The sequence below is a fragment of the Neovison vison genome, chromosome 4 (assembly GCF_020171115.1).
Source record: "Neovison vison isolate M4711 chromosome 4, ASM_NN_V1, whole genome shotgun sequence".
Lineage (NCBI taxonomy): Eukaryota > Metazoa > Chordata > Mammalia > Carnivora > Mustelidae > Neogale > Neogale vison.
Window position 1 is genome coordinate 129,606,603 of NC_058094.1, and position 144,179 is coordinate 129,750,781.

General features: G+C 38.7%; 1 protein-coding gene, 1 long non-coding RNA gene and 1 pseudogene across 2 annotated transcripts; 2 read left to right on the plus strand and 1 right to left on the minus strand.

Annotated features, from left to right (window-relative positions):
* Window positions 1–849: 849 nt before the first annotated feature.
* Window positions 850–7,251, minus strand: SEC61G (SEC61 translocon subunit gamma). Its single transcript, XM_044245681.1, has 4 exons — window positions 7,122–7,251; window positions 6,145–6,243; window positions 4,771–4,873; window positions 850–944 (listed from the first exon to the last, which is right to left on the minus strand). The coding sequence occupies exons 1-4, from the start codon at window positions 7,234–7,236 to the stop codon at window positions 935–937; spliced, it is 327 nt and encodes a 108-aa protein (XP_044101616.1). The 5' UTR covers window positions 7,237–7,251; the 3' UTR covers window positions 850–934.
* Window positions 7,252–14,729: 7,478 nt separating this feature from the next.
* On the plus strand, window positions 14,730–68,837 carry LOC122905373 (annotated as a pseudogene).
* A 30,823-nt stretch (window positions 68,838–99,660) lies between these two features.
* LOC122903990 lies at window positions 99,661–123,110 on the plus strand. The gene is made up of 3 exons (XR_006384124.1): window positions 99,661–99,681; window positions 99,906–99,922; window positions 123,043–123,110. It is a non-coding gene; the product is annotated as an uncharacterized LOC122903990 (long non-coding RNA).
* Window positions 123,111–144,179: the final 21,069 nt, after the last annotated feature.

The following is a 144,179-nucleotide window of genomic DNA, read 5'->3' on the forward strand; positions in this document are numbered from 1 at the left end:
CATTTAAAACTGAAGTACTTAGCATTTCAAAAACAGGCAGAAAATCAGTTACTATCAATATGAGAACAGACTTTCCTCTCTGCACTGGATTCCAAAACTGAGGAACACTTCAACCATACCAGTAAGACTCCAGACTACCTTATTCATGAAGAATCAGAGGACATTCATCAGATATAGTTATATTATTTTCAGATGTAGGATATACTAATTCAACAATTCTCAGTGTTGCTAACCGATTTATTATAAACATACTGGAACTTTGGAAATAAAGTTCAGTAATTAAACACTGAATAAACAGACTAAATCACTGCCCCCACCCTGCCAAAGGGGAATAAACTATCTCTCCTGTTTGCTTTTTTTTTTTTTAAAGGGAAAAGAAGGCCATTTTTCATCTCACATTCAATTAACAGTGAATTTTTCACATAATTCAGAACGCTAATGTTTCTGCTCTCTCACTCTGAAGTTTTAACCTTTATTTCAGGAAGCACCTAAACATCTACAGGAGCTCCATCTGCTTGTTCAGACAAAACTCCTACCCTACCCACAAACTCTTTCATTACCTTTACCAACCTTACTTGCTCTGTTTCTTTTCCCATGATACGAAAATGTTTATGAGAGGGGGCGCTCAGAAAGTGCAGTATTTCATTTTAATTTATCCTATAAAGCAAAATATGAAGGACAGAAGGAAGGAGAGTAAGAAAGGAAGGAGGGGAAAATAAGCCATGATATCTTATCAAATTTGTTAAATATCTATGATGGAAAAAAGTTAGGTTTGTTTATTTTGAAACTGTTTTAATTTACAAATACAAAACACCCTGGAAGACAAAAATGAAAGAAAAACACAAAACATATAGGCAAATTTTTACTCCATGAGCTTCTCAAATCCTCACTTATTCACCAATCCCCAAGATGGAAAAGTCTCCTAAAAAGGTGTTCAGCCGCCACTGCAAAAGAAAAAAATGGTCCATCTCAGTGTATAGAACATTTTAATAACAATAATTATTTGAAATACAGTATCTATAATTTTATGGAACTAAAATCAGTTATTTGAGAACCCTAAGAGAGCATAAAGGAGAAGAACTGTACTTTGAAATCTCAGAATGGAAAAGATCCTTAGAGATGATGTGGCTTCTGCATAGGCTTATCTTAAAAACTCTGAATCCTCTTTGGATAATGTGTTTTATGGTCTTATTTAGTAAGTCTTATTTAAGTCTTCTCTTTCTAAACAGGATGGAAAATATGAATTACATATAGGACAGTTAGTTGATTAAGTTTTTCAATTTGATATACAATCAACCGTCTGAAAATAAAGACTAAAACTAGCTCAACCATTCCCAACTACGATCACTAAAAACAGGGGTTTAATCATAATGAAAACAAAAATCACCTTTTCTACAAAAGAACTTCTAAATTTCAAAAGCCTAAACATTGTAACAGTCTGCTGAGATATACATTTCAGTATCATTTAATAATTTTTTTAAAGTAGGCTCCACACCCAGTATGCGGCTTGAACTCACCACCCTTGAGATCAAGTGGCAAGCTCCACCAGTCAGGGTACATACAATCTCTGACTGGTAATGGTAAATGATATTGTGTGTTTGCCATGGAAACAATGAAAAGAAAGGAAACTAAATACTTGTTTCAAAAACCTCTTGGGAACAACCCAACTGATCTCAATCCAAAAGCGTGCACACTAAGAGTATCTGTCCTAAACAGTATTTTAGGCCACAGCTTAGGTAATGAAATAAAAGATTCTCTAGTACAAAACTAGGATAAATAACCATGTTGGACAGAATAAAAACTCAAAAATTTTCCCTAAGGGAATCTAGGAAAAAGGAATTTAACAAGGATAATGTTCCATTCTTAAACTTAAAACAAACCATCCCAACTGTTTAAACCCAGGATAAAGGAAATTTATTGTAGCAGTTATTTGTGAGAAACTGTCTGAGGATTTTAGCCAAGAGCAAGAAAACATCTGAAATACTGGATTTTAAAAGGACTGATGAAATGCGAACTGGAGCATGAAGTAAGGAATGTGACTCAGAATACGAGTGTTCAATGGAGAGCTGGCTCTTAATAAGGGTTAAAAATATAGGCTCCTGGGTCAGGCAGCCTGGGTTTTATTTCTTTATTTTTATTTATTTTTAAAAATATTTTATTAAGTCAGTCTGGGTTTTATATGCTGCTTTACCACTTACCAGCCAAGAAACATAGGTACCTACTTTTCATGCCTCAGTTTCTTCATCTATAAAATGAAAATAGTTGTGCTAGGCTCACAGAAGTGTTGTGAGGATTAAAGGAGTTGGCCAAAGCAGGAACATTCCCTGGCACACTTGCCCAATAAATGTTAGAGATCATTATTATCATCATGACCATTAGAAAAAGATAAAGAACTGTAAGCTGTTCACTTATTTCAATAAACACTTATTCACTGCTCTTCATGGGTACAGGAGAGTACGCTGGACTAGGTTCTGCTGGATACCCACACACTACAGAATACATATATACACACACAGATGCGTTTACATATACTAACATCTTAACATATATTAACATTTTGAGTGTGTGTGTGTATATAAATATCTACAACAGGATTCCCTCAGAGCTCGTAATCTAAGGTGAAAGACAGGCCCTATCAAGGATGCAAGGCAGACAGTAACATCTGGCAAGACAGAGTTAAAAAGACAGTTTTAAGTGAAGGCTGGGGAAAAAATGTAAAAAGCACTCATATAACAAAATACTGAAAGAGACAAACACTTGTTATTGCAAAGGGTAAAACTAAGAAAAATGAGGGATGTTCACAGCAAACAAGTTCCACATCAATTGAAAACAGTAACTGTATCCATTAAACCTGTGTGACACTGGAATGGGAAGCAGGAGGCACTGAGCTCTGTGGAAAAGAAGGGACCTCACAGAAACCCACCCCACCCCTTCTGCTTACTGATGAGGTTAAGTATAGTCCAGGGATGCAGAGTGTTTCTACCTGAGTATTCTCTGCATGCTTCCAGCATTCTAGCGTGGGTATTCCTCACGAGTAATATCGCAGAGATTTCTGAAGTGATGGAGTAGATTGAGACCTGATCCTTTCCACGTCTAACTTTCACTGATCCTAAAAAGTCTCTCTTTGCAGCACTTCTGTTTAATAACTTCTGCTTAGTAACTATAATGACCTACTTAAAAAATCCAGACAGTATCATTCAGTCACTTGTCATTTAGAAGACAAATTCCACCAGTATCTAGAGTAAAGCATCTAGGACTTAAAAAAATTTATAGTATACAAAGCATTTTTTTTCCCCCTTAGATTTTACTTATTAGAGAGAGAGAGAGAGAGCGCGCACAAGTAGGCAGAGCAGCAAAGGGAGAGGGAGAAGCAGACTCCCTGCTGAACAGAGGAGCCCAATGAGGGACTCAATCCCAGGACCCCGGGATCATGACCTGAGCCGAAGACAGCCGCTTAACTGACTGAGCCACCCAGGCGCCCCTACAAAACATTTCTAAGTAACTGTTCCAAACCTCTCTATCCCCTTGAATAAGCCTAGTAAGTATCACTACCTCTAAATGACAGATAAAGCTCAGATTAAATAAATACAAGAATCCTAGAACAAGTAAGTATTGCAACTCATAGTAAGTCCTTACATCAAACTAAAATGCCTAGAACTGGGATGCCTGGGTGGCTCAGGTCATGATCCCAGGGTCCTGCTTCACCCTCTGCCTGCTGCTCCCCCTGCTTGTGTGCGCTCTCTGACAAATAAAATCTTTAAGGATAAATAAATAAATAAAATGCCTAAACATGAACTATTCTAATTGCTCACTGCCATTAGGTTTCTCCATAATTTATAATCAATCGGAAAAGAAAAGCTTTTAGAAAAGAATAAAGTGATCTCAGTGCTTCTCAATGTTTTCTTCTCCTCTCTAATACACTGAAAGTTAAGAAACCCTCCATTAGTACAGTGGTTCATGACAGTCACAACAACTTCCATTTCCATTCTTACCCAAATTCTTTTTTAGGGTTTTACACGACATAAGTCATTAATTTTTCCTATAATCCAAGTAAGAGCTCTTAGCCTTATGGAATAAACGGGGCACAGAGAAGCTAAGTACCTTGCCCAAGTTCATGACATCTGTTAAGTAAAAAGAAAAGAGGATTTGAAGCTACAAGATCTGGTCTAGTCTGAACTCTATCAAGGTAATGATTTTCAGACAGGAAGCATTTCTTCTGCACCTTAAAAATCAACAAGTTACTATATAGCATAAAGAAGATTTAAATTTGACTACTGGCTCTATCACTTGCTTTATCACATACTGAGGGCTTTTAACCCACTTCCTTGACCCTTTAAAATTTTATTTATTAAAGAAAACTGTGCCAATTTCAGAGTTGCTATAAAGACTGCAGAACATATAAAAGCACTCCTAACTATCAGGTACTCAAAAAGTACCAGCAGACTCTAGCAGCATTAAAAATTCAAAAGACATCTCTATGTATCAACAAAACAGCAGGCTGTCAACTCAAAATGATTTCAGTTCTTTTTAAAGACTTATTTGAGAGGGAGAGCGCGCACAAGCAAGCGCATGTGAATGGGGGAGGGACAGAGGGCCGAAGAATCTCCAGCAGACCCCCCAAGAGGAGCCTGATGCAGAGCTCAATCTCACAACCCTGGATCATGACCTAAGCCAAAATTAAGAGTCAGATACTTAACCATCTGAGCCACGCAGGTGCCCTTCAATTTGTGTTCTATCCTAGATATTGTCTATTTCAAAAAGTTTACTTACACAATGATGTTATTAATAGGGATATGGATCAATTTCACAAAGAAGCCAATGAATCCCATTATAGCAAATCCTATTGCTGTTGCCATGGCAATCTTCTGGAATTCTGGATTTAAAAACACAAAATTTAGATTATTTTTTGCACTGTCATTGCAAGTATAGGAGAGAAAACTAACAGTGACATAAATAAACTTAGTGCTGTACATTACTCCTGATTGTAAATCTATCATTTTAAATTAAACAAAGCATGGTATTAAGAAATAAATTGTTTGACAGATCTTTAAATTTTCATATTTTATTGATATTTAAGGACACAGAAATAAAGTGGCTGCCCATGCTAGTGAATCCATCAACAAGCAGCAAAACAGTCTATCTTAGTAGCAAATGAACAGAATACCAAAAAAAAAAGAAACATGAATAAAAGAAATACACACTATGTTTTAAAAGTTGTTATACTCTTAAAATAAAGTTGTTGCTGTTAAAAGTAGTAATTACAGAAACACAGAACATGATTTTTTTTTAAAATAAACAATACATCTGTCATCTTTGATAACATAATGAAGCCAGAAATAAAGCTTGAGAAAGCAAACTGGGCTGGGCACAACCCTATGTTAAAGTTTCAGACCTTGGTAATGCATCCATTTAATGTTATTTCCTCGGGGAAGCTCCCCCCGCCCTCCTGACTTGGTTAGTCCCATTATGTCCTGTCCAAACTCCTATTTCTCCTCTAAAGGAATTACCACAGCTGGAATTGAAGTGGTAACTGCCATTCACGACCGTCTTCCCTCAAAGATTCTAAACTCCTTCAGAGTAAGGGCGATTCTCTATGACATGTTTTCTGTGTTATACCACATACACACTATAACCTAATATATTCTCTATTACATTCCCAGCTCCTAACTTCAGGCGCACTCAAATGAAGAAAGGTAAACAAATTCTGGCACACCTTTTAACAGATAAATCATGATAACTAAGAATTTAACTTCCAAGGCTGGCAACAACTATACTACTGATTTCATGTTAAGGTTTTGTTAGGGGAAGAAGTGGGAAGGGGGCAGTGGCAGCACAGGGACGACTCCCAAAGAGCTTCCAGAGTGGAAATGTGGAAGAGACTAACAACTCTAAAGTCACTGATTATGACTAAGGCAAACCTAACATGGGAATGCAGACTGTAACCACCTTTCACTACATGAAAATGCATAGAACAGACAGATCTGTAAAGTGTAAAAAAGTGCATAAAATCTAGGAAGAAATGACAGTATTAAAAAGCAGTAAGATGAAAATAACGCAACAATTATTAAGCTGCAAGATATTAATCAAGGAAAAGACCTAGAAAATGCAAAGAGTTAATCTTTCCTCCCATTTTAAAGCTGTCACCTTTTCTATCAGGTTTAGTGCATCTTTTCACCAGCCGAATGGAGTCCTTCACAAACTGCCGACTCGGCTCAACGAACTGCATTACCTGATCCATGATGCCTGTTTAAACGAAACAGAAGAGTAAAAAAACCCTCACTGGTGTCCTTTATCACAAAGTAAGTACTTGCTCAGTCACACCAAACTGGAGAGGAGAGCAGCCACGAGTTCCTGTCTGAGACGAGTCAATTCCATCTTATAAAACAAAACAAAAAAGTACAGATTCCAAGCCTAAACTGACATACTTACGCTTGTTTTCTTAGTATTTCACTTAAGTTTATTCTTCAAACCCAGTGGGCTTAAACTATATCGCTGTCCTCAAAGAAGCTAAGGGGTCTTTCTTCGGGGCGGGGGTGGGGCGCTCACAATGCACAAACCCGGCACTCACTTCCAGGGGAGGGGATCTAGTGACACACTACGATCTCTCGATCTAGTCTAGACCCCTCCTCCCAGTAGAGCCCGCAGAAGTGGGAGGGCCAGGGCTGAGCGTAGCTCTTCCGAGACAGGACGCTACGCACAAATCCCCAAAGCCAAGCCCGCGGGGAACTCTGGCCGCAGCCATCCACTCCGGCTGGAGCACAGAACACACCGGCGGCCCCCAACAGAGTACGAGTGGCACACAAAGGCGGCCCTGCGCAAACAGCCAAGAAGCCAAAGCCTGGGCCAGGTCTTGAAGCGCTGAAGGACCAGAGGCCATCAGAGCCACTCTCCTTCGCGCCCTGGGGACGCCGCCGGCTTGGGGCTTTGCTTCCACAGAAGTCGTACTATGAAGTGTGCGGGCAGCGAAAAGCGCCGGACCTCGGTCTCCGACGGAAGCAAGCGGCCCTTCTTACCGCCAGCCCCTAAGAGCCTCCCGGCGACACCCTCCGCCTCACCCACGCCCGCTGCCGCCGCCTGTCACAAAGGCTTCAGCCCAAGCCCACCAGGAGACACAGCCTTACCTGTCAGCCAACACCTCACACGCCAGCGACACGTAGCACAAAAGCGGACTGACCCAAGGCCACCGGAACCGGAAGCCGAGTCTCTGCCCTCTAGCCCGCCCACCCTTCCGTTCATTGGTTCTTTACGCGGAGACCCTGTGCGCAGGCGCAGCTTGAGGTGCCGCTGGGACACGCATCCCGGAAGAGGTACGCTCCGGCGCTCGATGACGTGCACTCTTGTAGGGTTTGGTTTTCTTCTGCAGCGTGAGTGTGGAGTATATGGTTTTGTTCCCTAAATCCTCGGTACTCCACCAGCCAGATATCACCCTCTTCGCATTCACATAGCAAGAGCGCCTGCGGCCTTGCGCCGTGCCTGCTCTATTAGAAACGAGCTGGGTTGGGGCGCCTGGGTTAAGCCTCTGCCTTCGGCTCAGGTCGTGATCTCAGGGTCCTGGGATCGAGCCCCACATCGGGCTCTCTGCTCGGCAGGGAGCCTGCTTCCTCCTCTCTCTCTGTCTCTGCCCGCCTCTCTGCGTACTTATGATCTCTCTCTGTCAAATAAATAAATAAAATCTTAAAAAAAAAAAAAAAGAAACGAGCTGGGTAAATCTCTGCTAATTGGATTCCATTTGATCGGATGGTGTCTGATATGCTTGTTTTCAGCGGTTCATCTTGTTCTCATACCTCCTGGCCATCCATCCTTTTAATATATATTTAATTTTAGGGATCAAAATGAAGTTTACGAGCAACACAATCACGTTATGACCGACCTCGCTCGGAATGGTTTCCAACCCCTAGACCTGGCCCTCTTGTGGTATCAGTCTTGGGACTATATCTAGAATTGAGTCCTTCATTAGGGATACCCTAGGTTCGGTTTGGAGAAGGGGTTATAATGTATATATGTGTATGTTATCTGACATGCTTTGGTGAGACTATTATGAACTCAGATATTTGGTGGTAACAGGTGAGCTTGTGATTTTTAGAGTGACTCATTCCTTGAATAATTATTTGAGAGCCTGTAGGTAATTATTTATTAAGCAAGTATAAGACCCTCGTGGAGTCTTGGAATTTGCAGTGGAAGGAGAGAGAGTTTGTATAAATGCTACATGGCAAATAAAAGGGGGGTGTTGTGAAGAGAGAGAGGGGGAAAAAATGGTGGGATAAAGAGAGGATTCCCTTAGATGTCCCCTATAAGGACTTTTCGGAGATGACATATGGGCTGCAGCCCTAGGGATGAGGAATTATTCAGAATTTAAAAATGACTCTTAGGTCTATTCAGAATTTTAAAATGGCCCTTAGGACCAAAACAAAATATCCCTATGAACTTCGCCATGTGTATAGACCACCTGCAATACAGTGTATGGGCTTCTGACCTCTAAGCCATTGAATCAGAATATCTAAGTGGTATAGTACTAAGAAGGCAACTACTAAAAATAAATAAGTAAATAGTTCTGGAGTGATAATAGTCTTTCAGCTAATCATGCATTAGAATGGCATTCAAGGAAATAATACAGTTCTTCCAAAAGGACACAGGGAAGGAAGAACAGAGAAAAACAAAAAAGCAAAGCAATAAAAAAAAAAAAACCCAAATAATAAAGCAGGAGAACAAATGTAACCACATTTATAATTGTATGTCATCTAAATGTAATGTTTGTGTTTAAAAATGCCCCTCAAACACAAGTCAAAGTGCATTTAAAATCCAAAGATTTGGCTATATGCTAATTGGATGGATGCAGTCTAAATATAAAGGCACAGGTTGTGAGTAAATAAATGGAAATGGAAACTCTGAGAAGACTGTCAGAATTTAGTACCAGAGTTTCTTGATAGCAGGTAATATTAGTTCATGTCGATTTTAACAAAGGGAATTACTGGAGATAAAAAGCATTGCATAATGATAAAAGGTCAATTCATCAGGAACTTGTATCAGTCATAAATTTGTGTTATCTTCAAATGACATGAGACAAAAATTAAGAAAAAGACATTTGCAAACAAGCAGGAGATTTTAACTATTTCTTTCAGCACTTATGGAATTAGAAAAGAAAAATCAGTAAAGAAGTTGAATATCTGAATATGATCAACTACCTTGACTTAACTAAGTTATAAATGGAACAGTACTCCCCCAAACTGCATGTACCTTCTCTTCAAGTGCATATGGTACTTCTCCAAGTGAGAACATACTGGGTCATAAAACAAGTCTTAACTATAAATAAAGATTCAAAATCATGCATTGTTTTCTCTATTACAGAATTAAATCTGTAGCAGCCAGATAACCAGATAAATCCAAGTGTTGAGAAATTAAATAACATCCTTCTAAGTAAATCATGGGTCAAAGAAGAAATCACAAGGGAAATTTGAACATAAATTGAACTCAATGATAATGAGACCATAGTGTATCAAATCTAAAGATCCTACTACAGACCCACAAGAATGGTTAGAAAGGTTGATGACATCAAATCTGGGAATAAATAGAAATCAGTAAGAGCTCTTATTGTTGGTAGGAGTTTAAGATGAAGCAATCTTTTTGGAAGAGGTTTGATGGTTTGTTGTAAAACTAAGCACACAACACCCTGTTAACTCATAATTCCAATTTTAGGTATTTACTGGAGATATATGAAAATATATTTACCTAAAGACTTACAAAAGAACATGGCAGGTTTATTTGTAATAGTCAAAAAACCTAAAGTGATTCAGGGGTCCGTCAAAAGAAGAGAAGATAGGATGATGTATCAAAGTGTTGAATTACTATATTGTATACCTGACACTAACCTAACACTGTATGTTAACTAACTGGAATTAAAATAAAAACTTTAAAAAAAGGAGAACAGATAAACAAAAGGTGTATTTCCACAATTAAATGCTACTACACAATTTAGAAAAAAATGTTTATCTACAGCAATACTAATGAATATCAAAAACATGAATGAAAGAAGTCTCTGGGAAAGAGTGCATACTTTGCAATTCTGTTTTTAAGAAGAAAAAGGCAAGGCAGAGTTAAGGCCTGGTGAAAACAGTGTGTGGAAGTAAGGACTGAGGAGAGGAAGGAAACTCAGGTGAAAATATGTAACTTGACAAGGGTTAAGGGTCCACAGGTGTCTTAGTTCAGACTGCATAACAAAATACTGTAAACTGGATGACTTAAACCATAAATATTTATTTCTCACAGTTCTGGAGGATTGAAGTCCCAGATTAGGGTGCCAGCATGGTTGGGTTCTTGTTAGAGTACCTCTTCCCTATCCTCTGTTTGTATCCTCTGTGTATCCTTATATGGCTGAGAGAGTGCTAGTCCTTCTCCTTATATGGGTACAAATCCCTTCATTGGGCTCCACCCTTAGTACCTAAGTACCTCCCAAAGCCCCGCCTCCATCACAGAATGTGTCTGGGGAGTTCAAACATTCAGTCTATAGTAACAGGCATATGCATTTCTTACAGCTCATCAAATAGTACTCTTAAGGTCTCTGCATTCTACTTTATGAAAAATTTGCCTCAGAAACTAAAGCACTATAAGCAAATACTGAATTCTAGTTAAACAGGAGTGAAGTATACAATTATTTGCAGTTTACTTAGGTAAAAAAGTGGATTCATGGTTTGGTAAAAGAATTGATAGGTAAGTGATAAAGCAGATATAGAGAACTGTTACTTGTAGACTCTCAGTTGTGGTGGTGGGGGTATTCAGTGAACAGTTTGTATATATGAAATTTTTTGTAATATGGGGGAAAGTCAAGTTTTAAAAATTTTGGTCTGACAACTAATGATGAATATAAATTGAAGTATATGTGGTAAAAATTTTAAACTGCCCCTTAATTTATAAACATCAGTGAAATACTAATGGTGTCATTTGAGATAAGCTAAATTAATGCTCTCTTTAGATTTCTGAATCTCTGCCTGAAGGAAGAAAAAGTTTAAAACCCTGTATAGATAGAGAATTTTTAAAAACATCATATTTAAGTAATAAAACCTCTGCTTAGGTTATTTTTTTACCCAGAGGTTTTGCCTTTTGTTTCTTAAAGTAGGAAAATATAATCTTTAATTGCAAATGGAATATGTGATATTTTTAACATTTATTTTATTTACAAGCAAAATATCTTTGCTTTTATTTTTTATTTAATTTATTTATTTATTAAAGATTTTACTTATTTATTTGACAGAGCGCAAGTAGGCAGAGCAGCAGGCAGAGGGAGAGGGAGAAGCATGCTCTCCACTGAAAAGAGATTGAAAAGAGATTGGTGCTCAATCCCAGGACCCTGGGATCATGACCTGAGCCAAAAGAAAGTGCTTAACCGACTGAGCCACCCAGGCACCTCTCTCTTTGCTTTTTGAAGGAGAGTTAAAAATCACATCTCTACATCTTCCTTTTGTTTTTTTTTTTTTTTAAAGATTTTATTTATTTATTTGACAGAGATCATAGGTAGGCAGAGAGGCAGGCAGAGAGAGAGGAGGAAGCAGGCTCCCTGCTGAGCAGAGAGCCCGATGTGAGGCTCGATCCCAGGACCCTGGGATCATGACCTGAGCCGAAGGCAGAGGCTTAACCCACTGAGCCACCCAGGCGCCCCTACATCTTCCTTTTATAGACTTTCAAAGTGGGTATTGAAAACATATAACTGGAGTTCTCATTGCATAATTTAAGAAGTTCTATTTTTTTCTTACAAAATAATATTGTACCATATGATATGAGATATATATATATATATATATATACACATATTTACTTATTTATTTAGGAAAAGGCTAATTCTGATTTGCTAATTTTACATTTTATTACCATTGACTATATATATATATATATATATATATATATATATACATATTTACTTATTTATTTAGGAAAAGGCTAATTCCGATTTGCTAATTTTACATTTTATTACCATTGACAGTTCTTACTAGTTTACATTTTCAAACTTTAAAGTTCTTTTTTTTTTTCTTAAGGTAATAAGCTATTTCATGAAGAGATAGTAAAACTCTACCATATCCTGGGTTTTAGGGACCTTCCCACCTTAGAACAAACCCCTAGGAAGTTATGCCTCAATATCCAAGTGGGGGAAAAAAACCCTACTGGTTTGGCTCTGCACATAGAGACAAATGCTAGGTACAGAGCTCACTGTTTTGAAGCTGATGTCACAACAGCTGTCCTTGACTTGTGTCAACTCGGATGTTCTCTTATTTGTTTCCTTCAACTAGGCTTGCATATTTCTGTTCCCTTATCTATTAATTCCTCTGAAATATCCTGCCCCTCTGTATTGTCCCAACTCTCTATTTCCTTTTACTAGGCTTCCTTTAAGTCCCTTTTGGGAATTTGTGTTTTATTTACCCTTTAAGACAAATAGTGATTTTATAAAGCAAGCACCACACAACAAAAAGGTGGGGAGCAGGGAGGATCTGTGAAGAACCAAGGACCCCATAGCACCTGTCTTTTTGTTGTATATTACCTAATGTAAGTATCAGAAACTGGGAAGAGCTACATTTTTTTTAAAGGGAGAAGCTGATGCTTAGTAAGTATAATAGACCTACACTTTGAGTAATACAAAATCATGAATGTGTTACAAGAACTCCAGAAAAAATTAAAAATTGCACATAGAAACAAAGTGTCTTTGGGGCATAAACATTTTAGAGCTCAATATGATGACGTCAAATACAGTTTTGAAAGTACTGTAAATAAGTTATTGTGTCTTAATTCCCCATAAACACAATAACTAGAATAGGGCAGTGAAAATGACACGAGAGTTTTAGATGGCATATACTTCATTACCAGCAGCCCTGCATTGTCAGTTCTAAGAAACAGTTCTTGTTACTTCTTTACAGCACTTGACATAATCAGCTTCTTCCTTTTGAAACTATCTGCTACCTTTGCTTTAGGATAATTAAAAATAAAAACAAAAAAGTAGTGGCCGGGGGGGGGTGGGAGGTTGGGGTACCATGTGGTGGGTATTATAGAGGGCACGGCTTGCATGGAGCACTGGGTGTGGTGAAAAAATAATGAATACTGTTTTTCTGAAAATAAATAAATTGGAGAAAAAAAAAGTACTTTCCTGACCATTTCTGAGTCTCCTTCAGAGACTTTATTTCTTGCACTGGTCCTGTATGATCAAGTTAGGCTACTAAACAACTTTTGGTTTAACACCCTGCTTATTCCTTGCCCCGACCCAGTCTAAGGTGGACTTGAGGTAGGGATGTGGTCTGTTTTACACAGTCGTTTAGCGTCTCAGGCTCCTAAAAATTGTGTAGTGCTGCCAATTTCTAGGGCCTTGGAATCTTCTGGTCCCTCTTTGCCTCCAGACAAGAGATGAAGGAAGAGAAAGAAGGTGGAAGCTTGAGTGAGAGTTTAGAAGCCTGAAAATAGCATCCGTCACTTTCCCCTAAATCTCATTGACCAGAACTCACCAGTTGTAGGAAAGAGTTTCATTGTGTGCTGGAGGAGGAAGGAGACATTAGTATAACTGAGTAATCAGTAAGTTCTCAGCATTTTCTTGGATATTTATATTCTTAAAAGTTCCATTCTCAAATTGTTTTTGCATTTTAGATTTTTCAGTTGATTCTTGGGGTGTTGACTACTATGAGTAGATTACTGACAAGTCTATATATCTGATCAAGGTCTTTTTAGAAATTAATTAATTTTTTAAAGTAATCTCAACACTCAGCATGTGGCTCAGACAGCCCTGGGAGGGAAAGAGTTACGTGTAACTTCACCAACTGAGCCACGTGGGCACCCCATGGTTTTGGAAAAAACAAGGTAGAGAAAAAGACAAAAATGTGTACAATTTGTCAAAACTCACCTAAGAAATTTTAATATGTGTACAATTTGTCAAAACTCACCTAAGAAATTTTAATAATGTCTTCACGTATATAATGTTTTTCTAAAGATTTTAAAATACATTAATTTAAAGAAGAAGAGGAAAAGTGCTTGGGTACACACAAGAGGGTGGGGGAGGGACAAGCAGACTCAATGCTTACCTGAGCCAAAACCAAGAGTCAGATGTGCAACTGACTGCACCACCCACATGCCCCATATTTAATTTTTTTTAATGAGAAGATGAAATTTTTAAATTATATGATTACCTGTAGTGTAGAGAGAATAAGAATAGAAGCAAAACCTATTTGAATATATCTCATTTAGTAGATTTGATTTTGGAACTGAATATTTTATATGATTACTTTTAAAGTCTTAATCCATTGAGAGTAAACTTGAAATACAGAGCAGCTGTTCTAAATGATTTTAGAACAGTAATCTGTGTGATAGAAGGATAAATTAAAAAGCATAAGCTTAAAGAGTTTTTGGTAATTATTTTTGGTAGGCTTGTTGGTTCTGTTTTTGAGACTTATTTGTGTATTATGGTTTTAAATAAGTGAGTAACTATGTTGGTGTCATTGAAAGCTAGAATTTTCAGAGTCCCTGAAAGGAAAAGCAAATAAAAGACTGGCATGGTTAGGTTAAAGCCCTGTCATCTTTAGTTTGAATTGGAAGTACAATGAATTTATGGAGTATCTTATCTGAAAGAAAATAAATAAGATTGCCTGGTTCTGTGCTCTAAAACGGACTAGAAACAATGTTCAGCCCAGTAGCAGTGAGCTCCTAGCCCTAGATTATGGTCTTTTTATGCTATTTTCTGGGAAGAGAAACCAGTGCTTTGTGGAAAAATGGAGGATTCAAGGCTGAGGCAGGATATCTATAGCATGAGTTTGGACTACTATTATCCTAGAAGGCTACAAGAGAACTGTCAGAAGGACTCAGGAGCTTATCTGAAGAGCTTCCTGTTGGCTAAGGAAGGGACAGTAAGTATGATAAATGCAGTGTTTTGAAACACACTGGATATGTTTAAATCCTTGTGTTTATAATTATACCTAAATAATTTTCAGTCACCTTTGGAGAATATAAATGAAGCATCTAATTAATTTGAAAACAGGCAAATAAAGGGTAAGAATCAGGCATTTATTCTAATTGTCCTGACTGAACTCGTTGATAAGAGGAAACTTCTTTTTATGAAATTGTTGCAGGTGCTAAACATCAGCAACAAAATTATACAGTGAGAACATTACATGTTGTCCTAACAATAGATTAATGGACCTAGCTATAAATCAGATTAACAGACATTTCCAATAAAAGATCAGATAGTAAATATTTTAGTGTTGGAGACCATAAAGTCTCTGTTGTAGCTCTATTGTTGTAGTAAAAGCTTCCATAAGAAATATGTAAGAGAATGGATGTGACTGTGTGTTTCAATAAAACCTTATTTACAGTAATAGAAACATGATCAGATGGTTCACAGACCATAGTTTTCAAACCCACAATCTGGGTACTGCTTATCAGTGCCCATTTATAACATCATAAAAGAGAGAAGATCAGACATGAGCCTCTGATGTAAGAACAATCTAACATCACCTGTGAAATAGCTTTAACAAAAAATAAGAATAATTAAACCTAGTCCCTCATCAAAACTGTAGATGTAATGATCAATTTACAAAAAATATAGTGATTGAAGAACATGTTAAACTTAACTACCAGCATACAGTCAGGGGGAAAAAATGCTCATTTGGAGAAATTACAGGAGAGATGGCTGTTTTCTTAAAAAAAAATTGCAAGAAAAAAAGTGGAATTCATGTTATATATGTGTTTGTCTGTGTGTGTATGTATATACATATATGACTTATCCATTTATTTGTTTTAGAGAGAGAGAGTTTCAGGCAAGGGGCTGAGGGAGAGAGAATCCACAAGCAGACTACCCACTGAGCACAAAGCCCACTGTAGAGCTTAGTCATAGGACTCTGAGATCATGACCTGACCCCAAACCAAGAGTCAGCCACTCAGCAGACTGAGCCACCCAGGTGCCACTAAGAATCAAATATACTTAAAAAGTACATCAATCAGTGACATATTTATCCTGAGTCAGTAAACAAGTGGATAATTTAAACACACATGAATTAAACCTATAGTATTGAGTAAACCTATAGTATTGAAATTATCGTTGATAATTTAAGAATGATCCTGTTATTGTCCTAGCTTTTACTATAGGTGAAACAAGAGTTGCTAATTGGGGAGTGGAGAGGATAGTCCATCAACTTAGCTGTTTCATAAACTGGGTTCTGCATAATACTGAAGCCTGTGGTTGTACTGTTTTTTAGTCGATCTAGTATTTTCACTCCTCAGCTAGGTGCAGACAGGGAGGGTTAAGTCAGTACATTGTACCTAACTCCATAAATTATATAGTACTGCTACAGAAGGTGGAACACGTGTAAACATAGTGTCAAAATTAACCATATGGTGTATTTTTAGGACAAATTCCATCCACATCTGGACTTAGGGTTATTATCTTAATTTTCCTTGGTTGTTAAGTACATCTTAAAGCATTTATGACTATATTTTTGAGATAATACTTTTATTATTATATTACATATTTTATTATTTTATATTAAAAATTCAGACAATACAGGCAGGAAAAAATGTTGAAAATAATCACTACTCTTCACCTAGTAAATTGCTTTTTTAAAAAATTTAGTTCTTTTCAGTATAACAGAATTCATTGTTTATGCACCACACCCAATGCTCCAGGAAAATGCTTTTTTAACAGACAAATCTCATGCTAGTTCTCTCTGTGCATATACACAGATAGGAAGATATATTAATATATAAAAATATATTAAAATTATGTATAAAATACTTGGAGTTTAACAAAAATGAACTGAAATCAAAATGAAAATTTCATATTTCTGAATGTAAGATAAACATTAATTTACTGCATGTGGTATTGCTCTTTAGTTATAACTTTCAGGTTAAGAAAAATTGAGAAAAATATGAAGGTTAGACTAACTGTAAGATATATATATATATATATATATATATATATATATATTCTTAAAATGTTTTAATTTTAGGCCATAAAATTGGTACCGTGTTGTGATGAGAAAATTAACACTCTTCCTCCTTACTCTACTCCCAATTTCTGTTAGTGTTTTGGAATATTCCCTAAATGAGAGATGATTCTTTTGGTGATGCCCAGTTTAATTCATTTAAAAGAATAAAGTAAAAAATTGTAAGACCCCCCCCCAACATACACTCCTATTCACCATCATACTGGACTCCTAGCTAATGACATAAAACAAGAAAAAGGGTTGGAGGAAGGCATATAGATTTAAGAAAAAGAAAGAAAATTATCTTTCTTCACAGATGACACGATTGTAGAAAACCCCAAAGAATCAAAAAAAATCTGGAACTAAGGAGCAGTTAAAACAAGATTACAGGATACAAAGTTAATATGCAAAAGTCAGTTGCTTTCCTGATACCAGCAATGAAAAATTGGAAATAAAAACTGCAGCATAATTTAAAAATATTTTTTAAAGAGATTTTATTTTTAAGTAATCTTTAAACCCAACATAGTGCATACAGTTACAACCCCAGATCAAGAGTCACATGCTTGCCAACTGAGCCAACTAAGTGGCCCAGTCTTTAAATATAAACGTAATGCTGAAATTAAGAATTAGGGATTCTACCAAAGACATTTGAGGGGTGGTAAAGCAAATCTATGCTTTTATGTCTGAAGATATCAATCTTCTTTCATGAGTATGGATACAAAGCAATATGAAACACCACCATGGCTAAGGGAACAAGACCTCAATTCTGAACAGATGAACATAATTTAATTAACGTCCACAATGAATTGTGCAGTAATAAATGCCCTAAACTAGACTATCCTGGAAACCTTATCCTCCTGATTCCTTTTCAGAACATGCCTAGGGTTATTCAAAGCCATTGTCAAATACCCTAAATATTCATCAAAGTTTAATGTGGGCACGATATCTTGGTGACATCAGTGCACTGTGGTTCAGTGAAATGAGCATTAGAATTTGGATTGTATTAATATTATTCTAGTTGAATGTATTTCTTAGTTTGAGCATTTTCTTACTTGGTAATGCTCATTTAAACAAAAAGAAACTGAGTCTGGATGTCATCCTGGGGTTTTAAATTGTTCAGAGATTAGCAGCTAAGTTGTATTATTGGGAAGGTTGGTTTTGCTGAAGTTACATCACCAAAAAGAGGAGGAGGAAGGGAAGGAGGAAGGTCAACATAGATATAAATTTAAAATAGTGTAAGATTTATATTACTTATTATTTGTATACTATAACATTGATGAAGGAGATCAAAGATTTAAGTAAATGGAGAGAGATTCTGTGTTCATGGATAGGAAGACACAATATTTCATGATGTCAGTTCTTCCCAACTTGGTATTCAACACAATTTCTATCAAGATCCCAGCAAATTATTTGGATATCAACAAATTGATTCTACAATTTATGGAAAAACAAAAGACTAGCCAACACAATATTGAAGATGGAAAATGGACAATACTAGGCTTTAAGGCTTACTGTAAATCTAAAGGAATTCAGACAGTGTGGTATTGGTGAAAGAATAAACAGATCAATTGAACAGAACAGAGAACCAGGAGATAGACCCATTCAAATATAGTCAACTGATGTTTGACAAAGGAGTAAAGGCATAAAATGGAGTGCAGATAGTCTTTTCAACAAACCTACTAGACTAGCTGGAAATCCACATTCAAAAAGTGAAACTAGACACAGACCTTATACCTTTCACAGAAATTAACTTAAAATGGATCACAGACCTAAGCATAAAATGAAAAACTAAAAAAAGTCTAGAAGATAACATCAGAGAAAACCTAGGTGACTTTGGGTTTGGTTATCAGGTTTTAGATACAACCACCAAAGAACAACGCATGGAAGATTAAAATAAGTGTGATTTACTTAAGGTCAAAACTTCTGCTCTACAAAAGACACTGTTAAGAGAAGAAAAAGACAAGCCACAGAGTGGGAGAACATATTTGCAAAACATATCTGATAAAGGACTGTTACTCAAAACATACAAAGAACTCTGAAAACTCAGCAATTAAAAAAAAAGTAGGTAAGAGTTCTGAACAGACACTTCTGCAAAGATATACAGATGGCAGATGAGCAAACAAAAAGGTGTTCAATATCACATGTCATCAGGGAATTGCAAATTAAAGCAATAATGAGATACTACTACTACCTGTCAGAGTGGTTAAATCCAAAATACTAACAATATCAAGAGATGATAAGGTTATGGGGCAACAGAACTTTAATTCATTTCTAGTAGGAATGCAACATGGTACAATCACCTTGGAAGTCAGGCATTTTCTAACAAAGCTAAACATCTTGCAGTACCAAGGAGCAGTCATGCTCTTTGGAGTTGAAAACTTATGTCCACACAAAAACATGCACACAGATCTTTATAACAGCTTTACTTATAATTGCCAATATTGGAGGCAACCAAGATGTCTTTCAGTAGATTAATGAATAAACAAACTGACCTATCTGTACAAGGGAATATTATTTATTGATTAAAGGTACCATCAAACCACGAAAGGCATGGAAGAAGCTTAAAAGGATATTGCTAAGTGAAAGAAGCCAGTCAGAAAAGGCTGCATACTATGTAATTCCAACCATTTGATATTCTGCAAAAGGCAAAACTATAGACAGTTAAAAAATTAATGCTTGCCAGGGTATTGAGGGGCAGCAAGAAAAGGAGGACTAGGTGGAGCAGAGGGCATCTTTTATGCACTGAAACTATTCTGTATGACACTATAATGGTGGGTCCATGGCAGTATACATTTGTCAAAACCCACAGACATGCACAGCACAAAGAGTAAATGCTCGTGTAAACTATGGACTAGTCATCATTGATGGTAACAAATGTACACTTATGCAAGACGTTAATAGGGAAAACTACAGAGGAAGTCAGGGGAGAGTATGATAGCTTTCTGTACTTTTCTATCAATTTTTCTGTGAACTTAAAACTACTCAAAGCCTATCCATAAAAATGAAAAATGAATTACAAGACTCGAGGAGATGGAAAAAAACTAGAGAATCATTCCATTATTTTCTTTATGCTGTTTCTAAAACAAATTGAAGCAGCATTGAGACTCCTCCACTCTATCCCTCTATCATTGTTTTTTGTTGTTGTTGTTTTGTTTTGTTTTCAAGATTATGAGAAATTCAGCATCTCTCCTAAGACAGAGTTGACAGAGATAAGTTTGACCACATGCCTAGTTATAACCAACTGACTTCTTGAAATTTTTATTTAAATTCAATTAGCCAGCATATTCATCAGTTCCATATAACACCCAGTGCTCATCACATCCCGGGCCCTCCTTAATGCCTATCGCCCAGTTACCCCATAAAGAAACCACGTCCCCTCCAGTAACCTTCAGCTTATTTCCTGTAGTTAAAAGTCTCTCATGGTTTGGTTTGTCTCCCTTTCTGATTTCTTTCCATTCCATTTTTCCCTCCCTTCCTCTATGATTCTCTGCAGTATTCCTTATATTCTACAAATGAGTGAAACCATTCTTCCTCTGATTGACTGACTTACTCAGCATAATACACTCTAGTTCCATAGATGTTGATATAAATGGTAAGATTTCATCCTTTCTGATGGCTGAGTAGTATTCCATTATATATATTACCACATGTTCTTTATCCATTCCTCTGTTGATAGACACCAGGGCTCTTTCCATATATGGGCTGTTGTGGACATTGCTATTGTAAACACTGGGGTTCAGGTGCCCCTTCAGATCACTACATTTGTATCTTGGGTAAATACCTACTAGCTCAATTTCTGGGTAGGATAGGATCCCACTAGCAGGGTGATCCACTTGTTCCTGACTGAATTTTGGTCTGGATGTTAGAAGACACTACATCCCCAAATTGCAAAGACAGCAAAACTTTTATATTTATATGTGTGTGCACACACACACACACACACACATATAAATTTTGCTTTCTTTCTACACACATATATATATACCTATATATATATATGTTTATTTATATACATGTATGTGTATATGTGTATATGTATATATACAGTTTCCCTGCTTCAATGCTTGGGCACTCTGCTGGTTCAGGCATCCCCCTTTGTTCTCTGTCTCCTGGGATCCTGAGACTGCAGTGACCCACCTAGAATTCTACCCTTTTCATCCCCTGAGCCTCTTTCAGAAAGGGAGGTCTTTAACTGGAGCAGATTTCTAAGGGTTCTGATTTTGAGCTCCGGTGTTATATCATTTTCCAGTAGCCAGTTCATGGAAGCTCCCTGCCCCCTCCATTTATCTTTTGATATTTTCTCCACAGATTCACAACTGTCTACCTCCTACCTTGCACAGAGCAGTCACTTTTCTGCTTGTAGAATTCCAGATATATTTTCTTACATCTCAGAATGAATTTATGTGTGTTTAGGATGGTTTGATAGATATCTATCTAAATTCAAGGGACCATATGAAACAAGGTCCTCCCCTGTTCTGCCATTTTCCCTCTCCATCTTCAGTTTGTCCTCTGTAGTTAAGAGTCTCTTGTGGTTTGTCTTCCTCCCTGTTTTTATCTTGTTTTATTTTTCCTTTCCTTCCTCTGTGTTCATCAGTTTTGTTTCTTAAATTCCACAAATGAGTGAAATCATATAGCACGTGTCTTTCTCTGACTGACTTATTTCACTTAGCATAATACCCTCTAGTTCCATAGTTGTTGCATATTGCAAGATTTCATTCTTTTTGATGGATGAGTAATATTCCTCTGTGTGTGTGTGTATGTGTATGTGTATATATATACATATATATATTTGTGTGTGTGTGTGTGTGTGTATATATATATATATATAAAATATCTTCTTTATCCATTCATCTGTCAGTGGCCATCTGGGCTCTTTTCATATTATGGCTATTGTGGACATTGCTGCTATAAACATCAGGGTGCATTTGCCCCTTTGAATAATTGTGTTTTTGTTCTTTGGATAAAGACCTAATAATGCAGTTCCTGGGTTGTAGTTTGTTGTGATGATTATGATTTTGATTATTGTTATTATTGAGGCTTTTAGGTCTTTTCTTTACCTTAATAAATTTCATGAGTAATTGCCTAGGTGTGATTTATTTCTTGTGCTGAGCACTTACTGGGCCTTGTAAATCTGGAGACTTGTATTGTTCAGTTCTAGGAGATTGTCTTTACAAATGTTCTTGTCTCTATTTTCCCATCTTTTTCTAGAACTCGTTTGTCCAATGTACTTTCCCCAGTAATTCTGCACATATTTTTCAATTTCTTATCTTGGGGTTCTGTTTCCTGGAAGAGTTTAATCTTCCAACTTTTATGTGATTTTTTATTTTAACAATGATTTTTAATTTCTGAGAGTTCTATTTTTGGTTTTGACTTTTTAATAGCTTCATATTATTGTTTCATGAGATCAGTAGCATCTCAGATCTCTTTGAGAAGATAATTGCTTTTTGTTTCTCATGCTTAAAACATTCCCCCACCCCCCATTATCTTTCCTTCTGGGTAACTTTTTTGTTCATATTTAAGAATGAGGCACAAAAATATAATTGAAAGTTCTTTGGGCTAGTCATTTACCTGTTTGCCGTTAAGTTCATTCTTTATCCTCCCCTTGCTCTGTTCTAGAGGCTGCCCCTTGGGAACTGGATTTCCAAACTCTTAGAAATTTGCTCTAGCTAGAGGAGGCACTAGCTAAAGGAGGGAAAAACCCAGGTATTTCTCCTTTTCTGTAATATCTGGGTAGCACTTCCCACAGTATGGTTTAGGCTCCTGAGCTCCTCTTATGCTAAGACCTTGGTGCCATGCTTCAGGGAACACCACCTTATCCTATCATTCCTCTGGACCTAGGTATATCTGGTAGTAGTTTCCTGATTTTGCTAATTTGGGGGTTTTCCCACCATTCACTCTTTGTTTTTTAACTTTTTTGATGCCCTTGAATCTAGCTCTCAGTATTAAATTTTCTCTCTGTGCTGCATGGAGTATGTTTTCTTTTCTTTTCTTTTAATTTTTCTTTCTTTCTTTCTTTTTTTCTTTTTTTCTTTCTTTCTTTCTCTTTCTCTCTAGATTCATTTATTTATTTGAGAAAGAGAGAACAAGTGGGGGTAGGGATAGAGGCAGAAGGAGAGAATCTCCAGACTCCCCGCTGAGTGCAGAGCCTGATGTGGGCCTCCATCTCACAACCTGGAGGTCATGACCTAAGCCAAAATCAAGAATCAGCTGCTTAACCAACTGAGCCACCAGGGGAATCCCATTTCTTTTCTTTTCTTTACTGGACCCTTACTGACATATCTAGTAAACAATTAAAATTTACTTTAGAGTGATTGCCAAATAGCTGGCTATTATGTTTGGAAACTCCCAAGAACCAGAATGGGAAGCATTTTTCTGGAGCTAATATTTGGAGTAAAATTATTTTGTTATTATTTTGCCTGGGAAATATAGGCATGCCTACAGTGCTCTTTATGTATAGTAAGAAAGGGGAATAGAACTCTATTAATTCCCAGAACCCTTTCTCATTCTATGTGCTTATTAAACTCATTTTTCTTATATATTATTCAATTTTTTGTATTTATCACATTATATCCACATGAAGTCAATACACCTCTTCCTGGGAGTAGTTCAAATTTTATTTTAGAAAGGCCATAATAGGAACAGTGCAGAGGATATATTGATCAGGATAATAAGCATGAATAAAACTTAAAGCAAGGAAAAGAATTTGCAGTCTAGTGTTCTAAAAGGTAATAAATTATCCTGAATTAAGAACACTAGTAGAAGGAAAGGAGAGCATGAAGAAGGGTTTTACAGAGGGATTGAGGAGGTTAACTTTGGCAGGCAGTAGAACACAGGGGAGGCGGCTTCACCGCTTACAGTCGTGTTTTCTTAGATAAATCATATGCTCTCTCCGTGCCTCAATTTCCTCATTTCTAAAATTGTGAATGTTGCATGTAAAGTGCTTGGAAGAGTTCCAGGCACAATAGTACCTAACATTTTTAATATGAAAAGTAATAGAGCAGATGAGTTCAGAGTTAGATTGGATCAAATCCAGGTTTTGGTTTTAGTAACCATAAGGACATGGGGCATTTATTAGATGCTCAAGTTTATTCAATGCAAGTTTGTAGTTGTTTCCTTGTCAATAAAATAGGGAGGAAATGCCATGCAATATTCAGTTTATTATGTTAGGTATATCCAGTTGGGTGGAAGAAAGTGATTGTTCAATAAATAGTCATTATGTTTTTAAAATTGGTGTTAGTCTTATATTCAAACATAATGTACCATATGACTAGACTAAACAGTTAAAGAATAATAAAACAAATAGTCATATATTCCCTACTCAATTTAGGAATTAAATAAAACCAAAGTTATCCTATGCCCTCCCCAATTATATCTCCTTATTTTTTTCCCACACAGAAGTTATAACTATCCTCAATTTTCTCTCTCCTTTTTAGGTTGCAAACTATAGGTATAAATGCATAAACGATACATTTTCAGCTTGATGGTTTTTGAGCTTTGTATAAATGGAACCATACTGCCGATATTCTTCTGTGACTCTGTGACTTGTCTTCACTCAAAATGCTGTTTTGAGATTTGTGTACATTAATACATAGCTCTAATAGCTATAGTCCATTTATTCTCATTGCTGTGTAATCTTCCATTGTAAAATTATTCCACAATGTATTTACTCATTTTACTATTCATGGATATTTGAATTGCTTCTAGGGTATTTTTCCTTCTATTATGAATCACACTGCTAAAAATGTGCATGTCTTCTGATGTATTTGTGCAAGCACTTCTTTCGTCTAATATTGAGTAAATTACAGGGTCAAAAGTATGTCCAGTCTCTACCTTGGTAATGCCTGTAATTTTCTGAAGTGATTGTACTAACTCCTACCTCATTAACACTGATAAGAGACTTCCTATTCTGCATTCTTTGGATATGTTATGAATATCTTCTGTCTGTGGCAGGAATTTTCATTTATTTTATGGTATCTTTGGATCAAGAAATTCTTAATGGTAGGTTTCCCACACTATCTGAAAACAGAGTATTCTTATTAAATCTTTCACAAGTTGAAAAGGAGTAAAAGCAACTATCCTATTCATATTTCTTTCTTTTAGTGAAAATGTGTACTAATGTACATTTTCATAAAAGCAAAGTGTCATAAAGTGAACTTTTAGATGACGGCCAGGGGAGACCTGTAGGATTACCAAGGCTCATCTTTATATACCAGTGCTTTCCAGAATTTCCTGGATATAAGACTCATCCAGGTATTCACCAAAATATGGGTCCTGGGGCCTCACCATATATTTACCAAATCAAAATCTATAGATGTTGGCTGGGATTGTATACCTTATAACAGTGCTCTTAAATGGTATCAACTTTGATCAAGATTGAGAAACATCTTTCCAGTTGAATCCCCAAGTTCCCACCTGGAAGTTATCAGATTGTCACATTATGACTTCTGTAGTAGACAAAATATGTCATTGTGTAGGTATGACTATCATGTAACTCTTCAGTAACATGGGCAGCCACCTAAATAGACACTTTTCAAGTTATATCACACTGAGTTTATTAAATGCTCAGCTCAGGTAACCATACAGAGGGCAGTCAAAGTCAGTAAAATAAAAATCTTTGAAATCCTCATTCTTTTTTATGGCAATCGCCAATGCATTATTTATCCAAGACCTTTCCTGTATTTATGAGGAATTAATTCCAACTGAAAGTCATGCCCTGTCAACTCAAAGAAGAAGTCTGTTTTACTTTGTATATCAGTCCTAAAAAACTGACGATCAAATAGACATCAAATATTTCGTTTTTGTGACATAGAGATTGAAGGATCACTCACAGACAAATATAGTACTGGTGAGCTTGCAGTTAATAAAATGGAGGATGACTGGGAGAGGGGTGAATTTTGGAGAATAATCAGCAATTTGGTTTTGGACATGTTAGTTTGAGAAGCCTATTAAATAGTCAAATGGAGATAAATACCAGACAGTCTGGTATTTCCAGGAGATGCCCAGGCTAGGCATGTAAATTTGAGAATCATCAGGATGTGTTTTAATCCTTAAGATGAGACTAGACCATCGAAGCAGGAAGTGTTGCAAGAGAAAAAAAGAAATCCAGTGTTAGTGTCCTGGGGAAGTGCAACATTAAGAAGACAGAAAAGGAGAAACCAGTGAGATAGGAAGAAACCTAGGGATTGTGGTGCTGTGGAAACCAAGTATGGTATGCTTCAAGGAGTAAAGGACCAATGGAGTCAAATGTTGCTGAGAGGTTATGTAAGATGAAGATTGAGATTTAACAATATAAAGAGTATTTTTGTTGATAGGTAGAGCTTTTATGGAAAGGGACTACTTAGCATTGTGGAGAGTATTTGTGACCTTGATGAGAGTAGTTTTTTGGGAAAAAGTCCTCACTGGAGTGGATTCCAAATCAGTGAAAGGCTAAGGATATGAGCAAGTAACCACAGACAACTCTTTTGAGGTTTCTGTAAAGGTGACAGTTGAGAGGGGTAGTGGGGTCAAAAAAAAAGTTTCCTTTTATGATGAGAGAAATAACAATATGCTTTTATGGTGATAGCAATGGTCCAAAAGAGAAAGGAAAAATTTATATTGCAGGAGTGAGAAGAGATGGGATCTACTGCCCAAGCAGTGGAATGGCTCATCCTTGCTATTAAAAGGAGAGTATATGGGCATAGAATTGAAATTTTTCCAAATGAAGTAATGAAGGAAAACAATAGTTAAGTGTGTTGAGGATATATGTCAGAGAATGATACTATGATGTACCATGATATTTAAACTGAGTAAGCATTAGAAGACAAGAGGTGGGTGACAATGGATTAGGGGTTTCGGTGGGTTGAAGGTTTATTGAAACTGAAGTACTACAGGGAGTGAACTAGAAGATAGGAGTTTGTGGTTGAAAGTAGAATTCTGGAGTTCAAATTATGGAGGTGTTGTAGTTACTGGTGGTGATGACTAGTTATAACACTGGAAGAACCCTGGGAATCATAACTAAGATAGAGTGAAAATCCAGATCCTTGGAGGTAAGGAAGTCAAGAAAATGGAAAGTAAATGTATTGGGAAGAAGATTACCTTTGTGGATACTAAGATCACCAAGAATTATAATAGGAATAGAGGTGGAGAGAGTGACAGCAAACCAGGAACTAAAGTCTCCCAGGAATGAGATGGGAGGGAGGACTGACTCAAGAGTTTGTAGATGACACTGGTAAGGAAGGCAGTGTGTGGTACTGATAGATGCTGGGAGGTTGAAAGCTGAAGAGTGGAGTTTAGAGAACATGATGGATTGGTCTTTGAACTGCACCGAGGAGCAAGGAGGATACCTATCCTGTCTCCAGCCCCGGTGTTACAAGTGAGATGGGAAAGGAAAGATTCTCCTCATCAGGGCTACAGGTTAAGCAGTGCTTAAACAGCATAAGGGTGAAGGAAATATTCAAAGATTGGAAAACATTGGGAATTTTCTGGTAATTGACCATGCATTCCAGATGCCAGAATGACATTTCAGAGTTAAAGAAGGGTGACAGATAGGCTCAGAAAAAGGAAAATATAGAACCTCACAGGAATTAGGCAGTAGTTTTCAAGGGATGGTTGGGGAATTTTAGTCTCCCAAGTAAGTAGGGATAAAGGGCATAATGATTTTTGCACTTATTTTTTTAGAGAGTGGCAGCAAAACAATTCTAGACTTGGAGAATTGGCAGAAGGAGTGGGTGGGGGGGAGGAGTTTAGAGACCCTTGGCTCATGTTTGTAATGGTGCCTCAGAGCAGAGCTTTTCTCAAACTTATGTGAAGACGAATCACCTGAGGATCTTGTTAAAATTCTCTTACACCGTACACAAAGATAAACTCAAAATGGATAAAAGACCTCAACGTGAGACAGGAATCCATCAGAATCCTAGAGGAGAACACAGGCAGTAATCTCTTCGATATCAGCCACAGCAACTTCTTTCAAGATACGTCTCCAAAGGCAAAGGAAACAAAAGCGAAAATAAACTTCTGGGACTTCATCAAAATCAAAAGCTTCTGCACAGCAAAGGAAACAGTCAAGAAAACAAAGAGGCAACCCACGGAATGGGAGAAGATATTTGCAAATGACAGTACAGACAAAAGGTTGATATCCAGGATCTATAACGAACTCCTCAAACTCAACCCACACGAAACAGAAAAACACATCAAAAAATGGGCAGAAGATATGAACAGACACTTCTCCAATCAAGACATACAAATGGCTATCAGACACATGAAAAAATGCTCATCATCACTAGCCCTCAGGGAGATTCAAATTAAAACCACATTGAGATATCACCTTACACCAGTTAGAATGGCCAAAATTAACAAAACAGGAAGCAACATGTGTTGGAGAGGATGTGGAGAAAGGGGAGCCCTCTTACACTGTTGGTGGGAATGCAAGTTGGTGCAACCTCTTTGGAGAACAGTGTGGAGATTCCTCAAGAAATTAAAAATAGAACTTCCCTATGACCCTGCAATTGCACTCCTGGGTATTTACCCCAAAGACACAGATGTCGTGAAAAGAAGGGCCATCTGTACCCCAATGTTTATAGCAGCAATGGCCACGGTCGCCAAACTATGGAAAGAACCAAGATGCCCTTCAACGGACGAATGGATAAGGAAGATGTGGTCCATATACACTATGGAGTATTATGCCTCCATCAGAAAGGATGAATACCCAACTTTTGTAGCAACATGGACGGGACTGGAAGAGATTATGCTGGGTGAAATCAGTCAAAGCAGAGAGAGTCAATTATCATATGGTTTCACTTATTTGTGGAGCATAACAATATCATGGAGGACAAGGGACATTAGAGAGGAGAAGGGAATTTGGGTAAATTGGAAGGGGAGGTGAACCATGAGAGACTATGGACTCTGAAAAACAATCTGAGGGGTTTGAAGTGGCGGGGGGGTGGGAGGTTGGGGTACCAGGTGGTGGGTATTATAGAGGGCACGGCTTGCATGGAGAACTGGGTGTGATGAAAAAATAATGAATACTGTTTTTCTGAAAATAAATAAATTGAAAAAAAATGCAGATTCTGATTCAGGAAATGAGGAATGAGGATTGGGATTTTGCACTTCTCACAGGTTTTCTAATAGACATTCGTGCTACTCTGAGGAACAAGGGTAGAGGATGGAGAAGAAGACAGACTTATCCAGAGCCCATTGATTCTTACAGTGGAGGCATTCAATATTTATAATGAAACATTTATGGTTATTTTTGTATATGGGGGTAAGAAATATTTCATTGAAAATGTTGTATTGAAGATGAATTTTTTAAGATGCACTGGATTTTGGAGGGCTGAGACTACCGGTCCACTAGATATTTTTTTAAAGGACTAACAAGTGTTTTAATCCTCCAGATTTCCTGGATTTAATACATTGCTTCAGGGGAAGTGTTATAAAAGATAACATCTAGAAATATTCACCACTATGTTTTTTATACCTGATCCCTTCAGAATTACTTTTCCTGTAGTCAGTTAGAGGTAATACATTGCCTCTAGAAGGAATTAATATGGTGGGAATAAAAAGAGATACACAAACTCTAAAGTTCAGGATTTAAAAAGTATATATATATAAAGTATATATATATACATACATATATATATAAAATATATATTATATATTTTTTAAAATGGACTTTTAATGAATATATATGTATATATATGTAATATATATATTATATATATTTTTAAATGGACTTTTTGTGAATATATATGTATATATATTCATAAAAATATATATATATGTAATATATATTATATATATATTTTAAAATGGACTTTTTGTGAATATATATAGTATATACTATATATAATACATGCACACACACACACACAAAATAACAGGCTTTTGAGAACAAAATGTAAATCTTGAGGAAAGGCAGGCATGAAGTTATGATGTAAAAACAGAACCAGAAAGAATGTAGGAATGTAGAGTAAGAAGGAAATAACCATACATCTTCATTTGGACTTTGGAAAGTAGTAGATGAGTCCTCGGGGAGTTGAGTTGGGGGCAGAGAAGGAGATCTGACCTGGTAGGAGGAAGTGGGGGCGGTTAGAATGAGGCTCCCTATCAGTGGCTACCACTTCTTGGCCCACACCGGGAACCAACCACCTGGGGAGAATTTAGCCAGTGTGCACAGATCATTGCCTTTGGAGGGAACAGTATAAACAGTTCTAGAAAAAAAAGCCACATAGCTCTTTGCCTCCTCCTGTAGGTTGTATGCTTTTAAAGGGAAATATATTTCATGATTTGGTTGTAAGTAGAAATTATTTGAGTTTGAGCTTCAAGAACTAGTGTGTATGTGTGTGTGTGTGTGTGTGTACATTGTATAGTTGCCAGATTCTTGAATAATAATGAAGTGAAGATAGAAATTTTGTTGTGCATAGCCAGAGAAGAAAAAAATGCAGTGATAGAGTTCTGGGGAACTGCAATGTTATGAAGTCAAAGAGAAAAGGAGAAGCTTTTTATGACACTACATAGATAAAGGCAGGAAAATTTATATGATATTTCATTGTCCTCATTATTTTGTATAATGTGGATATAGCTCACATTGCTACTATTCAAACTAGCAGAAAAGTGTCAGGGTTCTGTTTTCAGTGTTCTGTTGAACTAAAGTTTTTTGTAGTAATGAAAATTGTACATACTTCGAAACCTGTCACCTAAGAGCCATCTGAATTTCACATATATAATGTCTCAAGGTACAGTATTTTTATATTTATCTTAAACTAATTTAAAATTTGTATTTAGAGTTTCATTCTTTCCTGTCTTTAGTGTATGTAGATGAAGACATTTATTACAGCATTCAATTTATTTGCTATTTACTTAATAACCAGATTCACTTGATGTGGCTTTTACTAGATAAAAAGGAAATTGAGTATCATTAGGTTTCTTTCATCAATAGGATACAATTACCTAGGTGAGGATTTAGTGAAAGAATAATGTCAGAAGAACTATGTTGGAAGAGCTATATTAAGATTAAAAGTTCTGTTCAGAGTTCATACAGAAGGTAGGGATATCATTAACATGTGCTTAACAGTGAGTAGCAGCCCTATTTTCTCCTCTTTTCTCTTATTTCATGCTTAAGCAATCATCAACATAAATGATATGGATGATAAATGTATTCTATTTCTACAAGATCAAATAAAAAATGTTAAGGTTAGAGAAAGCTGCAGTTTCTTTCTTTCTTTCTTTCTTTCTTTTTTTCTTTCTTCTTGTCTTTTTCTTTCTCTTTCTTTCTTTCTGCATTTCTGTCTGTCTTCCTTTCTTCCTTCTTTCAAGAAACTTTGACAAAATACAGCAGTCACCAAGAATAAAGCTGAAACACACTTTATATTCTGCACGAGTCCCTGCCAAGTTGTTCTCATCAAAAAACCTGACATCTTCTGTACATTTCTGCTGAAATGCAGGGGAATGGCTTTATTGCCCTGAGCTGGACATTCATAATATAAAAATTACTATGCTATAATATGAAATGTGTTATTTCACATTTGTAATAGAAGAGGTTAACAATTTAGAATTTGTTTCATTTCCCTAAAAACGTACAGTCAGAACTTATGAAATGTCAAAAGCATGAAAAGTTACAATCTTCATGGTGATTATGGCTGAAGCCTTTGTTTGGCATCAGTCCTGTGGTGTCATCATTTGTTTTATTTTTAAATGCTAGATTTCACTAAAGAACTGAAATCATTTGAACGTGAGAAAATCTTTGGTGAGATTCCTGAGCCAGAAATCTATGGGTTATATTTCTCTATTTCTTAAAAAATTCCACTGTCTAAAACTAAGAGGTATACAAACATTAAAACTAACCTCAAATTCAGCAAATCCTTTCAGAGACCAGTTTGCAAAGTCAAATTAATTAACTGCTCACCTTTTAGCCCAAGAAGAGACCTGTCTCCAGATATCTATGTATCTGAGTTTTAGAAACAGTTTTTAAAATTTTCAAAATTGCTTGATTAAATTAAGATTATTTTCCTTTAGTCATGTCACTTTAAAGCCAATAATTTACTTTCTAGCATCTTTCCCTTAAAAATTGTAATTTTAAAATAAATGTCCAGGCGCCTGGGTGGCTTAGTGGGTTGGGGCCTCTGCCCTTGGCTCAGGTCATGATCCTGGGGCCCTGGGATCGAGCCCCATATCAGGCTCTCTGCTCCGTGGGGAGCCTGCTTCCCCCTCTCTCTTTCTGCCTGCCTCTCTGCCTACTTGTGATCTCTGTCTGTCAAATAAATAAATAAAATCTTTAAAAATAAATAAATAAGTAAATGCCCAACAGTAGCATATTTAGTTAACTGGTTATTAGCTAACTATCTCAATTATTTATTGTTATGTAATAAACCATCCCCAAATTTGGTGGTCTAAACAGCAACAATTTATTTTTTGTCAATTTCATGGTTTGACCAAGGCTCAGGTGTGCAAATATGATCTTGTTTAAGGTCTTTTGGCATATTCCTTCAGCTGAAAGCATGGTGGAGGCTGGAATATGTGAGGTGACAGCTCATTCTACAGGGCTTTTCATCATGTGATCTCCTTTAGTACTTTAGTCTGGACTTCCCAGCCTCCAGGTGGCTGAGCTCCAAGATAGGAGAGAAGTTGTGACTCTTTTAAGGCTTAGAATTGGAAGTCCGAGAACATCATTTCCATTGATTTCCACTGGACAAGGCAAGTCACAGGACCAGCCCAGATTCATGGGAAGGAAAACAGTTTCCATCTGTTGATAGGCTAAAGGGCATACATGTACAGGAACAGAAAGAATAGATGACTGCTTTCATTAACACTATCTATTACCTTAAAGTGGTAATAGTTATTTATTTCTCAGTTGTCAAACATTCATTGAGTCCTGGGAAACAAGAGGAGGATGGAGCCCATAAATTGACATGAGTCCTATCTTTGAGATAATTTTACAGTATGGTGGGGGATATTGGCAATTAAACAAATATGCAGCACAGCAGTTGTGTTTTGGCAACTTGGCAGATTGAATAATATAGACAAAATATAAATACAGAATAAATTTTAATAAGCTTTTGAATGCACTACCAGGAAATATCAAGTGATATAAAAAGAGGACATTCATTTAAAACATTTGAAGTGTAAAAATTGATGGTACATTGTTTATAAAGACATCACAGAGGATGTAAGTTTTAAATGCTAGAAGCTGGGGTTTGGATATGAGCAGGAATAGAAAAGGTAGAAAATGGGAGCCTTGATTGCTATGTCTTTCATGTAATGGGTCCAAAATTTCTAGGCAAACCATCCAGTGAAATATTGAAACTCTAAATCTGAGCAACCAATGAGCGTGGAGCCAATAATTTGCAAGTAGAGATAACCAAAGCTGGAAAATTCACAGAAAACTGATTATAGATATAAAATTGTCGGAACATCAGGCAGAAATTAATACAAATCTCTGTAAGGACATCTTAATATATAAGGCACAGAAAAAAATATATATATAAGGCAGAGAGTACCCACAGAAGAAACAGTTTCCAAACAAACTGAGCTCACAGTAAGAAATTAGATGTCATGGATTGTAGTTCTTAAGGCCATTCACCAACATTTCTGTTTTTTTTTTTGTTTTTTTTTTGTTTTTTTTATTCAGGTAACTCAGTATTAATGCATTTCCCCTTCCCTTCGAATGTCATATTACTTGCTTTGGCCAATGGAATGTGACTGGAAATTACAGGGTCATTTCTTGCTGGAAGCACTTAAGAGTTTGAGTACTATTCTTTATAATTTTCTTGTTCTGTCATGGTGATAAATTGTGGAAGCATATCACGATAATGAACATGTAATTCTGAGCCTTATAGCCCTGAGTGTCATAAGGAGGACACTGCCTTGGAGAGTAATTTGAACCAGCAGCTCAGTGGATATGAGCTTTTAAAACATTTAAATTTGAAAGTTATTTATTTCCATAACATAACTTTGTATGCCATAATAAACCACACAGGAAATAATCTATTGTACAGGAGCACTAATAAACAATCCAAAATATGGTACTTCAAGAAGGCTAAAAAAAATCTGAATGAGCCAAGTAGGTATAATACTATTTTATTTTAAATACAGGTTATTTTTTAAATAGTTATAAAAGAAGGAATATAGACTTTATGGTCAAATAAAGAGACATCAAAAAAGATTTGAAAAGTAGTAAATAGAATTTCTGAAAATGAAAAAATACAGTTATTTAGACTGAACACTCAGACACTCAAACAAAATCGCCTGGCATGTCTGGAAAAAAGATCAGATGAGTGATGACCAAGAGTAATGATAGACAGTAAAAATAACACCATGTGTGATTCAGACATTGACCTTATCAAATACTTTATAATAACAATGGTTAACCTCTGTCAGTGTGGCATGAGGGGCATTTTTAAAGACAGCTACAAGTATTCCAGACAGGAGTACATGAAAACCCTATGTACAAGAAGCAGAAAAGTGAATTGAAATGACCATCAGGCAATACAAAGATCACACCCCCACCCACATATTGACAGTGTGGAAGGAGGCAGCAAGAAGTCCTGTGCTCTAAGGCATGTAAGTGTTGTGCTTGCAAAACTGGAGTCACCAACATAGCCTGTTAATGACTGCAATACTGAGCTATATGAAGATCCTGGTGAAAAAGAGCACGTGCTCAGGATGGTATTTCAACACCCACCAAAGATCTTCTTCTGAAGCTGAATTAAACATTCAGACTCAGAAGATTACTACAGGCCACTCTTGGCAAGGTAATCACCAAGGAAGAGATAGGGCAAGAAGCACAGCATGCCATCAGTGTGGAAGCAGATATTTCTCTTCTGGGGTATCCCTGGCAGTAGTCCTCAGAGTCACCTGGCAAATATATTTTTGTTTTTAGGTGCAAAGGGATGAGACATTTATTGGTTAAAGTGAGAAGTCCCTAGCTTGAAACTTTGATGTTGCACAGGAGCCACAATCTTATAATGTTTGCAAAGGTATGCTTCTAGGGTGCCTGTGAGGGAGATACAGAATTACAAGAGTTATTACACTCAGAGAAGCACTATATGGTTTTCTAGGTATATATAATTCTCCTACTCCAGATGTGTTTTTACAACTAAGTTTTACCATAAACGGTGTTATCAGCAATTGAGTTGATATTCTGCTTTTATCATGTCTCCAGGAGATCAGATCTAGAAATTTTACTGAGGGTCAAATTTTTATGCAGAAAGGGGAAGTGCCTATTAAACTTTATTTATGTTACTTCATAATACCTAACTATTCACCATCCCTGGGCACAAGAAGGCAGCAAGTTTGACACCAAACTAGATTATTGATGGAAAACTCCAGAATTCAATGAAATTCAAAATAATATTAACAGTAGGGGTGCCTGGGTGGTGCAGCTGGTTAACGATTGAACTCTTGGTTTTGGCTCAGGTTGTGATCTCAGGGTTTTGAGATTGAGCCCTATGTGGGCCTTGCAATCAGCATGGAGTCAGCTTGAGAGTCTCTCTCTCTCTCTGCCCCTCTCCCCACTGCGTACTCTCTCTTTCTCTCTCTAAAAATAAATAAATAAATCTTTAAAAATATATTATTGCCCAATAGTGCAATGGCAGGGTCATAGGGAAGTTCTCTTTTTAATTTCTTGAGGAATCTCTACACTGTTCTCCAAAGAGGCTGCACCAACTTGCATTCCCACCAACAGTGTAAGAGGGCTCCCCTTTCTCCACATCCTCTCCAACACATGTTGTTTCCTGTTTTGTTAATTTTGGCCATTCTAACTGGTGTAAGGTGATATCTCAATGTGGTTTTAATTTGAATCTCCCTGATGGCTAGTGATGATGAACATTTTTTCATGTGTCTGATAGCCATTTGTATGTCTTCATTGGAGAAGTGTCTGTCCATATCTTCTGCCCATTTTTTGATACGATTGTCTGTTTTGTGTGTGTTGAGTTTGAGGAGTTCTTTATAGATCCTGGATATCAACCTTTTGTCTGTACTGTCATTTGCAAATATCTTTTCCCATTCAGTGGGTTGCCTCTTTGTTTTCTTGACTGTTTGCTTTGCTGTGCAGAAGCTTTTGATTTTGATGAAGTCCCAAAAGTTCATCTTCGCTTTTGTTTCCTTTGCCTTTGGAGACATATCTTGAAAGAAGTTGCTGTGATTGATATCGAAGAGAATACTGCCTATGTTCTCCTCTAGGATTCTGATGGATTCCTGTCTCACATTGAGGTACTTTATCCCTTTTGAGTTTATCTTTGTGTACAGTGTAAGAGAATGGTCGGGTTTCATTCTTCTACATATAGCTGCCCAGTTTTCCCAGCACCATTTTTTGAAGAGACTTTTTTCCACTATGATTTTTTCCTGTTTTGTCAAAGATTATTTGACCATAGAGTTGAGGGTCCATATCTGGGCTCTCTACTCTGTTCCACTGGTCTATGTGTCTGTTTTTATGCCAGTACCATGCTGTCTTGGTGATCACAGCTTTGTAGTAAAGCTTGAAATCAGGTAACATGATGCCCCCAGTTTTATTTTTGTTTTTCAACATTTCCTTAGCGATTCGGGGTCTCTTCTGATTCCATAAAAATTTTTGGATTATTTGCTCCAGCTCTTTGAAGAATACCAGTGGAATTTTAATTGGAATAGCATTAAAAGTATAGATTGCTCTAGGCAGTATAGACATTTTAACAATGTTTATTCTTTCGATCCAAGAGCATGGAATGGTCTTCCATCTTTTTGTGTCTTCTTCAATTTCTTTCATGAGTGTTCTGTAGTTCCTCGAGTACAGATCCTTTAACTCTTTGGTAAGGCTTATTCCCAGGTATCTTATGGTTCTTGGTGCTATAGTAAATGGAATCAATTATCTAATTTCCCTTTCTGTATTTTCATTGTTAGTGTAGAAGAAAGCCACTGATTTCTGTACATTGACTTTGCATCCTGCCACGTTGCTGAATTGTTGTATGAGTTCCAGTAGTTTGGGGGTAGAGTCTTTTGGGTTTTCCATATAAAGAATCATGTCATCTGCAAAGAGAGAGAGTTTGACTTCTTCATTACCAATTTGGATACCTTTTATTTGCACTACTGGGTATTTACCCCAAAGATACAGATGTCGTGAAAAGAAGGGCCATCTGTGCCCCAATGTTTATAGCAGCAATGGCCACGGTCGCCAAACTGTGGAAAGAACCAAGATGCCCTTCAATGGATGAATGGATAAGGAAGATGTGGTCCATATACACTATGGAGTATTATGCCTCCATCAGAAAGGATGAATACCCAACTTTTGTAGCAACATGGATGGGACTGGAAGAGATTATGCTGAGTGAAATAAGTCAAACAGGGAGAGTCAATTATCATATGGTTTCACTTATTTGTGGAGCATAACAAATAGCATGGAGGACATGGGGAGATAGAGAGGAGAAGGGAGTTGGGGGAAATTGGAAGGGGAGATGAACCATGAGAGACTATGGACTGTGAAAAACAATCTGAGGGTTTTGAAAGGGTGGGGGATGGGAGGTTGGGGTACCAGGTGGTGGGTATTATAGAGAGCACGGATTGCATGGAGCACTGGGTGTGGTGCAAAAATAATGAATACTGTTATGCTGAAAATAAAAAATAAATTAAAAAAATATATTATTGATAGTAAAACCTAATATATGCAACCCAAAACAGATACTACAACTTTTAACTGAAATATAGATACTTAAATTCCTTAAATGTAGATAAATAAATTCCTTTACCAGTAAGCTGAAGACAACACTGTTTTCCAAAAATTGAATTTCCATGACCAACTAGGGAATAGGAAAATGGTTTAACATTAGAAAACTAATGAATATACTTTACTACGGAGGCCAGAAGAGAACAGTATATATAAATTTTTCATATTCAGTACTCATTCTTGAAAAAAATAAGTAGAAAAATATCATGATAAAGACTACATATCTTTTATAAAAGAATATTTTTAAACTTTATTTATTTATTTTTTTTTTTGGGAGAGAATGCATGTGGTGGGAGGGGCAGAAAGAGAGGGAGAGAGAGAGAGAGAGAGAATCTTAAGTAGGCTCCATGCTGGGTGTGGAGGCTTGATCTCAAACCTGAGCCAAAATCAAGAGTCAGAAACTTAACCAACTGAGCAACCCAGGCTCCCCTAAAGAAATATTTTTAATAGTGGCAAACATTTTGACATTTTCAGTAAAGTCAAGGTTAAGTCAAATGATCTTCATCTCCCTGGTCCTTTTATAATTAATGCAGAGTTTCTGGAATTCAATAAATTAAGAAATAGAAATTTGAGTTACAATTACTCCAAAAAGAAGAGTTAAATAACATTATTTGGCTCACATCCAACTGGCAATCAAAAGAGTATCAAGTGAAAAAACAATACAATCAGAGAAATTAGTAAACTTGCAAGATTAAATGATTTACAAATACAAAAGTTGTCCTATGTATAAGATAATCAATTAGAAAAAAATTTAAAAATGACTCATTTGCAATGGGAATAAAAGTGCAAAATATTGTATAAATCAGAGAAGAATAACGGTTATCACAAAAAAATGGTACTTCAGTTGCTGGACAGCTGAAAGTTTATATTTCACATCATAATGCAGATGGATTTGGGTATTCAGGCTTCCTCATACTAGCTTAGCTGGTCCAAATTTCCTCCGTTTAGTAGTTTTGACATCTTCCTGGGCCTTAGAGCTTTCCATGGCATCTTCTGTATCCATCCAGGAGACCACAGGAGGAGGATGGACGATATAGATTACTTCCATCCACATTCTGTTGACCAGAATCCAGGCTCATCATCCACCTTATATCAAGGGAAGCTGGGAAATGTAGTCTTCCTCTGTGACCAGGAAGACGAGGTAAAATGTAGATATTGCCACAAATATCTAATAAGAAGCTAGGAAATTTGTGGACCAATTAAGAAGAAAACTATGATTCTGAACATAACATAGATTAAAGAAGGGCTAAATAATGAGAAGTGCCATGATTTTGAAGGAGAAGGCCTAATACTGTAAAGAGATTTTCCTTACTAATATAAAATTTTAATGCTGCTCTGGTGAGAATACCAAAGAAAAATTGTCACAATATTAAAAAAATAAATTATTCTAAAGTTCACCTGCAAAAATTCATATTTTTGTAGGATAAGCAGAGGTATATTTAAAAAGAAAGAATAATGAGGGCATATTTCACCTTCTTGGCAAAAATGTAGTTTAAGGGCAAACATAATTAAAGATGATAAGGTTTTCTAGATACTTAAAAATAAATGCACGAATAGAGGGATTAGTGGAACTACATGTACATCATGGAAACTGATCCTAAGACTAGATGACAAATATGGTGTAACAAAGAGTAAGAAAAGGATTGTTTTTTTAATAATTATTTTATGACAACTGTTTGAAAAGATATATATATTTTTCTCACTATATCCACAAACACTAAACCAGATATCTTAAAGCAGTTGTGAACAAATTACAACCCAAGGTCCAAATCTAGCCCATCTCTTGATTTTGTAAACAAGGTTTTATTGGTTCATGGCCATGCCCATTTGTTTATATAATGCCAATGGCTGCTGTCCAGGCAGAATTGTCACAGACACCCTATGGCTTAGAAAGACTAAAATAATTAACATCTGGTCCTTTATGGGAAAAAAGTTTGCTGAACCCTGAATGAAAATAATTAAAATAATTGAAAGAAGATGTAGGTAAATATTTATTTGATTTGGAATAGGAGTTTTTCAGTGTAACAGCTAAGTAAGAAACCAAAAACTGAGTGAAATAAGTCAAGCAGAGAGAGTCAATTATCATATGGTTTCACTTATTTGTGGAGCATAACAAATAGCATGGAGGACAAGGGACATTAGAGAGGAGAAGGGAATTTGGGTAAATTGGAAGGGGAGGTGAACCATGAGAGACTATGGACTCTGAAAAACAATCTGAGGGGTTTGAAGTGGTGGGGGTGTGGGAGGTTGGGGTACCAGGTGGTGGGTATTATAGAGGGCACAGCTTGCATGGAGCACTGGGTGTAGTGAAAAAATAATGAATAATGTTTTTCTGAAAATAAATAAATTGGAAAAATAAAATAAAATAAAATAAAATAAAATAAAATAGAATATCTTTTCAAAAAAAAAAAGAAACCAAAAAATGCAGGATGATGTATATTGGAAATATTGATTTTTCAACAAGTTGTTCTAAGTCAAATGATAAACTGGGAAACATTTTATAAAAGATGGTTACAATAATTCCTTTCATGCTATTCCCATGCCTCCAAACTCTGTTGTCCTTCCCGTCAGAAGTGGAATCTGTTTCTCCTCCCCTTTGAAGCTGGGCTGGCTCTGTGATTGTTTGAACACAAAAATGTGGTAAAGTATGTTTTGTCACTTCTGGTCCTGGACTATAAGAGACTGTGCTACTTCCACCCCAGCATTGGAACACCTGGAACTGTGCCTTCTACACAAGCTACATCCAGGTCTTTGGGGGATGGGGGACCCCATGGAGAGAGGGGTCCATCTGTCCCAGACATTCTGCCATCTTTGCTGAGCCTCCTTGTGAGTGAGGTTTTCTGGGACCAGTCAACTCCCAGCTGACCCTCAATGGCTACAAAGCACAAGTAAGCCCAGCTGAGTATACCCCAGCCCCAAATTACTAATCTATAGGGCTGGGAGGAAATTAAAGTCTTGTTTTAAGTCACTAAGAGTTGAGGATGATTTATTTACAGCTAACTGATACAACACAGTCGTGATACACATGACAACCAAAAGACCAGTCTTCTTAGCAAAGAGTATTAACACATCAATAAGTAGTTCTTCTCTCCCCCCATCCCCTACTTTGGTTTCCAGTTTGGGTCTAGAGGAGAGGCCCTCAAATTGCTTATCCTTCTTCCATCTCCTTAATTAGTGGTAATAGTGGTTGTGGGGGCAGTCTAACATCCTTTATTAGGTTCAGTTTTGGCATATGTAGACTTTGTTGGTTACAGTTTCCCATTCAATCTTTTACTGAATTTTTTCCCAGTGTACCTTCGTTTGTTACCCCGAACTATAACATAAATGCAATAAAGTGCACACATCTGAAGTGTACAGTTTGATGAATTTGGACACATACATTCACTCATGTAAACACCGCACAGATCAAGATGCTGAACTTTTCCAACTCAGCAACTCTTTTTCAGAGACAGCTTTTCCTCTGCATGCTGAGTATATATACTGCTTTTGGGAGCTGCACAATTTCTCATATGATCTCCACTGTGTGTACATGTGTATATTTGTGCTTTTCTTTGTAATCATCTCTGTCAATCTGGGTTCTCCAGAGAAACAGAACCAACAATAGACATATATTCTAATCTCTATTTCTTTACTTCTACCTCCACCTCTGTCTATGTGTTTATGTATCTGTCTTTCTGCCCATCCATCCATCCATCCATCCATCCATTGAAGGAGAGAGATTTACGATAAGGAATTGGTGTACTTGATGATTAGGGAGGCCAAGAAGTCTCAGGGTTTGCAGTCAGCAAGCTGGACCCTGGGGAGCGGATGGTATCGTTCCAGTCTGAGTAGGGGTCTGAAGGGAACAAAGGACAGATGTCTGAACTCAAAGACAGGCCAGCAGGAAGAGAATTTATGCTTTCTTAGTCTTGTATTCCGTTCAGGCCTTGCGTGGGATGGATTAGGCCCACCTGTGTCGGGAAGGCTGTCAGTGCCCATGCGCTTTACTCAAGTCTGTCAATTCAAATGTTGATCTCATCCCGTAACTCCCTCGCAGGCACACCCAGAAACAAGGTTTAAACAAATATTTGGATACTCCATGACCTAGGTAACGGAGCACAAACAACATTGTCAAGAAATTAAAGAAGGCAAGTCACTGAGTAGTGGGTCAGTGGAAATTTGGCTGGGGAGCTACTGGAGAACATAACATTTTCTGTGACAACCCAAGCTTCTTAAATGTGTTAAAATATTAGCATTTGGACAGCGGGTGAAACCTTGTAGCGTATTTCTGGTTATGTTAAAAAAAATGCCAGAAGCACAGAAATGAAATGTTTGGATCATGATGTGGGGCACAGAACACTGTATAATCAGTTTAAGATTGGGAAGATTTTTGTAGAATTAATAGGTATATCCCTTATATAAGTCATAGTACCTTAGATTAATTATAGTTTTTATTGATCAAATTGTGTTATTAAAACTGCATATTTATGGTTATTTCGCAGAATCGCTCCTAAATGTTTCTCACTTTGAAGGCACTGCACATCTTTAGACAAAATTGCTCATATTTACATATTTTTTCATCTCCCCTGAATTACTCTTGCATTGTTGTGGAAAAAATTTGATTTTAGGGTCTTATTAACTGTCTATTGTTCTTTATTAGGTATGGTCCATCATCTTTGCGTTGGTTGATAAGTACCTGCTCTCCTGCTTGTTCCGTGTGATTTACTTCTCTCTCTCAGTGAGATAATTAGTATTACGCAGCACATAATTAGTATTTTATATAATAAAGGACTTTCCTCCTTAGAATTCAGGAGAGTTTCACTTGGTGCCAGTGAAGTTCTGACTTATTTCTTGCAACTATTTTCTGAGGGAAGAGATTGTAAATCTTTTTTTATTTAAAAAGATGATTTATTGATATATGCATTTATTTATTTATTTATTTATTTTTACTTTGAATTGTTCTTTATTTTATTTTTTTTCCAATTTATTTATTTTCAGAAAAACAGTATTCATTATTTTTTCAACACACCCAGTGCTCCATGCAAGCCATGCCCTCTATAATATGCACCACCTGGTACCCCAACCTCCCACCCCCCCGCCACTTCAAACCCCTCAGACTGTTTTTCAGAGTCCATAGTCTCTCATGGTTCACCTCCCCTTCCAATTTACCCAAATTCCCTACTACTCTCTAACGCCCCTTGTCCTCCATGCTATTGGTTATGCTCCACAAATGAGTGAAACCATATGATAATTGACTCTCTCTGCTTGACTGATTTCACTCAGCATAATCTCTTCCAGTCCCGTCCATGTTGCTACAAAATTTGGGTATTCATCCTTTCTGATGGAGGCATAATACTCCATAGTGTATATGGACCACATCTTCCTTATCCATTCATCCGTTGAAGGGCATCTTGGTTCTTTCCATAGTTTGGCGACCGTGGCCATTGCTGCTATAAACATTAGGGTACAGATGGCCCTTCTTTTCACGACATCTGTATCTTTGGGGTAAATACCCAGCAGTGCAATTGCAGGGTCGTAGGGAAGCTCTGTTTTTAATTTCTTGAGGAATCTCCACACTGTTCTCCAAAGAGGCTGCACCAACTTGCATTCCCACCAACAGTGTAAGAGGGTTCCCTGTTCTCCACATCCTCTCCAACACATGTTGTTTCCTGTTTTGTTAATTTTGGCCATTCTAACTGGTGTAAGGTGATATCTCAATGTGGTTTTTTTTTTTTTTTTAAAGATTTTATTTATTTGACAGAGAGAAATCACAAGTAGACGGAGAGGCAGGCAGAGAGAGAGGGAAGCAGACTCCCCGCTGAGCAGAGAGCCCGACGCGGGACTCGATCCCAGGACCCTGAGATCATGACCTGAGCCGAAGGCAGCGGCTTAACCCACTGAGCCACCCAGGAATCTCCCTGAGGGCTAGTGATGATGAGCATTTTTTCATGTGTCTGATAGCCATTTGTATGTCTTGATTGGAGAAGTGTCTGTTCATATCTTCTGCCCATTTTTTGATGTGTTTTTCTGTTTCGTGTGGGTTGAGTTTGAGGAGTTCATTATAGATCCTGGATATCAACCTTTTGTCTGTACTGTCATTTACAAATATCTTCTCCCATTCCGTGGGTTGCCTCTTTGTTTTCTTGACTGTTTCCTTTGCTGTGCAGAAGCTTTTGATTTTGATGAAGTCCCAGAAGTTTATTTTCGCTTTTGTTTCCTTTGCCTTTGGAGACGTATCTTGAAAGAAGTTGCTGTGGCTGATATCAAAGAGATTACTGCCTATGTTCTCCTCTAAGATTCTGATGGATTCCTGTCTCACGTTGAGGTCTTTTATCCATTTTGAGTTGATCTTTGTGTACGGTGTAAGAGAATGGTCGAGTTTCATTCTTCTACATATAGCTGTCCAGTTTTCCCAGCACCATTTATTGAAGAGACTGTCTTTTTTCCACTGTATATTTTTTCCTGTTTTGTCAAAGATTAATTAACCATAGAGTTGAGGGTCCATATCAGGGCTCTCTACTCGTTCCACTGGTCTATGTGTCTGTTTTTATGCCAGTACCATGCTGTCTTGGTGATCACAGCTTTGTAATAAAGCTTGAAATCAGGTAAGGTGATGCCGCCAGCTTTATTTTTGTTTTTCAACATTTCCTTAGTGATTCGGGGTCTCTTCTGATTCCATACAAATTTTAGGATTATTTGCTCCAGCTCTTTGAAGAATGCCGGTGGAATTTTGATCAGAATGGCATTTAAAGTATAGATTGCTCTAGGCAGTATAGACATTTTAACAATGTTTATTCTTCCGATCCAAGAGCGTGGAATGGTCTTCCATCTATTTGTGTCTTCTTCAATTTCTTTCATGAGTGTTCTATATTTCCTCGAGTACAGATCCTTTACCTCTTTAGTTAGGTTTATTCCCAGGTATCTTATGGTTCTTGGTGCTATAGTAAATGGAATCGATTCTCTAATTTCCCTTTCTGTGTATTTTCATTGTTAGTGTAGAAGAAAGCCACTGATTTCTGCACATTGACTTTGTATCCTGCCACGCTGCTGAATTGCTGTATGAGTTCTAGTAGTTTGGGGGTGGAGTCTTTTGGGTTTTTCATATAAAGAATCATGTCATCTGCGAAGAGAGAGAGAGTTTGACTTCTTCATTACCAATTTGGATACCTTTTATTTCTCTCTGTTGTCTGATTGCTGTTGCTAGGACTTCTAATACTATGTTGAACAAGAGTGGTGAAAGTGGGCATCCTTGTCTTGTTCCTGATCTCAATGGGAAGGCTGCAAGCTTTTTCCCATTGAGGATGATATTTGCTGTGGGTCTTTCATAGATAGATTTGATGAGGTTCAGGAATGTTCCCTCTATCCCTATACTTTGAAGCGTTTTAATCAGGAACGGATGCTGGAGTTTGTCAAATGCTTTTTCTGCATCAATTGAGAGGACCATGTGGTTCTTCTCTCTTCTCATATTAATTTGTTGTATCACATTGATTGATTTGCGAATGTTGAACCATTCTTGTAGCCCAGGGATGAATCCCACCGGATCATGGTGGATAATCTTTTTAATGTGCTGTTGGATCCTTTTGGCTAGGATCTTGTTGAGAATCTTAGCATCCATATTCATCAGTGATATTGGTCTGAAATTCTCCTTTTTGGTAGGGTCCTTGCCTGGTTTGGGGATCAGGGTTATGCTGGCTTCATAGAAAGAGTCTGGAAGTTTTCCTTCTGCTTCAATTTTTTGAAACAGCTTCAGGAGAATAGGTGTTATTTCTTCTTGGAAGGTTTGGTAGAATTCCCCAGGGAATCCGTCAGGTCCTGGGCTCTTGTTTTTTGGGAGGTTTTTGATCACTGATTCAATCTTGTTATTAGATATCGGTCTATTCAGGTTGTCGATTTCTTCCTGGTTCAATTTTGGTAGTTTATATTTTTCCAGGAATGCATCCATTTCATCTAGGTTGCTAAGCTTATTGGCATATAACTGTTCGTAATAACTTCTGATGATTGTTTCTACTTCCTTGGCGTTAGTTGTGATCTCTCCCTTTTCATTCATAATTTTATGAATTTGGGATTTCTCTCTTTTCTTTCAGATTAGTGTAGCCAGTGGCTTATCGATCTTATTGATTCTTTCAAAAAACCAGCTTCTAGTTTCATTGATACGTTCTACTGTATCTCTGGTTTCTCCCTCATTGATCTCAGCTCTAATCTTGATGATTTCCCTTCTTATGTGTGGAGTTGGTTTGATTTGTTGTTGATCCTCCAGTTCTTTAAGGTGTAGAGACAGCTGGTGTGTTCTGGATTTTTCAATTTTTTTGAGCGAGGCTTGGATGGCTATATATTTTCCCCTTAGGACCGCCTTTGCTGTATCCCATAGGTTTTGGACCGAAGTGTCTTCATTCTCATTGGTTTCCATGAATTGTTTCAGTTCTTCTTTGATCTCCTGGTTGATCCAAGCATTCTTAAGCAAGGTGGTCTTTAGCTTCCAGGTGTTCCTTCGGAACTTTTCCTTATGATTGAGCTCCAGTTTCAAAGCATTGTGATCTGAGAATATGCAGGGAATAATCTCAGTCTTTTGGTATCGTTTGAGTCCTGATTTGTGACCCAGTATGTGGTCTATTCTGGAGAAGGTTCCGTGTGCACTTGAGAAGAATGAGTATTCTGCTGTTTTAGGGTGGAATGTTCTGTATATATCTATGAGGTCCATCTGGTCCAATGTGTCATTCAATGCTCTTGTTTCTTTATTGATTTTCTGCTTCGATGATCTGTCTAATTCTGAAAGAGGCGTGTTAAGATCTCCTATGGTTAGTGTATTCATATCAATATGACTCTTTATCTTGATTAACTGTTTTCTTAAGTAATTGGCTGCTCCCATATTGGGAGCATAGATATTTACAATTGTTAGATCATCTTGGTGGATAGTCCCTTTAAGGATTATGTAGTGTCTTTCTGTATCTCTGACTACAGTCTTTAGTTTGAAGTCTAATTTATCTGATATGAGAATCGCTACCCCAGCCTTCTTTTGAGTCCCATTGGCATGAAAGATGCTTCTCCACCCCTTCACTTTCAGTCTGCGTGTATCTTTAGGTTCAAAATGGGTCTTTGTAGACAGCATATGGATGGGTCCTGTCATTTTATCCAATCTGCAACCCTGTGCCATTTTATGGGTGCATTTAGGCCATTCACATTGAGAGTGATTATTGATAGATACGTTTTTATTGACATCGAGTTACCTTTGAAGTCTTTCTTTCTGTAGACTGTCTTTATATTTCTGTTCAATGCTATTCTTGGGTGTTTTCCTCTTTTATAGAACCCCCCTTAATATTTCCTGCAGTATCGGCTTGGTGGTTGCATAGTCTTTTAAGCCTTGCCGGTCTTAGAAACTCTTTATCTCTCCATCCATTTTGAATGTCAGTCTTGCTGGATAAAGTATTCTTGGCTGCATGTTGTTCTCATTTAGTGCCCTGAATATATCTTGCCAGCCTCTTCTGGCTTGCCAGGTCTCTGTGGACAGGTCTGACGTTTTTCTGATGGGCTTCCCTCTGTAAGTAAGGAGCCTCTTTGCCCTGGCGGCTTTCAAGAGATTATACCTACAATTATAATTTCTCAATTTGACTATCAGGTGTCGTGATGTTTTTTTGGAGTGTATAATCTTGGGTGGAGACCGTTCAGCCTCTAGTACATGAATGCTGGTTTCATTCGCGAGATTCGGAAAATTTTCCTGAAGGACTTGTTCCACGATATCTTCTAGATTTCTTTCTTTCTCCTCCCCTTCAGGAATTCCAATACTTCTGACGTTGGAACGCTTCATGGCATCATTTATTTCCCTGATTCTGCTTTTGTGGGATCTAAGCTGTTTGTTCCAGGCTTCCTCCTGATCCTTTCTCTCTATCTGTTTGTCTTCCAGATCACTAATTCTATCTTCTGTCTCAGTTACCCTAGGTTTGAGAGAGTTTAGATTAGATTGGAACTCATTGAGAGCATTGTGGACGTCCTCCCTGGTAGCTTTAAGCTCCGCCCTAACATTGTGAACATCCTGTCTGGTCGCTTTCAGTTCAGCCCTAATCAATTCTGTTTGGTCATCCATGTCTTTCTCCAGCCTAGCTATTGCCTGGATAATTGTTAGCCTGAATTCTCTTTCCGACATATTGTCTATGTTGATAGCCGTTAGCTCTGTTGCAGAAGGTCCATCCTCTGTATTTTTCTTCTGTTGGGCATTCCTCCTCCTAGTCATTTTGGTGGGAGAAGACTGAACAGATGTAGCTGGATGTATCAACTCTGGTGCAGTCAAGGTGCACCCTGGAACACTTCCTGATCTCCGTCTCAGAGAGAAGCCTCAGTCTGGGTGCAGAAGCTGAATAAATTCCCCCTTGGACGCTGGCAGTGCAGGTTCCAAGTTGCAGACCCTGGGGGCGCAGGATCTTTTGCTCATCCCCAAAGCCAAGGCAGTGGCGGCTGTCTGGGAGCTCCTGACCGCCAGAGAGGTTCCAAGCAGCGATTGCACACTGAGATTTTGCCACCGGCCCGGGCTGGGAGTGCCCGGCTTGCGCGCACCTCTTTTCAGAGGCGGCTGTGGGTCGGGCGCGCGTCTGGGGCACTGAGAATGGGTCGCTGGTCCGTAAGCCGCAGGCTGGGCTTTTGCACGCCTGTGTCCGGGGAAGAGTTTTGCGCATGCGCGGCTTAGACTTTGAAACAATGGCACAGTTCAAGAAGTGCCCCCGGGCCTTAGCAACCCAGGAGAGTTGGAGGGAAGTGTGCGCGCATCTCAAGCTTTGTTGTAGGGCTAGCGCGCGTTCTGCAGACCGGCGCAGCTCCCATCCCCTCACAGGAGCCGGAACCCATGTGCTCTGGGGCGCGCTGGCGGCTTAGGGACCAGGAGCTGGTTTCCCCGCCACACTCTCTCTGCCTTCGCGCTGGGGAGGCCGTCTGGGACCGGGGACTTAAGCCCCTGTCCGTAGCCGCCCCGATTCCCACAATTTCCCCCTGCAATCCTTTGCTCTTTTGGAGTGCTTTCAACCAGTCTCCAAGTTAATGCTGGTCCCCAGACGCAGGGCACTCTCGCTCGTATTGGGGTATTACTTTCGCACTGGTCGCCTCTGGTGGCTCCCTCCCCCTTTTGTTTATCTTCTGATATCAGTCCGCTGTTCCCATTCCGCTTTACCTGCTCACTGGCGTCTTCTGCCCCTGTAGAGATCCAGACGTGTATAATTCTGATCTCAGGCTGATTTCATGGGTGATCGGAGTTCTTTGGTAGGTAATCAGCTCACTTTGGGGTACCAGCTGAAAAGACGCCTCTTCCTAGTACCCCGCCATCTTGTCCCCTCGAGATTGTAAATCTTATATCCAATGCCCTTTGAACAAGCCTGAATATCTTTCATATTCCCTGGTCCCACTGCCCGTGTTGCAGTTGGAGCAAAACACAAAAGGCCACCAGGCTATGGTGCCCACTGCTTAGAGCGCAGTGGGCCATGCCTCAGGGGTCTTGGCATCAAGCTATATCAGCCAGGAGGGAGGGGACACTTTTCTGATCCATCCACTCAGAAAGGCCCCCCTGTGTGCTTTTAGGAGCTGCGTATTCTGATTTTGCTGTTATAACTTACATATTTTTTCCAACTAGCAAGTAATAGTAATAGTAATAAAAACACGGAGTTTAGAAGAAAAAACACGCATGTCGTATTTTGGTTTATCACCAATTTTCTCACCAGCTGGACCCCCGGACCTGACCTTTACTGCTCACCTACTTATACCCACTGACTTTTGTCCAGCATTTTTCCTTAAGCTCTTCTTTCCTGTTTACCTCTTAACTCAGGCAAAAGACTTGAGGGGCATAAGAGCCTGTAATGGAAACTGAAACTACTCCTTAAGCAGTATCAACCACCTGGACCAGGAGCTCTGGTAACCCAGACCACCCAGACCAGTTTGACCTTCACCCCGACTCACACCTGTGGAGATGAACCATCCAGTGACCACGGAGTGACCAACAGTCCCTTACCTCATTATAATACTAAAATCTCCGCCCAAGGAGGAGAACAGCCTCACTTACATAACATACAGTGTCTGTGTATTTCCTGAAGGCACCTGTCCCTGCCTTTACATACAATGAAAGACTCCCCTTTTTAAATATTCATCCTAACCCTAAATAAAAGGAGGCCGTCCACCCTGCTCTAGGAGTCAGAGCTTGGAGGTCATTCCCTGTGATCTCCAAGTAAGTTTACTTTGTGTGACAACTCCTCCTTGGGTAGTTTCTACGTGTGACTCACCAAGGGCCAAACTCACCGTTTGGTTACAACTTGATTTTTGTTAAGTTATGATACACCTATATGAATCCCTGTTTCACACTTTTTTTTCTTTTTGATAATGCGTTTTTAATTATAAAAATTATTCATGTTCATGGAAAATGAGTATACACAACACGATAAAGGGGGGAGCTCTCAGAATTCTCCTACAGAGGGGTAAATACTGGAAGTTTGGTGGGAAACTTTCAATATTTTTTCTTTGCCTACATGTGAATATATAATTGTGTTACTATTAGAATCATAGCATATATACCTTTACTTGCTTAAATTGTAAATATTTTAATTCAACTTTTTATTGACTGTCTTAAAGATATACTATAATTTATTTTATTAATCGGCTATTCTTTCACATATTATAAATATATACATACATTTAAGTCTTTTGCCTATTTTTCTAAATCACCTCCTTCAAATGTACATCCATAACTCATATATAAGTAGTATTAAGAAATGCCTATTGCTGCATATTATCATCCTTTAAAGAATGTATGCCTTTCTGATAGATAGAAATGACTATCTTTGGTTGCTATAATTTGCTTTCCATTGATTAATAGTAACATTAAACTTGTTTTCATTTGTCTCTTTGCACTTAAATTTCTTATTTTGGATATTTCATGATTGTGACTTTTCCATAAGTTTCTATTCTTTTTTTTAAAAAAAGATTTTATTTATTTATTTGACAGCGAGAGATCATAAGTAGGCAGAGAGGGAGGCAGAGTGTGTGGGGTGGGGGGAGCAGGCTGGAGCTGAGCAGACAGCCTGATGTGGGGCTCGATCCCAGGACCCTGGGATGATGACCTGAGCTGAAGCCAGAGGCTTTAACCCAGGAGCCCCTATATGTTTCATCCTTTAAAAACATTTACCTTATTGGCTTGTAAGAGATCTTTATGTGTTAAAAAAGTTAAACTTTACACTGAAAAAATAAAATTAAGTAAAAAAATTTTAAAAAAGTTAACCTTTTCTGTATCTTGTGTATATTCTAGGAAATTCCCAATAAAAAATTAGAGGAGTTTGCCTTCCTTTAATTTGTGCATTGATTCCCTGTAATAGAAGAATTCAAGAGAGTTACATTAGTCAGAAGAATTTTTATTTTTTTTAAGTCCTCTTTACCTTCTGGACAAATAGTGTTAATAATTGGGTGTAATCAGCATTGGGTTTACAGCTAGTTATTGGCAAGGTGTATTTCTTTCATCTATTTCCCAGATTCTTACAAAATCATACACTACTTCTCTTTTAGAAAATGAGGACCAAATGTGGTTGGTCTATGGACAGCCTTCATGGACACAGTCTCATCACTGTTTTTTCCCTGGGTGAAGGACCCACCTCTCTCTTTAATGTGAAGGTTGACTGTCAAGGATGGCATCCAGTTACATTTTTTTTTCTTTCTCATAGCAGATACAGAGTTGCACTGCCTTTATACTCTAATAGAAACATTACAATGGCTCATAAATGAAAACCTTTTTGTGATATAGAGCAAGCCATTAAAAGAATAAAATTTTGCCTTTTGCCATGGCATGGATGGAGCTAGAGAGTATTATGCTAAGTGAGATAAGTCAGAGAAAGACAAGTACCATGATTTCCCTCGTATGTGGAATTTAAGAAACAAAACAGTTGGACATAGGGGACAGAACAAAAAGAGAGGGAGGAAAACCATAAAAGAGACTCTTAACTATAGAGAATAAACTGAGAATTGCTGGGGAGGAGTTGGGGTGGGGGGCATGGGCTTAATGGGTGATGAGGATCAAGGCGGGCACTTACTATGATGAATAGTGGGTGTTATATACAAGTAATGAACCACTAAATTCTACTCCTGAAACTAATATTTCACTGTATGTTAACTAACTAGAATTTAAATTAAAACTTGAAACATTAAATAAATAAAAATTTTGAAATGATCCTTTCATATTCTACAGGAATCTGTCATGTCTATCCTTATGCCAGTGATGCAGTTACTACTGGTATGGCTTTGTCCTGTTTTGTTTTTTTTTTTTAAGATTTTTATTTATTTGAGAGAGAGATAGTGAGAGAGAGCATGAGAGGGGAGAAGCAGACTCCCCATGGAGCTGGGAGCCTGACATGGGACTTGATCCTGGGACTCCAGGACCATGACCTGAGCCAAAGGCAGTTGCTTAGCCAACTGAGCCACCCAGGTGCCCTGTCCTGTGTTTTAATATTAAATATCCATGTGTTCATTCCAGAGATTCCTGGGCATTTCCATCTATATTCCTCTCATTGCCTCCAATCTGGTTTTGTCATCCTTTTACTTAGTGACTAAGCTTTCTTGAATCTAAAATGTCAATGACATCCACCATACACAAAATCTCAGAAGTACCCCATTCATTGTGACAACAAAATTACCCACACAGGTTCCAAAATGCCACCTAAGGATCCTGTTTGAGTTCAGTTAGTTTTGCATCATTTCATTAAGAAATGTCTTGAGACTGGGTAAACATTCCTGTTATATATGTCAAAGCACATTTGAACTTTCTTTTAAAAACATTTCTCTTGTTCATCAACACCTATTATGTACAATGCCTAACACTTGGTGTGTGCTCAATAAGAATTTGTTCAGTGACTAACAAATAGATAGCCACATATAAATTGCATTGTAAAAAAAAATAGTGACGGCAAAAGAGTAAGAAATGTGTGAGAGTTGTATAAAAAAACCCTTAAAATTAATAGTAAAAATTATTACTGAAAAGATAAAAGAAGACAAATAAATTGAGAGAAACAAATAGTTTATGGCTGAAAATGTCAACTATTATAAATTAGACACTGCTACCACTGAGTATAAATGATTTATTGGTTTAATGCAATTTGAATCTATGTCTCTTAAACCTTGATTCAATAATTCTAAAGGTCTTGGAAAATAAACAGATAAGACTAGCCAAGGCAATACTAAAAATGGAAAATAAACCACTGTAAGGAAGCAGATCCCAAGTAAGTCAGGTATATATAAGCACTATGTAAAGAACAAAAGAGGGAGATACAGGTTGTTCTGTACATGGCTTTGGAAAAAGTGGCCAAGTATTTGGATTAAAAAGACAGAAGCTTACTTCACAACACACAATGAATTAATTTTAATGCAGAATAAAGAACTATGTAAAAATAATAAATATTTTGTTTGCAATCCACCTCTTGCCTTCTAATGAAGAGAAAAAGTAGTGCTGAGTGAATTTGATGGAGAAATTGGAGAAGTCAACATGATTTAAAATTGCCTTAGGTAAGAAGAGAGGCAGTGAAAGAGTGTGTGCGTGTGTGCGTGCGTGTGAGAGAGAGAGCGAGAGAGAGAGAGAGAGAGAGAGAGGAAGGAGAAGGGAGAGTCAGAAAAAAAAAAGGTGATACCAGGGCAAATAGGATTTTAGATGCTGAAGATGAGAAATTACCAAAATAGTACAGAATCTATTATCAGGGAAGGGTTTTTTGTTTATCTGAATTTGTGAACTGAGATATTTCTCTCTCACTTCACACACACACACACCACTGACACCACTCTAGTCTAATGTCCTCATCATTCACTGGAAAATAATCGTCTCCTGTTTCACCTTTCCACATCACTCAAGCCTGTGTGACTCAGAGGGCTACACTAAACGTCTCCACATCTCTATGGAACTCTGCTGTGGAAGAAACTTGAGGGTCCTGTCACTCTTAAGTGGCCTCCAAAGTCCTGCCTTAATGGGTCATGGCCAAAGTCTCCAAGCTCACCCACCTAGAGTACTATATGTCCCAGCCATACTGGAATATTTTTCTGTCCTTCAGAAGTGCCAGACTTTCCCCTACTTTAGAGCCTTCAACACATACTGCTGTTGCTTCATTTGGAATATTCTTCTTTCACTCTTTCCCCAGTCAATGTCTTTTTTTCAGATCTCAGATTTAACTTCAAAATTTTCTCTAGACGTTGTAGCCAGGTTGGGTGCCTGTATTTCATGTGTCAACGGACCTGCCCATCACTGTAAATATTTCATCTGTCATTTCTTGTCCAGGGTTTGTCTCTGTCACTCAACAGTGAGCCTGCAAGGAGAGGTACTATATTTGTCGTGCTTACAAGTGTATCTCTGTGCCCAGCACTGAGCTCAGCATCAGTTAAACTCTCAGTGAACATTCTTATTTAATGAATGAGTGGCAAATTATATGAAGGATTGAAAGGATGTCTGGGCAGGGCAGGAGTTCATGCCCAGGAGTTGTTCAGTTGTCTGGAACATAAATGAGCCTTCTCAGCTAACGGAGTGATTCACATTATTGGAATATTATGAATTTATGTATTTTCCTTTACAGGTGAGTTTTGTACTTTTATATGTTTTCATGTAACTAATTAGCATGCATTGGTTTCAACTTGAAGAAGTCTTTTTAACATTTCTTGTTAAAGCCAGTTTAGTGGTAATGAATTCTATCAGCTTTCGTTTGTCTGGGAAACTAACTCACCTTTGATTCTGAAACACGCTTTTTTCAGGTTGGCAGTCCCCCCCACCCAGAACTTTTAATATATCATCCCTCTCCCTTCTGATCACAAGAATTCTGCTGAAAAAACCTGCTGATATTTTTGAAGGGGTTCAGGGAGCAGCTGGGAGAGAAGGCAGTCAAATCTCCTTTGCCAGGGAGAATCTTGGATGTTTTTACCTGCTTTCCTCTGTGCTGAGCCCAAGGATAGGTACAGCAACTGCTGTGTGCCTGTTTGAAAACTGCTTTGTTGTTTTTAAAATATGTCCCTGTGGGACTTTTGAATTCCAAGCCCTCTTGACTATCAGATCTAGGACAAATTTGAAGACCTGTCCTTCAAGTAGAAGTCATAAAAGTTGGGGCAGTAGATGTGTGACAAACTCCTCCTAGAGAGACTCTGGTGACTTGGTTTTTGTTGGAGTGAGTCAAAAGGAGAAGGTATAGGATGAACCCCCTGGCTCTTTCAGGCTCTGGGGAGGCTCTTACTCAGCACCCAGAGGAGCAGCAGCTAGCATGCAGTCCAACCCCTTCCCGGGAAAGACTGGGAGGTGGGCATTTTTTTCCTTTACCCTCTGTGCTGAGCTCAAAGGGAAAGCCATGGACAGTGCCATGTGCCCATTAACAGCTGCTGCTTTTTTGCTATAGTCTTGTGGCACTTATACATGCAAATCTTCTTGGCTTTCAGAGCTTTGGATGGTAGACTTGAAACGTGGGGCACTAGTTGTATGTTCCAAACCCTTTGTTACTCAGGGAAAAGCTGGAAGTTGGACATTCCCTCATGACTGCATGATGTGCATGGTTGGAGTTTATGGGGAGAGAGTGTCTCAGCCCTTCCCACTCATTTCAATATTGGTATTTTCTTGGTGGTCCAGTGTTTAGGAGTCACTCAACTGGATTCTGAATTTCTCTCAGAGGAAATTGTTCCATGTGTAGTTGTATATTTGGTGGGTCTGTGGGAGGAGGGACATTCAGGAGCCTCCTATGTTGCCATTTTGGGGATTCCTATTGTATAATTTTTATAACAATAATGAAATTACTTTTATAATTAGCATCAAAATGCCTAACAAATGTTACTATGTGAATTCATCGATGGACTTCAAGAGAAAGCCCAAATATTTTAGCAAATCTACATGAGACCCTTATGATCTATCTTTTCCTACTTCTTGTTTTCAACCTTCATTATTTTTGTTGGTATAGGAAAGCAGTATATACCAAGCTTTGGCTTCCTAACAGTCTTAGGCTGTAGTCTCGGTTCTCCTCCTCAGTAGCCACAAGACCTTGGGAAAGTTGTCAGCCTCTCTTTGCCTTTGTTTTCTCCCCTAACAAAGGAATATAATAATAGCACCTATATCATAGAGGTATGTGAGCATTATTGCATCATTATTGCAGTTTTCAACATAATTCTTGCTATATACATTATTTAATAACCTTTCTATTATCTGATCATCTGTGTGGTCATTCTATGATGATGCCACAGGCTCTTTTACCCATCAGGCTCTTTTTGCTTCAGGCCAATTTGTGTTTCAGGGTTTGGAGCAAGTGTCCCCTTTTCCCATGGACTCTTCTGCCAGATGTCTCACTGTTTCATCAGAGCCTCTACCTTTTTTCTATTTTATTACTCACTTTATTAATTACGATAATTTACTTGTGGATATCCTTCTTCAGGCTGAAGTATTCTGGAGGTTTGGATCCATGTTTAATTTTTGTTCTTATGTTTTATTCTTATTTTTTATCTAAAACAATTTCTGATATTAAATAAGTACATGAGATAAGTAATAAATGTTTGTGAAATGAATGTGTGAATGAATAAGTGGGCAAATTAGTCAATGCCAGATTATTACCTTATAATTAATTACTGTGTTTTTTTAAAAAAAAGATTTTATTTATTTATTTTATTTCTCTGTCAACAGAGAGAGGTCACAAGTAGGCAGACAGGCAGGCAGAGAGAGAGGGAAGCAGGCTCCCCACTGAGCAGAGAGCTCAATGTGGGGCTTGATCCCAGGACCCGAGATCATGACCTCAGCTGGAGGCAGATGCTTATCCCACTGAGCCACTCAGGCTAATTACTGTGTTTTATAATCTAGCTGTACTTTCTGTATAACCAGCGTATAGGTAGTGAGTTTTTGGAGCAGAGGATAGGTAACTATTAGTTGTGGGGTAGATTAGATGTTGAGTGGGTATGGGGTGAGGAGTAGGTCATTAGTATATGTATGGATATGTAGACAGTGAGTGTAGGTCAGGGGGTGGAGTGAGATAAAGAGTAGGCTTGGGGCAGAGTGTAGTTAGTGATTGGGGATGGGGTGAGGGGCAGGTAGTGAGCTGATATGAAGCGAGGTAGTGAGTAGAGGTGGGGCAAGGTATGCATAGAGTTAGTGTTGCTGGGGGGTAATTAGTTAATGGCTATGGAGTAGGGGTAGGTAGTAAGTGACTATGAGGTGAACTGTAAGTAGCAAGTAGGTATGCGGCAGGTTGTAGGTACTGAATTAGTGTGAAGTAAGGATAGGTAGTGACTGGGGTCTTATTTATGGACATGAAAGTTGGCTCTGACCTGAGTACTGGATGTGGACCTGGGACCTTGTTCTAGAACTTTGGACCTGAATTTTGAACCTGGACATTGTTCCAACCTCAGAATACAAACTGCTCTTTATTTTTGGATCTCACCTAGATGTGAATCTGGTTTTGTGCCTTAAAAATGGAAGTCATGGGGGCACCTGGGTGACTCAGTGGGTTAAAGCCTCTGCTTTTGGCTCAGGTCATGGTCTCAGGGTCCTGGGATGGAGCCCCACCACAGGCTCTCTGCTCAGCAGGGATCCTGCTTCCTCTCCTCTCTCTGTGCACCTCTCCACTTACTTGTGATCTTTGTCTGTCAGATAAATAAATAAAATCTTAAAAAAAAAAAAAAAAGGAAGTCACGGCTCAACCGTGGGCCCAGATTTGTCCAGGACTTTGGATCTGACCTGGTCTTGGTTAGAGAGGCTGATCTCAGAGCTAGGTCTTAGACATGGACCTCTTAACTCTGACATGTACCTCAGCTCTGGACCCTGAAACTGGACCTTGAACCTAGACCTCATGTCTATGCCTGAATTTGACTCTATACCTGAAACTTGCACACAAACCTTGATTCCAGAACTAGGTATGGCCCTGACCTTGGACTTGGACATTTATCTTAACTGAGAGTCTAGGACACTGATGCTAAAAGTAGACATTGATTTTACTGGATCTTGGAACTGGACCAGAATCTGTGCCTGATACTGGACATTTGTTTAGGACCTTTAACTTGGCTTCAGACCTGGAATTTGAACATTTTCTCTGGATTTTAGATTTCAGTAGTAGGTCTAGATCTTTGATTTGGAGCTTTACTTCAAACTAGGACTTGGATCTGAAATCTGGATCTGGATTTTACCTTGATCTTGGACATTATAACTATCCAGTCTAGTGTCCATTAGACCTAGACATGACTTAAAACTTGCAGTTGTTTGTGGACATGGACACAAATGTCCAGGGTCTTGAACATCAAACCAGGCACTAGAGCAAGACTTGGACCTGTAATTTGGACTTTAAGCTTAAGTACTAGATCTGAACTTTAGATTCTTCCAGGGGACCTTGACTTTCAGTAAAGTTAATCTGATATTAGATGTGAAGATTGGACATAGACTTTGACGTTGTGCCTTGACATAGACCTGGATCTTGGAACTGGGCCTTTGACCTTTGTATTAGATATGGGGCCTACATTTGACCTGGACTTGGGCCCAGAATTTTAAACTTGTACCTTGACTTAGACCTTGATGTTGAAACTGTACATTTGGTATTTTCAGTAGGCCTCATGCCTGGTTTTGCCTTGGACATTGGACCTGAAATGTCTAGGTATAAGCTTGACATTTATATTCAGGTTTGAATTTTGGGTACAGGCCCCGGTCAAAGGTCTAAGTCCAAGGACATATTCTAGGTCAAGTGAAGGAATTAGAAAAATCCAGAACAAGATTCTGGCTCAGAACTTATGTTCAAGTCCTATTTCCCAGTCCAAGGTGCATGTCCATAACCAGGTTATAAATGCAGGTGTGTTGTTCAGGTCTAAATTTAGAGGTTAATATCCAAGGTCCAGTTCAAAGGCATAGGTTGAGGTCTAGATCCAAGGTCAAAGGTCAAGGGTCTAGGTGCAATTCGAGGTTCGAGGTCCAGAGCCAAGGTCCTTGGTCCACAATCTAGGTCCAATATTGAGAGCCAGGTATAAATTACATGTCCAGGGTCATATCCAGACCCAGGTCAAATGTTTAGGTTCAATGTCCAGGTCTAATAGTTTTGAAAAGCAGGATTTATTTACACATTTCTTTTAAAAGAAACCACGTATTTAGTGTTTGAGGAAATTGTGATGAATCCAGGGAGTATTTGTGAGCAGAATCTGAGAGCCACATACTGTTTTCAAAAATATCTTCTTATTTTAAATCAGAGCAAATATAGTGAACTCAGTAAGTATTTATGTAGATGGATACATAATCATATATTGTTCTCAAATGTAGCTTCTTTTTTTTTTCTGGCATATCTTCTTAATATTAGTTAAAACAAGTTAAGGTATCAAGGCAGTATTTGTGAAAATAAGTATAAGTATAAGCAAGTTCATTAGCATACATTATTCTTATGTTTTTAGTAGGAGGGGCACGTGGGTGGCTCAGTCAGTTAAGCATCTGACATGGATTTGTAATTGATTTGACCTGGTCTTTGAACTGAAAGACCTAGACTTTGAATCTATTCTTAGTACCATGGTTGTGATTGTTGTAACTGTTCCTCTTGCTTTGGACCAGGAACTAAGGTCTGGACCTTAGACCTGGGACTGGACCTAATCTTGGACATGTATGTTGAACATGAAACTTGGATCTGGAAATTCTCTGTTCCTTGGACATAGTCTTAAACTTGAAATTAGCCCCATACTTTGCACCTGGAGACTGGGCTTAGAATTAGACTTGGACTTAGACTTTAGACCTGAATGTGGGACATTTGCACCACAATTTGACCTAACTGGAAACCAAAGATTTACTAAACTTAATATACACATATTATACTGTAAAAAGATAAAATTAACTTTAATATCTAAATTAACTTTAACATCTAAATTATAAATTAACTTTAACATCTGCTGAAATGCTCCAAATGGTAAGCTTTCATCAATATGGACCTTAATCTGTATTGGAGCTCAAATTAGAGTTATGCCTGGGGAATCCCACTAAATTTAAATAAGTCAACCGATACCTGGGGTTCTCACTAAGTTTGCATAAGGTACCTCCTATAATCTTAAAGGAGTTGCAAATGTAAAATAGAAGAAACATAAGTATGTCTCACCTTAAAACTATTGCCTTGCCTAAATTTCCCATGGTTATAGCTCTATTTTCTCTAATCTCATAGTGGGGAAGGAAGCTCTAAACTAATAAATAATAAATTTAAATTAAATTAAGTCTTTGGCACTTAAAATTGTTTTGACAAAACAAACAAACCAAAAACCCTGTGGATTTGTTCCAACCTATTATAATTGTTAACACAGCCTAGAATAAATTAAAACAACATTTTCAAGGATTGAAACCTATAATATGAAGTCTATTTAGGCCCAGTTTAGCTCGTTATTACACCTGGAAAGAATGAATGGTGCTTACAATGAATTATTAAATGCCATGGTCCTATCCATTAAGGTATCTAAAACTCAGTATTACAGAAATTATTAGCTCCATCCAATCAGCAACTAGTAAATACTTTGCAGTCACAGATTTGACTAGTACATTTTGTTCAGGCCCATTTACATAGCCTCTCATCACCAATTTTCCTTTACCTTAAAGGAACACAATATACCTTAACCTGGCTACCCATGGGGTATCTCAACAGTCCATCCAACACCATCTTTTCAGTACCACATATAACTTTCTCCAGGAATGTAGATATGACATTATATTGATGAATCGTCCTCTGAGGAGCTTCATTTGGCATACTCGTTCAGGACATACAAACATTCACAAAGGAGCTCACCAGAAAGGGATGTCCCATACATAGTACAAGGCCTCACCACCTCAGCAAAATTCCTGGCCAATATTTGGTTAATTGAAGGCCACTTCATTCCTCACAATGTCAAGAAACAACTCCTGACTGTCATCACCTACAATGGACAGCATCTTCACAGCCTTTTGGGGTTTTGGAGGCAATATATATACTTCATTTACAATTTTACTTAAGACTATTCTGTTACTCATCAATCGGCCCACTTTGAATAGGGACCCCCTACAACAAAAGGCTCTAAATCTGTACAAATTGTAATATAAAAGGCACTTACATTAGTGCCCCCTGCCCCCAGAAAGTCTTTTATTTTAGAGTTTTTACTAACCTCCTTTTCTGCCTCCTGGGATCTGTGGACCAACTGGAAAGGCCATGTCATCCATAAACTTCTAATCTCCTATTTCCCATGCTGTACACCAGTAGAATGAAAGATACTGGCTCCATGTTGAGTCCTTCTAGAGATGGGGGTTTCTCACAGGTCCTGAGCCTGTGACTGTATCCATTTGTCATTATGTCCTAGATCTTCGAGACAATAGACTGTAGGTTTGGGGTGACCATTGAAACCCTACAAAAATAAATACATTTTTAGGATAAAGTGAGACTCAAATCACATGGTATATTGCCTTTCCAGTAAAAAGTGGCTTCCCCTTGCCCTCAGTCCCTTGCCATATGGCACTGGAGGAAGTCACTCCTCTTCTGGACCCTTTGGTTGCCTGAAGACCCCTCTAGAAACAAGAGGGTAAATAAGTAAATAAGTAAACAAGAGGGTAAATGAGTAAATAAGAAGGGGAGTTGGTATACTTCACAGATAACACTACCAATATTATACACGATGGAGTCAGCTGGAGGGGTTTTACTTTAACTGTTTGCCCCTGATAAAGTCTAGAATCAAAAGCTTGGCACAACTGGTTGGATTTTAGGCAGCTACCTTAGCGCTGGATGCCCTGCCTGGATGCAACAATCACCCTCATCTTCACATTTTTGTAGATTCTTGGTCATTGTTCACAAGCTGACCATTGGGTTTAACCAATGGAAAAAACATGATGTTTAGCATGAAGAACTTGGGAATTATTGCCCCATACCTACCCAAAATGTAAGTCTAAGATCATCTACAATTCAAGGCCTCATAAAGTAATCCTTATTCCCTTTAAGGTTTGAGGTATTATTGACAATAGCCAAGGCACTCTTAACTTCTCAGGATACACAATATTGGGTTCTTGACTTGCCCTTCTTTGCTCTCTCACCATCTTCAGACCACCCTAGAGTCCTTCCCTGCTTTCCACAGAAAGATCTCACTATGTAAATAATAAACCTTTTATATCCTTTTGGTGTGTGTGTCATATCATCAGCCTTGACATCTGAACCAAGTTTGTAAGGAGATGAACCTGTCCTGACATGAGAAAACCAAAAGATAAGGTACAAACTCCAGTCAAAGGTACAATACAAGGTACAAGATTCAGCACTAATTTCCAGTCCAAAATCCTGGATAAAAACTGGTCCAAGGTCCAGTTTCTGTTTCAGGTCAGGGTATCTCATGGTTCAGGTCTGAGATTTGATGTGTAGGTCTCAGACCAAAAGTCCAATTCTAAAATCTAAATCAGATATAAGATCTAAACCTTAGATCCATGTCCAGGTCTGATTTCTATGCCTAAGGTCATGTTCAATGTCTGGTCAGAGATTTGAGATTTAGTTTCAAGATCCAGATTATGGTTCAATTTCTAAGTCCAAGGAACAATTTCAGATCTAAGATTAAGGTTCAGACTTGGACCCTGTCCAAGTACAGGGTCTAGATCAAAGATACAATTTGAGGTTTGCATCCAAGGTTCAAATACAGGGTTCAATTTCTACTTCTAAGGTCTAGGTCCAGGTCCAAGACAGGGTTGAAGGTCCAGATCTAGGTTTCATGACAAGTCCAGGAAGTTCAGGTCTGAGGCAAGTGTTTCTCTTCCAATACTTAGCATCAAAGTCCAGTCCCAGTGCAGAATCAAACTTTAGATTAAAAATCCTGGTAAAATTTATGTTCAAAGTACAGTTACAAAACCAAGTTCCATGCCCCAAATCAGGTCCAATGAACTAGACGAATTTCATCGTGAGGACCATGTCCAGGCCCATATCCACTCTCTACCTACCTATTTACTATATACATCCTACCCCAAACCCTACTTACTTCCTGTTAACACCCTGCCCTACAGTGACTTAAAAACTATACTGTGTCATATGCTACCTAACCACTTGCTATACACAACCCACTTCACACCTACTCCTTACCTACACACTTCTATAATCCCCTCAACCACTCACTTAGGAGTTAAATGATTAGATATATTTAACTTCTAACCACACACACCCATTATTTACTTCCCACCCCACATTCACTCTCTACCAACCTCCCTTGCATATCCACTCATACCTAATCTTTCTCCTCTATACACTCATTAGTTACTTCCCTCCCCTACAATCTATGCCCATAATATTCTACCTCTCTCCACCTCACACCCACTCATTCCTTACCATTTACCTCATGCCATTTGCTACCTACACCTACTCACTACCTATCCACTCACTGGTTAATCCCTGACCCATACCAATTCATTACCAACCATTCATCATCTACTCCCCATGCTTGTTTACTAGGCTTCAACCTCACCTACTCACTAACTATTCCTTACTCTAACTCACTACCAGTTTACACTCCACACATTCCCTACCCACCCTTGCCCTAAACATAAACATATTACTTCTCTTAAGTTCTCCATGGATAATTATTTATTTAGTCATCATTCTGTATGTATGTATGTATGTATGTATGTATCCATCATCTATCCATCCATCCATCCATCCATCCATCCATCCATCCACCCGTTTTCCTTGGCAATTTAACAACAAGCTAAGGAATGGCAATTTGACTTTGTTAGCTACTCACCATTTGAAACCAGACCCTCTACCCTGTGATTATTTACTTAAAACTGTAACTGAACCATGGAGACTTTTGCATATTGAAAAATTTAGTATCTCACACTCAAGAAGTACTCTTTCTTCTCTTATCCAAGTGAGTGGCATACACACATACTCAGAATGTTGGAGTCACCTGTTGAACATATTGTGTCCAACAGGTCATCCATACTAAGAAACCTTAATAATTCCATGCTGAAAATTATTTAGTATTAGAAATTTTTTGTCATGTAATTACATATGTTAAAACAAATGATTGAAAAAACCTTCAGGAATATTCTCAAGCCTGATACCAATTATAAAAGAGTGAAAGAGCCCAGGCAGTCTTTCTGCATTCCCCCAGGAATTAAGGTTGTTTTAAAGTGGAATAGCTTGATCCAGACATTAAAAATTGATTTTCTTTTATTCTTTTTCCTGGGTAACTATTTTAGAATAAATTTTACCGACTTCCTATGTATGTATTTATTTCTTGAAGGCTTTTCTCATTTAAGATTTTAATTTTAATTCCAGTATTGTTAACATACATTGTTAAATTCCATATATGAGTGAAATCATATGGTAATTGTCTTAATTTGACTGATCCTGAGGACTTTTTGGACCATGATAAATAGAATTCAGACAATTTAAGAAGATCCAAACTATTAGATACAGTTTATCAGAACAGTTGTTTTCTATAAAAGTCATCTTTTTCCTCATAGTTTTTGCAATGCTGACTTGGTATAAAGGGTTTCTTTTGAACAACATTTATATAAAAATTTATATAAAATGTTTGCTTTTGAAAGGGCTTCAAATCATTGTATTCTTGATTCTCATGCAGCTGTTTCTCTGCAAGAAATAATGCATTTTTTAAGTTCAATTGATGTTTGATTTTTTTAATTTATGTAATCTTAAACCTAGAAGGCATTGTTATAGACTCATAATTTATAGGAATGAGTCCCAAGCCCCTTACACCTATTGATAGATTTTATAAAATTAGCCTTATTTAAAAGATGTGGTTTTTTTCAGAATGCTTTTCTAGAGAAAATTCTAATAGTAGTGATTTATATCAAAAGTATAAAGCAAGAGCTGAAATAATTCTTTTCAAGTTAAGGAGAACTGGTTTTCTTCACAAGTTGTTCTAAATAATATGACATAAGCTCTCTAATTTGGTAAAATAGATCAGAGTTGGTTGCTTTATCCTGCACCTGTTTGGAATCTCTTTATGTGTCCAATAGTTTCATGATTATTGATTCATTCATCCACTTTGTAATTCATTCACAGCACATCTGCTCCAAAGTTTTGTCCCTGAGTTTCAAGTATTGTCACTCCAGGTGTCCCATAGCTCTTCAAATATCCGCCTACCTAGTAAGCCTTGATTAAAAGCTGAAAATATAATTTTTCCTTTCTTTTTGATTATTACCAAAAAAAAACCCCCAAATCTATAGCACATGATTTCACATAATGTGCACTTATAATTATTTTTTGGTCCACAGTCTATAAAGAGTAAGCAGATATGCAAATTTCTATAAATATATACCTTCAAATCACATGAATCTCTTAAATTATTAAAAATTATTATTAAGGTAATATTTTTAATTGACTTAACAAGATGCCAAGATAACAAAGAGTAAATTACAGGTGTTATATTTACCTCAGAAAATTTGAATTTACTTGACTGTTGGCTCACTGAACCTCTTGGTTTTTCTGGAACTAGGATTTTGCTAGGATCTTGGAATTTCAATGCTAATGTCAGGATGGGTAGTTTCCCATTTTCTCCACTATTGTCTCCTTCTTTCACCTGCCAGGCATTGCCTTGGTGGAGCTAGTTCTTAAATCAGCACTGACCAAAGCAGAAACTAAGTCAGAGCCCTCAACCCACTCAGCCAGTGGGACCAAACCTAATGTTACTGACTACAGACCTGTTGTTTCTGTGCAGGAGATTAGCTCCAGACATTTGTGGAGCATACGTGGTAGTGTTCATTTTGTTCCCTGCCCTATTTATTTATCTAATGATTATATTAGATTCTAATTCGATTCTAACATTTACAATCAGACTTGAATTTTGGTTTAACTCCTTAACAATCCAGTTCACTGCTGGGAGTAGACAAGAGCTGTTAACACTCCTTAGCTTGTCTAGGCCCCCAAATCCTGCATAATTCCTGCCAATATCTCTGCTAATTAAAAATCTAAACCTCCTCTCTGGACCTCTTCTGCACAAGCTGTGGGCTATGGTCTTGCTCTGGCTGTACCAATCCCAGAAGCTAAGTGACTATTTCCATTTGTCTTCATAGTTAGTTCCGATGTCTTGAATTTCTTCTACCCAATTTGCCTAATTGAATATCTTTCCCTACCTCAATGCTTCCCAAACTTTAATATGCATAAGATCTCCTGATGAGGTTTTAACACAGTTTTTGAGCTCTATCCCCAGAGATTCTGATTCAATAGGTTCAGAAGTGCCCATGAATTTGCATTTCTAACAAGCACACAAGAGAGACTGATACTTTTGGTTCAAGGGACACCCTTTGGGAACTGGTGTTTTCAAGTAAACACGGTCTAGAGGGAAGACCTCCCTGTTTCTTCTAAACCCCTATCCAGTTTACTTCTCACTTAATTTTCTTATCTGCTCATTTTCGCTGCTGAGGTGCTCGTGCACCAAAGGACTGACATAAAACCACGGGCCCTGAAGGCTGGAAAGGCTGACATCACTGCTGACATTTTCCTTTGGCAATATCCCTTTTCTTCACATAGAGTGAGGTAAAATGGAGCCTATTTTAAATTTTAACTTTTAGTTCACTCTCTAAAGAGGGGTGCACGTTTATCAGATTAAGTCAGCAGCTGAAATAGATTTAAATTCATTCAATGTTCCTGCCTGTTTCCTCAAAGCATTTTTACTGAATTTAACAATGTGAAGTGGGACAAAATGCAGAAATTTGCCCCAAGTAGCTTCCAGCTCTGATACACAGTCTCTTACAGCCTTCATGGATTGAGTTTGAATTTAATAAAATGGATATAAATAAGTCTCCTGAAGTGTTTTCATTTCTCTTCTCAATTTGAACCGTCAGAATGTAAGATAGAGGAAAAAATAGCATAAAACTAATATTGTGGAATGGAGGCATGTATTACTAAAAATTCTCATATTAATGTTATTGGTTATATTGTCAGCTCTGGGGAATTTCAGCCAGGATTTCATCAGCAGTAAAAGATAGGAAATGGCTATGAAGGTTGCTGAGGTAGGATTTCTTGTGTCTCTTCCTGAGGATGGATAAATAGGGACTTTGATGACTTGGAGCTTCTTTTTCATGGTGCATATAGTGGTAAATGTATATATAGATGAGCTGAAAATAGGTTTAAAATTAGAAAAAGAGGTGACTTATTCACTGATTCCTATTTTGAGTGCAAAAGAAACAAAAATTCCTAAGTAGCTCTTGAGCCAAAGAGGAAATTTAAAAATTTTATCATAGGTTATTGAGAAAACAAAGTTAATGAAAAGATCTTATGTAAACTTACAGAATTTGGTCAAACTCTGAAGACTGAAATACTACTTTTTTTTGTTTTTGTTTTTGTTTTTTAAAGACTTTATTATTTTCAGGTTCATAACAAAATTGAGAAGAAGGTTCAGAGGGATCCCTTATGCCCTCTCCTCCATTATCAACACCCCATCGCAGCAGAGTGGTATATTTGTTGCAATTGATTAACCTACATTAATATGTCATTATCACCCAAAGTTCATAGTTTACATTAGGGTACACTTTTGTACATTCTGACCAGTGTATAATGACATATATTCACCATTATGGTAGCCTAAAGAGTATTTCCAGTACCCTAAAAATCCTCTGTGCCCTGCCTGTTCATTTCTTTCTCCTACCAATCCTGAGCAGCCACTGATGTTTTTATTACCTTCATAGTTTTTCCTTTTCTAGAAAATCACAGAGTTGAAATCACAATGTATGGCCTTCCCATACTGGCTTCTTTTACATGGAACTATGTATTTGAATTTCCTCTATGTCTTTTCATGGCTTGATAGTTCATTCTTTAGGTGCTGAATAACATTCCATTGTCTAGCTATATCACAGTTTATTCACCTACTGGAGCATATCTTGGTTTCCTCCAAGTTTTGTCAATTATGAGTAAAGCTGCTATAAACATCCATATACAGGTATTTGTGTAGATAAATGTTTTCAGCATCTTTGGGTAAATACCAGAGAGTGCTTTTGCTGATAGTATGGTAAGACTATGTTTAGTTTTGTAAGAAACTACTACACAATCTTTCAAATTGGCTGCTATTTTGTATTCATGCTCATAATGAATGAAAGTTCTTCTTGCTCCATATTATCACCAATATTTGGTATTATTAATTAATTAGTTAATTAATTGACATTTTGGCTATTCTAGTAGGTATGCTGCAGTATCTCATTGTTCTAATTTGCATTTCCCTGATGACATGACATGGAGTACCTTTTCCTCTACTTATTTGCCACGTGTATATATTCTGTGATGAGATGTCTGTTAATGACTTAATCTCACTTTTTAATGAGACTAGTTTTTTATTGTTTAATTTTAAGAATTTTTTTCATATTTTTGATATTAGATCTTTATCACATATGTCTTTGCAAATATTTTCTTCCAGTCTATGGCTTGTCTATTTTTCTTGACAGTGTCTATTAAAAAGCAGAAAGTTTTAATCTCAATGATGTCCAGTTTATCAACTATTTCTTTCATAGATTGTGCCTTTGGTGTTTTATCTGAAAAGTCATGGCTGGGTGTCATATACCCCTCCATGAATGGGCAGGAGCAAGTGGGTGGGCAGGTGACCAGGCAGCCATCCTGATAAAGCCTGGGCACCCTGAGAGCCAAGCTGTGGAGCTGTTGCTTGTAACTGGGGGCTGAAGGGGAGTGATCCTCCACAAGGAGGTGTTCCCCCACTGGTGAGGGACCATGCAGCTGTGCAGAGGTAGTTTTCTTCTGAGATCATTAATAGGAATCATTCTCTCTCGTGCCTAGCTGGAACAAGGACATGAGACTCCTCTTTGACCAGTTCACGAAGAAACATGAAGATGACTCCTAGAAACGTTTGCCTTCATACAAATGTAAATCAACTTGAAGTATTCAAGACTTCAAAATCTTTTTTGTGACATAAAGCCTGTAAAATAACAAGTGTCATAGCCCCAGGTCTTCCCTAGAAGCTTTAAGGAAGGCCTGGGGCTTGAATATGTGATATTCCATAATAATGTTGAAGAAAGAACAGTTTACATATTTCAAGGAGGTCCTTACCTGCAAGGAGCAGCTGGCTTCCTTCACGGAGGTGCCATTGCAGCCATGACTGATGCTACTGTTGGTATGTCTGCGATTACAGTTGGGGAACTGTCATGACTGACAATCTCAGCACTAATTTTAAGCTGTCAATCCCCCTTTACTCTGTTGTTGTGATAAACAGCCAACTTGATAAAGTTGAAGGAAGGAAATTGTTTGTTTTCTGTGATGTTCAAAGCACAGATGAGAAGGCCCTATATATAGTCAGAGGCAACAAGTTTATTGGTAAAGCTGGATCCCAAAGATATTTTGACGTAAGAGAGCTGCTGGGGCATTCTACACCAGTGTGCACTAGGCTTTCTCTCCTCCAGAAGAAGCTGCTGTCTCCAGTCCTCCTTTACTTTCCTTTACTTTACCTGCTGTTGAGTTCCCCAGAGGATGAAGCCTGCTAACACTAACCTTCCTGAACATATCTTCAGAATACATCTCCAAGAGCTATTTCCATCTTCTAAACTTTTTAACATAGAAGCACTCTCTACTGGGGTGGGGTGGAGGAGTCATTGCCAGATGAAAGGTCATCTAGATTTTCTTCTATGTTATCTTTTAGTCTTCTAGGAGTTTTACAGTTTTATATTTTACATTTAGGTCTGTGGTCCACTTTGAGTTAATCTTTCAGGTTACAAAAAGTCTGTTTTCTGTTTGTTTTATGTGCATGTCTAATTGATCCAGCACCATTTGTTAAAAACAAAATGAAACAAAACAAAAAAACTCTCTGCTCCATTGTGTTGTCTTTGCTCCTTTGTCAGAGATTAGTTGACTATTTATGTGGGTCTATTTATGGGCTTTCTATTCTGTTCCATTGATCTATTTGTCTATTGCCAATACCGTACAGTATTGATTAATGTAGCTTAAAATAAGTATTAAAATTGTGAAGTGTCAGTCCTACAACTGTATTCTTCTTCAATATTCTGTTGGTTATTTTTGGTCTGTTGATTTTCCACATAAGCTTTAGAATCAGTTTTTCATCACCAGAAAATAACTTGCTTGGATTGTGATTGGAATTGCATTGAATATACTATAGATCAAGTTGGGAAGAGCTGACATCTTGATAATATTGAGTTTTCCCATCCATGAACATGGAATATCTCTCCATTTATCTAGTTATTTGATTTCATTCATTAGTTTTATAGTTTCTCCTGTATAGATCTTATATTTTGTTAGATCTTTATATTTTGTAAGAGTTATGTCTAAGAATTTCATTTTGGGAGAGGCTAAGGTAAAAAGTGTTGGATTTTACATTTCAAATTTCATTTGTTTATTTACTGTTACACAAGAAAGTGGTTGACCTTTTGTATATTATTAACCTTGTACCTTGCAACCTTGCTATTAGTTCCAGGAGTGTTTTGACTAAATCTTTCAGATTTTCTACATAGGCAATCATATGATCGATAAAGATTGTTTCATTTTTTTCTTCCAAATCAGTATATGTTTTATTTCTTTTTCTTGTCTTATTATGTTAGCTGAGACTGCTTTTATTTTAAAAGGAGAGATGAAATAAATGAACAAAGTATTCAATTCAATAAGTTAGAACAGATGAGCTTCTGGTTAAGATGCTATACTAAGTTCATGCTTTGGTGCTATCTCCATTCTCAACTCAAAGCAATAATAGATAAAATACTTAAAAAATACAAAACAGGACATATGTTGGTGGCAAAGATTACTGGAATGTGGCTACGGGCACAGCAAGGGCAGGGTTTAGCACCTACTGGGTAGATTCGAGAACCAGGCTCCTGACCTGAAGTTGGGTGAGTGATGAGCCTTCTGACAGAAAAACAAACAAAGTCTCATTTTTAGAAGATTTTTATATTTGAAGACAGCTGGACAAAGGCATAGTTTCATGTCCACATCTGAACCAACTAACCTTTTTTTAAATAAGCATTGACCAAAATACATTGTTCAAATAACATTGTCCCTCATATGAATATGAACTAGGATTCCTAGGATTGCCTGTTTCTTTTTTTTTTCCAATTTATTTATTTTCAGAAAAACATTATTCATTATTTTTTCACCACACCCAGTGCTCCATGCAAGCCGTGCCCTCTATAATATGCACCACCTGGTACCCCAACCTCCCACCCCCCCGCCACTTCAAACCCCTCAGATTGTTTATCAGAGTCCATAGTCTCTCATGGTTCACCTCCCCTTCCAATTCACCCAAATTCCCTACTCCTCTCTAACGCCCCTTGTCCTCCATGATATTTGTTAGGCTCCACAAATAAGTGAAACCATATGATAATTGACTCTCTCTGCTTGGCTTATTTCACTCAGCATAATCTCTTCCAGTCCCGTCCATGTTGCTACAAAATTTGGGTATTCATCCTTTCTGATGGAGGCATAATACTCCATAGTGTATATGGACCACATCTTCCTTATCTATTCATCCGTTGAAGGGCATCTTGGTTCTTTCCATAGTTTGGCGACCGTGGCCATTGCTGCTATAAACATTGGGGTACAGATGGCCCTTCTTTTCACTCCATCTGTATCTTTGGGGTAAATACCCAGGAGTGCAATCGCAGGGTTATAGGGAAGCTCTATTTTTAATTTCTTGAGGAATCTCCACACTGTTCTCCAAAGAGGCTGCACCAACTTGCATTCCCACCAACAGTGTAAGAGGGCTCCCCTTTCTCCACATCCTCTCCAACACATGTTGTTTCCCGTTTTGTTAATTTTGGCCATTCTAACTGGTGTAAGGTGATATCTCAATGTGGTTTTAATTTGAATCTCCCTGAGGGCTAATGATGATGAGCATTTTTTCATGTGTCTGATAGCCATTTGTATGTCTTGATTGGAGAAGTGTCTGTTCATATCTTCTGCCCATTTTTTGATGTGTTTTTCTGTTTCGTGTGGGTTGAGTTTGAGGAGTTCATTATAGATCCTGGATACCAACCTTTTGTCTGTACTGTCATTTGCAAATATCTTCTCCCATTCCGTGGGTTGCCTCTTTGTTTTGTTGACTGTTTGCTTTGCTGTGCAGAAGCTTTTGATTTTGATAAAGTCCCAGAAGTTTATTTTCGCTTTTGTTTCCTTTGCCTTTGGAGACGTATCTTGAAAGAAGTTGCTGTGGCTGATATCAAAGAGATTACTGCCTATGTTCTCCTCTAGGATTCTGATGGATTCCTGTCTCATGTTGAGGTCTTTTATCCATTTTGAGTTTATCTTTGTGTACGGTGTAAGAGAATGGTCGAGTTTCATTCTTCTACATATAGCTGTCCAGTTTTCCCAGCACCATTTATTGAAGAGACTGTCTTTTTTCCACTGTATATTTTTTCCTGTTTTGTCAAAGATTAATTGACCATAGAGTTGAGGGTCCATATCTGGGCTCTCTACTCTGTTCCACTGGTCTATGTGTCTGTTTTTATGCCAGTACCATGCTGTCTTGGTGATCACAGCTTTGTAATAAAGCTTGAAATCAGGTAAGGTAATGCCGCCAGCTTTATTTTTGTTTTTCAACATTTCCTTAGCGATTCGGGGTCTCTTCTGATTCCATACAAATTTTAGGATTATTTGCTCCAGCTCTTTGAAGAATGCTGGTGGAATTTGGATCAGAATGGCATTTAAAGTATAGATTGCTCTAGGCAGTATAGACATTTTAACAATGTTTATTCTTCCGATCCAAGAGCATGGAATGGTCTTCCATCTATTTGTGTCTTCTTCAATTTCTTTCATGAGTGCTCTGTAGTTCCTCGAGTACAGATCCTTTACCTCTTTAGTTAGGTTTATTCCCAGGTATCTTATGGTTCTTGGTGCTATAGTAAATGGAATCGATTCTCTAATTTCCCTTTCTGTATTTTCATTGTTAGTGTAGAAGAAAGCCACTGATTTCTGCACATTGACTTTGTATCCTGCCACGTTGCTGAATTGCTGTATGAGTTCTAGTAGTTTGGGGGTGGAGTCTTTTGGGTTTTCCATATAAAGAATCATGTCATCTGCGAAGAGAGAGAGTTTGACTTCTTCATTACCAATTTGGATACCTTTTATTTCTCTCTGTTGTCTGATTGCTGTTGCTAGGACTTCTAATACTATGTTGAACAAGAGTGGTGAAAGTGGGCATCCTTGTCTTGTTCCTGATCTCAATGGGAAGGCTGCAAGCTTTTTCCCATTGAGGATGATATTTGCTGTGGGTCTTTCATAGATAGATTTGATGAGGTTCAGGAATGTTCCCTCTATCCCTATACTTTGAAGCGTTTTAATCAGGAACGGATGCTGGAGTTTGTCAAATGCTTTTTCTGCATCAATTGAGAGGACCATGTGGCTCTTCTCTCTTCTCATATTAATTTGTTGTATCACATTGATTGATTTGCGAATGTTGAACCATTCTTGTAGCCCAGGGATGAATCCCACCGGATCATGGTGGATAATCTTTTTAATGTGCTGTTGGATCCTTTTGGCTAGGATCTTGTTGAGAATCTTAGCATCCATATTCATCAGTGATATTGGTCTGAAATTCTCCTTTTTGGTAGGGTCCTTGCCTGGTTTGGGGATCAGGGTTATGCTGGCTTCATAGAAAGAGTCTGGAAGTTTTCCTTCTGCTTCAATTTTTTGAAACAGCTTCAGGAGAATAGGTGTTATTTCTTCTTGGAAGGTTTGGTAGAATTCCCCAGGGAATCCGTCAGGTCCTGGGCTCTTGTTTTTTGGGAGGTTTTTGATCACTGATTCAATCTTGTTATTAGATATCGGTCTATTCAGGTTGTCGATTTCTTCCTGGTTCAATTTTGGTAGTTTATATTTTTCCAGGAATGCATCCATTTCATCTAGGTTGCTAAGCTTATTGGCATATAACTGTTCGTAATAACTTCTGATGATTGTTTCTACTTCCTTGGCGTTAGTTGTGATCTCTCCCTTTTCATTCATAATTTTATGAATTTGGGATTTCTCTCTTTTCTTTCAGATTAGTGTAGCCAGTGGCTTATTGATCTTATTGATTCTTTCAAAAAACCAGCTTCTAGTTTCATTGATACGTTCTACTGTATCTCTGGTTTCTCCCTCATTGATCTCAGCTCTAATCTTGATGATTTCCCTTCTTATGTGTGGAGTTGGTTTGATTTGTTGTTGATCCTCCAGTTCTTTAAGGTGTAGAGACAGCTGGTGTGTTCTGGATTTTTCAATTTTTTTGAGCGAGGCTTGGATGGCTATATATTTTCCCCTTAGGACCGCCTTTGCTGTATCCCATAGGTTTTGGACCGAAGTGTCTTCATTCTCATTGGTTTCCATGAATTGTTTCAGTTCTTCTTTGATCTCCTGGTTGATCCAAGCATTCTTAAGCAAGGTGGTCTTTAGCTTCCAGGTGTTTGAGTTCCTTCGGAACTTTTCCTTGTGATTGAGCTCCAGTTTCAAAGCATTGTGATCTGAGAATATGCAGGGAATAATCTCAGTCTTTTGGTATCGTTTGAGTCCTGATTTGTGACCCAGTATGTGGTCTATTCTGGAGAAGGTTCCGTGTGCACTTGAGAAGAATGAGTATTCTGCTGTTTTAGGGTGGAATGTTCTGTATATATCTATGAGGTCCATCTGGTCCAATGTGTCATTCAATGCTCTTGTTTCTTTATTGATTTTCTGCTTCGATGATCTGTCTAATTCTGAAAGAGGCGTGTTAAGATCTCCTATGGTTAGTGTATTCATATCAATATGACTCTTTATCTTGATTAACTGTTTTCTTAAGTAATTGGCTGCTCCCATATTGGGAGCATAGATATTTACAATTGTTAGATCATCTTGGTGGATAGTCCCTTTAAGGATTATGTAGTGTCTTTCTGTATCTCTGACTACAGTCTTTAGTTTGAAGTCTAATTTATCTGATATGAGAATCGCTACCCCAGCCTTCTTTTGAGTCCCATTGGCATGAAAGATGCTTCTCCACCCCTTCACTTTCAGTCTGCGTGTATCTTTAGGTTCAAAATGGGTCTCTTGTAGACGGCATATGGATGGGTCCTGTCATTTTATCCAATCTGCAACCCTGTGCCGTTTTATGGGTGCATTTAGGCCATTCACATTGAGAGTGATTATTGATAGATACGTTTTTATTGACATCGAGTTACCTTTGAAGTCTTTCTTTCTGTAGACTGTCTCTATATTTCTGTTCAATGCTATTCTTGGGATTTTTCCTCTTTTATAGAACCCCCCTTAATATTTCCTGCAGTATCGGCTTGGTGGTTGCATAGTCTTTTAAGCCTTGCCGGTCTTAGAAACTCTTTATCTCTCCATCCATTTTGAATGTCAGTCTTGCTGGATAAAGTATTCTTGGCTGCATGTTGTTCTCATTTAGTGCCCTGAATATATCTTGCCAGCCTCTTCTGGCTTGCCAGGTCTCTGTGGACAGGTCTGACGTTTTTCTGATGGGCTTCCCTCTGTAAGTAAGGAGCCTCTTTGCCCTGGCGGCTTTCAAGAGAGTATACCTACAATTATAATTCCTCAATTTGACTATCAGGTGTTGTGATGTTTTTTTGGAATGTATAATCTTCTGTGGAGACCGTTCAGCCTCTAGTACATGAATGCTGGTTTCATTCGCGAGATTCGGAAAATTTTCATGAAGGACTTGTTCCACTATATCTTCTAGACTTCTTTCTTTCTCCTCCCCTTCAGGGATTCCAATAATTCTGACGTTGGAATGCTTCATGGTATCATTTATTTCCCTGATTCTGCTTTTGTGGGATCTAAGCTGTTTGTTCCAGGCTTCCTCCTGATCCTTTCTCTCTATCTGTTTGTCTTCCAGATCACTAATTCTATCTTCTGTCTCAGTTACCCTAGGTTTGAGAGAGTTTAGATTAGATAGGAACTCATTGAGAGCATTGTGGACCTCCTCCCTGGTAGCTTTAAGCTCCGCCCTAACATTGTGAACATCCTGTCTGGTCGCTTTCTGTTCGGCCCTAATCAATTCTGTTTGGTCATCCATGGCTTTCTCCAACCTAGCTATTGCCTGGATAATTGTTAGCCTGAATTCTCTTTCCGACATATTGTCTATGTTGATAGCTGTTAGCTCTGTTGCAGAAGGTCCATCCTCTGTATTTTTCTTCTGTTGGGCATTCCTCCTCCTAGTCATTTTGGTGGGAGAAGACTGAACAGATGTATCTGGATGTATCAACTCTGCTGCAGTCAAGGTGCACCCTCGAACACTTCTGAGAAATCAGGATTCTCCACCCAAATGAGAGACAAAAGAAAAGAAAAAGAAAAAGAAAAAAAAAAAAGGAAAAGAAGAAAAAGAAAAAGAAAAAAAAAGAGAGAGAGAGAGAGAGACAGGAAAGAAAGGGAAGATGAAAGAGAAGGTTCAGCCCAGATGGGCCCCAGGGTAAGATTTATGAAGTAGACAAACAAAAAGAGATAAAAAGACTGATACAATTATATGGCAAGAGAAAGAAAAAAAAAATATAGGGGGAGGAGTCAAGATGGCGGAGAAGTAGCAGGCTGAGACTACCTCAGCTAGCAGGAGATCAGCTAGAGAGCTTATCTAAAGATTGCAAACACCTGCAAATCCATTGGCAGATCGAAGAGAAGAAGAACAGCAATTCTAGAAACAGAAAAACAACCACTTTCTGAAAGGTAGGACTGGCGGAGAAGTGAATCCAAAGCGACGGGAAGATAGACCGCGGGGGGAGGGGCCGGCTCCCGGCAATAGGCGGAGCAACAGAGCACAAAATCAGGACTTTTAAAAGTCTGTTCCGCTGAGGGACATCGCTCCGGAGGCTAAACCGGGGCGAAGCCCACACGGGGTCGGCGTGACCTCAGGTCCCGTGGGGTCACAGAAGGATCGGGGGTGTCTGAGTGTCGCAGAGCTTGCGGATATTGGAACGGGAAAGCCGGCTGCAGAGACAGAGCCGACAGTAAGCTCGCAGCTTGGAGTTGCCTTGAACCGGTCGCAGGCTCGGTGAGCTCGGAGCGGGGCCGGAGGTTAGGCAGACGCGAGTTACTAGGAGCTGTTCGCTGAGGGCGCACAGGGGAGCGGGGCCCCGGGCTCTCAGCTCCTCCGGGCCGGAGACCAGGAGGCCGCCATTTGTGTTCCCGTCCTCCGGAACTCTACGGAAAGCGCTCAGGGAACAAAAGCTCCTCAAAGCAAAGCCAAGCAGATCACTCAGCCCGGCCCCTGGTAAGGGCGGTGTAATTCCGCCTGGGGCAAAGACACTTGAGAATCACTACAGCAGGCCCCTCCCCCAGAAGATCAACAAGAAATCCAGGCAAGACCAAGTTCACCTACCAAGGAGTGCAGTTTCAATACCAAGGAGAGCAGCAGAATTCCAGAGGAGGAGAAAACAAACCACGGAACTCATGGATTTCTGCCTGTGATTTTTTAGTCTTGCAGTTAATTTAATTTTTTTCTTTTTCATTTTTTTTTCACTTCTTCTGCTAAAAATTTATATAACTTTTACCCTTTTCTTTTTTAACGTTTTTTAACTAGATTATCTAATATATATATATATATATATTTTCTCTTTTATACTTTTCTTTATTCATTTTCTTTTTTTTAATTCTTTTTTTTTCTTTTTTTTCTTTCTTTCTTTTTGAACCTCTTTTTATCCCCAAATCAGAAGAGATCCTAATCTCTTCAATCTTTTTTTTTTCTTAATTCTTTTTTAAATTCTTGATTGAATTTTTAATTCAATCTCTTTTTTTTAATTCTTTTTTTATTTTTTTTTCTTTCTTTCTTTTTGAACCTCTTTTTATCCCCAAATCAGAAGAGATCCCAATCAGAAGAGATTGGGAGATCCCAATCAAAGGAGATCCCAATCAGAGGAGATCCCTCACCCAATCGTCAGGGGGGAGAAATCCCCCCTCACGATTTGGGATCTCTTCTGATTTGGTTAAAGCATATTTTCCTGGGATTGTTGCCACCCTTTTAGTATTTTACTTGCTCCTTCACATACTCTTAGCTGGACAAAATGACAAGGCGGAAAAATTCACAACAAAAAAAAGAACAAGAGGCAGTACCAAAGGCTAGGGACCTAATCAATACAGACATTGGTAATATGTCAGATCTAGAGTTCAAAATGACAGTTCTCAAGGTTATAGCCGGGCTTGAAAAAGGCATGGAAGATATTAGAGAAACCCTCTCCAGAGATATAAAAGCCCTTTCTGGAGAAATAAAAGAACTAAAATCCAACCAAGTTGAAATCAAAAAAGCTATTAATGAAGTTCAATCAAAAATGGAGGCTCTCACTGCTAGGATAAATGAGGCAGAAGAAAGAATTAGTGATATAGAAGACCAAATGACAGAGAATAAAGAAGCTGAGCAAAAGAGGGACAAACAGCTACTGGACCATGAGGAGAGAATTCGAGAGATAAGTGACACCATCAGACGAAACAACATTAGAATAATTGGGATTCGAGAAGAAGAAGAAAGAGAGAGGGGAGCAGAAGGTATACTGGAGAGAATTGTTGGGGAGAATTTCCCCAATATGGCAAAGGGAACGAGCATCAAAATTCAGGAGGTTCAGAGAACGCCCCTCAAAATCAATAAGAATAGGCCCACACCCCGTCACCTAATAGTAAAATTTACAAGCCTTAGTGACAAAGAGAAAATCCTGAAAGCAGCCCGGGAAAAGAAGTCTGTAACATACAATGGTAAAAGTATTAGATTGGCAGCTGACTTATCCACAGAGACCTGGCAGGCCAGAAAGAGCTGGCATGACATTTTCAGAGCACTAAACGAGAAAAACATGCAGCCAAGAATACTATATCCAGCTAGGCTATCATTGAAAATAGAAGGAGAGATTAAAAGCTTCCAGGACAAACAAAAACTGAAAGAATTTGCAAACACCAAACCAGCTCTGCAGGAAATACTGAAAGGGGTCCTCTAAGCAAAGAGAGAGCCTACAAGTGGTAGATCAGAAAGGAACAGAGACAATATACAGTAACAGTCACCTTACTGGCAATACAATGGCACTAAAATCATATCTCTCAATAGTTACCCTGAATGTTAATGGGCTAAATGCCCCAATCAAAAGACACAGGGTATCAGAATGGATAAAAAAACAAAACCCATCTATATGTTGCCTCCAAGAAACCCATTTTAAACCCGAAGACACCTCCAGACTTAAAGTGAGGGATTGGAAAAGAATTTACCATGCTAATGGACATCAGAAAAAAGCAGGAGTGGCAATCCTTATATCAGATCACTTAGATTTTAAGCCAAAGACTATAATAAGAGATGAGGAAGGACACTATATCATACTCAAAGGGTCTGTCCAACAAGAAGATCTAACAATTTTAAATATCTATGCCCCCAACGTGGGCGCAGCAAACTATATAAACCAATTAATAACAAAATCAAAGAAACACATCCACAATAATACAATAATAGTAGGGGACTTTAACACTCCCCTCACTGAAATGGACAGATCATCCAAGCAAAAGATCAACAGGGAAATAAAGGCCTTAAATGATACACTGGATGAGATGGACATCACAGATATATTCAGAACATTTCATCCCAAAGCAACAGAATACACATTCTTCTCTAGTGCACATGGAACATTCTCCAGAATAGATCACATCCTCGGTCCTAAATCAGGACCCAACCAGTATCAAAAGATTGGGATCATTCCCTGCATATTTTCAGACCACAATGCTCTGAAGCTAGAACTCAACCACAAGAGGAAGTCTGGAAAGAACACAAATACATGGAGACTAAACAGCATCCTTCTAAAGAATGAATGGGTCAACCGGGAAATTAAAGAAGAATTGAAAAAAATCATGGAAACAAATGATAATGAAAATACAACAGTTCAAAATCTGTGGGACACAACAAAGGCAGTCCTGAGAGGAAAATATATAGCGGTACAAGCTTTTCTCAAGAAACAAGAAAGGTCTCAGGTACACAACCTAACCCTACACCTAAAGGAGCTGGAGAAAGAACCAGAAAGAAACCCTAAGCCCAGCAGGAGAAGAGAAATCATAAAGATCAGAGCAGAAATCAATGAAATAGAAACCAAAAAAAACAATAGAACAAATCAACGAAACTAGGAGCTGGTTCTTTGAAAGAATTAATAAAATTGATAAACCCTTGGCCAGACTTATCAAAAAGAAAAGAGAAAGGACCCAAATAAATAAAATCATGAATGAAAGAGGAGAGATCACAACTAACACCAAAGAAATACAAACTATTATAAGAACATACTATGAGCAACTCTACGCCAACAAATTTGACAATCTGGAAGAAATGGATGCATTCCTAGAAACATATAAACTACCAAAATTGAACCAGGAAGAAATAGAAAGCCTGAACAGACCCATAACCAGTAAGGAGATTGAAACAGTCATTAAAAATCTCCAAAAGAAACAAAAGCCCAGGGCCAGATGGCTTCCCAGGGGAATTCTACCAAACATTTAAAGAAGAACTAATTCCTATTCTCCTGAAACTGTTCCAAAAAATAGAAATGGAAGGAAAACTCCCAAACTCATTTTATGAGGCCAGCATCACCTTGATCCCAAAGCCAGACAAGGATCCCATCAAAAAAGAGAGCTATAGACCAATATCCTTGATGAAAACAGATGCAAAAATTCTCACCAAAGTACTAGCCAATAGGATTCAACAGTACATTAAAAGGATTATTCACCACGACTAAGTGGGATTTATCCCAGGGCTGCAAGGTTGGTTCAACATCCGCAAATCAGTCAATGGGATACAACACATCAATAAAAGAAAGAACAAGAACCATATGATACTCTCAATAGATGCTGAAAAAGCATTTGAGAAAGTACAGCATCCCTTCCTGATCAAAACCCTTCAAAGTGTAGGGATAGAGGGCACATACCTCAATATCATCAAAGCCATCTATGAAAAACCCACCGCGAATATCATTCTCAATGGAGAAAAACTGAAAGCTTTTCCACTAAGGTCAGGAACACGGCAGGGATGTCCATTATCACCACTGCTATTCAACATAGTACTAGAAGTCCTAGCCTCAGCAATCAGACAACAAAAGGAAATTAAAGGAATCCAAATCGGCAACGAAGAAGTCAAATTATCACTCTTCGCAGATGATATGATACTCTATGTGGAAAACCCAAAAGACTCCACTCCAAAACTGCTAGAACTTATACAGGAATTCAGTAAAGTGTCAGGATATAAGATCAATGCACAGAAATCAGTTGCATTTCTCTACACCAACAACAAGACAGAAGAAAGAGAAATTAAGGAGTCAATCCCATTTACAATTGCACCCCAAACCATAAGATACCTAGGAATAAACCTAACCAAAGAGGCTAAGAATTTATACTCAGAAAACTATAAAGTACTCATGAAAGAAATTGAGGAAGACACAAAGAAATGGAAAAATGTTCCATGCTCCTGGATTGGAAGAATAAATATTGTGAAAATGTCTATGCTACCTAAAGCAATCTACACATTTAATGCAATTCCTATCAAAGTACCATCCATCTTTTTCAAAGAAATGGAACAAATAATTTTAAAATTTATATGGAACCAGGAAAGACCTCGAATCGCCAAAGGGATATTGACAAAGAAAGCCAAAGTTGGTGGCATCACAATTCCAGACTTTAAGCTCTATTACAAAGCTGTCATCATCAAGACAGCATGGTACTGGCACAAAAACAGACACATAGACCAATGGAACAGAATAGAGAGCCCAGAAATAGACCCTCAACTCTATGGTCAACTAATCTTCGACAAAGCAGAAAAGAATGTCCAATGGAAAAAAGACAGCCTCTTCAATAAATGGTGTTGGGAAAATTGGACAGCCACGTGCAGAAAAATGAAATTGGACCATTTCTTTACACCACACACAAAAATAGATTCAAAATGGATTAAGGACCTCAATGTGAGAAAGGAATCCATCAAAATCCTTGAGGAGAACACAGGCAGCAACCTCTTCGACCTCAGCCGCAGCAACATCTTCCTAGGAACATCGCCAAAGGCAAGGGAAGCAAGGGCAAAAATGAATTTTTGGGATTTCATCAAAATCAAAAGCTTTTGCACAGCAAAGGAAACAGTTAACAAAACCAAAAGACAACTGACAGAATGGGAGAAGATATTTGCAAACGACATATCAGATAAAGGACTAGTGTCCAAAATCTATAAAGAACTTAACAAACTCAACACCCAAAGAACAAATAATCCAATCAAGAAATGGGCAGAGGACATGAACAGACGTTTCTGCAAAGAAGACATCCAGATGGCCAACAGACACATGAAAAAGTGCTCCATATCACTCGGCATCAGGGAAATACAAATCAAAACCACAATGAGATATCACCTCACACCAGTCAGAATGGCTAAAATCAACACGTCAGGAAATGACAGATGCTGGCGAGGATGCGGAGAAAGGGGAACCCTCCTACACTGTTGGTGGGAATGCAAGCTGGTGCAACCCCTCTGGAAAACAGCATGGAGGTTCCTCAAAATGTTGAAAATAGAACTGCCCTATGACCCAGCAATTGCACTACTGGGAATTTACCCTAAAGATACAAACGTAGTGATCCAAAGGGCACGTGCACCCGAATGTTTATAGCAGCAATGTCCACAATAGCCAAACTATGGAAAGAACCTAGATGTCCATCAACAGATGAATGGATCAAGAAGATGTGGTATATATACACAATGGAATACTATGCAGCCATCAAAAGAAACGAAATCTTGCCATTTGCGACAACATGGATGGAACTAGAGCGTATCATGCTTAGCGAAATAAGTCAAGCGGAGAAAGACAACTATCATATGATCTCCCTAATATGAGGGAGTGGTGATGCAACATGGGGGCTTAAGTGGGTAGGAGAAGAATCCATGAAACAAGATGGGATAGGGAGGGAGACAAACCATAAATGACTCTTAATCTCACGAAACAAACTGTGGGTTGCTGGGGGGAGGGGGGTTGGGAGAAGGGGGGTAGGGTTATGGACATTGGGGAGGGTATGTGCTTTGGGGTAAATTGGAAGGGGAGATGAACCATGAGAGACTATGGACTCTGAAAAACAATCTGAGGGGTTTGAAGTGGTGGGGGGGTGGGAGGTTGGGGTACCAGGTGGTGGGTATTATAGAGGGCACAGCTTGCATGGAGCACTGGGTGTGGTGAAAAAATAATGAATACTGTTTTTCTGAAAATAAATAAATTGGAAAAAAATATATATATATGCAAATAAAGAAAGAACCTCGTCAAAAAGAACCACAAGTGTAAAATTTATATGCTATCAGGACAAACACAAAAACACAGAAACACTGGTGGAAGAAGATGGGAGAGTTCTTATAAATTCTCAGTGTGTGCGAGGAAGGTTGTTTTGATTCTTCCTGGATGTATCTTGATATCTTTGTTAAAGGACTCAACTTTCCTAAGATAAAAGGGATTAAAAATTGGTTTACCTATAGGGGAAGTATTGATTGGGGTAAGGGGATTACTTTGAAGTTAACTCTTTATGAATATTAGAGGATAAAAATAAAAAGGAATATACTAGACTAAACTAAACTAAAATTTTAAAAAAGGGAATTCAAAAAATAAAAATGCAAAAGAAAAACATAGGTGTATGTATCAAAAAGTTCAGGTTAGAAAGGTATTATGGAATTTGATGTACTGTACAGCTCGCTGTGATGGTAAATAGGTTAAAAAAATTACCTATGTGTAAAAAAAAAAAATGAACCGGAATAGTGGAAACGAGTGAACAATACAAGTTTTCCTATGAAGTAGTGGTGGTTCTCTTGTAGTCCTTTTTTTTTTTTTTCTTTCTTGGTTTGTTTTCTGGGGGAGGGGCCTGCCACGTGGGTTGTCAGTCAATGATGTTTCCTGAGTTGAGTCCCCCCACCCCCCTCAAGGGGGTGGGCTCTGGGGAAACTGGTTTTTTTCAGGCTTTTGTTCTCTGGCGGTTTTTATGCTTGTTCACTTTTGTTCCTCTCACCTTGACCGCCTTTGATGGTTTTTGTAGTATTAGAAGAAATCAAACCGCACCCTGATCTCCCTCTCAGAGAGAAGCCTCAGTCTGGGTGCAGAAGCTGAATAAATTCCCCCTTGGCCGCTGGCAGTGCAGGTTCCAAGTTGCAGACCCTGGGGGCGCAGGATCTTTTGCTTGTACCCAAAGCCAAGGCAGTGGCGGCTGTCTGGGAGCCAGAGAGGTTCCAAGCCACAGTCGCACACTGAGATTTTGCCGCCAGCCTGGGCTGGGAGTGCCCGGCTTGCGCGCACCTCTTTTCAGAGGTGGCTGTGGGTCGGGCGCGCGTCCTGGGCACTGAGAACGGGGCGCTGGTCCCTAAACCCCAGGCTGGGCTTTTGCACGCCTCTGTCAGGGGAAGAGTTTCGCGCGCGCAGCTTAGGCTTTGAAACAATGGCGCGGGTCAAAGAGCGCCAGCCGGGCCTCTGTAACTCAGGGGAGCTTGAGGTACGTGCGTGCGTGTCTCGAGCTTTGTGGTAGGGCTAGCGCGCGTTCTGCAGACCGGCCCAGCTCCCATCCCCTCACAGGAGCCGGAACCCACGCGCTCTGGGGCGCGCTGGCCGTTTAGGGACCAGGAGTGGTTTCTCCACTGCACTCTCTCTGCCTCAGCGCCGGGGAGGCCGTCTGGGACCGGGGACTTAAGCCCCTGTCCCTAGCCGCCCCGATTCCCACAATATCCCCCCGCGATCCTTTGCTCTTTTGGAGTGCTTTCAACCAGTCTCCAAGTTAATGCTGGTCCCCAGACGCAGGGCACTCTCGCTCGTATTGGGGTATTACTTTCCCACCGGTCGCCACTGGTGGCTCCCTCCCCCCTTTGTTTATCTTCCGATATCAGTCCGCAGTTCCCATTCCGCTTTACCTGCCCACTGGCATCTTCTGCCCCTGTAGAGATCCAGACGTGTATAATTCTGATCTCAGGCTGATTTCATGGGTGATTGGAGTTCTTTGTAGGTAATCAGCTCACTTTGGGGTACCAGCTGAAAAGGCGACTCTTCCTATTCCCCTGCCATCTTGTCCCCCCGGGTTACCTGTTTCTAACCTGGTATCTGGGAGACTAAGTGGAGGCAACACAGAGTCTCTACATAAAAAGAGGCAAACAGAGAGAATAAGAAAAAAGAAAAAAAAAGCAAAAGCAAACAAAAACTTCTCCAAACACAGACTTGCAAAAATGTATAAAATGCATAGAATCTTTTGTGATAAAAAGATATAGGACAAAATTAAGAAATAAAATATTAAATTTACTGCAGATAAGGTTATTCAGATTAGTTGGGTAAATATTTGCAATAATTATATTTAAGAATGTAAAAAGATGTAAAAAGAAATAGCTTGTATGAAAAATGTGAGCAATGATATACTAAAAGGCAGAAAAGCTAAAAGCAGCAAGATAAAAATAAAAACCAGTTAAAATATTAGAAATAAAACTGTTTTAAGAAGCTATATGAGAGGGATTTTAGACTAGACACAATTGCATAGTGAAATGGTGAACTAGAAGCTAATGCCAAGGAATTGGTTCCAGGTGCTACTACAAGAGCTAGAACCAAAAACGTGAAGTAATATGGGGACATGGAAACAGTTTGAGAATCTCCCATATATATTTGATGAAAGCTCCAGAACAGAAGAAATGAAGACACAATATTTTAGGAGATAACTTTCAGCATTAAAATAATCAAACAAAATTATTTGAGATCTGAGATCAAAAGAGCAATTTAAGCTCTTCAAGATAGTTAAAGAAAAACAAATCCACACCTAGACTCATAACATATTGCAGAATATTCAAACTATAAAGAAAATCTAATGTGCATCCCGAGGAAATAAGCATTAATCTACAAAGAAATAAACTTACCGACAGTAAACAGTAGGCACTGGTAAATGAGGATCATATTTTCAAAATGCTGATGTAGCTAATTTAGCCTGTATGAAGGACAAGCTCAACTGGAAGAATGATGTCATTGCAAATGAAATGTAGTTGGTATCTCACTCTTCCTTTACATATTTCCAGTGAAAGAAGTCCTTTTCCTCTCTTAAAATGAGCAACATCATGATCTTTCTGGGCACTCTTAAGTTAATAAAGGGTTTTATGGGCACTTCGAGATATGAAACACATTTTCAAGCCAGTCCTTACACTGGCCAGTCCTATCCCATAGTTAGAGCTCCTAATTTTGTTCAAAATTACATCACTCTCCTCCTCTCAGCTTAGGTTGGTGGGGAAGAGGCCAAGATGATGGGGGACAGGAAATTTTCACCGGACTTGTTAAGAGCCAACTCTTTATTTTCTGGGTGGAGTAATGTTTGCTGCTGGCTCTGATTCATATGCACCTGATTGGCATGGCCTGATGTTCTCTTTCCTGTAGCTACCTTTACCCTCTGTCTTCAGGCCACTAAGAACCTCGTGTGTCATCTTCAGCCTCTGGTACTGAAGCTCCATTCCCATGGGGACCCTGTTGGACAGGACGCCAAAGGACTCATGCCAGTGTTCTCAGGGCTTGGCCCACATTTGGATCATGGGTTAAGTTCACGCTTTCCTTTGCCATGACCAATTTTGGGGTTGCTGGCTGATCCTAATCTGGTCACTTCTCCCTCAACTCTCCTGTTAGCAGGTAATCTGCCCGTTCTTCACATTTCCCAGGCAGGGTTCAGAAGCTAGCCCTCAGTGTTCACTTCACAGCCCACATTTTATGTTCTCCCCATGATGTCCAACTGGAATTTGATATTAAGATTCAGCTTCACTTCACTGCACAATTGCCCCAGGTAGGATGGCAGACAGGGTCCTCACCCTGTGACACCTACAAGGTCATTCAACATGGCTGAACCATTTCCTGTGAAAATGTGTACACCTTAGTGGGTTGTCTGTCTTAGAACTTACTTTGGACTTGGGTGCCTTGAGTTTTCTTACTGAATATCTCATTATATCAACTAAATTAACATTCAAGACAATTTAGACATTTTTAGATTAAAAAGACCAAGAGGTATGACAAATGCTAAAATATTGAGATGTATTTCGTCAGGGAGAAAAATGAACTTGGAGGGAAGATATGAATGTAATGTGTACAGAAATTAATTAAGTGTGAGAGTAAATGTAATTAGTTATTACATTTATTTTTAGGTTTTGTTTTATCAAAGGTACACAGGCACATAATTTAAGCAGTGAAGTAGTTCTATAGCAGTTGCTTCTTTTAAAACCCAAAAGTTTCCAACCTCTCCATCCCCTCAGGCTCTCTCTTGTCAATCTTATCAAGCCCCATTTTATAAAGACAAACAAACAAGCAAAAAACCAAATATATGCTATAAAAGTACAAATAGAAAATTCCAGTGTAGACGACTCCTTTGACTAGACAGGTATGCCTCGCTGCCTGCCTGAGCATGGCACTTGGATGTCTAGGAGGAATCACAGATCAGTAAGGTCACAACTGAACTCCTCACTTTCTTCTTCAAACATGCATTATGAGACAGTCAGACCCAAAATAAAAATATGCTCTTAAAAAATTCTACTTTAAATTCATCAACAAATCCCATTGGCTCTAGTGCAAATATTCCTAAATCTTACCATTTCCATCACTGCCATATGGACCTCACTCCTTCTACGCTCTAGTTTTCCTGCTCTGGTCCATTCTCACCAGTGGCTTTGCTGTTCCTCCAAGGTCCCCATGCTAGCCCAGCTCAGTAGTTGCTGGTCCTTCAGCCTGAACGTTCCTCCATCTGGATAGTTTCCTGGCTGCCTCCATACTCCTCCACTCAGGTCTCTGCTTAACTACTACCTTATCGATTTATCTCCTTGTATCTAATTCATTTTCACTCAGTGCCTGTCACCATGCCATTCCTGTCTCTTGCTCATTCTCCTTTTGTCTCTTTCTCTTTTCTACTTGCATGGGCATACACACATATTAGTTTATAAAATGTCTTCTCTCCCTAGAATGAAAGTTCCATGAGAACAGATACTTTGTTTTATTGTACTGCTATGCCTGGAATAATGCTTGTCATGTCATAGGGCTCCAATACATTAATCTTTTACTGTTTTATTGAAGTACATAATACATCCAGTAAATTTCACACATATTAAGTGTATAGCTTAATGAGTTTTTATAGTGTTCATATACACACATGCAAACACCATCAAGATGTGGGACGTTTCCATCTCCCTAGAAGGTTCCCTTGTGCCCTTTTCAGTCAGTACATGCTCCAAGATGTAACCATCAACATATTAGTTTTGCCTGTTCTTGAATGACATATAAATGAACCTTATATCGTATAAGTCTGTCTGGCTTCTGTTGCTCAATATTTGTCTGTGATTTTCATCATGTTGCTGTGGTATCAATAGTTCATTCTTATTTTTATGGCGGCAAGTATTTTTTGTATAAACATATGTATATTTATTGTTTTTCCTACGGGGTGGAAATTCGGGCTGCTTCCAATTCTTTACAATTGTGCATGCTCTTGTGTATGTCTTCTGGTGCAAGTATGCACTCATCTCTCTTGGGTATATATCTAATAGGTGATTGTAGTGTTAGAGAGTAGCTGTGTGTCTCACTTCAGTAGACACTGCTGGACAGCTTTCCAAAATGGTTGGACCACTTTACACCCACACCAGCAATAACTACTAGTATCATCCCCCTCGTTTTTCTATCATGGTTCTATCAGGAAAGAGAAATTGCTCATCTGGTTGGAATCATCACTATACCATACCAGGAGCTACACAATTTTGTGTCCAGATCAAATTCACTTTAACATGTGCAGAGTTGATCACTCCCTTACCGTGGATGCCAAGAGAGCCCTAGCATAGTTGGAAACTGCTCCTATTTTTCAACAAAATATTCAAATGATTCCAGTAAATGTCTATTGCCCCATCCCATGAGGTTGTAATCTGCTAGAAGTTGAGACAGATTTTATCTATGGATTCTTGTTGTGGGTTCAGTTGTGTCCCTCATAAAGATACGTTCAAATCCTAACTCCTGTACATGTAAAGTGATTTAATTTAGAAATCGAGTCTTTGTAGATGTAATCAAGTCAAAATTAATTATAACTAATAATTATTAATTGCCCTAATCCATTGACTGGTACCATTATAAGGACATTTTTAGACACAGACACACAGAGAGAATGTCATGCATGATAGTTAATTTTAGTTCTCAACTTGACTGGGCCATGAGTGCCCAGATTTTTGGCCAAATATTACTCGAGGTGTTTTTTGTGAGGGTATTTTAGGTTGAGATAAGCATTTGAATCAGTAGACTTGGAAAAGCAGACTGCCCCTCCTGATGTGGGTGGGCTTCACCTAATCAGCTGAAAGCCTGAATAGGACAAAAAAGCTGATCCTTCATGCAGTAAGGGAAAATTGTTTTCTCCCTTGAACTGGGACATCAGCCTTTTCCCTGCCTTTGGACCCAAACTGAAACTTGGGCTCTTCTGGGTCTGAAAGCCTCCCAGCCTTCAGACTAGACCTACTCTATTGGCTCTGCTGGTTCTCAGGTTTTCACTCAGACTGGGACTCCACCATTGGCTCTCCTGGGTCTCCACTTGACTCACTCTGCAGATCTTGGGATTTGCCTGCCTCCCTAATGGCATAACTGCATAATCAGCTCTGTTTCTCTGGAGGACCCTGACTGACAGACCATGCAAAGATGGAACCAGAGATCAGAGTGATACATCTACCAAAAAAAAGGAATGCCAAGGATCAAGAATCACTGGCAACCACCAGAAACTAGGCAAGAAGTATGGAACAAAGGCTTTCTCAGGGTCTCAGAAAGTCTCTGGAAAGAACCAATCTTGCCCACACCTGGATTTCAGAATCCCAACCCCCAGAGCTGTAGAGAATACATTTCTGTTGTTTTAAGCCTCCAGTATGTGATCATCTGTTACACAGCCCTAGGAAATGAATGTAATACCTTTACTCAGCAAAATGCTATTGGTAGAGTCTGGTGATCAGAGTCCACAAGCAGGAAAAAAGGAAGTTCAGGGCTGTTTTTTCCCCTTGTACTTTGTGAATTTTCTATTCTATTTCTATTCTAGTGGCTGTCTAACCTTAAAAACATCTCAGTAGAGGTCCTATCACATAAGCCATATGAGCAGGTATTGTAGAAAACCTTGCTGTGGGAGACCTTCTGGCCTAAGAAGTCCTCTTGCCTCATGGTTGCTGCTGACAGAGAGAATCCAGCAGACAGGTGACAACACTTACTTGAGCCAGTGCCTGGGTAAAGCCAGTCCCACTCAATAGATGCCCGTGGACTTGTGCAATGTGGTAATGGTGGTGGTTGTAATGGGGCCTCTTCTACTAAAACAACTATTATACTCTAAGTGGAGAATCTACCCTCAAGTTCTGTGACTCGGTTTAGTACACACTGGTAGCTCCTTCCAACCCTGTATGTGGACCCCAGGATGTTCCTGCAGGACTCACACTGCACAAAGTCAGGTCCAGAAACCCTCATTGGATTCAGATGATGCTCTTGGAATTTGGTGGCATACTGGAAAGATGGTTATCCAGGGGACCGTAACAGTAGAACACGGGTCAATAAGGAAAAAGCAGGCACCAAGCAGAAAGAAAGAAGAAGCAACATGGACATCAGTTTCATTGTAGTGCCCTGATGATCTTGCATGTTTCCATATAGGTCAGGAAGGGGAGGCTTCACCACAACCTGACCCGAGTCTTTGAAAACATGCTGTATTACCCCAATGCATGGGGAGATAAGCAGCCTTGTAAGCAGCTGTCAAGGCAGTTGCCCATCCTCCTCTCTATCTCACAGGAGGCTTCTGTGAGTCTTTCATCTGTACCTCTCATGTCAGTAAAACTTGGGACACCACTTAATTCTCTTTTGGGTGTAGTTGCACCTTGTAAAGTCCTATGGCTCCTTGGTGGCTGGGTAACCCACTGCCCATGCTGCTCGGCATCTGGACCCTCTGGCTCAGTGTCATCCCGTAGAACTAAGGACATGGGGAAATGTCACCATGCTTTTTTTTTTTTTTAAGATTTTATTTATATATTTTTATTTATTTGACAGAGAGAGACACAGTGAGAGAGGGAACACAAGCAGGGGAGTGGGAGAGGGAGAAGCCGGCTTCCCGTGGAGCAGGGAGCCTGATGCGGGGCTCGATCTTAGGACCCTGGGATCATAACCTGAGCCAAAGGCAGACGCTTAATTACTGAGCCACCTGGGCGCTCCACTGTTGGGCTTTTGCTGTAAGTGATAAGCCATGTGGATCCACTGAGGCAGTCTATGTCTATGGGAGTACAGCGGGCAGACCTACCAGACACAGCAGGGACACCTGCAGCTCTATATTCATCCCCTCATCCCCTTGAGACTGGGGACTTCTTCACTGCTTGGCAGTAACATGTATCATTGCAAGAAACTGGATCTTCGGAAGCAGAGGTCAAGTTCTGAAAATGGCATTGGTTGACTTGTTAAATGGCTCTGAGCCTTGACTTTCTCTTTTGTCAAATGGGGACTGTAATTTCTATTTTTCAGGTTGGCTGTGGGAATAGCATGATCCTAAATTCACTGGGCTTAGAATAAATTCATAAAATGAAAGTCCCATAATGGAAGTATGAAGTCAAATGATGGGACTGTTTTGTGCTACAGAATTTTCCTAAAAGGCTGTAAAATTTAAATAGCACCAAGATTATTTCATGGTAATTGCATCCGTTGGGTGCTTGTATCATTTTTATACAGTATTTTTTGCTGTTAAGTGAAAGACACTTGGCCATTGCTCTAATTCGTATTTTGGTTATTTAGGAGCGTATTTTCTTACATTTTGTGTACTATTTGTAAGCCTGGATACAGTTTTGTGTGTGACATATTTTAATCTTTTCCCAAATATCTAATCAGATGTTAATATAAAGATCAATCAAGATGCAAAATGAAATTGACAGATGCTTTTTCCCAATTGCAGAATATTTTAAAAAATATTTTTCTTGGTCTATTCCATCTTAGTTATTTTTTTCTTTCCGCATATTGTAAATATTTTATATTCAAATACATTTGTTTATTCCTCTGTGATTTCCTCTACTGCTTCAAAGCTGAGATTGCCCTCATGATACAGATCTGATAAATATTTTATTATATTACTTTGGGTTTTCTTTTTTAGATTTTTACAGTTTTATATTTTGTTTGATTTGGAAGTTAATTTGTTTGTATTTACCTTAAATATTCTTACACAACTGTTAGGCACTAAAAAAACATCTAATTAAATGACATTTTAATGTATATTTGTTCTTGACATTCTATTGATCAAATCATACATTTTAATATACAATGACACTATTTGTGAACTTTCCACTTGTTTTCCGTTATTGCTACTATCTGAGACCAAACATTTTCTCATTGTTTGTTCACTGTATTTAGTTGATGTATGTTTTTGTTGCCAAATAACCAATTTAAAAAATAAAGTACATTGCTTTTAATCCCAATTATCAAAACAATGGCTCCCAATTTATAGGATTCTCTAAAAAATACAGAGTAGTAAAAATAAGAAAAACTCACTCATAAAGAAAGAAACACTCACTTATAATTGAAAACAATCTTTTAACACCTGTTATATTTTAACTTCTATTATGTATCATTTTTAGTTTATGAGGTTCTATCATTTATAAAATTGGTGTAATATTTGTACCTATTCAGAGTTGTGAGGATTAAACAAAATTAAATGTTTGAACATTGAGCATACTATTCAATATATACTATTTAATTAGTATTAATTATTACTTTTTACCTACATGGTTCTACAACTTTACACTATGTTTCACTTCACATGATACTGTATCCTTTTCCCCACTCAGATATATATACTTTCAATAAGAAATTTTAAACACAATTTAACTGGGTGTATAATCTATAATAATTCATAGGTATATCATTGTATATGAGTGTGTGTGTGTGTGTGTGTGTGTGTGTGTGTGATTAAACCTACCATTTTCCTGTTATATGTTTGGTTCTGCTCTAGTAGTTTACATTGTGAAAAAGCTTTATCTGTTTTGGAATTTTTGCTAAGGATAGGAATCTAGAACTGAAGTTGTTCCATCAGTGACTAGGAATGATCGGTAAATGTGGGTGTATATATACATATATATGTATGTATAGACACAGATACATAACACACATGTGTATATATACTTTCAAAAGGCCTCATTCCAGTTTATAATCCAAACGTTTTTGTTACTGTTTCATTTCAGTTTGTCCATATGTTGCCTTAGTCTTTATTTTACTCATTTTATATTACTTTCCTTTTTCACTTACATCTGATATTGTGCTTTTCCCCATGTGCTTGTTTACTATATCATAGTCTTACAAAAAATGAATCACTAGTGTATGTCTTTTGCCTATTTATGTAATTTCTTCATCATCTCATGGTCTCTAAATATAACATGTTCTTCTTTCTCTGAGGATCAGAAAATGTTCCATTCAATTTCCTTTTATATTTTTTCAATCTTATATTTTCTTCATTATGAAAGTGCTATTAGAGACATTTGGTAATTGTTGATATGTGAAAAGATGCAAAAATGAAAATAACCACTCATCCCAGTAATAATAATAAACATGATATTATTTTTAAATTCTATTTGTTTTTTCTTTCAATACTTGAGATTTTTATATATTATCTTTGTGCATTTTATTTTATTTTATTTTTATTTTTATTATTTTTTTTCCAATTTATTTATTTTCAGAAAAACAGTATTCATTATTTTTTCACCACACCCAATGCTCCATGCAATCCATGCCCTCTATAATACCCACCACCTGGTACCCCAACCTCCCACCCCCCCGCCACTTCAAATCCCTCAGATTGTTTTTCAGAGTCCATAGTCTCTCAGGATTCACCTCCCCTTCCAATTTACCCCAACTCCCTTCCCTTCTCTAACACCCCTTGTCCTGCATGCTATTTGTTATGCTTCACAAATAAGTGAAACCATATGATAATTGACTCTCTCTGCTTGACTGATTTCACTCAGCATAATCTCTTCCAGTCCCGTCCATGTTGCTACAAAAGTTGGGTATTTGTCCTTTCTGATGGAGGCATAATACTCCATAGTGTATATGGACCACATCTTCCTTATCCATTCGTCCGTTGAAGGGCATCTTGGTTCTTTCCATAGTTTGGCGACCGTGGCCATTGCTGCTATAAACATTGGGGTACAGATGGCCCTTCTTTTCACTCCATCTGTATCTTTGGGGTAAATACCCAGGAGTGCAATTGCAGGGTCATAGGGAAGTTCTATTTTTACTTTCTTGAGGAATCTCCACACTGTTCTCCAAAGAGATTGCACCAACTTGCATTCCCACCAACAGTGTAAGAGGGTTCCCCTTTCTCCACATCCTCTCCAACACATGTTGTTTCCTGTTTTGTTAATTTTGGCCATTCTAACTGGTGTAAGGTGATATCTCAATGTGGTTTTAATTTGAATCTCCCTGAGGGCTAATGATGATGAACATTTTTTCATGTGTCTGATAGCCAATGGCTGTCTTTGTGCATTTTTAATATTTAAATATATAGGTACCTAATTTCATAAAAATTATCTGCAAATCTCATCATTAATTACAGAGCAGTTTACCACATCGATGTATTATGAGTACTTTAACCCCTTACCTAAGTTTAAATATTGAATTTCCCATAAGTTATGCTTTTTCAAATAATGATTTGAACATCTTATTATATAGATACTATTCACCTTTCTAATAATTTCCATTGTGAAATTTATTTATTTATTTATAGAGAGAGAGGGAGAGCATGTGAGGGTTGGGAGAGGGGAGCAGAAGGAGAGGGAGAGAGAGAATCTCAAGCAGATTTCATGTCTGGCATACAGCCCAACATGGGGCTTGATCTCACAACCCTGAGATCATGACCTGAGCCAAAATCAAGAATGGGATGCTTAACTGACTGAGACACCCAGATGCCCCGATTGTGAAATATATTTAAGTGTATAATTACCGGGTAAACATTTTGGGTATTTTTAAGGCTCTTGAAATATAAGGCAAGTCACTTTTAAAGACTTCGCATCAGAATTTATTTATTGTGTTTCATTTTGTGGCCACTTTCAATCTGGAATATTATAATGTTCTAATTCTGGAAAAGGAATTATCAATTTATTTTAAATTATACATATTTTTGGACACAGAGAAATGAGAGAACAGAGAGTTCTTGCAATAGAGATCAATGAATTATATTAAGTCCCACTAACATGTTAGTGCATTTTAACAATTGGGTTATGAATATGGATATGTGTTAACATGTACAGATGTTTTTATAGATTTTATAGATTTTATTGATATAAGGGATGATAGCATTAATTTATAAATAATAATAAAATATATAATATTCTTTGTTGAAATTCCAAATAGTCAGTCGATTCTCAGAGAAGGCATTCAGTGATATTTTGTGAAACTCTTATCTGTAGCCAATCTGCTCTTGAAATTGATGAGTCAGCATAGTTCTGACTGGTTGATGTTTTCATTGTGGTAACAAGTGAGGCAAAAGTGAAACAATGTAGATGTTTGTTCTCATATGTCAGGAAGCTTCTTTACTGAATTAAATGATAGTTTTCAAACACTGGAAGAATATTTTTAAAGATTTTTGTGCAATTCACATTATGGAAGCTACAAATATGGCACAATGTTAAATCTAGTCTTATTAACATTTTGTTTCCCAATTTATGAAGTTTAGACAATAAAAATACAATAACAAGCTCTGAATTGAAACATTTGTTCATTTCCAGGCTGCAAGTACTCCCACCATGGCCAATTCAGACTACAAGCCGATGTCAATAATGGGAAATGAGGAAGAAATGCACATTAGCACACCATTCTCTCATATTTCTATCATAAACACAATAGCTGTAAGTAATCTCAAAAATGTACCAATAATAAAATGTAGTAAAATAGTTAGGAAGTCATGAGTTTTGAGTATTTATTACCTCTTAAGTATAATTTATTTAATTGTTTATGGAATTAAATTTTTTAATATGGTTGTGTTGACTGACTGGCATGCAAGATTCCTAAACATGTGAAATCATGGAAAATGTGAAAGTAAACTTGAAAATGAACAGTTAAGAGGTGGCCCTAGTATGCCACTGCTTAAAGCCAAATATAATAAAAAATTCATCTGCACATAGTTCAAGTAAAAGTGTTAATGTCTTATCATAAAAAATAGCAGTAACCATGCCACCTCTTCCCACCTGACAGACTTGCTCCCAAGGAGTGATTCGCTTCAAATCTTCTTGCCAATTCCACTGGTGTATCTCCACATTAAAATCAAAACCAAAACCAAAAAGCCTTATTTTTTTTTCTTAATTTATTCCTATTGGACATAGTGCATTGACTTTTTTCATTGCTCTCCTACAGTCCATAACATAGTTATGTCACCAGATTGCAGGGTTCTTGTGTGTCTTGGAGTCGAAGAAGGAGCCTTGAGGATGGAAAAGGGTGAAGAGAAGCAAAAGTTTATTAAGGGAAGGTGAGAACAGAAAGGAAAGAAAAAAAACTCTCTAGTGTGAGAAGGGACCGGAATGGGTTGCCCCTGAGGGATTTTAGGGCCAGTCTTTTATTGAGAGCTGACTGGAGAAGCTTGTGGCCTTGGGATTCTTGTGCTCTCTTGGTTTGTTCCCTTATCTTGTGCTTAGCTCTGTTTCAGTGTCTCCACCTGACAGGACTAGTTCCAGAGCCCAGTCAGAGGGAGTGGGGCAGGGGCCTCCTAACCCTCCTACCTAGAACTTCACCCCTTCCCTATTCATGGGACAGGACCTGTGGGCAGAAAAAGCAATACTGGGTTTGTGAGGAGTGACTGATTGTGTACTTCTTAATTAATGGGGGTTTAGGGATAGCACAAGTCTGAAGGAATCTGGTTTTCAGAACCTTAAGGGCCGGCTGTTGCCAAGATAAGGTTACTTTTAAACATTAAGGTACTGAGGCAGCCATGAGGTCCTTGAGGACCGTCATGATCTGTGTGTTTCAGGGATCTCAGTGGGCTGCAAGCTATAAGGAGATTTAATTTAAGCTATATTTCTTTTGCCTTTGTTTCCCACATTAGTTACATTATAATTTACAGATAAATAAATATCAGTATTTTCAATAGTATAAAAATGTACTTTTCAGGAGCACCTGGGTGTCTCAGTCATTAAGCGTCTGTCTTCGCCTCAGGTCATGATCCTAGGGTCCTGTGATCCAAGCTCTGAATCAGGGTCCCTGCCCGTGGGAAGCCTGTTTCTACCTCTCCCTCTCCCCTTGCTTGTGTTCCTTCTCTTGCTCTATCTCTGTCAAATAAACAATTTTTTAAAAAAAAGTAAAAAAAATGTACTTTTCAGCCACATGGTTAACATCTCCTTTCTTATAAAATTCTTAATATGTTCTTGGAATTAATACTTCTCATCGCTGATTGGTTGATTTCTTTATTTCTACAGAATTTTCTCCCATATATTCTAATATCTTTACTTTGGTTGAAAGAGAAGTATTTTCTAAGCACATGATGATATCAGGTCTATTTTATTTTATTTTTCTTGTAGACTTCTATATTCTTTTTCCATGTCTGTGTACTAAGTCATCACAAACGTTGTGCCTTGAAGTAACCATGTTCATTAAATTCTCATAGTTTCTGTGGGTCAGGAGTTCAGCTGTGGCTTAGTGGGGTCCTCCATTTAGGGTCTTCCAGGCTGCAATCAAGGTATTGGTTGGTTGGGTTCTTTTCTGGAGCTTGGGCTCCTCTAAATTCATATGGTAGTTGGCATAATTCCGTTATGTGGATGTATGTTTTCCTGTCATATGGTGTCTTTAATATGTCTTTTATTGCTTTTTAAAAATAATTTCACTTGGTATTTAGCAAAACTTGTATTATCCTAGAAGTTGCCTTTATTGTATTCCCAATTCCTTTTTCGTAATTAACACTTTACTGTCTCATCTATCAGTTTTTAGAAGTATCCTTGACTCCTACTAATTGCCTAGATAACAATTAATTATCTTCTACTTTTTCCTTTCTCTCCCCATTTTTTAGCTGCTTTGTCTTTACTGCTTGAACTTGTAACATTAACACAATATTCTTCTGCCCAGAATACTTAACTTCTCTTCCTATTTCCTCTTCCCCTTATGTCTCTAAAGACACCAACTGCTTTTCTATGAAGCCGATTCTTTCACAGAATCTCTGCTTCCTATGGCCGCCATTTTTGTCTCACTCACTTTTAAGACTTGCCAGGCAATTAATACTGTGACTTAGCAAGTCCTGATTGATGTTAAGTATTTTGGCTTTTAATGTCAAAATTTCTCTTCATGGAGTGACTTCTTTGTTTTTATACACCCCCTTCGCTTCTCTATACTTCTACAAAGTGTCTAAGTCACCCCTTCCCTACTCTACACACTCAAAGGCTTGGTGTTGGTAGAAGCTCTGCTGGCATTTGGAATTGGGTTTAAAGCTTATGATAATCTCTGTTGTGTAGTAATACTAAAGGTATAGCTCCTGCATGCTTTAATTGCTCATGTGGGGGAAAATTTGAAAACAGGCAGCTACCATTTTCTTACAGATTTGAAAGTTGAGTAAATGTGGTATTCTTGGTTGAATAATATTTGCTTCACTAATTTCTTTGTTCTCACACTCTTGAAATCCTATTACTGGAAACTGGATTTCAAGATTAGTCCCTGATTTTCATTTCTTTATTAGTTTTAGTCTCTGTTGTTGCTTTATTCTGCTTTCTGGTTATTTCTTAGACTTCAACTCTTTGTCGGGGTCATCTCAGGGTGTTATAACAAAAATGCAATAGACTGGGTGGCTTAACAAGGACCATTTATTTTTCACTGTTCTAGAGGCTGGAGGACGCTGGTAGATACCATGTCTAGTGACAGTTGTCTTGCTGGTTTGCAGGTGGCTGTCTTCCTGCTGTGTTCTCATATTGCAGAGAGAAGGTGGGAGAGGGCTCTGGTCTCTCTCTCCTTATAAGGGAACTAATCCCATCATGGAGATTACACTCGAGATCTTATCTAAATGTAATTACCTCCCAAAGGCCCCACCTTCTAGAACCATCATATTGGGGTTTAAGACTACAAAATATATTTTGGGGGGATACCAGCATTTAGTCCAGGGGACCCTTTTATTAAATTTTTGTTTTACCTATGATGTTTTCAAATTTAAGTAACTTTGTCTTATTTTTTTTTTCTTTTTACCATTGGGTTCTTCTTTCATGTTTATATTATATATATTTTTTATCTCTCCAAGGGTAATTATAACTTTTTGGAAACTTTCCCTCAATCCCTGAGTGTCCATTTTTCTGCTTCTCTGTTTTGGTCTTTCGCCATCGAATACTAGTCCAAACTTCAATTAGTCTTGCCTGGATAATGGCAGGAGCCTCTTAATTAACCAGGGTCCCACCAGGACAACCATAACCTCTAGGTACTTCACACAGAGGGACTTTTACAGGAAATTGTGATGGAAGAGCAGAGAAGGTGAATGGGATTGTGGGGAAATGACCTAGGGCTGGAGGTACTCCTGGATGAGATTATGTTTCCAGACTCTGAAAGCAAATTGTTGCACAGGAAACCTAGAATCATGTGAGGTCTGCACAGTGAGTTCTGACACCACAAAGTTGCCTGAAATTATGACAGAGGGAGAAAAAGACCTAGCTTCTTCCTCTGCCTGTTCCTCAATTTTCCGAGGTGGTCAGGGTCGGCTAGGAGACAGTAAAGCTAACTGCTGCAATCGTAAGGAGCTTCAAATCTCAGGGCTCTTTGCTATTCTTCTTAGGAGGGAGAGCAGAACAAAGAGGGTCTTTACCCCAGGCACTGGCAAAAAGGAACCTTCGAAAATGCAAGTCTGATCCTTTTTGTTCTCTGCTTGAAACTCTCAAGTGGCTTTCTAGCCATTCTGAGGAAGGCCAAGGGCTTTATCATTGCTTTTAAAAAGACGAGGGCTCTAGCTTTTTGGACTCTCCCTCACACTGACATTCCTCTTATCTTGCTGTCTCTTGAACATTCTCACCTAAAACAGTAAATTTCCACCCCGATACTGTTATGCCCTTACCCCGCTTTGGTTCTCTCCATACCCTCCCACCAACTGCCATATTATCTATTTGTTGGTACTTATTTTTATTAATTAATTAATTTCTTTCTTTATCTTCGGTCCTTCCTCCCGCGGAATGTAAGCTGGGTCAAGAGAGGGACTTTATTTCCTGCTTTACCCGCAGGACCTAGAGGACCGTGGGCAACTACTTAATGCTTGTGGACCCGCGACTTCATTCTGCAGTTATTTACTGAACACCTGCAATGAAAACATAAACCACTCTCACGTGAGTAAGCTGTGCGAGGACAATTGGGGGGAGGGGCAAATGATTTTCAGTATTGGAGTCATTTTCTCTGGGGCTGCTGAGTATCTTCAGAGAAGCCTCTATCTTGTGATTGGAGTGGGGGAGGGGGAGAGACAAGGGGGTCCCACATGGGGGCAGACTGATGGCTGGCTGGGGTTTCTGTAGTTTCCTTCATAACCTTTCACTAATTTATTTTCTTTCCATAGGTTTGAAGTGTTTTCGGGTAAGAAACTTCTTCTTCTTCTTCTTCTTTTTTTTAATGAATGTACAAACAGCTTTATTTTGTTTTTATTCGTGATAACAATTTAATCTATTTTTTCTTCAAGTATTTTTAAATACTTAGTTTTCAAAATTTACATAAAGATCACAGAATTGTTCATTCAGAATGTAAAAGAAGAATGAACACATGTGAGGTAACAAACTTCTAATTCCTACCTCATTGCCTAAGGAGGAGAAGAGTCTGTGGCTCGAATTGTTCTGCACTTTTCTGTCAGTTTCTCTTTCTTAGTTCCCTTTCTCATCGTCACTGTTATGTTCCTGGTGCTCACAGGTGCTGCAGCCCGCGGGATTTCTGTGGGAGGCGGTCCCCTCTGCAGGTGCTTGGCTGTAGACCGTTGATTGCCATGGTTGCCAAGCCATCTCTACCCACTTCCGGTTTTCAAATATGAGTTGAAACCTCTTGACTACTGTTCTTTCTCTTGCAGTTTTTGTCCTCCTGGCTTAAGGTCTTGTAAAAATTATTTATTGTCATTTTAGCAGACTTTTGGAAAAGAGGAAAAAAAAAGAAACAAATATGGTCTACCACTTTAACCAAAATTCTTCCAATTCTTTTTTTATTATAAAGACCCAGAGCTGGCATGAGTAAAAATAAACATTAACACAATCAAATTTTGTTTCATTTTACCTTTTGACTGCTTGGCACATTTCTATAACTTCCAAATTCTCACTAAAAGGTAAAAAACTAGACAAAATAAACAAGCACAGAAGGGAACTAAGAATATGTGTGAGTAGATAGGAATTCTTCCTTTATTGCTCTTTAGGATGGGAGTTTCCCCAGATTTCCTCAACCCTAAGACCTTAAAAGGAAACACGAGGAGAAGGCTGAAACCAGGGGCACACAGCCATTGAACAGGAAATCTTTTCCTTATATTCTTCTCCCACAATCATGAAAGCACAGATGTGATGGGTGTCCTGATTCTATTTTTACAGAACCTGTGTAATTTATTGAAATGGAAACCTAGAGGCTTATCTCTCTCTGGTATTGCTCCTAAAGGATTCAGTTCCAAAAGGCAGTCAGCAAAAATGTTGATCAATCCCCAAAAACAGATCTGCAGAGAGAATAAATACTCTCAGAATGCAGAAATGAGAGAGAGAAAAGAAAATAATACAGTTTGCCCCAAAACTGCCTCAACCATTTTGTGAGCTGATTATAAAAATATTACTTTGAATTTTATGTCTTACCTGTGTTGCATAAATTAGTAGAAGGGAGAGTAATCCATTTTATGACTGGTATGTCTCCAGACTTTTCTCCAAAACACCCAGAAAAAATAAGTTCTAAAGCAAGCAAGCAAAGTCACCAACTACTCTAAGAAAATTACTGTTGGCATTTTTTATTTGCCTTTTTTTTTTTCTTTTGCTCTTGGTCTTCCATATTATGCTTCAGCACAGAACTCTTTTGGGACAAACATGCATGAGCCCACACACTGAGGCATGACCACATAACCTAGCTGCCCCAGAGCACTTAGAACTGTGCTTTCCCCAAACAGTGAGCGTGGGTTAGAAGAAGAGGCATTAGAAGCAGAGCTGGTCAAGTTTTAGCAGGAGCCCTATGCTGTGCCTGGATGCCTTAGTGTTCAGCACAATTTATGCGTCCATCTTCTTGCATCTCTCATGGTGATCATCTTGTTAAGAGCACGAGTGGGCTGCCTGCATGGTGTTTCCACCCACTGGGAATTTTCCCGTAATGTTGAACTTCAAAACAGAAGAGAAGATTTTCTTCTGTTTCTCACAAAACTCTCTTGGCCCCTTTACAAATTTGCCCATCCTTCTCTCATAACTTCTGAATTGTTATGATTGAGTTTTCCCTAAAATACTTTTGAGTTATTTATTTCTTAGCTTGTGCCAAGCTAGACACAAAATTTATGTTGTAGTCTTTTTCCAAAATAAGAATGTGAATTATATTTAAATAGTAAAGATGGAAACACAGTTGGCTCTTCTTAGTGTAACTTAATGTCTCATGCATAACAAATACAGGTGGATTTTGACTTTTTTCTCATGCATAGCAATTATAATTTATTGGGCTTGTGTTTTACACACACATACACACACATTTAGTTTATAAAAAGTTCAATCATACTATTTTTTATGTTTTGCGAACCAATCTAATATTTTTTGTAAAATTAGGTGAGCGGATCCCTGCTGAGCAGGGATCCTGATGCAGGACTCAATCCCAGGACCCTGAGATCATGACCTGAACTGAAGGCAGAAACTTAACGGACTGAGCCACCCAGTCACCCCTATGATGTATTTTTCTAATAAAAACCTTGATATATAACATAATTTTTAATGTCATAGTATTATATCAATATATCACAATTTATTTGGGTCATTTTCTACTATTGGAAACACAAGTTTTACTTTGTGCAATGATAATAGTATCCTTATGACTAGTCTTTACAAACATCTTTTAAAATATCCAGCTATTTTCCTTAAAAAATTATTGCAAATGAATCGCATAGAAGATTCTGGGGAGATGGAAGACCAGGAAGACCCAGGAGTCTGTCTTCCCTTCTAGGCAACTGTAACACTGACAGAAACTCTCTCATAAGCCATTTCAGAATCCTGGAGTATATTGAAGGCTTGCAACTTCCGGGGGAAGACTTAGACCATAAAGTACAGTTAGTTTTAGTCAATCTCAGTTCTTAGCATAAAGGCAGCTATCTATCCCCACTCCCAGTAACATGGCAGCAGCCGTGCACCTGTTCCTGGAGCAGCTCACACACAGCTTGCAGGAGACAGGGTGTGCACAAAGGACCCTGTACTCTGAATACCAGGGACACGTGCTCTCATTAACGATTACTATTTCTGATCACAGAGGTGCTGACAGAGTGGCCAGTCATTGTTGCTGCTGTTCACCTTGTTGAAGTCCCTCTCCCTCACCAAAGTGACTTAAAGGCCATTTAAAGGGCCAGCACCTTATCCTCTCCTCTATTTTTTTTTCCTTTTTTTCGCTTTGGGAGCCATATATTAAAGACCAGAATATTCAAAGGATACTGCATATATGAGCAAAATAGAGAGTGACAACACACGCCCAGAGAAACACTCAGTAAAAATCTGAGGCATTCAGTTTATATCTCAGGCTGATCCTCAACCCAGAGACCATCCACAGCAATCATGAAAACAAGGACAATGTTAAGAAAGAGCAAGCCTGGAGAAGAGGGAAAATTTGATTTTCAGATTTACTTTATTTCACTCAAATGTCTAGTTTTCAACAATAAAAAAATATCAAGGCATACAAAGAACAGGAATGTATGGCCCATTCAAAAAAAAATGTGTATCTATAAATCAATAGAAACTATTCTTAAAGAAAGACCTGATGAAAGATTTACTAGACAAAGACTTTAAAATAATTGTTTTAAATATATTGAAAGACATAACAGAAGAGCTAGAGAAAGTCAAGAAAACAGTATGTGAACAAAAAAGATCATTTAGTGTGGAAAAGGACTGTCTTTTCAGCAAATGGTGATGGGAAAACTGGACATCTGCATGCAAAAGAATGAAATTGTACTTTCACCCAACATTGTAAATAAAGATTAACTCAAAATTGTTAAAAAATCTAAATGTAAGACCCAGAATAATAAAACTCACAGAAAAATACACAAGACAAAACCTTCAGGCTACTGGATTTGGCAATGATTTCTTGGATATGACTGAAGGCACAAGTAACTTTAGAAAAAATAGACAAGTTGAATTTACTGAAAATGTAAATGTTTTGTCATCAAAGGACACTATCAACAGAGTTAAAAGGCAACCCACAGAATGAGAGAAAACATTTGCAAATTATTTGTCTGATATGGGATTAATATCCGGAATATAGGCAGAACTTCCCAAACTCAACAGCAACAACAACAAAACAAGCAACCTCACTCAAAAAGTATGCAAAGGACTTGAGTGGGAATTTCTTTAGAAAAGATATAAAAATGACCTATAAGCATATGGAAAGATGTGCTTAACATCACTCATAATTTGGAACATGCAAATCAAAACTACAATGAGATGCCACCTCAAACCCACTAAGATAGTTACTATTAAAAAAATAGAAAACAAGTGTTATCAAGGATATGGGGAAATTGAAACACTTGTGCCCTGTTGGTGGGAATGTAAAATGGCATAGCTACTGTGGAAAACAATATGGTTCTTCCCAGAGAAGTTAAAAATAGAATTTCCATGTGATCCAGCAGTTCCTTTCCTTGGTATATATTCACATTGAAAGCAGGGTCTCAAAGAAATATTTGTATACCCATGATCGTAGAACATGGAATGTTCAGAATAAACAAAATGCGATGTATACATACAAAGGAATAATATTCAGCCTTAAAAAGGAAGGTAATTCTGATGGCTACAAGGACGAATGTTGCTAAGTGAGATAAGCCAGTCATGAGAAGACAACTAAGTACCTAGAGTATATGAAATATCTAGCATACTGATATCCATTGAGATACAAAGTAGATGGTTTCCATCTAAATGGCGGTTTCCAGGAGCTGGGGAAGGGGGAATGCAGGGTTAGAGAGTTATTACTTAATGGTTGTGGAATTTCAATTTTGTAAGATGCAGAGTTATGGAGACGGATGGTGGTGATGGCTGCACAGCATAATTAATGTGTTTATCACAATCGAACTATATACTTACAAATGGCTAAGATGATTGATTTTATAGTATGTGTATTTTACCACAATAAAAAATATATTGGGAAAAAAGTAAAATCCTGGGTTAAAACATATGTGTACTGCCCAGTTGGTTGATGTCTGTTATCAAATTGACTTCCAGAAAATTTGCAGGTATTACTAATTAGAAAGCTCATCTGTCCTTTAGAAGATTTATATTCTCGAGTATCTCTATTATGTGTGTCCTTTTCACCTGCTCTTTAATTATGTTCCCTGAGGGCCTAGAAAATATTATCTTCTCAAAGATAGATATAATTATGAAAGTATCAGGAATAGAGCAAATCTCTAACACACACTGGAGAGGGGAGTTCTTTTATAGCTATTCTTTGTTGGCCATAGATGCTTGTGAGATTAAAATGGTCTCTGTTTTCGCAAGGTATGGGACATGTTGGGATTTTGGAGGCCAAGTCACAGACCTCCATAAGAGAGGAGATATGAAAAGTGGATATGGCCACTGGGTTAAGATGCTGACCACTGTGGCTGTCAGACAGTCTGATCCACGGAGATCTGTAGAACTCTACTCACCATTCCATTTCTCATGAACATTTATTGCATTTAAATGATTTTATTGCTTTTCTGCTAATTATTATATTATTAGCAAAGTGAGAGTATCCAATAACCCAGGTAACCATAAATGGTATTGATGCAGTTTAGTTTTAGAGTATTTTCTTTCTTAGTGGAATGTTTCTGGCTCATCTCCTTCTTATAATCAAAAGATTAAAAATATTCTACTAACTCTTCTTTCTTATCTTGCCTACTCTTCTTATATTTTATTAATCATTCTTGCCTTCCTAACTTCTTCCCTAATCTTTATTCTATTTCTGTAAACATAATATGCAGAATGCTTCCAGACACATAATTATTCTATACTCTAATTTTCTTTTTTATAGTTTAATTTTACTCTTTATTCCATTTTGAAATTAAATTGGAGAGAGCTTATTTTTACTCTAATTACTTAATCAATAATCCAATTACCATATATTAAATAATTTCTGTTTTTCCTTTGATCTGAAATACCAACTCTACTGTATTCTAAGCTATGTCCTTATATAGATTCCTGTATTTTCTCTTTACTTTCATTGGTATGTCTGCCCACTTTGATAATGATATTATGCTCTTAAATGTATTGTAACTGTACATTATGATGTCTGACAATGAAAGTGGTCCTTACTATGCTTCCTTCTGCATTTTGTGTATGGGTGAGGAGAGGGTTGGATAATATTTTTTATGCTACCTGTTCTTCTTTGAGATGATACTTAGCTTCATTTGGTTCAATTGCAAAGCCTTGGTTTGGTATTTTGTATAGAGCTACTTGAAATTTAAAAATCAATTTTGAAAAGGTTGATTTTTTTTTTAAACAATATTACATTCTCCTTCCTTTCCCCCCCTCTGCTACAGAAAGGGACACAGTATATTTCTCAATTTATATGAGTTTTAAAAGTATTGTTAAGGCATTCTGTTGGATTTTTTAAGACCTGAATCTTCCTGGATGCCCGCGTGGCTCATTTGTAAAGCGTCTGCCTTCAGCTGGGGTCATGATCTCAGGGTCCTGGAATTTTTTTCTAGAAAATCCAGGGAGGAGTCACGGAGACACAGCTGCTCCGAGAGTCACCTTGTGAATCTGCCATCTTCAGCAGCCTTACGAAGAAGTCACCTGGGGGTGCTCATGTCGTTGCCAGAAGGGATAGGACCTGGGGGATTAGAGGCCAACCTAGAAGTCAACCCCAACCCTTTTGCCCTGTGATCACTCTTCAGCGAAAGATTGGCGGGAACACGGATGGCTATGTGCTTAAGAAGAGGAAAGGAGCTGGTGCCCCAGGTGGCACCTGTCTCTACCACAATTTCATTGCTTATGGTTTGACAGACCTTTTTGTATGTTTTAATTTTAGCTTCGATTTTTGACTGAGGTCCCTGATAACACTTGCCGAAATTGATGTATGAGAGTTTGCATTCTCCTTTTGATTTTATCCATTGAGGGTGAAGTCTGGCTAAAGATTATGAAGTTTATAAATATATACTACATTTTAAGAGCCACCAGCCCCTGGATCCCGAAGCCATCTTGTCCTCCAGTAGGCTTTTGGGTCAGAATAGTTGGGTGGTTTTGGAAAGGGGGGCAATTTTAATTTTTTTTAAAGGATGCATTTATTTTAGAGAGATGAGAGGGGAAGAGGAAGAACCTTATGTAGACTCCTGATGAGCATGTAGCCCGATGCAGGGTTGCAGGGCTCAATCTCATGACCCTGAGATCATGACCTGTGATCATGACCTCAGCCAAAACCAAGAGTTGGGCGTTCAACTGACTGAGCTATTCATGCGCCCCAGGACAAGCTTAAATTAAAAAAAAAAAATTATACATATATATATATAATCAACAACAAGCTCCTGATTTGAGAATTGCAGCAGGTGGGGTGAATTTGAGAACTCCAGTGCTCCATTCTGTTCCTGGATCAGTGAGGTGATGGAGCCTTGATCTTGGGCAGTAAGTCAACAATCACTTGTAAAGAAATCATTGTTGCTTCTACACTTTGCATATAATTTGATTTTTTGGATTCTCTGGTGTAGAGTGTTAAAGAGGTGCATACATATATTTCAAGGATATTTCAAAATTTTCCAAATTATATACAAAATATAAATCTTACAGGTACAGACCTGGGGAAACAAACAAGTTAACAAAATTCCCTTGTCTTCCAACTCTAATAGGTTAAGGAAAGGCAGGGTAACTAATCAAATGCAGACAGAGAGAAAGCATGAACACCCTTAATACAATTTCATACACACTTACTGAACACCTTCTATGTCAGATAGTGGATGGCTATCTGACATAGAAGCTCCCTGTTTTGTTTTGTTTTGTTTTTTGTTTTTTAATTTTTTTTTATTGTTGGTTTACTGTTGTTGCTTTAATTCCAGCTTTGCTTTACAAGAAACGTTTTTTACTCTTCTTTGCTTGCAGTCAGGCCTATATTATCATTGCCAGCTGACTTGTCAGGACCAAAAAAAGGAAGGGTGCCCAAGTTTTGCTATTCTATTGAACACTGAAATTCTGATTCACCCCAAGAGCAATACAAGTTCTGGAGAAGCAAAGGAGAAGACAAGGTCAGAAAGCATTGTGTCTTTTTAAAAATGGCAACATTTCCCCTTCATTATTATAATTGCAAGCTCCATGTGGAAAATTTATGAAATGAAATTTGTTTATTTTTTTTAAGTATTTTTATTTATTTATTTATTTGTTTGATAGACAGAGATCACAAGTAGGCAGAGAGGCAGGCAGAGAGAAAGAGGGGGGGAAGCAGGCTCCCTGCTGAGCAGAGAACCTGATGCGGGACTTGATCCCAGGACCCTGAGATCATGACCTGAGCCCAAGGCAGAGGTTTTAACCCACTGAGCCACCCAGGCGCTGTATAAAATGAAATTTTAAAAATACAGTTTTAAATCTACTACATAATCACTGCTAAGGTACAGAAATTTTCATTCTAGTTTTGTTTTGTTTTCTTTTTTTAAATAAAATTGGATCATTCTGCAGATAGAATTTGGTATCCTAATTTTTTTTTTTTTAAACCTAGTAGATCTATCTAGTCTTAAGGGTTGTCAAGAGGACCGGATGAATTATCTTCATGAGTCAAGGTTGCAGGACATGCGGGTGGACATTTCCTCAGTACAACTTTTACTGTGGAACAGAAATTTAATAAGGGCTAATGAAGGCGTAGTGCAGTCTTCTACTCTACAGTCTGGTTTCTTCAACATATCGTGTAGATGAAAAACTTGAAAACCTGATGCCTGCTGGAAATTCTTATGGGATCACTGTTTCTGACCTGCCTGTAGCATTTGGCATATAGGGACCCCACGTCCCAAGTTTCACTGTCATCATCGGTCCCTCAGAGCTGTGCATATGTGGGTCTGCAGCCTGTGCTGTGGCAAAAGGGCATCACCCACAGAAGTGCCCGCTCTCAGGAGGGTCCTGTGCTTGTTGTAATGCTCAGCCGCCGCCATCTTGAAATTGTTAAAAATTGTAACTCTGAAATTATCTTTGGGGAAGGAAGCCCAATGGGACATGGGATGGTTCTTGTTAAGGGAGACATGAACTATTCATGTTCCTGTCACCCCTTCCTTCCCACCATCGTGTACAGCCCCCAGACTCCCCCTGAGCATACCTTGTGGAATTTCAGCTGGACTCACAGGGAGTTAGTGGATGTGTTACCTGTAGGTCAGAGTAAGCAAGGTGCTGACCGCCCCCAGAGGTCATGCTTTCTGTGTGAATTAGAACTTTCTCTGAATGTAGAGAGAATGCACTTGCATTCTAAGACACATGAAAAACCAGGCAACCTATTTATTCGTACTTTCTGCTATTAGCCAGCCATTTAGGCTAAACATGATGACATAGAAAAAAATGGAAAAATGGGGCACCCATAGTTCCTTTTGCTTCAGCCCTTCCTTATCATCAGCAAATTGAAGGTAGAGAGTATAGAATGTCCCAATGTCAGGAGATAAAATAAAAATAGTGAAGTTTTGTGTAGTTTCCGTTGTCCTGGTAAGAACCGAATACGTGTCTACAAGCTAGAAGATAAAAATTGTGTTGGTCTTGGCTACTGAGTGGGCTTCCTATGACATTTTTTGATAGTTGCTGCTTCTAGTTAGGCACCCTGCCTCCAGGAAGGATATCACCACAGCACACAGTTTTTGTTTTAAGTAATGGCTGGTTGTCATGGTCATGCCGGGTTCTTTCTTTGGGGCCAGCTGTACTGTCTATCCCTGGCACTGTTTTGGACACAGCAGTTACAGAAACCTCATGTTCCCAAAGGAATGTGCTGAGAGTCCTTAACCACACAGGAACTGCCCTCCTACCCTCTTTCTCCTCGTGGGCACTCTTGCTTCCAGGTCTAGCTGGACACCTGTTTCCTCCATCTCTGGAATCTGATAGTTATAATATTTTCAGAATGAGGTCTGCAGAGCCAGCCATTTTCTTATTTAGAGGCTTGATTATATAATCCTTGTAACTTGTATTTTACTTGCCTTTCCCTTGTCTTTCCTTATAAAGACAAAACTCAGTCTCCCTAGAGATGTATACTTTATTATATGCCAGGGGATCTAAAGCATTTTCACTCAATAAAATGAGACACCCCTAACTTTATCTCCTTGAGGTGTTTTGGTGCTACCTTATTGAAGTGCCATAGAAAAGTGAATTTGTCCCTAATGATTGATCTATACAGATTGCATAGAAACATTCACAGTCCAAACATATAGTTGAAGAGCTACATTTATTTAATTTCTTTTATTATTCATACTGCAGCTTTGTGCATGTAGCAAGTACTTGCTACATCTTTGCTCAGAAAGTGAATTAGAGATGCCATTCTGGGGTGGTTATTGCACCTCTTGAAATGATTTAAAAAGTGTACAGCTTGCAATTTATGCTCCGTGTGTGTGTGTGTGTGTGTGTGTGTGCACACGCACGTGCACATGCACATTCTTTAAGAACAGGGTTCTCTTTTGGTGAATTCCAGTTCTTATTTGTAAAGCTGGCTTTTAAAGAAAATTGTTCTGCCATTAGAAGTGATTAATCCACCCCCACTTTTTCTATCATCAGTGAATTTAATTAACATGGTGTGTTCCTTCCTCTGAGAGATTAGCAATTAAAACAGTTCTAATTCTCCTCATCAACGCACACCTGAGAAATTAAAATAGATGCCTGTTCTTAATGGTCGCTGCTTGTGCTGGCTCTTTGTGTGACGACCTTCAACTGCTTTTCTTTTCATGTATTTGCATTCATCTGAAGAGTTATTGCAAATCATTTTCTAAGGTTTTCACAGACACCAGATCCTCGGCTTCCAGTAAACTCATCATCAAATGAGTTAAAATAAATGCACTCCTACTAATGTATTCATATTCAAAACCTACAAGGAACACTCATTGCTTAAGCAAAGATTTGTGCTTAAAACAATGTCAAGCTGAATGTTAGATTGGTGCTTGCTGCCTAAGGCGTTGGATAAACCAGGCAAAAGAAAAACAGAAGATTGAGTCCTTTTGCCTTGCCTTCCTCCCTCCCTGAGTATTCTCTTGTTGTCATCATGGAATACCGGCCAGGTGTTCTTTGTTTCTGTTTCTTGTAGCGCTGTTTCTGTCCTCCATCCTGGGCTGAGAAGTGATACTTAAAAATGGAAAACCTTTCTTACTCGTGCATTATTGATTCACTATTTAACAAAATCTATAGGTTTCCAATGAGAATGCTCCTATTCAAAATTAATCACCCTACTGGGGTATAGCCCTAAAATGACAGGGGTTGGATGATGGGTAAGTGACTTTTGGGAGTTTCCCCCATAGATGATAAATTTAGAGAAAGGGTGCTGAGGCACATCTTTGAGGACAAAATAGAGTTTCCATAAGACATCTTCCAAAGTTATAGCACCATTCTAGACCTCTCGAAAGAGCTCTTTACTTGAATATCAACTGCCTATTTGACATTTCCACTCGGAGGTCTCAAGGGTAATTTGACCTCAGTGTATCCTAAAATGAAACTATCATCTTCCCATCGAAGCTAAAGACAGTGTTTCCTATCCCAGCGTGACACTCTCTCCTCCCCAATCATAAAAGCCAGAAACCTTGATATTTCTTCCCCATCTCTTCATCTGCCATTAGGTCCCAGCTTCATGCTTTAGAACCTCTACTCACTCCCAATCTAGGTCTGTCTTTTGCTGTCTTACATTTTCTTGTACTTATTATGCCTATCATTCATTAAATTAATCAATTGTTATTTATATGAGTAATTATTAGACTCTAAATATTAGACTTTAAATACTGCAAGAGCAGGAACTGAAACAATCCTCAGATCCTTCTCCTAACTTGATACTTAGAATTTAGCAGTCACTCAGGAAATGTGTGTAAGATGAATAACAAACGTGCGTGACTGCTAGTGATGTACGAGCAGCAGAAAGACTTCTCAGTGCGGCCACTTCTCTTCCTGCCTGCCTTGCAACCCCACACAGATACCCTGTCAGGACTATATTGTACCTGTTCTGTTGACAAGTACCTATTCTGACATGTAAATAGCCTGCTGAGAATACAAAATTCTCATTCCCATCTTAACTTTATTTGCTTTATTATATATCACCTATAAGCTTCTAGAGCGGAGGACTGGAATCATAATTTATGATTATTATCAACAGTGTGGCTCAAATTGCCAGACCTCCCCCGTAGCTGTGTTTTCCCTTCCTGGAAACACAGGTAAATGAACTCAAGGAGCCCTTGCTGGGAGTTGGGTCATGAGACTATGGCCTGGCTCATGGGACATGAGGGGTGTGAGGTCAGTGCTTCCCAGCTTCACAGGGGACAAGCCTAGAGGCTACATGTCAAATAGGGAAATGCCAAAGACAGAAGAGGTATAGGCTCTCGAGTCAGAGTTAGAGAAGAATCAGCCAACTCTTTCCCTTGGACAGTGACACCAAGAAGAAAGTAACATTTATGGTGTTAAAACCTCTGAGATATGAGAATTTGTACAGCAATTAAACATCCATGACTGATATAGTAGATTGATACTTTGAAAGGCTGTAGACACAAGAAGCTAATGTCTGACATTGACTTAGAGTCAGGTGGCAAGGTAGATGGTGATCTATGTTATATGGTGGAAATATTTAGTAAAATTATTACCTGCAATGCCTTTGGAGGCAGATTGTAAGCCTCATGATTCAGTAACCCTAGCAAAAGCAGCTGGAAAAAAATCAAAGTGTTAATGTGTGTTTGCTGCAGCTGGCTGTGTTGGCATGCTATTAAAAGAAGGAGAAGAACTCGGGAGAAAACTGGCTAGTTTGCAAGCAGAAAGTCCAGAAATTTGGGTCTGTGAAGGGTTGCAAATTCCAACTGCCTCTGGAAACACAAACACAAGGAAATAAGATATTGAATTAAAAGGCTTTGAGTTACGAAGCCATATTATGACTCAGCCTCATGGTGACAATCAGATTAAAGAGTTTTTTTTCCCCACTATTAAGCTGATGTAGGCAAGGGCATGAGAAAGCAAAAAGGAAGATTTGAAAACGTTGTCTATGAGAATGCTTCGGGTGTGGTTACAACTATATGGAACTATCTGGAAGCAACTCGATTAAAAGTAATCAAAGGAATCATATTGCCCGAAGACACTACAAACCTTATCTGCAATATCTTTGACTGGGTCATAGGTAGAAAGTGGGATCCAAAGTTATGCAGACAGATCCCCAACACCTGGTTCAACTAAGGGAACCTATTTAGGAAAAGAAAGAACTCCGAAGAGGGAAGATGGAGAGCTGTCAGAAAAATTGAGTCCTTGGAGTCCCTCCTGGAGAGGAGCCCTGGAGTCGGACCAGGGCTCCCCCAAGTTCAGGCTGAGGTTGCTGCCCTGCAAGTCCAAGTGTCCTTGTGAGTCAGTGGCTAGGAAGTCTCTGTTCTTTTTCCGAATGAGAGTGTTTATGACAGTAATCCGGTCCTTGTCTATTGAATGGGATGGAATAAGCACCTGCCTCTCTCATTTTTTAGGCTGCAGCTCCAAGAGAGGGCACACCAGGCCTGATGAAGGGGAATCACCTGGGGGTCCCAGTACTTGAATTGGAGGCACTGATTGCGGAATTCTGGGTGCACCCCCCCCACCCGCCCCGCCTCAGGGAAGTCCAGAGAGTGTTCTAGGCACAGGAGGAAGAATGCTCAGGTGCCTGAGAGTCTGGCCAAGTCTGCTGGCGCTTCATAATACTGCCTTTGTTCTCTGTCAGGCACACAGCTGGACAAGCGCCCCAACAGCTTTCCATCAGCTGTGGTACTGGCAGTCTGTGAATGGCCTACACTCACAACCTGTCATCACGCTGGATCATTCCTTTTACCCTCAGGTGGTGAACTTGGGGAACTTGGTGAACATTTCAAAGATGGTACCCAGATGAAGGATCCTGGGTTCCTAAATCATTTCTTGGTGGGTTCCGTGACCTGTCTTGATTGGTGGGAGTAAGAAATAAATGTGTCGTGTCAAGCCACTGAGATTTTGGACTCTTCTGTTCCAGAAACGAACCCAAGTGCATGGGACAGTGAACCACGGGAGACACTGGTGACAGATTTGTCACAGTCTTGGTCACAGGCCTAGAGACACCAGAGACGCAGCTGGACAGGCGATCTCATTTGGGAGGGTGGGCGGCCCTTGGCTCCCACAGGTGCTATTAACCAGAAATGTGTGAAACTTTCCGTTGCCGCGGGTGGCCTGCAGATCAAGCGCGTCTTGCGTTTGATTTCTCGCCTCTTCACTATTTTTTTTTTTAAGATTTTATTTATTTATTTGACAGAGAGAGATCACAAGTAGGCAGAGAGGCAGGCAGAGAGAGAGAAGAGGAAGCAGGCTCCCTGCTGGGCAGACAGCCCGATGCGGGACTCGATCCCAGGACCCTGAGATCATGACCTGAGCCGAAGGCAGCGGCTTAACCCACTGATCACTCTTATCCTCCAGTCTTGTTCAGTTTCTATCGTTCTCATGGAAAACGCTGTCATCCCCACTTGCAGACCAAGTGTCCCTCTTTTCAGCACGGTGGGGCTCGCTGCTGTTTGTCTTGCGTAGGACAGCAGGTGGCGGTATTGCAGAGTGGTTAGGAGCCGGGAGCCCCAGACTCCTGCTCGCACTCCCTCTGGCTCACAGCCCTCTCTAGCTCTGTATTCTTGGGCAGAGCTTGAATTTTCATGTGCAAGACAAACTGTGGGCAAAACCATAGCATACATGCCGAACGCCCCGTGCTTGGCAGGTCTGCAGCATTCAGAAAGGTCAGGTCTCATTCATCATCTTTCCATGCTTGAAGGCAGTGAATGCTGCATCCCGGGAGGTGGTGCACAGCTCACTGTAGGTTTTCAGACCTGGGACCTGGGACCTGGGCATGGTGCTCAGTCTCTCAAAATCCTCAATTGTAAAATGAAATATAGTGAGTGCCGGGATCTCAAGTGGTGGGGAAAGTTAACCATTCACCCCATATTTATGGAGTGACTGTTACGTCCAGACACAGTGCTGAGAAATTTCATTTCCCTTCCTCCCCTCCTTACCTCATTCTATCTATGTCACTGTATCCTTCACCTCTTGCAGTTTTCTGACAGGTCTTTCCATGTTGGCTTTTACCTCCTTCCCACCTGTTTCCCCACAGTAGCTAGTAACCTTTTAAAATGTAACCTGATCATGTTAACTTTGGGGTTGAGCCCTTTTATGATACCTTCCTATTGTCCTCAGAATGAAATGGAATCTACAGCATGTTCTACAAGGGTTGTGTGATTTTACATGCTTATGTTTCTTCTCTCCATATTCCTGGTTGAGGGTTTCTTTCAGTTTTGGAAAATCTCCAGGTTCTCCTTGCTCCAAAGCTCTGCCTAGATCTGGAATGTCTTGCACCCATAGCTCACTGTTCCAGGGTTCGTATCCCAGCTTGACTTGTTCTACCCTCCCTCATGACCCCATCTCAGCGAGGTGTTCCTAAACCTCCACCCAAGTGAAGTTAGACTCCTATGTTTTTTTTTTTTTAATAATTTATTTATTTTTTTCAGCATAACAGTATTCATTGTTTTTGCACCACACCCAGTGCTCCATGCAATCCGTGCCCTCCCTAGTACCCACCACCTGGTTCCCCCAACCTCCCACCCTCCGCCCCTTCAAAACCCTCAGATTGTTTTTCAGAGTCCATAGTCTCTCATGGTTCATCTCCCCTCCAATTTCCCCCAACTCCCTTCTCCTAACTCCCCTTGTCTTCCATGCTATTTGTTATGCTCCACAAATGAGTGAAACCATATGATAATCGACTCTCTCTGCTTGACTTATTTCACTCAGCATAATCTCTTCCAGTCCCGTCCATGTTGCTACAAAAGTTGGGTATTCATGCTTTCTCATGGAGGCATGATACTCCATAGTGTATGTGGGCCACATCTTTCTTATCCATTCGTCCGTTGAAGGGCATCTTGGTTCTTTCCATAGTTTGGCGACTGTGGCCATTGCTGCTATAAACATTAGGGTACAGATGGCTCTTCTTTTCACTACATCTGTATCTTTGGGGTAAATACCCAGGAATGCAATTGCAGGGTCGTAGGGAAGCTCTATTTTTAATTTCTTGAGGAATCTCTACACTGTCCTCCAAAGAGGCTGCACCAACTTGCATTCCCACCAACAGTGTAAGAGGGTTCCCTTTTCCCCACATCCTCTCCAACACATGTTGTTTCCTGTCTTGCTAATTTTGGCCATTCTAACTGGTGTAAGGTGGTATCTCAATGTGGTTTTAATTTGAATCTCCCTGATGGCTAGTGATGATGAACATTTTTTCATGTTAGACTCCTATGTTTTACTACAATCCATTCTCATTTCTGCACCAAGCAAGCATCACCCTGGAAATTACGAGTTCACATCTGTCTTCCTGCTGGGTGGTAGATGCCAGTAGCCCCAGGTGTGACTGTCCCACTCACTGCTGTGTCTCCAGTGCTTTTGGCCTCCCAGGGACCCATTCCATGTTTGCTGGGAGTCTTTCTAAGGTCAAGGTTGAGGGAAACACATGGCTCCTTGGTGAAAAGATCTGATGGCTTCCCACTGCTCCAGGGATGCAGCCACGGTCTTGGCTCCTCCTGCATGGTCCTCAGTGATCAGGTGCCCCCAGGCTTGTACCTCACAGTGGCAGAGGGTAGAGGGCAAGAGTGCAAAGAAGGCTCCCACCAGCCCAGCTCGGCCCTTAGCAGGGAAACTCGTGGACCCGAGAGGCCATTCTGCAAGCCCAAACTGTATCCACCCCTCTCACCCTCCCACTCCTTGCTTGGTGCGTGGGACAGAAAAAGGAAGAGATATTTAAGGCTCTAAAGGCAGGCTTACACTGTGTAGGTCAGGAATTCTCAAGTCCAGGGGTGTTAGATGCGGAGCTCCGGCAGGAATTCTGTTGTTCAGATCCATGAGCAGGTTTCAACAATAAACTTCCCTACCTCCTTCCTTATCTCTTGGGCCACCGCTTACCTTTTTCTGTTGCGCTTTGTGGTTTTGTCCACAAGTTATTCACTGTTCATTTATGTGTTTGTGATCAGCCTTCTCCTCTAGAAAGCAGGCTTTGTAAGGCAGTGGTTTGGGGCACAGCCAGGACAGAACAGGTGCGTGGTAGGTGCCAAACATCTTCTATTTGATGGAGGGCAGAGGGTAGTGGACTGGGGGCTTTCCTCCTCTATTTCTTGCAGCTCTTTATTTGAATTTACATTAAGTTTGTGTCATGTGAGTCCCTATGTAGAATAATCACCCACATCTTCTAAGGTTAGTGAAGAAAAGTAGAAAAATTAGAGCATTCATCTAAGTAATTTGATTTGGCACTGAGTTTTCTCCAAAATTGCCTCAATTCTTTCCTTTGCTTTGATGATGACAATCTGGCTTGAAAGTGCTCATAGATAATATTTTAATTAAAACTAGCTGAAAACAAGCCTACTTTACCATTTAAATAACTGAAGAGGAAAATGTGGAAAAATTGATGATTTAGAAATGAGGCAAGGAGAAATATTAGAAAAGGAAATAGAGGTATAATTATATTACATATTTAATGTTGCTAAAGATCTAAGAGTAACAACTTCTATGAATATTCATTGTACATTTTCATTCTAAAGATTTTCATGAACCATGATAACAATGCAATGTATTTATTTATCAGATCCCCTTTACATTTCAGAAAATGTGGTATTTGTTTTACTTGTTTAAGGAAAAAGAAAACATGCAAGAACAAGGCCAAGTAAAACAGGAATGTTTTACAAACTGTTTGGTTTTATTGATTTCAAAGATTCTGTAGGAGTTCTATACTATCGCTGACCTTTGTATTTACTCTATGTCCTATAGAAAGAATAATTAGCTTTTGGGTCATAGAGCATTGTATGGTCTGCTACAGAATATATTTAACACTAGAATGAGATGAGTTCCTTGAATCTCTGGACAGGCTTCCAGGTGGGGGAAACATTTAACAAGTGCATCTTCTCACTTGTGTGGTTTTAGCTCAAGCTGATCTACTGAGAACTTACTAACGGCAAGATGATGGCCAAAACAACCATTTCACACACAGAAGGGATGATTTACCAAGGGATCTTTCTTCTGTTGTTGAAGACAGTTATTTACATGGATCCTTGACAAGGTCCCAGGAAGTGTTTCATGAGTGTCACCGTGAGTGGGGCCGGTGGGCTGGATGACGCGACTCTTTCATCAGTTACTGACTCGATTCCAAATTCACCCTTCGTCATCTGGTCTGTGAAAATGGAGATGGACCTCTTTAATAGTTTTCCTTTGCCAGCCGGTCCAATGTCAGCAGAAGGTTGTCCTTTCTGGCTCTTGTGGCTCATTCACCAGGCTCCTGGGGAGCCACCTTGTTCTCTGGTCTGTTCAGCAGTGTGGTTTCTCCAGCCATAGGTGCGTGGTCAGGGCAGTCTCTTCAGCGTTTTGCTGTAGATGGTTTTCTGCAGATCTTGATACGAACAGTCCCAGGGCAGTCAGCAACGACAGACAGAGACGGGTGGACCCACCCAGGCTTCTGCTGCTCCTTGCACCCAGGCTCTCCTTAACTTCCTGCACAGGCAATCTGAGGCTCGCTGCCCGACCTTTATCCCCTGAAGAGGCCCAGAGCGCCTAGGCCCATGTCGTGCCCAGAAGTGTGCTGGATTCCTGCAGAGGTGGCCTCTCCCCACCCAGCTGGCACCCTCGCTCTGTCTGCCACCCATCAGCCTCAGCTTTCCTGCATCCTAGAAGTTTGTTTCCCATGGCCCTCCTGACATGGCCCCTGTGTGCTTTGGGAGTCACATCTGCAGTATAATCTGACTGTCTCTGCCTGCCCTTTGGCCTCAGTTTGCCTATGTCCCCACTGGAATGTTCCCATTGGTCCAGTGATTGTGGACTAACTCTGGCCTGAAAAACCCAGCAAAATTCTCCACCACCCAGTGGGTACTGTCCTTCATTAAGTCCTGAGCATTCGTCCTAGTGTGTGTGTCTTTGGGTCCTCTCCCATAGCTCTAGAATGTTCTTGAGAGCTCTCTTTCTATCTCAACACTTACTCTCCTGTCCTCTTTCCTAAGAAATAGGTTAATATTTTGCATTAAACTTACCTTTTTAAAAATTATGTTGCGCTTTGCATTTCCTGGTTGGACCCAGACTGATACACATATGATAGAACATATTTTGATATACATTTTCAGATGAATTAGGAAAATTGTGCTTTGATCCAAATTAGTTGATAAATGTGTCAAAAAATGTGTTTTGATACAGTGTAAATGACCTTGTCACAGCCAGAAGGCACTGTCCCTGCTGCGGGCATTGTCTGCAGCCCCAGATAGCAGCTTCCCCATAGCCTTTGATACTCAGGGCTCTCACCAGTATTGAGCATCTGAGGCTGTCACCACTCACAGCCCCGAGCTCCCAGACATGACCAGATACAGGGCCTCTGCTTCCTATTATCACCCAAACTTTGCCCCCTGTTGCTTGGCCCAAACCTTTTCTCACCTAATAGCCAGTCACCCATTCCCCCAAACCCTTCCACAGGTCCCTGGAACTCTGTCTGTGATCATTGTCATCAGTACAATTATTGTTTCCATCCTCATCTAATACTTACCAGGTGATAAGTCAATGCCAGGCAGGTACTAAGCACCTAACACGATTGTTTCTTTAAGCCTCATATATCCACTACATGAATGATCCTACTTTTATCCCCATCTTAAAAGGTAATAGATGCTTTGAGAGGGTAAATCGCAGCCCTAGCAAACAGGGGAGCCTTGGTCTCAGGTTACTGCTTAAAGTCTAGACCTGCAGTTTCCAATATTAAAGTTACCAGTCAACATGCAGTTATGTAAATTTAATTAAAATTAAATAAGATGAAAAACTGAAGAAGGTCTTCAGTTCCAATAGCCACGTTCCAAGTGCTCAGTAACTACATGTGGCTAGGGGCCACTGACTGGTTGGTGCGGGAATGGAATATTTCCATTCTTGCAGAAAATTCAGCTGGATGGCACTGTTCCACACCAGTACTTTCTCTAGCTATCTGTGGTGAAGCACTTGTTATTTTTTTTCCCTTTCAATTTTATTTTCAATCCATTCCATATGGACACTTTTGCAAGATATAATAAAAATAAATTGCTGAGGGAGAGATGTGAACAGTGGTCGCTAAGGCGACAGAACAAGATGGCCGCAGCCTTGGAGCTGGTGACTGACTCACTGCCCCCTGTAGGCTACGGACCCCGCACCCCCACACCAGCTCCCGCCTGGCTGCAGAGACTGATGTCTCTCAATAGCAGATTTTTTGGGGGGGAAAAAAAGCAGATTAAAATCCTTATTTTTCATGAAAGTGATGCAAGAAAAATGTTCCCTCTAGTATTTCTTTGGGATCATCCATGGAATGAAGTTACTGAAAGCCGTCATCTGACCCTTCTCTAATCTATCCTATGGGGTGAGCATCCCATCTAGCCCTTAACTGGACAAAAGGTCCTGTTTCTTAAGTCACCACTGAAGCGTCGTCTGTTCTTGTCCACCTGGTATCTTCCAGTGTGTTGGTCATTCCTCTATTTCTGGGAAATGTGTAAGAATCTAGGAATAATGTTAACCAACCTAGTCTGATGTCATTACAAACCTTAAACTAAACATTACAAACCTTCGGCTCCATGGTTTCTGATACACTGTGCAGCTCTAAACTCCCTGAGTTTTTGTGCCATCCTACCCTCCTCTGGGAAACAAGGTGAAGATTACTTCTTCTCTCAGTTTTCTCAAACATGCCTTGGTGTTTTCTGCCTCTTAGAGGCCCTGTACCATATTAGGCTACAGGATACCTCTTTGGGGAGATTATTCTCAGTTGTCTGGTATTTATGCACATCTTTTTAGCTAAGGATATTGACAACTTTGTTCAAGGATGTTTGCATAACAGACAGCCTTGGCAGTAGAAAAATAGTGACTCCCACAAGAGAGATTTAGAAACATCTTTCCTTGGAGAAATTCCAGAGTAATAAAGATGATGTCTCTCTCCATGAGGAGAAAGGCCAAGTTAGCGAGCAGCACCTAACTGTGTTAGACCAGCATCTCCTAACCTTGCAGTTCCTGAAGCATGACCCAGAGCTGCTGTGGGTTTAGTATTTTCTGGGTCCCACCTGCACATCACAGTCATGGAACGTGAGGTCGGAGGGGAGGGGATCCAGTGCAAACACAAGACTCATGCTGCTCGCTGTCTCAGAAGCAATGACTTGTGTAAATCTATCTGGGCTCTTTGTCTCCTTAAGGACTAAACCTGCAGAGTGTGGCCAGCTGACCAGGCAGCTGTGGTAGCCCTGCTGGGCAAGAACAGCTAGACTGCTGCATAGTCTCTCTGGACCCTCCTACTTGTATGTTCTCATCTCCTTCTCTCCCCTTCTTCCTCATTTCCTTGTCATGACGAGCTTTCCCTGGCAGTCACTGATTCCTGATTCATTCAGTAAATATTGTTGAGAACCCACCATGTGTCAGGTCCTGCTCCGGGTGCTATAGAGACAACAGTGAACAACACACCGGTTATTTCTCCTCTCACAGAGTTGTACTTTGATTGGGACGGTGTGGGGACAAATGCTGGGGAGATAGCAATCAACTAATGAGTGCTACACAAATCCAGGATGACACCAGCCCTGTAGTGAGGAATAAAATGGTATGATGGACAGATGGGGACTGTACTGTCGGGCTAGGCTGGACAGCCATGGAAGGTTCTCTGGAAAGGTTGAGTTGAGATTTGAATGAAATAAGAGGGAATCAGTCATGAGAAAACTTAAGAAGGACATTTGGGCAGAAAAAATAACTAGAGCAAATGCCTTAAAGGATGACCAACTTGGCAAGTTTATAGAGGCTGGAGCTTAGGGTGTGTGATGAGCTGAGGCAGAGAAGGAACATTCCGGGTGATTAAAAGCACCAAAGCCAAAGCAAGTGGTTTTGCTTCTATTTTGTGTGTTACAGGAAGTCATGGAAAAGTTCAAAACAGAAAGAAATGTTCTAATTTATATTTTTAAAAGATGATTCTGGGCTTATAGCATAAGCACCGTAAAGGAGACTTGGAATGAAATTTGGGTTGTTCTCACAAAATATATTTGATAAGATTTGCTGGTAGGTTAGATGTCTGGGGTAGGGGGAAAATAGGGAAAAGTCAAAATGTCTTCCACATTTTTGGCTTGAACAACACAAGGAAGTAGTGTGGATGCTGGCACTGATAGGGAAAAAGAAGTAAGAGGAGTTTTGTTGGGGTGAGTATTAAAACACCTAGTGGACATCCATGTGGGCATGGCAAGTAGGCAGCTGAACGCATGGAACTGGAGAACAAAGACGTTGTCAACGCTAAATATGGAGCATTGAGAGCCATTGGCTTGAAGCCCGGCATGAGTTGTGAAGTACTGAATGAGCTGAATGAGTTTTCTTAGGGAATGTGTGTAGAAAAGAAAGAGGATCCAGGACAAACTTCTCTCGTCCTCCACTGCACAGAGGTCCAACAGAACGTGTGAATTCATTCATGAAACTGAAGGACTGCGGGTTGGTCAGAGGTAGTTGTAGAGAGCACGAGACCATTAAAAACTGAGACCATTCAATATTTCCAAATAAAACTTTCCATAAAACGTGTTTGGAAATAGGGCAATAATTGTAGCTCTTTGCAAGGGTGATCTCAGTGGGACAGAAGGAGACAGCATCCTGACTGGGGAGAGGAAAGCCAAGACTAATAGGTGAGAAAGCAGAGCCGGTGGCTATCGACAAATCTAACCACGTCTTGCTGTAATGGTGACTTAACGAAATGTGAGCCCTGGAAGATGATGGAGTGGGAGTGGGCAGTCAAGGGCAAGCTTTTATTTTGGTAGTGGAAACAAGATAATATTTGTATGTTGATCGGGATGATCCTTTAAAGAGTTAGAATTGAAGGGACAGGGGAAGGAAGAGCCTAACCTCATTTTCTTATTGGGCATATCCTTCAGGGGAAAAAAGAGAAAGAGAGAAAATAGCAAACTATTCCTGATTCCCTTGCGATGAGGAATCCAGAAAGGGTCATACACTTAAAATTAGCAGGGGGAAGGCTGGGGAAGAAGAAAGAAATAATTCATATTTATAAGCATTACCCCAGATACGAGTATCAAATCGGCTCCCTTCTGTTCATTTGCAGCATCACCGCCCTCATCCAAGTACCCTGATCTCTCGTTGGGACAACGTGTACTTTCTCCATGTCCGTTCCACCCCTTCCCCCAGCCCATCCCTGTGTTGTTTCCACCTGCAGTGTGGCTTCCATCTGGCTGCCAGAGGGATAGTTTTAATACTTAAATTCAATCATATTGTTTCTCCAGGTTGAGTGCTTTAGGTGCTTCCTATTACCTGTGAAATAAACCCATAATCATGGCTTCCAAGGCCCTATGTGGTCATGACCCGCCCCTGACATGCTCTCCTGCCTCCTTCATACTACAGATCGCCTGAGGCATAAAGCACTAGCCCAGCTGGCCTTGTCTCCCTTCCTCCAAGAAGCTGCGTTCTTCTTGCTCCACATGATGGCATCTCTGAAGTCTCTGCCTGGAAAGATCTCCCCTACCAAGTCTAGTTAGATTAGTCTCTTTCTAAGTTCTCCTTCCCCACCTACCCTTCTACCATAGCTCTCTGTATAATACTCATAACACTTACCATCTTTTGTAATTAGGCATTATTTATTTGTTCTTGATCTCATTCCCCAATGAGAAAGCAAGAAGTCCTCTGTATTTGTTTCACTTAGGTATTCTCCGCATTAGACCACTACGGGCATGGGATAGGTTCACAATGACTGGTTTGTGAATGACAAATTGTATTTTATACTTAAAATTATCTTGGAAACATATTTTTGAACAAAATCAATGTTTAGATTAATTGTTATGATAGATACAATTATGTACGCTTCCTTTTATATTTTTAAAACCTTTTGGATTTTTGACTCAGGGCTTTGGCCAGACTAGTCACAATATTCAAATGTATACATTTGTTTCCATGACTTCATTAGTGTATTCATTCTGACATTTAATAATCAATAGTGCTATTGCTAATCATTTTATTCATCATGATTTAGATAGATAACTGGTGATTTAAAGCCAACAATTAGCAGTATTGTTTTTTAGTTATTCTCAAGCCTAATATAATTACATATTTGAGTAGAAATTGAGTTTCTGCTGATAGCAGAGCTATTCTCATTGGAAGCAGCTATTTCCCATTAAATCTGTATAAATATAAAAGCCCACACAACTGCTCTCCACTTCTTATTCTCCAGTGTGTAAGGCTCATCCTCAATACTGAGAATGCATGTGTGTTCCATTTAAAAAACAAACAACAATATACATTATCAAGGGCTTCACCAGTATGAGCTAAGTCTCAGGACGGTGACAACAAACTAGAAAAATAAAACTCCCAATAGTTTAGTTTAAAACAGGGAATCACAGCGAGTCTGTGGCTACAAATAAGAATCCGCTTGAAAGAATTAGTTCAATTTTGATGAGAAGCTAATCTTTCACCCGGGTTGCTCGAATGCAGCATTTAAACCTGCGGAGCCTCTGATCTCTGGGAGTGGGTAGGATTTGCAGGTCAGCTGTTTCAGAAGGACTTACCCATTTTCCACTAAAATATCTCACATGTTTTGATCTTTACGGATTTAAATTCCCTGAAAAGTAGAAGGCGAATAAAAGGCTGGTGTAGTCTCCTCTACTGAATATTACTACAATGTCAACTCGATTTAAAAAAGCACAAAAAACACTTCAACCCCATTTCCCCAACACATTTTGCAAATGTTAATGAAAACCTAGAATATAGAATGTTATGTTCCAGTATTAATAGCATGACACGGTGTATACAGAAATATAGGAATGCACCAGAATGTTCAGTTTATTTGGGATGAGGGTGGTAAAGCAGGCACAATGGTAGTCTGATCTGCTAACATAATGTATTTTAAAAATGTTTTATTTCATTTATAATAATGTTTATTGCCAGCTTTATGAGTAACAACACTCAGATTAGAAATAAGTCAATGAAAGGATAGTTCATGTTTCCAAAAATCAATTTATATATGTATATATTTTTTCAAGTAATTTATTAGTTTTAAGACAGAGAGAAAGAGCAGAGGGAAGGGGAAAAGGAAGAGAGAGAATCTCAAGCAGACCTTGTGCTGGGTGGGGAAAGTGAGGTGGGTGGGACTCGACCTCATGACCCTGAGTTCATGACCTGAGTTGAAACCAAGAATCAGACACTTAACCAACTGAGCCACCCAGGTGTTCTACTTTATATATAGTTTAAGGACTTAAAAAAAATCAAGATGATAGAAATTTGAGCTTGTTCATTTGTTTTCTTGATTTTTCCACTCAGTAGCAATTGTCTGATTAATTTTTATGTGTCTGTGTTCAGGATACTTGTATCTATGTGTTAATGATGTGATATTTTGAAACAAGGTCACAGATGCTGACAGAAAAAGTCCAGGAATAAATTATTCCTACTGGCACTATGTGAGAAAAGAATAATTTTTAAAAATATTAACATCTATAAAAGCTTAGAACAATCTTTCTGTCTCAAAATGCATTTTAAAAGATTATACCAGGCAGTTGAAAACTGACATTTTATTATTTAATCATGTCCTATTTTAGGCGATGTGCTGAGAGGACACATTACCATGTACATTTTCTCAATATTAAAGATATTAAAGTCATAGACTCATAGAATTGAGAGGTACTTTAGGAATCATCTTGTCAAATGTCCTTATTTTACAGAAAAGGGAAGAGAGGCTCAGAGTGCAATGGCCAACCAGTGCCATGGCTCTGGGGACAGGCAAGTTTCCCCCTCTGTTTACCCATCTTTGGGAAAATCAGCATTTCCACTGAGCTGATGAGTGGAAACAGTCACACACATCAGAGTATAGCCTCCACTTGTGTTTCCACACCTTAGAAGAATCCGTTGGATTCTTCTCTCTGCTCTTTTCAGTCTTGCTGCCTACTATTCCTGGACTCTGTCTAGCTACACACACACACATCTGTAGCCTTAATCGCAGGATATAATAGCTGGTTAAAAAACAAAGAAAAAACTGGCCATGATTATCTCACCATATCAAAGTGACACTAAAATTAATCTAACACATTTTTATGTTAATGGTTGTTTTCCTGCATATTAATAAAACTTGATAAGGAAAATAAGATACTGACATCTAAGAATAAGATTCTCTTTTTGTATTTTTAGAAAGGGTTGGGGTGCCTGGGTGGCTCAGTGGGTTAAGCCTCTCTGCCTTTGGCTCAGGTCATGATCCCAGAGTCCTGGGATCGAGCCCCTCATCAGACTCTTTGCTCAGCAGGGAGCCTGCTTCCCCCTCTCTGCCTGCCTCTCTGCCTACTTGTGATCTCTGTCTGTCAAATAAATAAATAAAATCTTTAAAAAAAAACGAAAGGTTGAAATTATTAAGAATTCTTAGTGGAAATTCTTAAGGGTTTTTCTTAATGGTCCACATTTTGAATTTGAATTCCTTTGAATTTCTTCAAAGGGTGGTTTTAGGAGGCTCTGCCCACTCAGAACACCAAATTCTTGACTCTAACAGATAAGGAAGGAGTTGGACAATGTAGGTAGTTATTGGTATTATCAATATTTTTAATTTTTTGTGTATCATGGTGTTTCGACATGTCTGGTCAAGAAAAGAGTGTTCCTCACTGGGCTAGCCAATCTCTGGAGTTGCCAATGCTCTCAGCCAGAAGCCTAAGCAAGTGATCCAGAACCAGTCCATCCCTAGCTGGCTGTTGGCCCCAGGAGGCAATATCCTTCTGCCTTACTCATCTCAGGGCTAGGGGCCAGCCAACTAGGGACCATCCGTATAGTTTCCAGTCTACCTGGATTATACCGTGGACTGTTCACCTTGCCTTACCTTTCCTGCAAAGCCCCAGGAAAGCCAAGGCCTGGCAAACCTTTCCCTAGCTACTGTCTTCTGCCTCCTGACCTCCTGACCACCTTTCCGTGTAAGATGTGTTATGCCTCCTGTCTCTAGGACCTGTAAGTACAGTTGACCCACAAACAACACAAGGGTGATGGATACTGACCCCCTGTACAGCTGAAAACACATGTATAATTTGTACTCTCCCCCAAATTAACTACTAATAGTTTATCATTGACTGGAAGCCTTATCAACAACATGAAACAGTCAACACATATTTTGCATGTTATATATATTATACACTGTATTCTTATAATAAAGGAAGCTAAAGAGAATGTTGTTAAAATCATAAGGAAAAGAAAGTACATTTATTGTACTGTAGTATATTCTGCAGAATATCTGCATGTAAGTAGACCCAAGTAATCTAAACCTGTGTTGAACAAAAGTTGACTGTATAATAATGTTTTTTTCCCGAGCCTCTCCTGTGGCTACCTCTGACTCATAAGAGAATGCAAACCGTTATTTAATACAGTATTTTATTATCTGTATTATATATTATATACAGTTATAATTATATATTTTATATTGTTTTACTTATTTTGTTGTATATTTTTATAGAGTGATGGTAGTTGCTTTTCTTAGAGTTTTGTGAAAATGGTATTTGTTGAAAACATTTGCACCTCCATCCTGGAATATGAACTATATAATTTTATAAATATAGTAAGTGTAGGTTGAATGTAATAAAATATAAAGAATTGACAGCTGCTTTTCAAATTATTACCCAGTTCCTTCTCAACCAGCAGGTGTGGTGAACCCCCATGCTGCTCTCACTTGAGTCCCCTTCTGTGTTCTGCGTTCTGGCTTCCCTAGAATTGTGGTCTATTGCACTGTACCCCTTATTCTAGTCTGGAACACAGAGAATCGGAGCCTTTGCTTGTTGTGTCTTGAAGGGCATCTCAGGACGGCGGCCCCAAGGGTCTCCCATGCCAGAGCCCTCCCACTGCTCCCTCTGTTGAGAATTCTTCAGTGCTGGGAGTTATACCTTCTTTTCCCATGGGGAGAGTTTTCAACATTTTTTGCTGAGGAGTTTTAATGTTTGAAATCTAAATTTAAAAATGCATCTTTTTACCCCAAAGCACATAACCCTACCCCCCTTCTCCCAACCCCCCTCCCCCCAGCAACCCACAGTTTGTTTCGTGAGATTAAGAGTCACTTATGGTTTGTCTCCCTCCCTATCCCATCTTGTTTCATGGATTCTTCTCCTACCCACTTAAGCCCCCATGTTGCATCACCACTCCCTCATATTAGGGAGATCATATGATAGTTGTCTTTCTCCGCTTGACTTATTTCGCTAAGCATGATACGCTCTAGTTCCATCCATGTTGTCGCAAATGGCAAGATTTCGTTTCTTTTGATGGCTGCATAGTATTCCATTGTGTATATATGTGCTTTGGGGTAAATTGGAAGGGGAGATGAACCATGAGAGACTATGGACTCTGAAAAACAATCTGAGGGGTTTGAAGTGGTGGGGGGGTGGGAGGTTGGGGTACCAGGTGGTGGGTATTATAGAGGGCACAGCTTGCATGGAGCACTGGGTGTGGTGAAAAAATAATGAATACTGTTTTTCTGAAAATAAATAAATTGGAAAAAAAAAAAATTCAGGCCACGTGTCCCTGGCCCAAAAAAAAAAAAAAAAAAAAAAAAATGCATCTTTTCCTTCCTCAAAACTGGCACAGCACATGACATTCATGAAGAATTCTGACTTGATCCTAAGGTCAATGTAAGGACCTATTTAGCCAGAGCACTTCCATCGGTTAAACAATAATTTTGTTGTTTAAAACTTAAACTGTCCCTGCCCAGCTTCCCCCAGGGGACTTACTTAAAAACAAGTCCCGGAAACCAGTTCCAGGTAACAAAGCCCAAATACAAGGGTGGGTCAGGCCATGTGGAGACATCTGATCTGTGCGGGGCGGGGGGGTGGGTGGGTGGGGTGGGGGTAGGGGGTGGGTGAGTGGGGTGGGGGTGGGGGGGTGCATACTGTCTCCCTAGTTACCAAGGAGTACGGGCCCCGCCCTTTGGCACTTTTGGGCGCCAATTCTGACCAAGGTGATAGGCCAGTTCAAATGTCTACTATAGGGTAAATTGTAATTCAATTGGTCACTTACGTGTGACCTAACATGACTGTGCAGCTTTCTCTGTGTGTTACAATTTCACTGGCCACCTGTGCATGGCCAGGCCCAACCACATGGCCTTTGCCCTTAAAAGCTAGTCTGTGGAACAGAGAGAGGTGGCCCTCTCTGTAAGGGGCAGCCTGGATCGGCCTGTTTGACGGTTGGTTTGATTTTTGAAGCTTGGCGCGAAATAAAGATTTGCTTGACCTTCTCTTTGTATCAGTCTCGCTCCTTTAATCACAGACCCATTATCGGGGGACCTAACAGTCAAAGGATCTGAAAGGCTTGCTACTTCCCATGTTACATGTGGACCAACATTGTTGCCTTACCTGGGAGCTTCCTAGAAACACAGACCCTTAAGCCCCACCCAAACCCACAGAATCAGAACTGGTAACAAGATCCCCAGGTGATTTGTATGTATTTAAAGAGAGATACCGCCTCTTTGTGTAACTGCTTAGTCACTTCAAGCCCTGTACCAGAGCCATGATCTGTGAGGATTAAGTACTCTTGTACTAAACTTAATTAAATTACCAAAATGTTAATTGGAAGTACGCATAATAATGTAAAAATAATTATTTTGCAGCACAGTAATTAGGCACAAATGATAAAAGAATTACCATAAGTATTAATTATATCATCATATTATATACTTTTCTCTCTACTTGGCTTTTATTTCTAGAACATTATTTAGCTTCAAAAGGTTATAATATCAGGAATTTTTAAGTCATTGCCAGAAAACTCTTACCCACACCAACTGCAAAAAAGTCTTTGAGAAGTAAATTGTAGAAATGAGGTTTCTTTTTCTTGTTATGATTAAGTTACATTACACAGTGTATAAATCATTACACAGTGTATAATATATTAATAATATTATACAGTATATAAAATGTATCATGTATATAGTGTATACATGATACATTATACCTGGTAGATACTCAATAAGAGTTTTTACTTTTGTTGACAAAGTGAGGATTCTCACTCTCCAATAGTTGAAGTTCTTTATGCAAATTCTCCTTGGCTTTCCCCAAGGTTTAGATTTATAATGACCATCATGTTAGGATCCTACTGCTCATGTCTCCAGACATCCATGAGAAGATGTTTTGATCTTCCTCAATCTTGGTTAGATTTGCAGGTATCATTGACATACTGAAAGTAGTTAAATATGGAACACTACCTCAAAAATGAATGATGTACTGTATGGTGACTAACATAATATAATAAAATAAAAAAATATATATAGTTGAATAATCAAAATGAGAAAGTTGTGCAATGACTCCACCATGCTGTAGAGCAAAGGTTTGCAACCAGAGACAATTTTGCCTGCAGGGGAAAATCAGAGACATCTGGAGATGTTTTTGGGGTCCTGTCTGAATAGGGAGGGAGATTGGAGGTGATACTGGGGTTTGGCGGGTGGAGACCAGCAATGCCGCTAAATATCTTGCAATGCCCAGACAGCCTCACAACAAAGACTATCTGGCCCCAAATGTCCTGGTGTTGAAGGTGAGAAACTTTACTGCAAAAAAAAACAAAGTGCTGGTTAGAAAAGGGAAGAAGGAAGGTTCGGAGCTGGATCGGCAGCTCCTGTGTCTACAGAAGCAGAAAGAGGAGAAAGGGAAGAAATGAAGTTGCAGACAGTAACCAAACCGGTCTCCTGTTTGCCCAAAGCATGTCTACTTTAGGCATATTATATTTGAGGCAGAGGAAGCCTAGTCTTAAACTCATGAAGCATTTTTCTTCTTCTATAAGTTCCCATGATATGTGAAATTGTCTAAGTCCTTTAATTTCATGTTGGACACGTGGCTTCATGTTAATGATTTAAATCTATTGATTGAGGATGACTCTAGATTTATAGATTCTTCCTCTTAGTGCTGCAGAAGTAGGTGAGGACAGCAAGAAAGAGTCTTAAAGAACTGGGATGTTTCAGAATGGGAAATGTTGCAACCCCAGTGTATGTGCTTAACCTACTGTTCCTTTTCAACTGTGAACTGATAAAAAGAGTCCTACACAAACAAAATTCAAACAAAATGATATTCCTTGCATTTCTTTGATGCCATCAGTCATATTGTTAAAAGCAGCTTAAAGACTTTCCAGTAAAGTGATTAAAAGCATTATAATCATCCCTCATTGAATGTTATCTTATTTTTATTGGCTAATTAACAAGATAAAGCCACAGAAGGAATGTAGGCCATCCCCACTGACAGATTTGATAGTCATTGTGGATCCTCAGTTGGGGTGAGGGGCATTAAATCACTGACAAAGTAGACTTTTTTATATTAATAATACGTGCATAATGCTTTCTGCAGTATTCAGGGAGATGAAGAAATAGCCTGATAGAAATCAAGAAGAAATAGATCTTACACAAACTTCAGACTTTTCTGTATAGCTTGCAAATTTGGATGAAGCCTGAGAAAAATGTGGTTATATAGTTTTCTTTTTTTTTCCAATTTATTTATTTTCAGAAAAACAGTATTCATTATTTTTTCACCACATCCAGTGCTCCATGCAAGCCGTGCCCTCTATAATACCCACCACCTGGTACCCCAACCTCCCACCCCCTATAGTTTTCAAGTGAAGGGGTAAGGGAGGTGGATGGGAAGAGAGAGATGGATTTAATGGGAAATATCATATTTAAAATGATGCAGAATAGAATTGCTCAAGTGAGGACAAGAGACCCTCTTGGACATGACACCAAAAAGTGGCCATCACCATGTGCCTTTCTGTATCTGCTTTCCACATTTATTATTCCAAACTTGGTTTCAACTGAGAGAAAACAACATATTTAAATATTAATCATTCTGAGCAACCGACTCCTGAATCAAAAAACCTGGCAACTATTAATAGAACAGATAATGAACCACTTTTTATAAAATCTACGAGCACACTGATTAATATGTTTTGCATGTTTATTGAGAGAGAGGAAAGGAAAGAAGATAATAAGTGCTTGATGAACGTGCTTGGCTGCAGAATCAGTGATTACGTCAATTTCATTAGATTGTATTTTTTCCCCTGTGCTGTTAATATCCAAATAAACGGAATGCAAATGTGGGGTATAATTAGTTAAAAAGTATCTGAATTGTTTCAAATGCTTTCTTTTTATTTTTATACATTTTCCAGTGGTTTTTCTGTTTAGTAAAGAACCAGTTCTTGGGTTTATGGACCTATTATTGTGTTGGGGCTGTGGTCTGTTTCATTTTTTTGTGCTTAGATGTTTCTGATTTACTTCCTTCCAATCACCTCAGGACTTTTTGTTTTTGTAAATTCTTGTGTTGAGTAGCTGATTTTATTACTTTATTAACTTAAACCATGCTTATTTAGAGTTACATATTTACTTGTATATCCTAGTAAGACTGATTTGTCACGTTCTCGGTTTCTTCTTCTGGCAACTTAATATATGTTTTTCATTTTATTTTTAACAAGTAATAGAGAGAATCATGAATCAAGATCCCATGTACCCCTGGCCTAAATATAATAATTATCAATGTTTTGCCAATCTTTCTTGTATCCCAATAATTCTTTCCTTGCAGGATATGATGCCACTTTAATCAGAAATACTTCAGTTTTGTAATGATTTTTATTGATTCCTTGACTCAGTATGTTTCACTATTTATTCATTTTTTTCTTATTCAAGTCATTTTTATTTTTAATAAGATATTTATTTTCTTAATTTAGGCAATGCACATTTTATTTGATTATTCTTATGTATTTATTGTCTTTTGACATTGGCAATGGTTTCTAACTGCTGATTGCTCTTCCGTTTCCTTTCTCTTTGTATAATAATTCCTGGTTTTTAAAATATTTCATATGTTTTGTGGATTTTATTAAAATAGAGAAAATGTAAAGGAGGAAAATTCTCTTAATTTCAGGCATAATAAAACATTAATACTTCATGACATTTTCTGTATCAGCTTGAAATTATTCTCTCTATAGCATTGCTTTTAGGTTGGATTTCAACTTACAGTACATCATAATCATAGCATCTCATCAAAATTTACTCACTGAGGTCAGTGGTGACTTCCTCATTCCCATCTCTTGGACATTTTCAGCGGTTTCTTTACCCCAAACTTTTGATGCATACATTGTCATCAATCTCCCTACCTCGAGTCTCTCTGGCCTTTATGCCTTTGCTCTTTCTGCTTCCCCTTGTATGACTCTGGCTTTTCCTTCTTAAGCCTCTAAAAGTCTCAAATCCTTCCTGGCCTTCTAAATGTCAGTGTTTTGTCCTTGTTCTATTGTCTAAGTCCACACAATCTCTCTCATTCATCTCATCCTTAATACAGTGGCTTTCCTTCTTACCGGAATACACAGATTCAGGTTAAAAATTCATGTTTAACTGAAGACTCTTACATCTGCATCTTCAACATAAAACAAAACTAAATGCATCATTCCCTTCTATAAGTTTTGTCCCTTCCTATCTTCTCCACTTCACTATGTGACCCTATTATCCATCTAGTTTTCCTTGCAAGAAATCTGGGCATAAGTCATTTCTTTTCAGACATGTTGTCCTAAGAATGCTTAGCCCTTTCGTGTTGATTTAAAAAATATATATTATTTATAAATGACGTTAATATGTTTAAAAATTTTTGAAAGTAGAAGAGTCTGGGAGGTTCATTTGATTAAGCATTTGTCTCTTGGTTTCAGCTCGGATCGTGATCTGAGGATTGTGAGATTCTGCCCTGCCTTGGGCTCCCTGCTCAGTGTGGAGTCTGCCTGAGATTCTCTCTCTCCTTCTTCCTCTACCTCTCCCCCTGTGCTCTCTCTCTCTCAAATACACACAAAAAGTCTTTAAAAAATATTTGATTGTGTGTTTTTCTTTTTAACTGATGGCATGAAAATGTTTGATGCCAACGTAACTGTATGTGTCAATCTTTTATGTTTTTTGCATTGAATTTAACACTTAGAACACTTTTTTTTTCTGAGTAAGAATGTCTTAAAGTTAAGTTATGTGAAAATGATGACATAGGAGGTTCTTGAAGTCACCTTCTCTTACAAACACAGCAAATCTGCAGCTACACACAGAATAATTCCCTGTAGAAGAAACCTAGAAACTAGTTGAGTGACTCCTACATATTGAGTGAATGAGGAAAAAAATACATCAAAAGTGGGTAAGAGAGACTGAGACATACTTCACCATAAACTCCAACCTCTGGGACACCTAGTGGGCAAGCATCTGACTCTTGATTTTAGCTTGGGTCATGATCTCAGGGTGGTGAGATCAAACCCTTCACTAGGCTCTGTGCTCAGCGTGGAGTCTGCTTGTGATTCTCTTTCTCTCTCTCTTATGCTCCCTGCAATCAGTCTCTATCTCCCTAAAATAAATAAATAAATATAAAACAAACAAACAAAACAAAACAACCAACTCCTGGCACAGCAACATATAATCAATAGGGAAATTACACCTCCCAGCATCTCCCTGAGGAGTGAAGGGCTTGGGTCCAAACTCGAATGTCTCAATTTTTAAAACTTCTGTTGGATGTGACCCAGAACATCTAGCTCTGAAAGCCAATGGGGCTTATGTTCGTGGGACCTATAATACTCTAGCAAACAAAGAAACAGTTCTTAATAGGCTCACAAGGACTCACTGTGACTGTCCCCTGAAGGAAGCACAGAGGCAGACAGAAATGTCCATTTCTTAGTCTTTTTCTGAAAGAGACCTGTTTACATGTATTAAAAGCTTTAGCCTGAAGTTCAGGCTCCTAAATTAGCACACATGTAGAGGATGATTGCAAGATGATTGTGAGAATGAGAGTGATTGTAGAGGCTGTCTCCACAATCTCTTTTTACTTCCCTCTGGGTGGGTGGGAGGAGGGGCTGGTATCTCCCTGAAAAGAGCACGAGACCATGTCTGGTGCTCTGGCTTTCATGTCTGCTGCCAAGAGGAGGACCACTTGATTCCTTAGCTCTGATGGACAGTAGTATTTGTGTTTGCAAGTGTCACAGGTCTGCAGCAAACAGAGAAACAATTGTTGAACAACTATTCTCCCAGGTTCCAGTGGGGAAGGGTCAGAAACACCCCTCTCCCGGTCTTCCCATGAAGGAGATATTTTTGCATAGTTGAAAGCTGTGGTTTGAGGGCCCAGATTCCAGAAGTCTGCATAAGGTGCTGAGCTCCTCCTCTTTGGGACATTGGTAGGTCCTGGCACAACCTCAACTTCTGTTTGGAACCATTAAGAACAAAATCGGTGGCTTACATAATCATAAAGGTTTAAGGGATGGGTCTAGCCTAAGGATAAGTTGATTTCCCATCTGACATCACCCTTCAAGACTAGGAGAAGTGGTTGTCTTACCTACTGCACAGAAACCAACACAGAGAACCAATGAAAATGAAGGAAATCAAGGAAATCCATTCCAAATAAAGGAAAATAAAACATCAGAACCAGACATTAATGGAAAGAAGATAAGTGATTTAGCTGATAGAGATCAAAATGATGGTCATAAAGATGTTAACTGAAATGAGGTACATAATGTATGAACAAGTGAGGATTTCAACAGAGAGGTAGAAAATATAAAAAAGTACTGAACAGAAACCACAGAGATGAAGAATACAGTAAAGGGGTTCAAAATCAGACTAGATGAAGTGGAAGAAAAGATGATTGACTCTGAAGACAGGGCATATAAGCAGAGAAGCAAAAAGAAAAAAAAGCAAGATGTATGCTTTAAATATCTTACAATTTTCTCAATTTTTCTTCAATAATGTTGAAAAAATAAAAGTTATGTATTCAGTGTACAAATATTTTTTTTTAAAGATTTTATTTATTTATTTGAGAGAGAGACAGTGAGAAAGAGCATGGGTGAGGAGAAGGTCAGAGGGAGAAGCAGACTCCCCATGGAGCTGGGAGCCTGATGCGGGACTCGATCCCGGGACTCCAGGATCACGCCCTGAGCCGAAGGCAGTCGTCCAACCAACTGAGCCACCCAGGCGTCCCAGTGTACAAATATTTTTAAAGCAGCCATGTAACAAGATTTCTACTAAAATAACTGTGAAAACCAGAAAATAGATGCAAACATTACTGCATCGGACAAATGGATGACTTGATGCCAGAAGGTGGGAAAACATCTCTCAAATGCATCCAAAACAAACCTTGCTTCAGTTCACACCTCTTGGCATACCCAGGCTCCCTTGTAAAACAGTGAACATTGGAATGATGATCAAGATGCTTGACAATTTCTTCATTATGTCCTGATTTAAAGACACAGAGACTGATTTACTCGGAAAATTGCATACTTCCTATGTATGGCAAAAGAAACCCCAGTCACCTGTGACCCACCCCCGACCCCTACACCCTATGCCCTACCCCTTTGTGATTACTTAGCACTTTCCTATAACTTTTAATGCATTGAGTCATTGGTTGCTTTTATGTTTTGTTTTGTTTTCTTTTCTTTTTCCACTAGACAATATGCTTTTTTGGGGACAAAGACTATTTCTTAATTATTTCTGCATATCTATTGCCTTAGCATATGATTTATGACATAGGAAGTCCATTATAAATGTTTGTTGAGTTGGATTAATGCAGTTAAAATTAAGTTAGTGTTTTGTTATTATAGGAAGTATTCTCATACATTTCCACAGAAAAGATAAAAATGTACTTATAATTCATAAAAAGATGTTTTCAGTATATCTTTATTTTTTTTCCAAAGTGTAAGTTTTCAGAAAATAAACACACTCATTAGGTTTATAAATAAAAACAAAGCAAAACACATCTGTACCTGGCTGTGTCACAAATTGCTTAATGTAATTCTCAAATTAATGTATTATCTCTCTGAATAAATAACAGTCTCTTTCTATACTGCTGGTTTCTGTGAATGTTTACACAATTTCTCAAGCTAAATTAGAAATCTTCTTAGTTCCTTCCTTGTATTTATAATGATTTTCATTGCTAAATTCCATTTTGTCCCTTAATTATTACTTTATTGCAGAATCTCAACTTTTTATATTCAGCTTACAGCAATGCCCTATTAACTGATTCTTCTGCTTTTGTTTCTTTTTTTTTGGGGGGGGGGACCTTTAATTCAATCTACATACTACAGTAAAATGCATATGTGACTAAGTCAATGCTTTGCTTCAAGCCAGTGCATGGCTCCCATCACTTAGATTCCTCCTGACATAACGTTCATGACCATGCTTGCCTATTACTCTTTAAATACTGCCTGTCATTCCTGCCTTCTTCCCTCAAAATAATATTCTAAGAACTCCAAATTTTTTGAAGTCATCAAAATGTTGTCTTTGATCTAGTTGTATCAACAAAGCTCTTCAACTGATCTGCCTTCTCCCTTTCCCTCATTATACTTGCATATATTTTCTCCAGCAGAATTAAACTCATTATTCATTTCAGTATAGTATTGCTATAGATTTTGTATACTTCTATTATCTTACTTCTCCTATTGTGTTACAATTATTTATCCAAGTATCTGTCATTACTTCTTTTCTTTTCTCTGCATCCAAGTTGAGAATCTTATTGGTCTAGAAGAGCAACTCATACATAATAAACCCAAAGGAAGGATTAGTTAAGCCAAGACTAAATTTTAAAGATAGGAATACCTTCTTTAGCCAAACATTTAGATTTTTGCTCCCTTTTTCTCTGAATATTTTCTGATCTTAGACATTAATTGTGAATAATTTCACTCAGCATCTGGTGGTCCATTGTGCATTTCTGTTCATGTTTTGCAAAAGACAATAACACAAAAAATATATTTTAAATATCATGCAAAATAATTGTGAGAAATAGAAAATCTTTTATATTTTTTTCCCTTCTTCTGACTAAGTCATTTCAAATCATTTCCTTGTGAGTTATCCTACCTGAATTCAGGTGCTGTTACTCCTGTTAAAATGACAAAATAATTGATTTCTATTGTATGGGGTTTTCTGTTTTTATTTATTTTATGGAGAACATAAACTTGAACTGTTATTTCTTCACAGGGTGAAAGGAGAAAAGGGAACTTTTTTTTTTCCAGTTTTATAACCACAATAAAATTTGAAAATCTTGAAGGTACATGTTTTAGACACTATTAGGGAGTGATTTCATGAATCATTAAAATGGACAGGTTTAGGAATTACTATTAAGAAAGGTAATCACTGTGGAAAAGAACTTTTTGTACAACTGTTTTTAAATGATTTACCTGTCACTATATGTTAGCCAGAGCTATTTCGTTGTTAGAATCATGACACAGATAAAGATAAAACCTTCAGCCTGTGTACCAAAGATAACATAAAAGAGAGTCAAGATTCCATTACTTGAACAAATCCTAACTCAGACAGCTACTTCTCTCGAGCAAAGGTGAGGAAAGCCAGCTTTATGAGCATTTTCCTGCTTAGAGGTCAAGTTCAGGGGAAGAAATATGAACTTAAAAAAGAGTTGTCTACTAGTACTTCCCAGTGACAAGGGAATGCATACTTTTCTCTCCCGTGTAGGTGGCATCCTGTTGAATTTGTGTTCTATGGGCTCCGTGATTTGACAACACGGACAGGGAGCCCAGTTTAAAGATAAAGTACATGACTAAGTCCTGGCTACTCTGTCTCCTCCCAGATTTTCCTTAAAATGACCAATACATTTTGTTACTATGGAGGGAAATTTTCAACAACTCTGGGAATTAGGAATAGGTGTCATCTTGTTTTAGGAAAGTAAAATAACTTCTGCTACCTTTACTGCCAATGGATTCAAGTTGAAGACATACAGGGCTGAGTAATGAGCCTCTTCTAAGAGAAATAATAATGCTGGGGAGAAAGTTGGGGGGGTGGAGAAAAGTCCCTGAAGGAACCCTGTCAGGTTCCTCCAACGCATAGCTGACAGTATTCAGACACTGAGAGAAACATCTAGTATAAATAAGTATCTTTATCCATACCACATTCATGTTGCCATGGAGGGAAATCCCTAGAAAAATACTTCCATAACCCCTTCAGACACCTGGACTAAGATGATAACCTATCTCCATTTATTTTTCTATACTTTTTTACCTAGATCAAAAGAAACAATGTAAGCACTATAAAAATCTCTGTGGGACCCATTTATATGATCTTCTCAGAACACTTCTAAATTCCTACTACATATGAGCCCAAACTGAATAATGATAAATCTGTTTTTGACAGTAGATTAAAGGGAAAAAAACATGGAGCATAGCAAATTCAAAATAGGACACTCATTTCTTTGAACTATCAGAGTCTTTGATACCCTCAAGACATTAACGGGAAAAGGTAAAATGTAGAAAATAGAAGACTCACATCTTCAATAAGATTTAAAAGAAAACAGTCTATAGCATTTTTTTCTTAGCATTTATTAAATGAGAGAATCCTTGAGAATTTCATGAAAATTATTGATAATATATCCAGAAAAATACATATGCTAACATTCAAATGGAAATATTTACATAAAATTTTAGGAGCTTTCTAACTATTCTAAAATCCACCTATTCATCCCAAACTACCTCTGTAGTAGTGTGGGTTCTCCGAGAAACAGAATTTTTGGAAGGTGGAGGGGCGGTAATGTATCTTCCAAACTGAGAAAGCACTTTGAGGCTGAGAAACAGAGCAGGAAACTCCACCCAGTTTACACAGTTTTATTTGGGGCAATCTACTGACAGGGAGGGTTAGGCAGATGATGTTATGGATCTTTGCAGCTATCTTCTACAAAGTTTGGACTTCAGTCTGCCGACTTTATAGAGTGAGGGGACATGTGGGAGGATGTTGTAGAGAGATAGAAGGGTTTGCAAACATTTAATTGATAGTTAGTTAACATTTAACAGAACTCGTGGGGCCATTTGTGCTGAAGAGGTACGGGGGAAACTGTGTTATCTCTAACAGTTATCCAAACAGATTTGTCAAAGACTAGAACAAGTCTGCCTGCATTCTGGTCATGACATACCTGAGCCTCCAAGAGGCCTGGAGGACATAGGCCTGGGGGTGGGGATGGTTGTCAAGCAGACATGGACAAGATAGTGTGCCAAAGATGGAGTCAGCATGGTCAGCACTCCTGCAAGGATTGATAAAAACAGGGATGCCTGGGTGGCTCTGTCTGTTGAGTCTCACACAGGCTCCTTACTCAGCAGGGATCTGGCTTCTTCCTTTGCCTGCCACTCTTGCGGCTTACGCTCTCTCTCTCTCTCTCTTTCTCTCATAGATAAAGAAATAAAATCTTTAAAAAGTATTGATAAATACAACCAATTCATACATATGTGAATTGGTTCATGGGATTATGAAGACTTGAGAAGCTCCAAGATTTGTCGTAGGCAAGCTGGTGACCCAGGAAAGCCTATACTGCAAGTTCTAGTTATTGTCAGAGTCCAAAGGCAGGAGAAGACCAATATTCCAGATGGAAGTCAGTCAGGAGATAAAATTCTCCTATAGTCCAATTTTTGTTCTATTCAAGCCTTTATATGATTGGATGAAACTCTCCCCTCTGTTGTTAATAACATCTATGTTATTTAGTCTACTGGTTAAAATGTGTTTTTTTTTTAATTAACATATAATGCCCCAGGGGTAAAGGTCTGTGAATCATCAGTCTTACACATTTCACAGCACTCACCATAGCACATACCCTCCCCAGCGTCCCTAATCCAGCCACCCTATCCCTAACCTCTCACTCCCAGCAACCCTCAGTTTGTTTCATGAGACTAAGAGTCTTTTATAGTTTGTCTCCCTCCCGGTCCCATCTTGTTTCATTTTTCCCTTCCCTACCCCCCACAACCCCTCATACTGGTTCAAATGTTAATTTCATCTAGAAACATCTTTGTAGCCACCACAAAATAATTTTTTAAAAATATTTTATTTTTTTGACAGAGAGAGAAAGAGAGCACAAGCATGGGGAGGGTCAGGCAGAGAGAGAAAGCAGATGTGGGACTCGATCCCAGGACCCTGGAATCATGACCTGAGCCCAATACAGGTACTTAACCAACTGAACCACCCAGGCACCCACCACAAAATAATTTTTAACCAAATATCCGGGAACCCTGTGGTGCCCAGTCAAACTGACACATAAATATAATCATCACAGTCTCTGGTCTAGAGAAAGATGTCATAAATATAGCATGATCTGAGATTAACTAATATTGACACAAGTACCCAAAGTCCTAGAACACAGGCTTTTGAGTTGGGTAGGTTGGTTCAAAATCCTGGTTCATTTTTATGCATTGGCTATGTGATCTTAGATACATATCACTCAGCACATTGCCTGAATTTTGTGAGAAGCACCCAAAAATGATGGGTCTGGTTGTTATACTCACAGGGTTAAAAAATAGGTTGTTGAATTTAAGATTGCAATGGAAGCAATGAGCATCACATTTTACACTGAAAAAAAAAATTAGAGACAAACTTAAGGTAGCCCTTTAAAAAATGGGAAAAAAATAGGTCATACATAAGGGAATAGAAAACAGATGGTCTTTATAGCTTCCCAAAACACCAATTGGATGGCATTGGAGAGAAAGCCGCACATCTTAGAGAGGAAAGCATTAGCTAGTAGTATTCAAGAAGTATTTGTTTGTGAAGAAAACTATAACAATATTTTCAGATACCAAATGAGTACCAAATATACAATGATCCTTCTGTACAGGTGACTGAAGTATATTCCCCAGAACAATAAAAATGAATCAACATGTCAAATGAGAATATTAATACACTTAATAAAATTATTACCAGAAAAGAAAAGCCAAAAGCATTGAAATTAGTCAAAATATAAGAATGTCAAGGAATCACCTTAAATGTTGCTTCAGGAGTGATTATAAAATGAGTTTTGTTTAAAAGAAAAATTATATAATTTTAAAATGGACTGTACAAGCATAGATTAAATGTTTAAAAATTGGGACACTGGGTGAGAAGAGTGTCTAATAACTGACTTTTTATTTAAAAATGCCTGAACCACTGGGTGGATAACTTCTAGTAGAATTAGAAATCTGGTGTTCACATTATCACACAAATGACACCATACAGGAGAGCCTCTACAGCCAAATTGCTCTTTAATTGACATTTATATACTATATTCTTTTTTAGGTGGTTGAGGTTTCAGGTGGTTAAACAAAGTCCGATTTTTTGTTTTGATTCTTTTCTATCTCAGAATATTTTTCTATTACCTTGAGATGATAATACCATCCTAGGGAAGTAAAAAGCTCCAGGTTTATATTATTTTCATCTCACAGCTCTAAGTGTGATATTCCCTATTGTCTTCCACTGTTTAGACTGATGAAAGAGAACTCTTTTTTTTTTTTTTAAAGATTTATTTATCTGACAGAGAGAGACCTAGTGAGAGAGGGAACACAAGCAAGAGGGAGTGGGAGAGGAAGAAGCAGGCCTCCCACTGAGCAGGGAGCGGAATGCAGGCTCTATCCCAAAGGCAGACCCTAAATGACTGAATCACCCAGGAGCCCTGAAAGATAGATCTTAAGCAAATCTGATTCATGTACATTTTTAAATCAGACTCTTAAGCAAGTCTGAGTTTTGCACAGTTTTCACCAATCTGTTTCTCCCCCTCAATACTCCAGTAGATAAAGTCTGAGGAGGTTATTAAAGGAATCACAGCAAATAAATGTAAGCAACATATTGATGTATCTTTTCAGCTGCCTTGGATGGCCTCCTTTCTCCCCTTCCTCGTGTTGGCTGGCTCACCTGCTCCTAGTTCAAGCCTTCTAGTCGTATGAAATTGCACGGGGAGATGGAGAGGAAGGGCACTGAAGCTGGTATCCTGACAAATTCTCTTTTCTCTCTTCTGGGAAGTGTCAGGTACATTTCCTTCTTGCAATGGAGAATTTCTGTGTTTCAAACAAAAATGTTCATTGAGGAACCTGCTGTGTCCCTCCACAGCTTCTTATCACAGGGCAGTCAGTGCAACAGTGTACGCACTTGCGTGGCTTTGCAACTTCTCTTGCCTCACACCCCTCAGTTGAACCTCTCACTGCCCTGAGACGGCATCTTCCAAATAATTGAGGAGCACTTTCATTCTTGCCTCAAGCTAAGTTAGTGAATCATTTTATGAAATTGTTGTCCTCATTGGCAATTTTTGAAATAAGTTATCAATCATATTATATAATAATCATGATAATTATTTTTAATACATTGAACTAGCAAAGTATTTTCCTCCTAAATGATAGAGTATGGTAAGAAATGATTAGAAAAAAGGAATGGGGGAGGGTATTCATATACATGCCAAGTAGTAAGGCAATTTATTTTAATTTACTGGAAAACAATTTGCAAGAGATTTAGAAATATTTCTATCTTTTCATTCCATAATTCCACATCCTAGGAAGTATTCTAACCAAAGTAAGTAGGATAAAGAAAAAAATATTGATGCATAATTTCTTCTTTTAGCATAATTATAAGTGGACATATTTCAGAAGGGGGCAAACATCAATCTGGATGTTTGACAAATGAAAATTAAGTAAATTCCAGTGGATGAGGATATTAGTGCACTTAAGATATCATAAAATAATTTATAATAACATAGAGAAATTCTGCTTTATAGCATTAACTAGAAAATAAAAAAACATAGCATAATACACATGTGTACTAAATATTATATTTAGCATATTTAAACAATGTAGAAAAAACTTTTAAAGAAGTGTATCAAATTTTGAAAATGGTTGCCTGTGGGTGATAACAATTGAGTGTTTTTTTCTTTCTATTCTTATTTGCCTAACTGAAATTTAACATGAAAGGAAGTGTCTTTATTTATAACAAGAAAATTTAAACTAAATGTGGATAATTTAATTATGCAAAATTGGGTAGGATAAAAATAATATTTTCAAGAAAATTTAATTCCGCATTCTTGTTTTTCCTGAATCTTTGGATATTTATTTTTATTATTCTTATTTGACAAAGTGCCTTTTTTCTTTCATGAAGTCTTCTTCAAAAGTGAAATATTTGTCAGTGTAGAGGAAAAAAACCTTAACACATCCCCAATTCTGTGTCTTTGAATTTATTCTTTTAACCTACAGTACTAATCCAGAAAAATTGATGTGACATGTCTGTGCGAAGTCAAGAGTAAAATTCTTAATATGTAAGAATAAAATGTTCTTGAAGTTCTGAATGCCAGAGGGTACAATACCCACAGACTAATAACATAGTGGAAGGTGGATGGTGGAATTTAATTTGGCAATTTCTTTTTCTGCCTACAGAGAACAGGAGAAATAGTTTAATAATGATAAACTATATAGAGCATTAAAATTGTGAAAAGCATTGGGTAAAACTATAGGGGAGAAAATTATCTTTGCTGTGATTCATTGGTGTCTTGATGTGTAAGCTGCCGACCAGCCCTTTCACCTCCTCTTCCTCAGAAGAAATATCTCTCTATTGATGGGAAAGTCTTCAGACATTTACAGTGATTCTTTCATGATTGGACAAAGGAAAATGGTGGATTAATACAGAAGTCCTCAAAGCTCACAGTACCTCACAGATCTGGGCAATGTGATATAGTTATTAAAATTTGCTACAAATCCAGAAATGTTCTTTGTAACCGATGTTTCTTCATACAATGTAAGTCAAGAAAGTACAGAATTTTGATAGGGTGGAACTGTATTATTTGACTATTGTGTCCATCTGGCGC

Coding starts and splice junctions, on each gene's coding strand:
- SEC61G (XM_044245681.1), bottom strand. CDS start 7,236: ATGAACGGAAGGGTGGGCGGGCTAGAGGGCAGAGACTCGGCTTCCGGT. Junction 6,244..7,121: donor TGTGAGGTGTTGGCTGACAG/GTAAGGCTGTGT, acceptor TCGTTTAAACAG/GCATCATGGATCAGGTAATG. Junction 4,874..6,144: donor CACTAAACCTGATAGAAAAG/GTGACAGCTTTA, acceptor TTTTAAATCCAG/AATTCCAGAAGATTGCCATG.